Raw genomic sequence first — 144,179 nt, 5'->3', positions numbered from 1 at the left:
CTCAATGTTAAACCTAAATGTTAAATTTTAAATCTAAATGTCGAAGCTGAATGTTTAATCTAAATCTAAATGTTAAAGCCAAATGTTTAATCTAAAACTAAATATTAAAGCCAAATGTTTAATCTAAATCTAAAAGTTAAAGCCAAATGTTTAACCTGAATCTCAATGTTAAACCTACATGTTAAATTTTAAATCTAAATGTTGAAGCTGAATGTTTAATCTAAATCTAGACGTTAAAGCTAATTGTGTAATCTAAATCTAAATGTAAAAGCTAAATGTCTAATCTAAATCTACATGTTAAACCTAAATGTTGAATCTAAATCCAAATATAAATATAAATGTTAAACCTAAATGTTCAATCGAAATGTTCAATCTAAAAGTTAAACATAAATGTTAAATCTGAACCTGAATGTTGAATCTAAAAGTTAAAGCTGAATGTTAAATCTTGCCGTTAAGTACAAATGTTGAATAAACATCTAAATGTTAAAGCTACATTTTAAATGTTAAACCTAAATGTTAAATCTAAATATTAAAGCCAAATGTTTAATCTAAATCTAAAAGTTAAAGCCAAATGTTTAACCTGAATCTCCATGTTAAACCTACATGTTAAATTTTAAATCTAAATGTTAAAGGCCTACTGAAAGCCACTACTACCGACCACGCAGTCTGATAGTTTATATATCAATGAGTGCAACTTGGAAATTTGAAGTGGAAGCAAAGGGGCTAATGGAAATGGTTAGCAAATGCTAACGAAAAGGCCTAAGGTGGAATTCCAGGCTGGAAGAGAAAAGGCATTTTCTCAGTTGTAATTGATAACCAGCTGTCAGGCTATTTCAGATGTGAAATGAAAGAAGGAGAAAATATTACTGAACAGCTAAAAATGATTGAAGAAACTGACGGATAAATTAGGGTTTGTGAACCTTCCGTTCATTTGTTTATAAAACCAACACTAAAAAAACAAAATAACCATTTTTTTTTTCAATATCTGTTTCCAGACCCAAAATCTTAAAAATGGACAACAAATAATTTTTCCATTTTTTGCTTTTGTGCAGACTTGGAAAATGCAAACAATAGTTAAAGGTCCATGTACACTTGAAAAATGCAAACAATGGGTAAAGGTCCGTGTACCTTCCGTTCATTCTATTTCACATTTACACATTTTGGGCCATTTTTTCTGTTTTCATTTCTGAAACAAAAGTTGAACAATTATTTAATGAGACTTTTTTAAAACGACAACAGAACTCCTGCTGAACAAAGATGTTAGCGTTATGCTAAAAACATGCTGAACGCAAAGGAAAAGTTAAAATACTGTTTCCGGTTCAATTTGTCATCACACAGACGCATTTTTGCATTTTGGATGAACAGTTGTTTTTTGTTTTTTTTGTGTTTATCTGGAAACATTTTAATCCATAACATTTTCTGGCAATATTTTAATGAAAATCAACCCTTTTCTGTTTGTTTTCAAATCTGCCATATATAATACAAATTGGAAAACGCCCCAAATTTTATTTTTTGATCGAATGCAGCTGAGATAGGCTCCAGCACCCCCCGCCACCTCAAAAAGGGACAAGCGGTAGAAAATGGATGGATGGGATGGATTTGCGTTTCAGAATTGGAACTAGAATGAAGGGAAGGTACACGGACCGTCTGTGAACCTTCCGTTTATTTTTTTATCAATATAAAACCAACACTAAAAAACAAAATAACACGTTTTTTTTTCAATATCTGTTTCCAGACCCAAAATTTTAAAAATGGATAACAAATAATTTTTCCATTTTTTGCTTTTGTGCAGACTTGGAAAATGTAAACAATGGATAAAGGTCTGTGTACCTTCCGTTCATTCTATTTCACATTTACACATTTTGGGCCATTTTTTCTGTTTTCATTTCTGAAACAAAAGTTGAACAACTATTTCGTGAGACTTTTTGAAGACGACAACAGAACTCCTGCTGAACAAAGATGTTAGCGTTATGCTAAAAACATGCTGAACGCAAAGGAAAGTTAAAATACTGTTTCCAGTTCAATTTGTCATCACACAGACAACTACCCATTTTTGCATTTTGGATGAACATTTATTTTTTATTTTTGTGTTTATCTGGAAAAATGTAAATCTATAAAAGGAAAACAGCACAAAATCCAATTTTATGGCAATATTTTAATGAAAATCAACCCTTTTCTGTTTGTTTTCAAATCTGCCATATATAATAAAAATCGGAAAAAAGCCCAAATTTTATTTTTTGATTTGCATTTCAGGATTGGAACTAGAATGAAGGGAAGGTACACGGACCGTCTGTCAACCTTCCGTTTATTTGTTTATTAATATAAAACCAACACTAAAAAACAAAATAACACGTTTTTTTTCAGTATCTGTTTCCAGACTCAACATTTTAAAAATAAATAACAAATTATGTTTCCAATTTTTTGCTTTTGTGCACACTTTGAAAATGCAAACAATGGATAACGGTCCATGTACCTTCCGTTCATTCTATTTCACATTTACACATTTTGGGCCATTTTATATTGTTTTCATTTCTGAAACAAAATTCGAACAACTATTTAATGAGACTTTTTTAAAAGGACAACAGGACTCCTGCTGAACAAAGATGTTAGCGTTATGTTAAAAACATGCTAAACGCAAAGGAAACGTTAAAATACTGTTTCTGGTTCAATTTGTCATCACACAGACAACTATGCATTTTTGCATTTTGGATGTTGTTTTTTTTATTTTGTGTGTTTATCTGGAAAAATTAAAATCCATACAATTTTATGGCAATATTTTAATGAAAATGAACCCTTTTCTGTTTGTTTTCAAATCTGCCATAAATAATACAAATCGGAAACCAGCCCAAATTTTATTTTTTGATTTGCGTTTCAGAATTGGAACTAGAATGAAGGGAAGGTACACGGACCGTCTGTCAACCTTACGTATATTTGTTTATCAATATAGAACCAACACTAAATAAACTAAAAAAAACTTTTTTTTTTCCAATATCTGTTTCCAGACCCAACATTTAAAAAATGGATAACAAATAATTTTTCCATTTTTTTGCTTTTGTGCACACTTGGAAAATGCAAACAATGGATAAAGGTCCGTGTACCTTCCGTTCATTCTATTTCACATTTACACATTTTGGGCCATTTTTTTCTATTTTCATTTCTGAAACAAAAGTTGAACAATATTTAATGAGACTTTTTTAAGACGACAGCAGGACTCCTGCTGAACAAAGATGTTAGCGTTATGCTAAAAACATGCTAAACGCAAAGGAAAAGTTAAAATACTGTTTCCGGTTCAATTTGTCATCACACAGACGCATTTTTGCATTTTGGATGAACAGTTTTTTGTTTTTTGGGGGGGTTTATCTGGAAAAATTAAAATTCATAAAATTTTATGGCAATATTTTAATGAAAATCAACCCTTTTCTGTTTGTTTTAAAACTGCCATATATAATAAAAATCGGAAAACGGCCCAAATTGTATTTTTTTGATTCGCGTTTCAGAATTGTAACTAGAATGAAGGGAAGGTACACGGACCGTCTGTCAACCTTCCGTTTATTTGTTTATCAATATAGAACCAACACTAAAAAACAAAATAACACTTTTTTTGCCATATCTGTTTTCAGACCAAACATTTTAAAAATAGATGGATTATTTTTCCAATTTTTGCTTTTGTGCACAACAGATAACAGGCTTTTTAACTCGTTTTTTGAAAATCTATTTGAGACACCGAGTTCACCCGGAAGTAGATATCCGTGGATTAGGTAAACATGCAAAAGAAGACAGGAGGACTGATAGAGTCTAAATCAGGGGTCACCAACTTTTTTGAAACCAAGAGCTACTTCTTGGGTACTGATTAATGCAAAGGGCTACCAGTTTGATACACACTTAAATAAATTGCCAGAAATAGCTAATTTGCTCAATTTACCTTTAACAATATGTTGTTATTAATAATTAATTATATTTACACTTAATTGAACGGTTTAAAAGAGGAGAAAACACGAAAAAAATGACAATTAAATTTTGAAACATAGTTTATCTTCAATTTCGACTCTTTAAAATTCAAAATTCAACCGAAAAAAAGAAGAGAAAAACTAGCTAATTCGAATATTTTTGAAAAAATTAAAAACATCATTTATGGAACGTCATTAGTAATTTTTCCTGATTAAGATTAATTTTAGAATTTTGATGACATGTTTTAAATAGGTTAAAATCCAATCTGCACTTTGTTAGAATATATAACAAATTGGACCAAGCTATATTTCTAACAAAGACAAATCATTATTTCTTCTAGATTTTCCAGAACAAAATTTTTGAAAGAAATTCAAAAGACTTTGAAATAAGATTAAAATTTGATTCTACAGATTTTCTAGATTTGCCAGAATTTTTTTTTTTGAATTTTAATCATAATAAGTTTGAAGAAATATTTCACAAATATTCTTCGTCGAAAAAACAGAAGCTAAAATGAAGAATTAAATTAAAATGTATTCATTATTCTTTACAATAAAAAATAAATAAATACTTGAACATTGATTTAAATTGTCAGGAAAGAAGAGGAAGGAATTTAAAAGGTAAAAAGGTATATGTGTTTCAAAATCCTAAAATCATTTTTAAGGTTGTATTTTTTTCTCTAAAATTGTCTTTCTGAAAGTTATAAGAAGCAAAGTAAAAAAATTAATGCATTTATTTAAACAAGTGAAGACCAAGTCTTTAAAAAATGTTCTTGGGTTTTCAAATTCTATTTGAGTTTTGTCTCTCTTAGAATTAAAAATGTCGGGCAAAGCGACACCAGCTTGCTAATAAATAAATACAATTTAAAAAATAGAGGCAGCTCACTGGTAAGTGCTGCTATTTGAGCTATTTTTAGAATAGGCCAGCGGGCGACTCATCTGGTCCTTACGGGCTACCTGGTGCCCGCGGGCACCGCGTTGGAGACTCCTGGGGCCGTACTTATCAAGCTTCTTAGAATTACTCCTAAGAAGTCTGCTAAGAGTTGACTTAAGAGTAAATAAATTCTTCGCTGAAAGCTGCACTTAAAAGTTAGTTATCAAGCGTCTTACTCACACTTTCAGCGAAGTGTAGGACTGAATCTTAAGTGTCACACTCAGAGCTGAATTACGACATTACTATGTGCCGTAAACGCAATTTTAGGTGACGTCATTTCTGTGTCCATAGAAATGACCAATCACGGAAGGGAATCCCTTGTCTAAGAATAAAGAAATATCTTGGAAATATTTAAGTGGACAATGGGAGTGTATATTTTGACAATAAACTACAAAATAATACAAAACAAACTAGTCCCCGCCGGCACTCACGCTACCGCTCCCTCTCTTCTCTCGCCCACACACTCACTGACGTCACTCACCTCACGGCCACACACATACGCTACTGTCACAACATTTTCTTTCCAATTCATTAATTAGGCAACTAATTTGAAACTGGTGTGGGTGGCTCTATATATACTAGCCCACTGCAGACACATGCAGAAATCAACAAGGAATCGAAAAGTATTAAATCTGTGACAAAAATAATATCCGCTCTGTCTAAACGATACCGTTTGATCAGCTGCTCGTCATCAAAAAAAAAAACATTGTTCCGTTCCCTGAACGTTCGCGCACGTCTCTCTCGCCTCAGTGCCATCCCCTGCTGGCAACTCCTAACCACTTAAGACACCTCTGAAGGTCTCTTAAATATCGTGGAGAGTAGGAGTGATTCTTAGACTTAAGAACGTTGATAAAAAGCTTTTATTCTTAAGTTTGAGAGTAGGACTAAATTTCGCAAATTCTCAGGACTTAAGTGTAAAATGGCACTCTAAGAAGCTTGATAAGTACGGCCCCTGGTCTAAATCATGTTGAAGTTATGGAATGTCTTTTTTGTTTACCCTCACCAAACATTGAAGATGTCGTGTCAGCGATACCAAAACTGGAAATGATATCAAATAAGATGCATTTGGACATTGCTCAATGTCACAACAACAGAATCTAACACGGTTGTGAAATGAGTGGGTGTTATATCATGTTTAATACAGACAGCGTCTGCTGCCACCTGCTGTCCATTTGTAGGTTAGGTTTCACTTCAACTCTTGTTATTGAATTCACTTCAATAGACACATCTGTATTTCCCATTGGGTTGAGTTTTTCCTTGCCCTGATGTGGGATCTGAGCCGAGGGTGTGTAGCCCTTTGAGACACTCGTGATTTAGGGTTATATAAGTAAACATTGATTGATTGATTGATTTCCCGTCAGAGATTAATAAAGTTTTCTGAATCTGATGGAAAGTTCGCTGTCTTCTCCAAGCTAACAAACAATCATGGCAGTGAAAAACTTTCCCAAAGCTTTTTTTTTATAGCCTTCAAAAAACGTTATTGGACTTCATCTCACCTTCAAGATCTGCACTTGTCGTCTTTTCCTCCGTTGGTGATTTGCTGGAAGTTGCTGATTGTCTTTCACTTTCTCTTTGACATGACGTCGCCATCTTAGCATAGCAGAAGTCGTCCATCTTCTATCACGTCTTCAATCTTCACTTCCGGTAACACGCCGTCGCTCCGAACTCAACTTCCGTTTCTTGGCTTTTAGAAAATAATATTTTCAAAACATTAATCTTTAAGACATTCATCGCTGCTGCCTTCGCCGTAAAGTTAGGATGATGTTTTTGGCGTACATTGGAAACTTTTGTCGCGAGCTCCGGACGACCACAGCCGCTCAGTCCGCCATCTTGGTCGCATCTGTGCTGTGTGAAAAGGGCATTTCGGCTCTTTGAAGAGAGTCGGTTCTTTTGACTCCGTTCTTAAAAATGAGTCGGCTTCAAAATGACCCCTCATATCTTTTCGTTGCTAAAATTGATTATACCAAAAATACTAAATGCAGATGTTGACGTTGTGTTTTAAAAAATGATAATGGGATTTTTGTTACGGCCTCACTAAGGCCTACTAAAACCCACTACTAGCGACCACGCAGTCTGATAGTTTATATATCAATGATGAAATCTTAACATTGCAACACATGCCAATACGGCCGGGTTAACTTATAAAGTGACATTTTAAATTTCCCGCGAAACTTCCGGTTGAAAACGTCTATGTATGATGACGTTTGCGCGTGACGTCAATGGTTGAAGCGGAAGTATTGGTACACCATTGAATCCAATACAAAAAAGCTCTGTTTTCATCACAAAATTCCACAGTATTCTGGACATCTGTGTTGGTGAATCTTTTGCAATTTGTTTAATGAACAATGGAGACTACAAAGAAGAAAGTTGTAGGTGGGATCGGTGTATTAGCGGCTGGCTGCAGCAACACAACCAGGAGGACTTTGAGGATAGCAGACGCGCTATCCGACGCTAGCCGCCGACCGCATGGATGATCGGGGTGAAGTTTTTCGTCGCGCCGTCGATCGCTGGAACGCAGGTGAGCACGGGTGTTGATGAGCAGATGAGGGCTGGCGTAGGTGGAGCGCTAATGTTTTTATCATAGCTCTGACGAGGTCCCGTAGCTAAGTTAGCTTCAATGGCGTCGTTAGCAACAGCATTGCTAGGCTTCGACAGGCGGCACAGCATTAACCGTGTGGTTACATGTCCATGGTTTGGTTCGGGTGTCTCCTGATAGTAGTATTGTTGATCTGCTGTCTATCCTTCCAGTCAGGGGCTTATTTCTTTTGTTTCTATATGCATTTAAGCACGATGCTATCACGTTAGCTCCATAGCTAAAGTGCTTCACCGAAGTATTGTCGTGGAGATAAAAGTCACTGTGAATGTCCATTTCGCGTTCTCGACTCTCATTTTCAAGAGGATATAGTATCCCAGGTGGTTTAAAATACAAATCCGTGATCCACAATAGAAAAAGGAGAGAGTGTGGAATCCAATGAGCCAGCTTGTACCTAAGTTACGGTCAGAGCGAAAAAAGATACATCCTGCACTGCACTCTAGTCCTTCACTCTCACGTTCCTCATTCACAAATCTTTCATCCTGGCTCTAATTAATGGGGTAATCATCGCTTTCTCTGTCCGAATCTCTCTCGCTGCTGGTGTAAACAATGGGGAAATGTGAGGCGCCCTTCAACCTGTGACGTCACGCTACTTCCGGTACAGGCAAGGCTTTTTTTTATCAGAGACCAAAAGTTGCGAACTTTATCGTCGATGTTCTCTACTAAATCCTTTCATCAAAAATATGGCAATATCGCGAAATGATCAAGTATGACACATAGAATGGATCTGCTATCCCCGTTTAAATTAAAAAAAATCATTTCAGTAGGCCTTTAAAGCACCATGTGGATGTCGTTGTGAGCGTACTCCGGTTAGGGAATAAGGACACCATTTTTACCTTTCAACTTCTTCTTTACGTGTAACTTTTTCAGCGGTGGCCAAAGTACACCCATAGACATGTTCTAAGGGTACGCAGCATGGAGCGCTACTGCCTACTGGCGCTGATGAGACGCGGGGCCGCCATCTTGGAGTGGTGATCCGCTCCACTCGGTGCAATTCATTTGGCAGGAGCAATGAACTGTCAGCGCATTTCATTCATCTTACCTCACTGAATACCACTGATTTTCACGCACTTTTTTGTCATACGTGTAGCTATGATAAAGGACACATGTTTTATTATTCATAGTTTGCTTAACAGTAATAGAATATTCTTATACGATATAAGTGACCAGACGTCCCAGATCAAAACTGGGAATATAATCCCAGAGAAGGGTCAGCTATTTTTAAATTGGAGAAACAATATGATGAGGTTATATATACATGCTGCATAAACAATGTATGAATACATTAGATATCTATATATCTTATAGACTGTATCTCTGTTGCTGCAGCAGCAGAGAGTTTATTCTGTCTTGACACTTTGTATTGATATTTTCTATTACATTCTTCCCTTAAATGATCATGTTTACAGCGATTGTTTTATATGTATTTTTGATGTATGTCGCTTTGGATAAAAGCGTCTGCCAAATACTTCAACATATATAAACACCTGAAAGTCTTTATATCAGCTAAAACCACCAATCTCTTTCACTGGATTCAGAATAAAAGCAAATGGTGTCTTACCCAACAATGTTAGTATTTGAATATTGTTACTTGAAGACTTATTCCTGCTTACAATTATACTGTTAAGAAAGTATTGTCTTATACTTTGCCTAAAATGAGAATGCATCATAATCAGTGGCGGCTGGTGAATTTTGTTTTAGGTGGGGCTGAAAGTTTGTAAAGCAAACCCCTGTAGGGGGGTCATCCTCCCCCAGAAGATTTATTTGTGATTTTCACATACAAATGAAGCATTCTGGTGCATTCTGACAAAATAATGAAGACAAAATAGAACATTTCATAGGTTTGCAGAGAACTGTATACAATATGCACCCTGAAGGCATGATGCCACCATAGGTTTGCAATCTTTATCTTCATCATTTATTTCAACTTGATGTCATTCAAGTATGACATGTTTAAATGTAATTAATTTCATTGACAAGCAATTCTATTATGGTCATACTCTTGTTTGCTAGCGGCTACGATTTCAGTACTATTGAAGATCTTTGCTCCTTCTCAACTCTGTGGTAATATTCTTTTCACAAAATACAACCAATAGTACGTTAATGTTAAATCTTACTTGTGAAAAGTCATCCCCCGATTCCTATTTTCTACAGTCCGCTCATTTGAGCGGGAAAACGCTGAACACCATCTTTGTTTTCTACCTGTCAACTGTCACTTTAGGCTGCTCGCCGGCTCCTCGTCACCACTTCAAGATGGCGGCCCAATTTCTCGCGTCACAGCAGCCAATGCTGCGTCTACTCATAACATGTCTATGCTCACATACACATTCTTCAAGGACCCCGGCAACGTAAACATAGCTGCCCGGTAAACTGCCTGACTCAAATAGACTCAACGTAAGAGGTGCATGACTAAATGATTAACTTGTTTACGTCAACAATAATATAATCAATTATATTCAACAATTAACATATTAAATGGGGATCTTTATCATCTATCTTCATCACTGACAAAGGGAATTTACTATAACATAATTATTGTATTATAATTATTTGCAATCCTTCATTGTAAATCTTACCACCTTTCATTTTGACAATTTATCATTTTAGGTGTACGCTACGCCACGTACTATTGGATTTATTGTTTACGTTGTGGCGATAAATGATCTGCAATGACAACTATTTAGCTATTGTACTTTCCTGTTTGACGACAAGTACCATAAATAACTTGAAAATTAATAATCGGCTCTGCACAAACCCTCAAATAATATCGAAATATGTTTCCTCTTACAGAAATCCATACTTCTTTTCATACGCTAAATGAATTATTCTAATCTATTCACCACGTCATCCCTACTTGAGTGACGCTTTAAAGCAAATGTGTGTGTGAGGCAAGTATTAGCATATTTTGATTAATAATCATAACAAATAGGAATCGCAATTAATTCGAAAATCTTTTTTTTTTTACATCCCTACACAACAGGTTTATTAGTCATCTGGTGCCACTTAACCGTGCGGTGTAGTACCTAAACCAGGGGACGGAAACCCAAAATTTTGAAAGTGCCATATTGGACCAAAAATACAAAACAAAAATCTGTCCGGAGTCGCAAAAAAATTAAAAAGTCTTTTATAAGTGTTATAATGACGGCAACACATGATGTAAGTGTCTATATTAGCTATATTAGCCTACTATCAAAATGACTTTAAAAGTCTTATATAAGTGTTATAATGACGGCAACACATGATGTAAGTGTCTATATTAGCTATATTAGCCTACTATCAAAATGACTTTAAAAGTCTTATATAAGAGTTATAATGAAGGCAACACATGATGTAAGTGTCTATATTAGTTATATTAGCCTACTATCAAAATGACTTTAAAAGTCTTATATAAGAGTTATAATGAAGGCAACACATGATGTAAGTGTCTATATTAGCTATATTAGCCTACTATCAAAATGACTTTAAAAGTCTTATATAAGAGTTATAATGAAGGCAACACATGATGTAAGTGTCTATATTAGTTATATTAGCCTACTATCAAAATGACTTTAAAAGTCTTATATAAGTGTTATAATGAAGTCAACACATAATGTGTCTATATTAGCTATATTGGCCTACTATCAAAATGACTTTAAAAGTCTTATATACGTGTTATAATGAAGGCAACGCATGATGTAAGTGTCTATATTAGCTATATTAGCCTACTATCAAAATGACTTTAAAAGTCTTATATAAGTGTTATAATGAAGGCAACGCATGATGTAAGTGTCTATCAGCGATATTAGCCTACTATCAAAATGACTTCAAAAGTCTTATATAAGTGTTATAATGAAGGCAACGCATGATGTAAGTGTCTATCAGCGATATTAGCCTACTATCAAAATGACTTCAAAAGTCTTATATAAGTGTTATAATGAAGGCAACGCATGATGTAAGTGTCTATCAGCGATATTAGCCTACTATCAAAATGACTTTAAAAGTCTTATATTAGTGTTATAATGAAGACAACACATGATGTAAGTGTCTATATTAGTTATATTAGCCTACTATCAAAATGACTTTAAAAGTCTTATATAAGTGTTATAATGAAGGCAACACATGATGTAAGTGTCTATATTAGTTATATTAGCCTACTATCAAAATGACTTTAAAAGTCTTATATAAGTGTTATAATGAAGACAACACATGATGTAAGTGTCTATATTAGCCTACTTTCAAAATGACTTTAAAAGTCTTATATACGTGTTATAATGAAGGCAACGCATGATGTAAGTGTCTATATTAGCTATATTAGCCTACTATCAAAATGACTTTAAAAGTCTTATATAAGTGTTATAATGAAGACAACGCATGATGTAAGTGTCTATATTAGCTATATTAGCCTGGACTCAATGATGACTATAGTCTAAAATGTTTTTTAACATAATTGTTCCTTCTGTGTCATTGTAGTCATCCAGTATCCAGTCCAGTGCCATCTAGTGTATGCTAGTCCTAACAACAGTGTTTTGCAGAAGCTCCACCTGAAAATTGGTCCCAGCATCAGCAAGGAAGAAGACATGTGATTGGTTCCCCAGTAATTGGATCCAATTCCCAGTTGTGAACTCTGAGTGTGTGTGTATGTATAAATTGACACTGAAATTGTATGTACTCTTAAACGCTCTGACGAAGGCCACGTGCCGAAACGCGTAAGCGTTCCTCTTTTTTGATGTGAGCAATAAATCAAGTGAAATGTGAGTATTTTGTCCTACTAGTCTTAATTTTGGGATGTGCTACCTTTTCAAACATTTTTGAAACATTTACTGGATTACTTTTTTTTGGGTTTGGCACTCCATCTTGAATCACATTGAGAAGCGCAATCTCCTTTTTGAACCAGTTATCTTTTGAAATTGCTGCTCCAATCTAAAATCGGACAAATACAACCACAATGGCCACATCATTTGAGCTACTCAATCAGCAGACCGAAGCAAGGTCAGAGACATTTAACTATTCAGAGGAAGACATAGAGAGTATTCTGTTGCCCCACACTGAATTTGAAAACTGGGTCCAAACTGAAAATCAAAGCACAGATACTAAAGGCCTTTTTTCTGAACTTGAAGATTTAAAGAAACAGGAGACACGATTACTGTGGCATGCTGTTACACTGTCTGAGTACAGACGACAGCAACGTATCCCCAGAGGGCTTCGAATCAACAAAATTCCAGCCTTTGGCACAGATGACCCTGACTTTATGAAGAAGTGGGAACAAATCCTAAACAAATGTTCATTAGATCTAGAAGTATTGATCATTGAAAAGTCAAAAGCTGAGCAGTCAAAAAAACTTGAAACCATAAAAGCTCTTGAGACAAAAATTCACAACCTCCAGGGATTAGAGGAGGTCACCCAAATGGAAGAGAAAATGTTGAAGTCATTGGACTCATTCAAGATACAACTCAAACAATACAAAATGAAGAAATACCAACGTGATTTGAATGACTACAAAGAGGGAACAGTTTACCAATGGCAAAAACCAACCTACAGAGGAAGACAGAGAATCAGAGCCAAACCAGGTGTCTATCGTCAATCTGATGACTATCCCTCAGCTGTGAGTGACCAATCAAGTGAGAGTGAGGATCTGACAACCAACCGCAGAGCACCTTTTTTAGATCTACCCCACCCACACCAACGTGGAAGAGGAAGAGGAAGACGAGGCGGGGCAAACGAGGGAAGAGGTCCACCCAGGAGATCCCCAAAACAATTCAATCACCCATAGTGAATCTGTCTAAAGTTCCACTCACCCCAGCCCAAACCTCAGTTCTAAATAAAGGTCTTTCATTTGCAGTAACCAACAAAGTCAATGCTTTCAACCTAAAAGTTGACACCTATAAGTTCATGAGACAACTTCATTTGAAACACTTTTTCTCTCCTCTCCATAAAAATGCAGCATATTCAACTGAACAGTCATCACAAAGTGAAGAGAGTAAAACTGGAACACAAAAACCTTCTCCCTTTGCTCCAAAGTCATCATTTTGCCCTTTCACCAACCTAAGCCCTGCGATTTTGACATTTAACAAATTAGTTGAGAATGATCTTGAAAAAATGTTAAAAAAAGATAAAGGCCCAAAATACTCAAACTTGAGTTCTGAAGAGCGCAATGCATTAGAAGAGTTGGAGAACAATCCAGAAATCACTATCCGCTCAGCAGACAAAGCAGGAGCTGTGTGTATCCTTGACACTGAATACTACCATCAGAAAATGCTTGAACTTTTGAACAGCCCCACCTACAGGAAGCTAGAGAAAAATCCTATGGATGAATTTAAATCTGAAATTGACAGTCTGCTGAAAGTTGCATTCGAATCAAACTGGATCACAAAAAATGAGCATGCCTATCTGACTAACCAGCACCCAGTCACCCCCATCATATATTGTCTTCCCAAAATCCATAAACATCCTACAGAACCCCCATTGAGGCCAATAGTCTCAGGAAGAGGCTCAGTGACTGAACCATTGTCAAAATATGTTGACTTCTTCTTGAAAGATTTTGTGAAAGACCTACCCGCCTACCTTGGAGACACAAAAGATGTACTTAACTGTCTGACTGAATATACTGCAAATCAGAATACAATATTGGTGTCTCTTGATGTTGAAAACCTATATGGTTGCATTCCCCATGAAGATGCTTTGAACTCTGTGGCCTATTACCTATCCAAGAGAGAAGCAACACACAATCCCCCTAATGAATTTCTATTAGAATTGTTACACTATGTACTGAGTCACAACTACATGCTGTATGACTCCAAATGGTATCTCCAACAAGCAGGGACTGCGATGGGGACCGCAACAGCGCCCTCTGTAGCTGGATTAGTGGTAGGGAAATGGGAAGAAGAAGTCATACATGACCCAAATAGTAACCCTTACCATTCAAATATAAAACTGTACAAACGATACATTGATGACATCCTGATATTTTGGGAGGGGACGCAAGAAGAATTGATGGACTTTGTGAAATATCTCAACAATAGTTCAGCGTTCCTTAAATTCACCTGTGAACATAGCACTGAAAAGATTAATTATTTAGATTTGAGCATACATAAAGATGAAACAGGAGCTATTCACACTTCTATTTATAGAAAAGATATGGAACGAAATTCAATATTACATGCCACAAGCAATCATCCCAAACCCCTAAAGGACAATATCCCAGTGGGTCAGTTTTTGAGGCTCAAACGCAACTGTTCAGACCTTGAGGACTTTCACTCCAAAGAAATAATCATGGCTGCTCGGTTCAAAGAAAGAGGTTATGCCTCTAACTCTATTCAGAAAGCCATACAGCGAGCTAATACTACTGCTCGTACTGATCTCCTGTCCAACATTCAGAAAACTAAGAATCCAAGCCGGGCCTGTTTCTCCACTGAATTCAACCATTGTGCTTCACAAATAAAGGAGACACTCAAGAAACACTGGCATGTGCTCCAAGCAGAAGAAACACTAAAGGACCTCTGCAAATCCCCACCTCTTTTTGCTTTCAGGAGAGCGCCTACAATTAAAAACATGGTCATGTATAAGAATATGATTCCCAAAAAGACCACCACATGGTTGACAACAACAACAACAACAGGCATGTATAGATGTGGTAACTGTGCCTGCTGTAACAATACAACAAAAACTAAATCATTTAACCATCCTCACACTGGGAAGAAAATTCCAATAAGGGAATTCATCAACTGTAAGTCAACTCATGTGGTCTACATGCTATTATGTCCCTGTAGCTTAGCCTACATTGGAAAAACCAAAAGGCCGCTAAAACAAAGAATATCTGAGCACAAAACAGCAATTCGTACAGGCAATATGGACTATGCCATTGCAAGACATTACTCTGAAGCAAACCACGGTTCACCCTCTTCATTAAGATTCTATGGGATTGAACAAATCATGATGCCCAAAAGAGGAGGAGATATTTTGAAAAAACTATCACAGAGAGAAATGTTCTGGATCTACACACTCAATACTATGACACCAAATGGACTCAATGATGACTATAGCCTAAAATGTTTTTTAACATAATTGTTCCTTCTGTGTCATTGTAGTCATCCAGTATCCAGTCCAGTGCCATCTAGTGTATGCTAGTCCTAACAACAGTGTTTTGCAGAAGCTCCACCTGAAAATTGGTCCCAGCATCAGCAAGGAAGAAGACATGTGATTGGTTCCCCAGTAATTGGATCCAATTCCCAGTTGTGAACTCTGAGTGTGTGTGTATGTATAAATTGACACTGAAATTGTATGTACTCTTAAACGCTCTGACGAAGGCCACGTGCCGAAACGCGTAAGCGTTCCTCTTTTTTGATGTGAGCAATAAATCAAGTGAAATGTGAGTATTTTGTCCTACTAGTCTTAATTTTGGGATGTGCTACCTTTTCAAACATTTTTGAAACATTTACTGGATTACTTTTTTTTGGGTTTGGCACTCCATCTTGAATCACATTGAGAAGCGCAATCTCCTTTTTGAACCAGTCTTATATAAGTGTTATAATGAAGGCAACACATGATGTAAGTGTCTATATTAGTTGTATTAGCCTACTATCAAAATTACTTTCAAAGTCTTATATAAGTGTTATAATGAAGTCAACACATAATGTGTCTATATTAGCTATATTAGCCTACTATCAAAATGACTTTAAAAGTCTTATATAAGTGTTATAATGAAGGCAACACATGATGTAAGTGTCTATATTAGCTATATTAGCCTACTATCAAAATTACTTTCAAAGTCTTATATTAGTGTTATAATGAAGACAACACATGATGTGTCTATATTAGCCTACTATCAAAATGACTTTAAAAGTCTTATATTAGTGTTATAATGAAGACAACACATGATGTAAGTGTCTATATTAGTTATATTAGCCTACTATCAAAATTACTTTCAAAGTCTTATATAAGTGTTATAATGAAGGCAACACATGATGTAAGTGTCTATATTAGCTATATTAGCCTACTATCAAAATGACTTTAAAAGTCTTATATAAGTGTTATAATGAAGGCAACACATGATGTAAGTGTCTATATTAGCTATATTAGCCTACTATCAACATGACTTTAAAAGTCTTATATTAGTGTTATAATGAAGACAACACATGATGTAAGTGTCTATATTAGTTATATTAGCCTACTATCAAAATGACTTTAAAAGTCTTATATAAGAGTTATAATGAAGGCAACACATGATGTAAGTGTCTATATTAGTTATATTAGCCTACTATCAACATGACTTTAAAAGTCTTATATAAGTGTTATAATGAAGACAACACATGATGTAAGTGTCTATATTAGCCTACTATCAAAATGACTTTAAAAGTCTTATATACGTGTTATAATGAAGGCAACGCATGATGTAAGTGTCTATATTAGCTATATTAGCCTACTATCAAAATGACTTTAAAAGTCTTATATAAGTGTTATAATGAAGACAACGCATGATGTAAGTGTCTATATTAGCTATATTAGCCTACTATCAAAATGACTTTAAAAGTCTTATATAAGTGTTATAATGAAGGCAACACATGATGTAAGTGTCTATCAGCGATATTAGCCTACTATCAAAATGACTTCAAAAGTCTTATATAAGTGTTATAATGAAGGCAACGCATGATGTAAGTGTCTATATTAGCTATATTAGCCTACTATCAAAATGACTTTAAAAGTCTTATATAAGTGTTATAATGAAGGCAACACATGATGTAAGTGTCTATATTAGCTATATTAGCCTACTATCAAAATTACTTTCAAAGTCTTATATTAGTGTTATAATGAAGACAACACATGATGTGTCTATATTAGCCTACTATCAAAATGACTTTAAAAGTCTTATATTAGTGTTATAATGAAGACAACACATGATGTAAGTGTCTATATTAGTTATATTAGCCTACTATCAAAATTACTTTCAAAGTCTTATATAAGTGTTATAATGAAGGCAACACATGATGTAAGTGTCTATATTAGCTATATTAGCCTACTATCAAAATTACTTTCAAAGTCTTATATTAGTGTTATAATGAAGACAACACATGATGTGTCTATATTAGCCTACTATCAAAATGACTTTAAACGTCTTATATAAGTGTTATAATGAAGGCAACACATGATGTAAGTGTCTATATTAGCTATATTAGCCTACTATCAACATGACTTTAAAAGTCTTATATTAGTGTTATAATGAAGACAACACATGATGTAAGTGTCTATATTAGTTATATTAGCCTACTATCAAAATGACTTTAAAAGTCTTATATAAGAGTTATAATGAAGGCAACACATGATGTAAGTGTCTATATTAGTTATATTAGCCTACTATCAACATGACTTTAAAAGTCTTATATAAGTGTTATAATGAAGGCAACACATGATGTAAGTGTCTATATTAGTTATATTAGCCTACTATCAAAATGACTTTAAAAGTCTTATATAAGTGTTATAATGAAGTCAACACATAATGTGTCTATATTAGCTATATTGGCCTACTATCAAAATGACTTTAAAAGTCTTATATACGTGTTATAATGAAGGCAACGCATGATGTAAGTGTCTATATTAGCTATATTAGCCTACTATCAAAATGACTTTAAAAGTCTTATATAAGTGTTATAATGAAGGCAACGCATGATGTAAGTGTCTATCAGCGATATTAGCCTACTATCAAAATGACTTCAAAAGTCTTATATAAGTGTTATAATGAAGGCAACGCATGATGTAAGTGTCTATCAGCGATATTAGCCTACTATCAAAATGACTTCAAAAGTCTTATATAAGTGTTATAATGAAGGCAACGCATGATGTAAGTGTCTATCAGCAATATTAGCCTACTATCAAAATGACTTTAAAAGTCTTATATTAGTGTTATAATGAAGACAACACATGATGTAAGTGTCTATATTAGTTATATTAGCCTACTATCAAAATGACTTTAAAAGTCTTATATAAGTGTTATAATGAAGGCAACACATGATGTAAGTGTCTATATTAGTTATATTAGCCTACTATCAAAATGACTTTAAAAGTCTTATATAAGTGTTATAATGAAGGCAACACATGATGTAAGTGTCTATATTAGTTGTATTAGCCTATTATCAAAATTACTTTCAAAGTCTTATATAAGTGTTATAATGAAGTCAACACATAATGTGTCTATATTAGCTATATTAGCCTACTATCAAAATGACTTTAAAAGTCTTATATAAGTGTTATAATGAAGGCAACACATGATGTAAGTGTCTATATTAGCTATATTAGCCTACTATCAAAATTACTTTCAAAGTCTTATATTAGTGTTATAATGAAGACAACACATGATGTGTCTATATTAGCCTACTATCAAAATGACTTTAAAAGTCTTATATTAGTGTTATAATGAAGACAACACATGATGTAAGTGTCTATATTAGTTATATTAGCCTACTATCAAAATTACTTTCAAAGTCTTATATAAGTGTTATAATGAAGGCAACACATGATGTAAGTGTCTATATTAGCTATATTAGCCTACTATCAAAATGACTTTAAAAGTCTTATATTAGTGTTATAATGAAGACAACACATGATGTAAGTGTCTATATTAGTTATATTAGCCTACTATCAAAATTACTTTCAAAGTCTTATATAAGTGTTATAATGAAGGCAACACATGATGTAAGTGTCTATATTAGCTATATTAGCCTACTATCAAAATGACTTTAAAAGTCTTATATAAGTGTTATAATGAAGGCAACACATGATGTAAGTGTCTATATTAGCTATATTAGCCTACTATCAACATGACTTTAAAAGTCTTATATTAGTGTTATAATGAAGACAACACATGATGTAAGTGTCTATATTAGTTATATTAGCCTATTATCAAAATGACTTTAAAAGTCTTATATAAGAGTTATAATGAAGGCAACACATGATGTAAGTGTCTATATTAGTTATATTAGCCTACTATCAACATGACTTTAAAAGTCTTATATAAGTGTTATAATGAAGACAACACATGATGTAAGTGTCTATATTAGCCTACTATCAAAATGACTTTAAAAGTCTTATATACGTGTTATAATGAAGGCAACGCATGATGTAAGTGTCTATATTAGCTATATTAGCCTACTATCAAAATGACTTTAAAAGTCTTATATAAGTGTTATAATGAAGACAACGCATGATGTAAGTGTCTATATTAGCTATATTAGCCTACTATCAAAATGACTTTAAAAGTCTTATATAAGTGTTATAATGAAGGCAACACATGATGTAAGTGTCTATCAGCGATATTAGCCTACTATCAAAATGACTTCAAAAGTCTTATATAAGTGTTATAATGAAGGCAACGCATGATGTAAGTGTCTATATTAGTTATATTAGCCTACTATCAAAATGACTTTAAAAGTCTTATATAAGTGTTATAATGAAGGCAACGCATGATGTAAGTGTCTATCAGCGATATTAGCCTACTATCAAAGGCTGACGCAAATCTTCATTGACAGAAACGTTGTGTTTTAATTTTTATTCGACACATTTTTGCAAGATTGGAAATCATTCGTAAAATGGAGGCTTCTCACAGGATGAGATCATTTCTGGAAATTACCGGCTGGGCATGGCCAAAGGTAACGATGTGTGTGTCCGAGTTAAAGGAAACGGCAGGCTGTCTTCTTCTAATGGATTTATTACAATCTTTGCAAGCTGGGTAACGTTTGCTGTGGTCTGGAACAACATGGCACACAAACAACTATGATAAATGCAGCCAATATTGCATACAGATAATGTGTCAAATATAAATTAAATACACAGAGGACATAAGGAAAGGAAATTAAATGAGCACAAATATACCTATACGAGGCATAATGATGCAATATGTACATGCAGCTAGCATAAATAGCATGTTAGCATCGATTAGCTTGCAGTCATGGATTGACCAAATATAATAATAATAATGGATTAGATTTTATATCGCACTTTTCTATTATTAGATACTCAAAGTGTTCACAGTGTGCCTTAAAAGCACTCCAGCAAATCAACACAGCTCACCTTTGTGCATTCACGCACAGCATAAAATGTTTGGTGGACAAAATGAGTGGCATAAAACACATCTTTCCGTGGCAGCATCGGAGACATTTGTACATGTAAACAAACTACGATGAGTTTAAGGATCGTAGGACAAAACAGTGCTTGCCAAATACTCATCAGTGAAGCATGTACAACAAACAGTGCTATTTTTAACAATTACTTTGTTCTACAGAAAATATATGAAAACAAAAATGTGTTTTTTCCTCTTCATCTTTTTCCATTTTCACACATCTCTGAAAGAGGTCCGGGGAGCCACTAGGGCGGCGCTAAAGATGTTTTTGTCTGTGGCAGCATCGGAGACATTTGTACATGTAAACAAACTACGATGAGTTTAAGGATCGTAGGACAAAACAGTGCTTGCCAAATACTCATCAGTGAAGCATGTACAACAAACAATAACAATTTTTAACAATTACTTTGTTCTCCTACAGAAAATATATTAAAACAAAAATGTGTTTTTTCCTCTTCATCTTTTTCCATTTTCCCACATCTCTGAAAGAGGTCCGGGGAGCCACTAGGGCGGCGCTAAAGATGTTTTTGTCTGTGGCAGCATCGGAGACATTTGTACATGTAAACAAACTACGATGAGTTTAAGGATCGTAGGACAAAACAGTGCTTGCCAAATACTCATCAGTGAAGCATGTATAACAAACAGTGCAATTTTTAACAATTTCTTTGTTCTCCTACAGAAAATATATGAAAACAAAAATGTGTTTTTTCCTCTTCATCTTTTTCCATTTTCACACATCTCTGAAAGAGGTCCGGGGAGCCACTAGGGCGGCGCTAAAGATGTTTTTGTACCACTGTTTTTTGACGGTAAAATTCTGCCGGTTGTTTTTAACCGTAAAATATACCGTTGCTGCTGTAAATGGAGAAAACCGTATTACAGGCTATTCTTGCAGTAACATTTTGGCAACTGAGCTGCCAGTTTGTACCGTAAAACCCCCTTTTTTTTATTTACACTGCACAATTGGATGTATATTTAAGTATGTAGATGTGATTCGAACAAACTATGTTGGCATGTACAGGACAGGCCAACAGTTTGGACACACCAACACAACTGATGGTCCCAACCCCCTTGACAAATCATTGGATTTCAATATAAAATTAAAGTTTAAAAGATATTCAACTGCATGCAGTACATTTGTTTTTTTCGGTCAAAATGGAAAAAAAGTACTTTGAAACATTTATTCAAGGCTTTCGCGAGCCAGGCGGGCCTCGACTTTGACACCTGTGATGTACGGTTCAAGCACACCTGTGAAGTGAAAAAAGCATTTCAGGGGACTATTACCTCTTGAAGCTCATGGAGAGAATGCCAAGAGTGTGCGAAGCAGTAATCAGAGCCAAGGGTGGCTATTTTGAAGAAACTAGAACAGTGGTTCTTAACCTTGTTGGAGGTACCGAACCCCACCGGTTTCATATGCGCCTTCACCGAACCCTTCTTTAGTGAAAAATATATATATATTTTTTTCAAATTCAAGACAAAGTTATATGTTTTTGGTAACACTTAAGTATGCGGAATATATTCTAAGTAACAAAGACTTAATTTACAGTTTTTTGGACACTCGGGGAACATATTCTAAGTAACAAAGACTTAATTCAGAGTTTTTTGGACACTCGGGGAACATATTCTAAGTAACAAAGACTTAATTTATCTTAGCGCCGCTTTCGATACCGTCGATCATAATATTTTATTAGAGCGTATCAAAACACGTATTGGTATGTCAGACTTAGCCTTGTCTTGGTTTAACTCTTATCTTACTGACAGGATGCAGTGCGTCTCCCATAACAATGTGACCTCGGACTATGTCAAGGTAACGTGCGGAGTTCCCCAGGGTTCGGTTCTTGGCCCTGCACTCTTTAGTATTTACATGCTGCCGCTGGGTGACATCATACGCAAGTACGGTGTTAGCTTTCACTGTTATGCTGATGACACTCAACTCTACATGCCCCTAAAGCTGACCAACACGCCGGACTGTAGTCAGCTGGAGGCGTGTCTTAATGAAATTAAACAATGGATGTCCGCTAACTTTTTGCAACTCAACGCTAAGAAAACGGAAATGCTGATTATCGGTCCTGCTAGACACCAACATCTATTTAATAATACCACCTTAACATTTGACAACCAAACAATTAAACAAGGAGACTCAGTAAAGAATCTGGGTATTATCTTCCACCCAACTCTCTCGTTTGAGTCACACATTAAGAGTGTTACTAAAACGGCCTTCTTTCATCTCCGTAATATCGCTAAAATTCGTTCCATCTTGTCCACTAGCGACGCTGAGATCATTATTCATGCGTTCGTTACATCTCGTCTCGATTACTGTAACGTATTATTTTCGGGCCTCCCTATGTCTAGCATTAAAAGATTACAGTTGGTACAAAATGCGGCTGCAAGGCTTTTGACAAAAACAAGAAAGTTTGATCATATTACGCCTATACTGGCTCACTTGCACTGGCTTCCTGTGCACTTAAGATGCGACTTTAAGGTTTTACTACTTACGTATAAAATACTACACGGTTTAGCTCCAGCCTATCTCGCCGATTGTATTGTACCATATGTCCCGACAAGAAATCTGCGTTCAAAGAACTCCGGCTTATTAGTGATTCCCAGAGCCAAAAAAAAGTCTGCGGGCTATAGAGCGTTTTCTATTCGGGCTCCAGTACTCTGGAATGCCCTCCCGGTAACAGTTAGAGATGCTACCTCAGTAGAAGCATTTAAGTCCCATCTTAAAACTCATTTGTATAATCTAGCCTTTAAATAGACCCCCCCTTTTTAGACCAGTTGATCTGCCGTTTCTTTTCTTCTCTCCTCTTCTCCCCTGTCCCTTGCGAGGGGGAGTTGCACAGGTCCGGTGGCCATGGATGAAGTGCTGGCTGTCCAGAGCCGGGACCCCGGGTGGACCACTAGCCTGTGCATCGGTTGGGGACATCTCTGCGCTGCTGACCCGTCTCCGCTCGGGATGGTTTCCTGTTGGCCCCGCTGTGGACTGGACTCTCGCTGATGTGTTGGATCCACTGTGGACTGGACTTTCACAATGTTATGTCAGACCCACTCGACATCCGTTGCTTTCGGTCTCCCCTAGAGGGGGGGGCGTTACCCACATATGCGGTCCTCTCCAAGGTTTCTCATAGTCATTCACCGACGTCCCACTGGGGTGAGTTTTTCCTTGCCCGTATGTGGGCTCTGTACCGAGGATGTCGTTGTGGCTTGTACAGCCCTTTGAGACACTTGTGATTTAGGGCTATATAAATAAACATTGATTGATTGATTGATTAATTTAGAGTTTTTTGGACACTCGGGGAACATATTCTAAGTAACAAAGACTTAATTTAGAGTTTTTTGGACACTCGGGGAACATATTCTAAGTAACAAAGACTTAATTTAGAGTTTTTTGGACACTCGGGGAACATATTCTAAGTAACAAAGACTTAATTTAGAGTTTTTTGGACACTCGGGGAACATATTCTAAGTAACAAAGACTTAATTTAGAGTTTTTTGGACACTCAGGGAACAAATTCTAAGTAACAAAGACTTAACTTACAGTTTTTTGGACACTAGGGGAACATATTCTAAGTAACAAAGACTTAATTCAGAGTTATTTGGTTAGGGTTTGGGTTAGAGGGTTAGGGCCAGGGCTAGAGGGTTAGGGTTATAATAAGGCCATGCCGTTTAAAGCATTAATAAGTACTTAAAGGCCTACTGAAAGCCACTACTAGCGACCACGCAGTCTGATAGTTTATATATCAATGATGAAATCTTAACATTGCAACACATGCCAATACGTATGCGCGTTACCTTATAAAGTGCAATTTTAAATTTCCCGGGGAACTTCCGGTTTAAAACGCCTTTGGAGGATGACGTATGCGTGTGACGTCGCGAGGTCCACAGAAGTGTTTGGACCCTTTTGGACACAATACACAGAGCTCTGTTTTCTTCGACAAAATTCCACAGTATTCTGGACATCTGTGTTGGTGAATCTTTTGCAATTTGTTTAATGAACAATGGAGGCTACAAAGAAGAACGTTGTAGGTGGGATCGGTGTATTAGCGGCTGGCTGTAGCAACACAACAAGGAGGACTTTGTTGGATAGCACACGCTAGCGCCGGCGACCTCACCTTGACTTCCTACGTCTCCGGGCCGCCGACCGCATCGTCGATCGCTGGAACGCAGGTGAGCACGGGTGTTGATGAGCAGAGGAGGGCTGGCTGGCGTAGGTGGAGCGCTAATGTTTTTATCATAGCTCTGACGAGGTCCCGTTGTTAAGTTAGCGTCGTTAGCAACAGCATTGCTAGGCTTCGACAGGCGTCGAATACACATTAACCGTGTATTTACATGTCCAGTGTTTGGTTCGGTGTCTCCTGATAGTAGTATTGTTGATCTTCTGTCTATCCTTCCAGTCAGGGATTTATTTATTTTGTTTCTATCTGCATTTGAGACAGATGCTATCACGTTAGCTCATGCTAAGGAGCTTCGTCGATGTATTGTCGTGGAGATAAAAGTCACTGTGAATGTCCATTTCGCGTTCTCGACTCTCATTTTCAAGAGGATATAGTATCCCAGGTGGTTTAAAATACAAATCCGTGATCCACAATATAAGTGTGGATTCCAATGAGCCAGCTTGTACCTAAGTTACAGTCAGAGCGAAAAAAGATATCTCTTGAACTGCATTCTAGTCCGTCACTAACGTTCCTCATCCACGAATCTTTCATCCTCGCTCAAATTAATGGGGTAATCGTCACTTTCTCGCTCCTAATATCTCTCGCTCCATTGTAAACAACGGGGAATTGTGAGCAGCACTACCGCTTGTGACGTCACGCTACTTCCGGTAGGGGCAAGGTTTTTTTATCAGCGAGCAAAAGTTGCGAACTTTATCGTCGATTTTCTCTACTAAATCCTTTCAGCAAAAATATGGCAATATCGCGAAATGATCAAGTATGACACATAGAATGGATCTGCTATTTCCGTTTAAATAAAAAAAATTCATTTCAGTAGGCCTTTAATAATGACTAGTTAAGAGCCAATATGTTACTAATTTGCATGTTAATAAGCAACTAATTAATGGTGAATATGTTCCCCATACTAAAGTGTTACCATGTTTTATTACTGGTGCACAAACTGAAGCGTGCATGAACATCACCTTGTTCCAACAACAAAACCAACACAGTGCATAAACTCACAACAAATTACACACCTGCAAATCAGTCTGACTTCTGCTGTTGCCGTATCCGTAATACGCCGATAGGGAGAAGTTTTTATTTACACGATGAGTCGGGCGTGTCTTGATCTCCGCCGAACCCCTGAGCCCGACTCACCGAACCCCTAGGGTTCCATCGAACCCAGGTTAAGAACCACTGAACTAGAATATAAAACATGTTTTCAGTTATTTCACCTTTTTTTGTTAAGTACATAACTCCACGTGTGTTCATTCATAGTTTTGATGTGACAATCTACATTGTAAATAGTCATGGAAATAAAGAAAACACATTGAATGAGGAGGAGGTGTGTCCAAACTTTTGGCCTGTACTGTATATTTTATTGTTTTTATTCATTTGTTTTATCTAACTTGGGGATTGAAATGTTTTCATTCCATTTACAATGTTAAAATACACAGCAAATACAAGTTTATTGCATTTGAAGGGATATACATGCGTCCTTATGATGGATTGTCGGTACATCAATGCTTAGTTTGGTCTCACAAAAATAGTATAGTTCATGGGCAATAATTCGTAGGTCAATATATCGTCAAGCCCAATGTGTTATCGGCCCAGGCCTAACCAGTTTGTTTCACGCTGATCAGTGAGCACAGACTTCAATAGTTCTGAAGGAGTCAGACAGTATTGAGTCAAGACAGCTTGTTGGTGCTTTAAAGGCCTACCGAAATGAATTTTTTTTATTTAAACGGGAATAGCAGATCCATTCTATGTGTCATACTTGATCATTTCGCGATATTGCCATATTTTTGCTGAAAGGATTTAGTAGAGAAAATCGACGATAAAGTTCGCAACTTTTGCTCGCTGATAAAAAAAAGCCTTGCCTGTAGCGGAAGTAGCGTGACGTCACAGGAGCTAGTATTCCTCACAATTCCCCGTTGTTTACAATGGAGCGTGAGAGATTCGGACCGAGAAAGTGACGATTACCCCATTAATTTGAGCGAGGATGAAAGATTCGTAGATGAGGAACGTTACAGTGAAGGACTTGAGAGGCAGTGATGGACGTATCTTTTTTTCGCTCTGACCGTAACTTAGGTACAAGCTGGCTCATTGGATTCCACACTCTCCTTTTTCTATTGTGGATCACGGATTTGTATTTTAAACCACCTCAGATACTATATCCTCTTGAAAATCAGAGTCGAGAACGCGAAATGGACATTTAAAGTGACTGAACATGTAAATACACGATTATTAATATTCAGCTTTGCGAAGCTAAAAAAATAGAAGCTAACCTAGCAACGTAGCCAACGTGATAGCATAGCAGTCTCAAATGCAGATAGAAACTAAATTAAAAAAAACCCTGACTGGAAGGATAGACAGAAGATCAAAAATACTATTAAACCATGAACATGTAAATACACGATTAATAATATTCAGCTTTGCGAAGCTAAAAAAACAGAAGCTAACTTAGTTGCGGCGGCGGGCGTACTCACTGTAGTGCGTCTGCTATCCTGCTCAAAACACAACACAACCTCCTGGTGTTGGTGTTGCTGTAGTCCGCCGCTCCACCGATCGCACCTACAACTTTCTTCTTTGCAGTCTCCATTGTCCATTAAACAAATTGCAAAAGATTCACCAACACAGATGTCCAGAATGCTGTGGAATTTTGTCGAAGAAAACAGAGGTATTTGAATTGGGTCCAAACACTTCCCTTGACCTCGTGACGTCACGCGCATACGTCATCATACCGCGACGTTTTCAAGCGGAAGTTTCCCGGGAAGTTTAAAATGTCACTTTATAAGTTAACCCGGCCGTATTGGCATGTGTTGCAATGTTAAGATTTCATCATTGATATATAAACTATCAGACTGCGTGGTCGCTAGTAGTGGCTTTCAGTAGGCCTTTAAAGGCTGAACATTTTCCTTTACGGTTTTTACATATGTGACTCTTCAAAAAAAGTCACGATTCCAAACTATTTTTGGGGTGAGGATTCAATTCAGAATTGATTGTCGATTCAAACCAATTCTCGCAATATATTACTTGGTATATAAATGATGGTAAAACCGATGGCATCCAGACATTGATCTCCTTCTGAAGGGACCCAGGTTGTCTGTAACAATTCCCTGCTCTGACCAGGAGGTGCCGAAACTGACCAATCAGGAAGAAGGGGAGTTGCCTGGCTATGTCAATCAATCAATCAATCAAAGTTTATTTATATAGCCCTAAATCACAAGTGTGTCAAAGGGGTGCACAAGCCCACATCAGGGCAAGGAAAAAACTCAACCCAATGGGCTGTACGGCCAAGAAGTGCCATGATGAATGAAGGTGGCGCACATGGGGAAAGAGACAAACCGCGAGTGCAAACAGAGTCCACAGGCGCGTACAGAAAGAGTTTTAATGCGTGAGATTTTACAGTCCAAAAATCTGTGCATGCATAAAAACTCTGCGTGGGGTTTGTTGCCATAAATACTTCTTCAAAACAGGTTACACGTTGCTCTTGGCTGCTGGCGTATGACGTATAGGCGCAGCAAGTACAAGCAGAGATGGCCTAAAAAAAAACACCTTTTGAAAAATGGGATTCTTGAAAATGTTGAATTGATCAATGGATCGTCATGAATGAGAATCACCATTCAGATTTGAATCAAATTCAAACATTCTCACATGGTAATTGATATGTTCCTGGGTGGTAGGAGTTGTGTCCTGGGCATGACGTTAAAGTGGAGGCTCCTCTAAGGGGACTTGGGGCACTAGGAGGTTAACCCCTTTACTACTGTTACCCCAGGTGGCCCTCGGCAAAGGCCTAGTACCTGACTGCCCCCTAGCCAGGGATACGGTGAAGACCTCAACGGCGGAGCAGGCGGAAGACGGTAGATGTAAGAACCACCACGACGGCTGCGATGGCGGAAGAAGGCACCCCCACACCCAGGTGGGCCCAGTTATGGGGAAATAACAACCCAAGACCTCAACGGTGGAACAGACGGAGGATGACTTCTAACCCTATGGAGCGTCTCAACGGCTGGGATGGCGGATGAAGGCTGCAGCAGAAAAGGGCATACTTGCCAACCTTGAGACCTCCAATATCGGGAGGTGGGGGGGTGGGGCTTGGTCGGGGGTGGTGGGCGTGGTTGGGCGGGGGGCGTGGTTAAGAGGAGAGTATATTTACAGCTAGAATTCACCAACTCAAGTATTTCATATATATATATATATATATATATATATATATATATATATATATATATATATATATATATATATATAAATACTTGACTTTCAGTGAATTCTAGCTATATATATACATATATATTTTTTTTAAATTTTATTATATATATAAATAAAAGAAATACTTGAATTTTAGTGTTCATTTATTTACACATATACACACACACACACACACAACACTCATCTACTCATTGTTGTACTTGAAAGTACAATGCTTTGTTAAGGGTTGAATTGTCCATCCTCTTTCTATTCTCTGTCACTATTTTTCTAGCATGCATGCTGAACACCCTCTCTGATGATGCATTGCTGTGTGGCACGCACAAAAGTGCTTTCATCAAATGCACGAGAGTGTGGAATCTTCCATCTCTCCCTAGCATGGCCCAAAACCGGTCAATCCTTGCTTCCTGGGGAAGATCTTCCCTGGCAAGCAATTGGTACTCCAGTACTTGTACCCGGAGGCTGGTCAGGTCCAATCGCAGCTGCGGCAGACTTTTTTTGGGGGGGGCGTGGCCTCCAGCACCGGCTGAATACCGGGAGTTTGTCGGGAGAAAATCTCTGTCGGGAGGTTGTCGGGAGAGGCGCTGAATATCGGGATTCTCCCGCTAAAAACGGGAGGGTTGGCAAGTATGGAAAAGGGTCCCCAGTCGTCTTGGACTCCATGCCACTGGATCCTGACCCGGATCTGTCAAGGACGGCGTGGTGACTGTCTGTGCACCAGTCTCCCCACTTTAAACAAAGTCACGCGCAGGCATCCTCCATAAAGGGATACACCCCTACCAGGAGGATCGTCATACTCGCTTCGAGTGACCGCCGATGATGATGATGAGGTGGTAGGAGTTAGTTGCTGATCTGAGCTGATACTTACCCTGACAGGTTGTGTTTTACATTAAAACAAGCAAAATAAATAATTTCAAGTCATTGGAACGCTTGATTTGTATGCGACGCCGCACTGCCTGCATGGAAGTGGCTCTCCAAAGACAAGGTCCAAGAACTCTTGGGCCACAAACTGAGCATTTACAAGGTTGACATCTTCCTGCGTGTGTTCTCCTGTTTGACCACAGATGTCGCCAGAGAGAACCTCTTGTCACAAACCTCTAAAAAGGGTTTCCCCCCGTGTCTTTTCATGTGCCTTCGCAGTATTTCCTTTTGAGAGAATCGTTCGCCACAAATGGAGCAAATGAAGGGCTTTTCCCCGGTGTGTGTCCTGATGTGGGAGAGCAAATTGGACTTGTGCGAGAAGGTTTTGCCACAAATCAAGCATTTAAAGGGTCTTTCTCCAGTGTGTGTTCTCATGTGTGTTTTCAAGTTGGACTTTTGTGTGAATCTTTCGCCGCACACTGAACAAATGAAGGGTTTTACTCCGGTGTGGGTTATCATGTGCCTGTTCAAAGTGGACCGGCGAGTAAACGTGTTGCCACAAAGTAAGCAACTGAAAGGTTTGTGAGAGGTCATGTGTCGGGCAAACTCCTTTTTGTTGCAGAAACTTCTGTCACAAAATGAGCATTTTCTACCGGCCTTCTTTTTGGAGTGTTTGTTGTCGGCGTCGCCTTCACAGTGCGCATCGCTGCTCAAAGGTGCTTGGGTGTTGTCCCGGTCTTCTGTCTCGCTATCTGCTTGCGACCCCGCACAGTGGTCTCCATAAGCTTCTGTTGTCATGTGTTGTGTTGAGCTACAGCCAGGAGGCTCCGCCCATCTGGTCTCCTCACCTGGACCGTGATGAAGCTGCGAGGACTCGGGTGGTTTCTCTTCATCGTCTTCAGTCTTCACGGAGACAACGGTCAGTGGCAACTTGGCGAGATCCGCTTCCTGCGGTCCGAGAAGATAACCCCCCTCCTGAGTTATCCATGGTTCCTCCTCTTCATCTTTAATATGGGGGGGCTGTGGTTCCTCCTGGTTCCAAGCGGAGATTCCCTCCTGTGGCTGAGGGGGACGTTCTTGTTGCCGAATCAGCTCCGGGGCGTCTGTAGAACATAAACAAGCCAAACGTACTTTAGTGATAACATATAATGGTGGATGGAATGAGATATGATGTCCCAGAGGTGCTCCGTTGGATTCGGGTCTGGGGAACAATCCAAAAGCAGCCATGTCTTCCTCATGCAGGAACTGCTGACGCACCTCAGCCACATGAAGCCAAGCATTGTTCTTCACCAGACTTCATACGGTCTGTTGAAGGGGCTGAGATTCTCACCCTGGTACCTAACAAGCAGTCATGACCTTAAAGGTTAAAGTTATGTGAGGCAAGAAGACATGATTTTCCTTTTTATGCATTCTAACTCGCAAAAACAAACTAACAATGGAGGTAATGGGAGTTGCTCTATTCCAGTGTTTTTAAACCACTGTGCCGCGGCACACTAGTGTGCCGTGAGATACAGTCTGGTGTGCCGTGGGAGATGATCTAATTTCACCTATTTGGATTAAAAATATTTTTTGCAAAGCAGTAATTATAGTCTGCAAATGATGTGTTGTTGTTGAGTGTCGGTGCTGTCTAGAGCTCGGCAGAGTAACCGTGTAATACTCTTCCATATCAGTAGGTGGCAGCAGGTAGCTAATTGCTTTGTAGATGTGGGAAACAGCGGGAGGCTAATGCTTAAACCAAATATAAACAAAAGGTGAGTGCCCCTAAGAAAAGGCATTGAAGCTTAGGGAAGGCTATGCAGAATGAAACTAAAACTGAACTGGCTCCAAAGTAAACAAAAACAGAATGCTGGACGACAGCAAAGACTTACTGTGGAGCAAAAACGGCGTCCACAATTTACACCCAAACATGACATGACAATCAACAATGTCTTTGGAGGTGGGAGGGGCCTATCCCCAGGTGCATGTCTTTGGAGGTGGGAGGAAGCCGGAGTACCCGGAGGGAACCCACGCAGTCACGGGGAGAACATGCAAACTCCACACAGAAAGATCCCGAGCCCGGGATTGAACTCAGGACTACTCAGGACCTTCATATTGTGAGGCAGATGCACTAACCTCTCATCCACCGTGCTGCCTGTGTAAGAATTGTGCTCTATAAATAAACGTGCCTTGCCATCTTAGTCACTGCCATTATGTCCTTGGTTTATATACTGGTCTGAACACACATATGCAAGATTGTAGCCATTAACGGCAAACACATAAGAACAGGACTGCACCAAACAACAGGACAACAATAACACAATAATAATAGAACGTTCAGTAACAATAAACCAAATTACTAATGACAGACCAGCAATTAAGTGACCATAGAACTTTGGATTTGAGTGCTTAAGTGCTTGAGTGGTTGAGTGCTAAAGTGCTTGAGTGCTAAAGTGCTTGAGTGGTAAGACGTACAAGAGGAGACTTGGACATTGCCCGTTACAAAGTGGTAACTCACACGTTGGTGTGAATCTCACATTATGTTGCACACCCCCACGTGTGTTTGTGTGCAGGCAGTATTGCACGGGTTAGCAACATAGTTGTGATTCTGTACGCACTATTTCACAACATTTGCACACACAACAAAGACACGGTCACAAGACTGCTTTATCACCGGCAGCATCCTCAAAAAGACCAACCCATACATTAAAAATACAGTTATCAGTTACATCGATGACATGCGATAAAACACACTTGGTGGATTTCAAGATTCATTTTGAGTGCAGTTTGGATTTGCACGTTTTAGATGCTTATTGAAAGAGGTGAGAGTTTGTAAGTCTCGTACGTGACTTGGAATTGTGTTCCATTAAAAAAAAACTGAATCACTTTTTCAGAATTGTACAAGACAGTCCCGATCCTGATCAAGTTGACCGATTTAAGCTTGTCTTCATAAATTAGGTGGAGCTAGTCCGTGGACAATCTTGTACACGAAGGAAGCATCTGCATAATTTATTATATTTTCCCAACTCAGCAATTCATTTTTTCTTTAGGGTGTTACAAATATGTGTGCTGGCGTTTTTGTCCAAGACTTTTAGAGCTTTCTTGTATGCAATTTCCACAGACTTTGATGTGGACTTGCATGCCCAAGTTGTTACAGCGGGTAATATGTGGCATGATCATTGCACTAGATATCATTTTGCAGAGTTATTTCAAATGTATCTAAAATTTGACGGGTTGTATTCAATTATCCATCCAGCCATCCATCTTCTTCCGCTTATCCAAGGTCGGGTCGTGGGGGCAGCAGCCTAAGCAGGGAAGCCCAGACTTCCCTCTCCCCAGCCACTTGGTCCAGCTCCTCCCGGGGGATCCCGAGGCGTTCCCAGGCCAGCCGGGAGACATAGTCTTCCCAACGTGTCCTGGGTCTTCCCCGTGGCCTCCTACCGGTCGGACGTGCCCTAAACACCTCTCTAGGGAGGCGTTCGGGTGGCATCCTGACCAGATACCCGAACCACCTCATCTGGCTCCTGAGCAGCGGCTTTACTTTGAGCTCCTCCCCCGATCTCTAAGGGAGAGCCCCGCCACCCGGCGGAGGAAACTCATTTGGGCCGCTTGTACCCGTGATTTTGCCCTTTCGGTCATAACCCAAAGCTCATGACCATAGGTGAGGATGGGAACGTAGATAGACCGGTAAATTGAGAGCTTTGCCTTCCGGCTCAGCTCCTTCTTCACCACAACGGATCGATACAGCGTCCGCATTACTGAAGATGCCGCACCAATCCGCCTGTCGATCTCACCATCCACTCTTCCCTCACTCGTGAATAAGACTCCGAGGTACTTGAACTCCTCCACTTGGGGCAAGATCTCCTCCCCAACCCGGAGATGGCACTCCACCCTTTTCCGGGCGAGAACCATGGACTCGGACTTGGAGGTGATGATTCCCATTCCAGTCGCTCCGTTTTTTTTTACATATTGTTTAAACCATAGCTGTGAATCAATGACAATTCCTAGATGTTTAAACTCCTGTACAACTTCAAGCTTTGTTGCCTTTACGGACACATCGGGAGATATGTCCGCATTTGAAAAAAAAACATACCGTTTTTGACACATTAAGATGAGAAAGGTTCAAGCAGTTTGACACTTTGGACATAGCAGCTGGTAGACCATGTGCATCTTGGCATTTAGTTTTTGCAAGCACGTACACAACAGTCTGCAAAGTTACGTTTGACGGACAGCTATTTGGCAGATCATTAATGTACAGACTGAACAACGGTGCTCCCAAAACCGAACCTTGAGGTAAACCAAGAAGTTTCAGATGTAGCATAGTGTACTCCAACACACCGTTCCTTCTGCACAATATATGATTCCATTTATAGCAATGTATTTACCGACAAAACAAGACAGTTCAGGTTATAAAATTGGATGATTTACAGTATCAAACACCTTCTTCAAGTCAAGAAAAACAGCTCCTAAGTCACCACCGTTATCCATTACCGTCTCAGTAGAATGTTTTTTTCCCCAAACTGCATTCAAATGCTAATTGAACTGCTCTGCTACCAGTTTTTCAGCTGCTTTGGAAACTGCCTGGAGAAGTCTTATCGGTCTGTAGTTATTGATTGTTGCAGGGTCCCCTGATTTAAAGACTGGAGAAATAACTGCAGATTACCATGAGTTTGGACATTTACCTTCAATTACAGATTTGTTAATGATGCTGGTGATTGGAGCAATTAGCAACAGTTTGTGCGTTTTGAGAAACATTGTGTCCATATAAAGTGCGTCCTGGGCTTTTGAGTTTTTAAACCCTTTGATAACTCTATTTACATTTAACTGAAACACTTCGTTTGTACTAAAAACCGGAGTAGCGGTTTTCAGAGGGAATGTAAATTGGATTTGTGGACAGGAGTTTGTCAGAATAATTGCATCTAAGTTATCACAAAACTTTGTGTTGCCGTGAGTTCCCGGCGAGAAGACAATAGCTGTCTTTGATCTTACCAAAAGAAGGCTTGTAAAACTCCACTGTGTAGGATGGCAAGCAACATAAAGGTGTTCTGTTTCTTTGATGTATTGTACTCCACAGAAAGATTTTGTCTTGACCCGAGAACTACAAAGCGGAGAGGAAGCAGGACCAGACTCCCCTCCAGGCGACCTTTTCTTGGAACTGTTTTGTGGCCAAAGGCAGCACCTGTTTACGACCCCCTTCCTTTAGAAACAGCTGTTGCCATGTAATCAGGGAAAGTCCAAATAAAAGAGGAGGCGTACAATCTTTCGTCAGAGCGTGGTGAGACTGTGCAAAGAGTATAGTCCAGACGTCTCTCCTCAATTGAGCCAAATTTAAATCTGTCTCTGTTTAATTCCTTGCTTCTTGTCTTGTTTAATAGATGTCATCAGTGTTTGAACCTGACAGAGTTGGTGGCCAAATCTTTCACAGAGTCAAGTACATGTCAAGGGCTGTTGCAATCTCAGATTTCCATTTATCTGCAAATCTCTAATGTTCTAATAATAGAATAATTTCCTGTTAGTTTATTTATTTTTGTCCACATCTAATTAGCATTGCCTCTGGCACTGGTTATGAAATAAAAGTGTTAAAAAGTTAGTAAAGAAATATCAGAACCTCTAATGTATATCAGCAATCTATCATTTCAAACAGGCCAATTTTCAGAAAAAAATAAAATAGTACCAATTTACTAAGTATTAAGTAGGCGGTATTAAGTAGTACCAAGACTGGAGACAAAGACCAATTCGCAAACTATATACCTGTTTCTTTACTACCATTTACTTCCTAGTACCAACGCAATAGATAGTAAACAGTGTGCATAGACCTAACAAAAGCATTTGACACAATTAATCATAATATCTTAATTATTTAATAAGAACGACATGGCATCAGAGGATTGGTCTTGAACTGGATCAGAATCTACTTAACCAACAGGAAGCAATACGTAAAGCTAGGTGAAAATATATCAAAAGAGCTAGTGATATCTTGCAGTGTACCCCAGGGATGAAAAATGGTTCAGTATTTATATAAATAACATTTGTAAAGTCCCCCGAGACTTGAAGTTATTGTTATTTGCAGACGACACATCTGCGTTTTGTTCAGAAGAGAACACAATTAAAATAATACAAATAATAACAGAAGAAATGAACACACTAAAAAGATGGTTGGACAAAAAAAGACTATCTTTGAATCTCAGTAAAACTAAAATAATGCTATTCGGTAACAGAAGAAGAGAAAGTCAGACACAAATACAAATGGACTGAGTGGACATTGAAAGAGTAAAATAAATAAAATTTTGGGTGTAATAATAGATGATCAAATGAACTGGGAATCTCATAAAAACTACACAACATAAGGTGGCAATAAATATTTCTATAATGAATAAAGCAAAAATCACTTAATATTCTCTACTGCTCACTAGGGTTACCATATAGGAGTTATTGTGTAGAAATATGGGGAACTAATTACAAAAGTACTCCGAATTTAATAACCAAGGTACAAAAAAGGTCAGTCAGAATAATACAAAACGTTGGATATAGAGAACATACAAACACTTTATTCATTAAATCAAATATATTGAAATTGAATGCGTTGGTGCATTTGCTAACAGCTACATTGATGTACAAAGCAAACTATAACCTGCTAGACAAGAATGTACAACAATTCTTCTCAACAAAAGAGGGGAAATATACACTACCGTTCAAAAGTTTGGGGTCACATGGAAATGTCCTTATTTTAGAAGGAAAAGCACTGTACTTTTCAATGAAGATAACTTTAAACTAGTCTTAACTTGAAAGAAATACACTCTATACATTGCTAATGTGGTAAATGACTATTCTAGCTGCAAATGTCTGCTTTTTGGTGCAATATCTACATAGGTGTATAGAGGCCCATTTCCAGCAACTGTCACTCCAGTGTTCTAATGGTACAATGTGTTTGCTCATTGGCTCAGAAGGCTAATTGATGATTAGAAAACCCTTGTGCAATCATGTTCACACATCTGAAAACAGTTTAGCTCGTTACAGAAGCTACAAAACTGACCTTCCTTTGAGCAGATTGAGTTTCTGGAGCATCACATTTGTGGGGTCAATTAAACGCTCAAAATGGCCAGAAAAAGAGAACTTTCATCTGAAACTCGACAGTCTATTCTTGTTCTTAGAAATGAAGGCTATTCCACTAAATTGTTTGGGTGACCCCAAACTTTTGAACGGTAGTATAACCTTAGAGAAAAATGTAATTTAAAACATTTGTATGCACGTGCAACACTTAAAACCTTTAGTATATTAGTATGTGGAATACAATTATGGAATGAATTCAGCAATGTCCAAAAATTTACTAATATGATCCAGTTCAAGAAACTGTTCAAACTACAAAGAAGACGAATTAAGATAAACGTCGTGAATTTATTGAAAATAAGATTTGATCCATCTCATTACGTGAAACATAACTGGAAAATACTGGACACAATGTGTTGTCAAGTTTACGAGAATGGATGCACTGTGACACTAATGTTCATTTTTTTAATGTTTTTATTTTATTTTTTTATAATTGGCTGTGATGATAATGTCAAGGAGTGATTTCTAAACACTGCTGTGTTGGAATTCTTATGAATATTGATACTATTGTTGATGTTATTCATTTTAGTTTGACTACTTTTGGATTGTTTTGTGTCATGTTTGTGTGTCCTCTCAATTGCTCTATGGATCGCTATTCTGAATGTTGCTGGGCCGGGTTTGGTTTTGGAATTGTATTATTGTGTATTGTTTTGTTGGATTGATTAATAACAAATAAAAATAACTGATTCAGCTACTTAAGAGGAGAACTGATGTTTAGAACACGTTGTGTACAAACTGAGAACAGGAAGTTAACAAATGTGTTAGTAATTGCTATAAAGTGACAAACGGAGAAGATTACATCGGCCTCACTTCTTCCTACTCCTTTTGGACATGTTGCAAAGAAAAATTAGACTATGTCAAATATGTGATGTATCATATTGATACTGCATACATGTTCGAAATACATTTCAACCAACCAACTATCTATCGTGTGCTGATTCCGTCTTGAGAGCAATTTTCATGGAATTATTTTCAAGGATTATCATGGAAACCTCATGTCAGACATATTAAAACTAAAATCTCCAAAAGCCTCTCAATTGTAAACAAAGCAAAACTATACCTCAATGAAAATGCACTCCGTACTCTATACTGCACCTTGGTACTGCCATACCTTACATACTGTGTTGAAGTATGGGGGAATACTTACCACAACACAATTCATCCTCTGATCATATTACAGACAAGAGCAGTGCGGATCATTCACAACTTTGTTTTTTTAGAACATAGTCATAATCTGTTTATGCAATCAAAGTTGCTCAAATTTGATGATCTTGTTAAATATAATACATCAATAATCTTATATAAAGCATTTAACAAATTATTGCCCCCTAATCTACAACGTTTTTTTTATAAGACGAGTGCAGGCTCATAACTTGAGAAGCTTTGGATATTTCTTATTGCCGAGAGCTCAAACCACTCGTAAACGTTTTTGTGTGTCTGTATGCGTAGTAAAACTATGTTTTTGTGTGTCTGTATGCGCAGTAAAACTATGTTGTTGTGTGTCTGTATGCTGAGTAAAACTATGTTTTTGTGTGTCTGTATGCGGAGTAAAACTATGTCGTTGTGTGTCTGTATGCGGAGTAAAACTATGTCGTTGTGTGTCTGTACGCGGAGTAAAACTATGTTGTTGTGTGCCTGTATGCGGAGTAAAACTATGTTGTTGTGTGTCTGTACGCGGAGTAAAACTATGTTTTTGTGTGTCTGTATGCGGAGTAAAACTATGTTTTTGTGTGTCTGTATGCGGAGTAAAACTATGTTGTTGTGTGTCTGTATGCGGAGTAAAACTATGTTGTTGTGTGTCTGTATGCGGAGTAAAACTATGTTTTTGTGTGTCTGTATGCGGAGTAAAACTATGTTTTTGTGTGTCTGTACGCAGAGTAAAACTATGTTGTTGTGTGTCTGTACGCGGAGTAAAACTATGTTTTTGTGTGTCTGTACGCGGAGTAAAACTATGTTTTTGTGTGTCTGTATGCGGAGTAAAACTTTGTTTTTGTGTGTCTGTATGCGGAGTAAAACTATGTTTTTGTGTGTCTGTATGCGGAGTAAAACTATGTTTTTGTGTGTCTGTATGCGGGGTAAAACTATGTTGTTGTGTGTCTGTATGCGGAGTAAAACTATGTTTTTGTGTGTCTGTATGCGGAGTAAAACTATGTTTTTGTGTGTCTGTATGCGGAGTAAAACTATGTTTTTGTGTGTCTGTATGCGGAGTAAAACTATGTTGTTGTGCGTCTGTATGCGGAGTAAAACTATGTTTTTGTGTGTCTGTACGCAGAGTAAAACTATGTTGTTGTGTGTCTGTATGCGGAGTAAAACTATGTTGTCGTGTGTCTGTATGCGGAGTAAAACTATGTTGTTGTGTGTCTGTATGCGGAGTAAAACTATGTTTTTGTGTGTCTGTATGCGGAGTAAAACTATGTTTTTGTGTGTCTGTACGCAGAGTAAAACTATGTTGTTGTGTGTCTGTACGCGGAGTAAAACTATGTTTTTGTGTGTCTGTATGCGGAGTAAAACTTTGTTTTTGTGTGTCTGTATGCGGAGTAAAACTATGTTGTTGTGTGTCTGTATGCGGAGTAAAACTATGTTTTTGTGTGTCTGTATGCGGAGTAAAACTATGTTGTTGTGTGTCTGTACGCGGAGTAAAACTATGTTTTTGTGTGTCTGTATGCGGAGTAAAACTATGTTGTTGTGTGTCTGTACGCGGAGTAAAACTATGTTGTTGTGTGTCTGTATGCGGAGTAAAACTATGTTGTTGTGTGTCTGTATGCGGAGTAAAATTATGTTTTTGTGTCTGTATGCGGAATAAAACTATGTTTGAGGTTTAAGAAAATCTTGAAAGATGAAATAATTGAAAACTATCAAATATAGTAACAACTACTTTCATTTATAAATGGCTGATTTGTATAGGCTAGTAAGGTAAAGTTTTGTACCTGACAAGTTTCGTCTATCTTGCTTCTGCAGCCTTCATCAGACGTGTCACGTGATGTTAGCGTGACGTCATCTGTGACGTGTTATATGTATATATATATATATATATATATATATATATATATATATATATATATATATATATATATATATATATATATATATATATATATATATATACCTTACTAGCCTATATAAATCAACCATTTATAAATACACATTAGTAGGCTAAATTAACCTCTTCGACAACTACTTTCATCCCATTGATTTTTTAACGTTGATGTTCCAGGCAATATTCAGTGAAGGTATAGGATAGGCAAATATAAACTTTGGCTTCAGCTTATTCCTTTTTCGGTCATTCTTTTTCTTTTCTTTTCGTGTGTAAATGTGTATGATTGTTAAATATGTATAATCTGTACTGTTAAAGGCCTACTGAAAGCCACTACTACCGACCACGCAGTCTGATAGTTTATATATCAATGATGAAATCTTAACATTGCAACACATGCCAATACGGCCGGGTTAACTTATATAGTGACATTTTAAATCTCCCGGGAAATATCCGGCTGAAACGTCGCGGTATGATGACGTATGCGCGTGACGTAGTCAGTTAAACGGAAGTTATGGTACCCCGTAGAATCCTATACAAAAAGCTCTGTTTTCATTTCATAATTCCACAGTATTCTGGACATCTTTTGCAATTTGTTTAATGAACAATGAAGGCTGCAAAGAAGAAAGTTGTAGGTGGGATCGGTGTATTAGCAGCGGACTACAGCAACACAACCAGGAGGACTTTGTTGGAGAGCAGACGCACTAACCGGCGACCTCACCTTGACTTCCTACGTCTCCGGGCCGCCAAACGCATCGGGTGAAGTCCTTCGTCCTTCCGCCGATCGCTGGAACGCAGGTGAGCACGGGTGTTGATGAGCAGATGAAGGCTGGCTGGCGTAGGTGGAGAGCTAATGTTTTTAGCATAGCTCTGTGAGGTCCGGTTGCTAAGTTAGCTTCAATGGCGTCGTTAGCACAGCATTGTTAACCTTCGCCAGCCTGGAAAGCATTAACCGTGTATTTACATGTCCACGGTTTAATAGTATTGTTGATTTTCTATCTATCCTTCCAGTCAGGGGTTTATTTTTTTTGTTTCTATATGCAGTTAAAGCACGATGCTATCACGTTAGCTCGTAGCTAAAGCGTTTCGCCGATGTATTGTCGTGGAGATAAAAGGCACTGAATGTCCATTTCGCGTTCTCGACTCTCATTTTCAAGAGGATATAGTATCCCAGGTGGTTTAAAATACAAATCCGTGATCCAAAATAGAAAAAGGAGAGAGTGTGGAATCCAATGAGCCAGCTTGTACCTAAGTTACGGTCAGAGCGAAAAAAAATATGTATTTCACTGCATTCTAGTCCGTCACTCTAACGTTCCTCTTCCACGAATCTTTCATCCTCGCTCAAATTAATGGGGTAATGTTCCGAATAGCTCTAGCTGCGTTGAAAACAATAGGAAAATATGAGGGAGTGAACAACTGACAACGTCACGCTACTTCCGGTAGGGGCAAGGTTTTTTTTTATCAGAGACCAAAAGTTGCGAACTTTATCGACGTTCTATATTAAATCCTTTCAGCAAAAATATGGCAATATCGCAAAATGATCAAGTATGACACATAGAATGGATCTGCTATTCCCGTTTAAATTTAAAAAATTCATTTCAGTAGGCCTTTAAACTGGTCACACAAAATGGTTGCTGGTTGATTATATAACCGAAATAAACTTATTTCATTCATTCATTCATTCATGTTTCCTTACCATTATTGCTATGTTGTCTATCACCATTGTTGGTATTTTGTCTATTACCCATCCATCCATCCATTTTCTAGCGCTTATTCCCTTCGGGGTCGCGGGGGTCGCTGGAGCCTATCTCAGCTACAATCGGGCGGAAGGCGGGGTACACCCTGGACAAGTCGCCAACTCATAACAGGGCCAACACAGATAGACAGACAACATTTACTCACATTCACACACTAGGGACCATTTAGTGTTGCCAATCAACCTATCCTATTACCATTGTTGGTATATTCATTATTCCTACATTGTTGATAGAAATGATTGTTACAGTGTAATAATTATATTTACCTGTGGTAATGCCACTATGATACAACATCTGTATTATAATCCTTGAACAAAGTAAGAGTGAAAGTCAAAGTATTAACCACTAAATGGAGAACTGGGGGTGGGATTGCATAAATGATCTTCTTCCCACTCCTTTTCAGGCAGAACTGGACCATCGAGCTTACATACTGCACATTATGCTAGGTTCACACCAACGGCGCTTTGACGGCGCTTTAAAGCGGCATGCAAAGCGGCGTTAAAGCGTAACAAAGCGTGATTAAAGCGTGAGGGTCGTAACGCCTGGTTCACACCAACGGCGCTTGCCGCGCTTTCAAGTGGCGAGCAAAGCGCCGTCATTTTTGTCAATTTTTCCACGAATATCCCGATCGATACACTCTGATACGCTCTGATACGAATTAGTTGCCGCTTTCTTACCGTTCCTCACGCTTTGATCCCTCTTTGATACGCTTTAAATCACGTTTTGATACGTTTTATTACGCTTTATTGAACTTTATTACGCTTTGATGCGATCCTGACGCTTTAAATCAGGCTCTGACACGATTATCAAGCTCTGTTGTGCATTGTTAAAACAAAAATAAGAAAAAAATGTGAAAAACTCAGTATACTGTTTTTCCACCCATTTTTTATATTCATTTATTTTTTCAAATTCTCTTTTTTTCCCGTTATATTATGTTTTATATCTTCATTTCTTTTATTTTTGTCATCTTAATAAATAACTATCTTTCATGCTAGTTGAAAATATTAAAAGGCATTTGTTTTATATACCCATTTTTTATATTCATTTATTTTTTCAAATTCTCTTTTTTTTCCGTTATATTATGTTTTATATCTTCATTTCTTTTATTTTTGTCATCTTAATAAATATCTATCTTTCATGCTAGTTGAAAATATTAAAAGGCATTTGTTTTATCCACCCATTTTTTATATTCATTTATTTTTTCAATTTCTCTTTTTTTCCCGTTATATTATGTTTTATATCTTAATTTCTTTTATTTTTGTCATCTTAATAAATATCTACCTTTCATGCTAGTTGAAAATATTATATTAAAAGGCATTTGTTTTATCCACCCATTTTTAATATTCATTTATTTTTTCAATTTCTCTTTTTTTTCCCGTTATATTATGTTTTATATCTTCATTTCTTTTATTTTTGTCATCTTAATAAATATCTATCTTTCATTTCTTATGCTAGTTGAAATTAATTAAAGGCATTTCTTTTATAAAACCTAACATATTCTCTTTATTATTAACATTTTCATACAGAAAAATCAAACAGCAAACTCTAAAGAAGTACAGAAACAATGATCATCGTATAAAAAAGGCAATGATGCAAAAGAGAATGGATTTGTAATCCTGTGTTGGTTTTACATGTCACTAGTCAATATCACAGTCACTTCCTATTTGTAGGGGTCCGCGCTTTGAACCAAGATCTGTTAAGCTTTCCTACGCTTTTAGTCAAGTTTTGCTGAGCTTTGTCAGGCTTTGTCATGCTTTGATACGCTCTCGGCGTTTTATTCCATTCTTGACAGAGCGCAGAATTTTTTTAAACTGTTTAAAAAATGTTGGCGAACTTGCCGCATGTCCCGCTTCACTACAAGCTTTCCCACGATCCATTAGGACCCTCACGCTTTAATCAGGCTTTGTTACGCTATAATGCCGCTTTAAAGCGCCGTTGGTGTGAACCTAGCATAATGGATCGTGGGAAAGCTTGTAGTGAAGCGGGACATGCGGCAAGATCGCCAAAAATTTTTAAACGGTTTAAAAAAATTTGGCGCTCTGTCAAGAATGGGATAAAGCGTTGAGAGCGTATCAAAGCGTGACAAAGCTTATGGCGTCACATTAGTACCAAAAATCCAAGCACGTAAAAACTGTTATCGCGCGCTGATTCTCCACTTCGTGCGCGCGCGCTGTGCCTTTCTGCGCGCTCGCTGTCTCGGTCTGTGCGCTGTCATGTTTCATTTTGGTACTTTGGGGCGGGCATGCTTAGACCGCCCCTTCTTTCTGATTGGCTTTGAAAAATTTTTTTTTTTTAAATAAGAAAAAAAAAAAGAAAAATACAACTTCAAGTAGGTTGTAAAAAAAAGGCAGATGAAGTGAAACTATAGCAATGCTTTTCTTTACACTCTCTCATGCACACAGATACTCATGTTATGAGAAGTATATTGTTTCAAAAATATTAACATTAATTGTTGATATTTTAAACATCTTTCAGATTACATTGCTCGAATTCAAAAACCACTTTACTACACAAATATTAGGCCCAATGTGCAAGATTATTCTATTAGTATTAGTTATTTTTATGTTTTATCATATCTTAGCTTATTTTTATGTTTTATCATATCTTAGCCTATTTTTGTATGGTCTTATTATATTTATATTTCAGTTTTTATTGTATTTTATTTTATTTTATAGTTTTTCATATTGTAGTTTATTTTTATGTTTGATTATATCTTATCTTATTTCATATTATTTTTGGACTTTTACCTGATGTATATTTTAATTATTGTTAATCCATTTATTTGATCATCTAGTGTTTCCTCAAAGAGCCCTCTGGAGCTCCACGTCCACAGGGTTCCTGTGATTGGCTATTGTCATTGTGTTGTTATTATTATTGTTGTTGTTGTTGTTTGTTTATTTTTATGTACATGTTTGACTGTCTTCATGGGGTGTGGGTGTTATTTCTCATTTTGTTTTTAACTATGTAAAGCACTTTGAGCTGCATTTTAAATGTATGAAAAGTGCTTTATAAATATTTATTATTATTATTTTTAGTAATAGTACCCTTACAATCACTCCAAAGCAGTTCAATAACTTACCTCTTTTTCAGCCAACATTTTTTTATCCACTTCTTCCTCCGTAAATCTTGATACATATTGACGATGACCCGCCCTGCTATACTTCTGATTGCTCAAAGCCAATCAGAAAGAAGGGGCGGTCTAAGCATGCCCGCCCCCAAAGTACCAAAATGAAACATGACAGCGCACAGACCGAGACAGCGCGCGCGCAAAACGAGACAGCGCGCGCGCAGAAAGGCACCGCGCACATGCAAGAAGGCGCCGCGCGTGCGCACAAAGGCGTCGCGCGCGCGCACGAAGTGGAGAATCAGCGCGCGATAACAGTTTTCACGCGCTTGGATTTTTGGTACTAATGTGACGTCATAAAAGCTCAGCAAAGCTTGACTCGAAGCGTAGGAAAGCTTAACAGATCTTGGTTCAAAGCGCGGACCCCAGTCGCCACCGCAGCTCCGGATAAACGGTGTTCTCCCTCCTGCTCGTTGCTGTTCTTCCTCCCTCTCCTCCGCCTCAAGGGTTAAGATGTAGTTATACAAAAGGAAGACAAACATCATGTCTTCTTCGGATAGATCATGCTCTGGTACACCTAGAACTTCTTGATCGTGTTGCTCTGCCATCCTGTTCGGGAGCCAAAGATGCAATGACTTTGTACATATGCTGCATCTTTATATACCGCTGGAGTGACATCGGCGACCTCTATAATTCCAACGCGTAACAGAGCGTAACAATGCACAACAGAGCTTGATAATCGTGTCAGAGCCTGATTTAAAGCGTCAGGATCGCATCAAAGCGTAATAAAGTTCAATAAAGCGTAACAAAACGTATCAAAGCGGGATTTAAAGTGGGATCAAAGCGGCATCAAATCGTGAGGAACGGTAACAAAGCGGGAAAGAATTCGTACTAATTCATATTCTGTCAAGAATGGAATAAAGCGCCGGGAGAGTATCAAAGCATGACAAAGCCTGACAAAGCTCAGCAAAGCTTGACTCAAAGCGTAGGAAAGCTTAACAGATCTTGGTTCAAAGCGCAATAGGAAGTGACTGTGATATTGACTAGTGACATTGAAACTTGATGTAAAACCAACACAGAATTACAAATCCATTCTCTTTGGCATCATTGCCTTTTTTATACGATGATCATTGTTTCTGTACTTCTGCTGTTTGATGTTGCAGTTTGACATTACTACCTATCATTTTTCTGTATGAAAATGTTAATAATAAAGAGAATATGTTACGTTTAAAAGAAATGCCTTTTATTGTTGTCAACTAGCTTAAGAAATGAAAGATAGATATTTATTAAGATGACAAAGAAATAAAAGAAATGAAGATATAAAACATAATATGACGGAAAAAAAAGAGAAATTGAAAAAATAAATGAATATAAAAAATAAAAGAAATGCCTTTTATTGTTGTCAACTAGCATAAGAAATGAATGTTAGATATTTATTAAGATGACAAAGAAATAAAAGAAATGAAGATATAAAACATAATAAATAATAAATAATAAACATAATATAACGGAAAAAAAAGAGAAATTGAAAAAATAAATGAATATAAAGAATAAAAGAAATGCCTTTTATTGTTGTCAACTAGCATAAGAAATTAAAGATAGATATTTATTAAGATGACAAAGAAATAAAAGAAATTAAGATATAAAACATAATATAACGGGAAAAAAAAGAGAAATTGAAAAAATAAATGAATATAAAAAATAAAAGAAATGCCTTTTACTGTTGTCAACTAGCATAAGAAATGAAAGATAGATATTTATTAAGATGGCAAAGAAATAAAAGAAATGAAGATATAAAACATAATAAAACGGAAAAAAAAGAGAAATTGAAAAAATAAATGAATATAAAAAAATAAAAGAAATGCCTTTTATTGTTGTCAACTAGCATAAGAAATGAAAGATAGATATTTATTAAGATGACAAAGAAATAAAAGAAATTAAGATATAAAACATAATATAACGGGAAAAACAGAGAAATTGAAAAAATAAATGAATATAAAAAATAAAAGAAATGCCTTTTATTGTTGTCAACTAGCATAAGAAATGAAAGATAGATATTTATTAAGATGACAAAGAAATAAAAGAAATGAAGATATAAAACATAATATAACGAGAAAAAAAAGAGAAATTGAAAAAATAAATGAATATAAAAAATAAAAGAAATGCCTTTTATTGTTGTCAACTAGCATAAGAAATGAAAGATAGATATTTATTAAGATGACAAAGAAATAAAAGAAATGAAGATATAAAACATAATAAATAATAAATAATAAACATAATATAACGGGGAAAAAAAGAGAAATTGAAAAAATAAATGAATATAAAAAATAAAAGAAATGCCTTTCATTGTTGTCAACTAGCATAAGAAATGAAAGATAGATACTTATTAAGATGACAAAGAAATAAAAGAAATGAAGATATAAAACATAATATAACGGGGAAAAAAAGAGAAATTGAAACAATAAATGAATATAAAAAATAAAAGAAATGCCTTTTATTGTTGTCAACTAGCATAAGAAATGAAAGATAGATATTTATTAAGATGACAAAGAAATAAAAGAAATGAAGATATAAAACATAATAAATAATAAATAATAAACATAACATAATGGAAAAAAAAGAGAAATTGCAAAAATAAATGAATATAAAAAATGTGTGGAAAACAGTATACTGAGTTTTTCACATTTTTTTCTTATTTTTGTTGTAACAATGCAAAACAGAGCTTGATAATCGTGTCAGAGCCTGATTTAAAGCGTCATGATCGCATCAAAGCATAATAAAGTTCAATAAAGCGTAATAAAACGTATCAAAGCGTGATTTAAAGCGTATCAAAGCGGGATCAAATCGTGAGGAACGGTAACAAAGCGGCAACTAATTCGTATCAGAGCGTATCAGAGCATAACATTACTTCGGCGATCGGGATATTCGTGGAAAAATTGACAAAAATGACGGCGCTTTGCTCGCCGCTTTAAAGCGCGGCAAGCGCCGTTGGTGTGAACCAGGCATTACCTTTTATATTAATTTATATTATTACGTGTTGTCTACCTTGTACTTTTTTTATGTCATTGCCTGAAATAAATGAATGAATTTTAAGTGTATAATATGTTTCATTCAGCCAGGGAAGGTGGTTTCTTTTCTTCAGTTTCTGTTTGATGTTTTTGATAAACCCGTTCATTGTTTATTGACTCACTGACACAAAGATGTTACAATTGTCGTCTCACTCAGGGCAATTTATAAAAATGTTGGGTTTTTTCAGTCTTAGTCGTTCTGACTTTTTCGCAGGAGGGACAGTTGAGAGTTACCATGACGTTGTTTACTTAGCTTTCTTGAAAAGACAATGATATTATGACAGATGATTGCTTATACTTAAAGCTAAACATACCTTGGGCATGTAACACGACTTTAGTTGTTCCAGCAGCTCCCAGTCGCTCCTTCTCTATTCTTCTAGAAAGTTCCTTCTCGTACGACGCTATCGTTCTTTCAAACAGCGCGAATATTTCATCCGCTGCCACCATTAGTCGCTCCTGCACCAACTCTTTCAACATTTTTAAATTGCTTGATGAATATTAAAGCAATAATAAGAATAATAAGAATAATAACAATACATTCGTCGCAGTCACCCTTTGTCTCAAGTTAGCATCAAAGCGTTGCTAACTTCCGCATTTTTCTTCTTCGATGGAGGTTTTACGGCAGCTCAACCTCCACAGCGTTACACTAGTGTCACGTTGCGGTGGGATTAAATATACATAATAAAAGTAAATAATAAATAGAATCGCATTTTTAAGTGAGAATGGCAAGAAAGTAAAATACATCCAGTGTTATTTATTTCAATAATAAAAGTTTTTTGGCAAAGTAGAAGGTATGTGTGAGTGAAGAAGGGTATGGTTATTATTTGACTTATTTTTTGTCTGTTTTTGTATTTGTTTTGTATCATCCCGTGAGGTGCATATTTTTTTTGTTCAGTTGGTACTTCATGAAGTTTTGCACTTGTTGTTTTTTGTATGTTTTCATTATTTTTGGATGTATTTGTTTGGTTTGTATGCTTGTGAATCGCCATTAACTACGTATTATGTTGAAGAGGGCAGGAAATATAAGATTTTCTTCATCCTGTTCCTTCTCAAGCATAGGTGTGTAAATATGTGTTTTGTTGCTAGAGTTTAATTGTCTAATGATCAAAAAATGCACATCAATGAAGGAGATAAATAAATAAAATGAGAAAGGAAAACACACGCAGCTGTGATTAAAGGACATGTACGTGAATGTTGAAGAAAACATAAAAAAATAATGTAACGCTGGTCAAATACAGAATTGCTATTAGAGAGTCCAAGACAACTTGAAATCAACTCAAAAAAATTATAAATATTCACTTTATAATAACCTCAGATCGTCTGATTGGTTGAGAACAATGGTGATCAATTATTTTGTAATAACGTAATGAATACGTAATAAAGACTTTTTTTTGTTTTTTTCCATCCCGCGCTCTTGGCGGTTCTTCTTTCTCCCTCAACGCTCATCTTGAGCAGTCTTCAATACCGCCGCTAGGTGGCAGCCCTGTGATGTCGAGGATGCTTTAGCCATAGAAGAAGAAAAGCCGGAAGTTAGCAAGGCTTTCCACACAGACGGGAGACGAACCGGACAACAACGACGATCGAGTGCAAATTGAGTTAAAAAAAAAAACCATTGAAAATGTTGAAAGAGTTGGTGAAAGAGCGACTAATGGCGGCGGCTGATGAAATATTCGCGCTGTTTGAAGTAACGATAGCCTCGTACGAGAATGAACTTTCTAGAACGAGACAGAAGGAGCGCCATCGCCAACTGGAAGCATATATTGAAGGTATGGTTACATATTTACCAACCTTCTACTTAATCATTAAACACACCGTTTGACTAATAACTCAATTGTACGTTGTTATTATTATACAGGTTAAAGCAAAGGAGTTCAGATAATGTTTGTTGACGGCCATCTAGTGTCAATCTGTAAGCTTGACCGAACTGAACTGGCTATACTAAGTAAACAAAAACAGATTGCTGGACGACAGCAAAGACTTACTCTGGAGCAAAGACGACGCCCACAATGTACATCTGAACATGACATGACAATCAACAATTTCCCCACAAAGAAGGATAAAAACAACTGAAACATTATTGATTGCTAAAACAAAGTAGATGTGGGAAATATCAACCTTTTAGACTTCGACTTAGCCTTCCTTTTTATAGGTGAGGGCCGACATCCGGGCAACTGAGCTACATACGGGTTCTTCGAGCCATAGCAACCAGACTGGCGTTGAAAACAAACCGTTGCCATTACTCTTTAACCTGTCGACCTACGCTGGTTAAACCCGTCATTCTGCCTCCAAAATGCCGAAAAACTGTGTTGTTTTTGGTTGTGCTAACCACAACTGGAAACAGGGAAAACAAAGGTTGTATTTTGTTCTGCCAAAGCGTGATAAAAGCCCACAGAGACGAGACAAATGGCTCGCAGCTTTACACCGGGAAAACGAGGACGGTTCTCACTGGAGTCCCCCAAAGTCCCGGGTCGTGTGTTCGGATCACTTCATTTCTGGTAAATATAAGGAACAAAAATCCACCTTCTTAACCACAACTTGGCTATACCGTCCGTGCTAATGTTGTACTTGTTGAATTTGTACCTTATAACGTTCGACAGCTGAAGTGGTTGTTGTACAAAAACAACATGCGGTATATACATACAAGATGGCTGCGCTTCAGAGCAGCGGCTTCGTGCGAGCGCTCCTGGAAGTGAGGGCAAAAATACCCCTCAATTCAGTCAATTTCATGGCTGGCTCACAGCGTGTTCACTCCGTGATCACTTACGACCGACTTACAATTCTGGATGTGGAGAGATCGGGCCATTTTGGGCTGATAGATGCGTGTACGATGGACCTGCTCGCTAGCTTGGGAATTCTTCGCGAGCTACATCCAGCAGTGGCCTTTGAAGCAGCGGCGTCGACTACCAGCGGAGACGGTCAGCGAAAGAGACGTAAGCGGTGCGCTCGGAAGCAGAAGCGGGGGTGTCGGGCGGGGCTAACAACAAAGCTAAATGCTTTGTTGTTAGCGGGGCTAACGAAAAAGCTAAATGCTAATCCACAAAGAAGCGCTAATAAGGAGTCTGTTAAGCTAGAACTAGCCAGCGCCAGGCTGGATAATCCCTGCACACATAGCAATTCTTCTAGAATAATATACAACTCACATAATGTTTTTTCTGCGTCAGAGGTGGACATGCATTTTACTGAGGTGGCAAACAATCTAAAAATTCCTGTCATGTCAATTCCTAGATATGGTCGAAATTATTTAAAGTGCACTATGCATAATAAACGTAACATTATTAATATTGCTACTACGGATACTTTCAACAAAAACTCCTCAAAACAGCCCACTACCTATAATATGGGCTTTTTAAACATAAGGTCATTGTCTTCCAAAACGTTATTAGTTAATGAAGTCATCAGAGACAACAATCTTGATGTCGTTGGTTTAGCCGAGACCTGGCTCAAACCAGACGAATTTTTTGCGCTGGGTGAGGCGTCTCCTCCTGGCTATGCGGGAACGCATATTGCCCGCCCCATTAAAAGGGGTGGGGGTGTTGCACTAATATACAACAAAAACTTTAGCCTTACCTCGGACCTAAATAATAAATATAACTCGTTTGAGGTGCTCACTATGAGGTTTGTCACACCGCTGCCTCTCCACCTGGCTGTCATCTACCGCCCCCCTGGGCCCTATTCGGACTTTATCAATGAATTTTCAGAGTTCGTTGCTGATCTAGTGACGCACGCCGACAATATAATCATAATGGGAGACTTTAACATCCATATGAATACCCCATCGGACCCTCCATGCGTGGCGCTCCAGACTATAATTGATAGCTGTGGTCTTACACAAATAATAAATGAACCCACGCATCGCAACGGTAACACGATAGATCTAGTGCTTGTCAGGGGTGTCACCACCTCTAAAGTTACGATACTCCCGTACACTAAAGTAATGTCCGATCATTACCTTATAAAATTCGAAGTTCGGACTCATTGTCAACAAACTAATAATAATAATAATAACTACTATAGCAGCCGCAACATTAATGCTGCCACAACGACGACTCTTACTGACCTACTGCCTTCAGTAATGGCACCTTTCCCAAATTATGTGGGCTCTATTGATAACCTCACTAACAACTTTAACGACGCCCTGCGCGACACCATTGATATTGTAGCACCGCTAAAGCTAAAAAGGGCCCCTAAAAGGCGTACCCCATGGTTTACAGAAGAAACTAAAGCCCAGAAATTATCATGTAGAAAGCTGGAACGCAAATGGCGTGCGACTAAACTTGAGGTTTTCCATCAAGCATGGAGTGATAGTTTAATAACTTATAAACGCATGCTCACCTCAGCTAAAGCTAAATATTACTCAAATCTCATCCACCTCAACAAAAATGATCCTAAATTTTTGTTTAGTACAGTAGCATCGCTAACCCAACAAGGGACTCCTCCCAGTAGCTCCACCCACTCAGCAGATGACTTTATGAATTTCTTTAATAAGAAAATTGAACTCATCAGAAAAGAGATTAAAGACAATGCATCCCAGCCACAACTGGGTTCTATTAACACAAATATGACTGTATATACGACGGACATTGCCCTCCAAAATAGTTTCTCTCTCTTTGATGAAATAACATTGGAGGAATTGTTAAAATGTGTAAATGGGACAAAACAAACAACATGTTTACTTGACCCAATTCCTGGGAAACTTATCAAGGAGCTTTTTGTTTTATTAGGTCCATCAGTGTTAAATATTATAAACCTATCACTTTCCTCTGGTACTGTTCCTCTAGCATTCAAAAAAGCGGTTATTCATCCTCTACTCAAAAGACCTAACCTCGATCCTGACCTCATGGTGAACTACCGGCCGGTGTCCCACCTACCGTTTATCTCGAAAATTCTCGAAAAAATTGTCGCACAGCAGCTAAATGAACACTTAGTGACTAACAATCTCTGTGAACCTTTTCAATCCGGTTTCAGGGCAAATCACTCTACGGAGACAGCCCTCGCAAAAATGACTAATGATCTATTGCTGACGATGGATTCTGATGCTTCATCTATGTTGCTGCTTCTTGATCTTAGCGCCGCTTTCGATACTGTTGATCATAATATTTTATTAGAGCGTATCAAAACGCGTATTGGGATGTCAGACTTAGCCTTGTCTTGGTTTAACTCTTATCTTACTGACAGGATGCAGTGTGTCTCCCATAACAATGTGACCTCGGACTATGTTAAGGTAACGTGCGGAGTTCCCCAGGGTTCAGTTCTTGGCCCTGCACTCTTTAGTATTTACATGCTGCCGCTAGGTGACATTATACGCAAGTACGGTGTTAGCTTTCACTGTTATGCTGATGACACTCAACTCTACATGCCCCTAAAGCTGACCAACACGCCGAATTGTAGTCAGCTGGAGGCGTGTCTTAATGAAATTAAACAATGGATGTCCGCTAACTTTTTGCAACTCAACGCTAAGAAAACGGAAATGCTGATTATCGGTCCTGCTCAACACCAACATCTATTTAATAATACCACCTTAACATTTGACAACCAAACAATTAAACAAGGCGACTCGGTAAAGAATCTGGGTATTATCTTCGACCCAACTCTCTCGTTTGAGTCACACATTAAGAGTGTTACTAAAACGGCCTTCTTTCATCTCCGTAATATCGCTAAAATTCGTTCCATTTTGTCCACAAGCGATGCTGAGATCATTATTCATGCGTTCGTTACATCTCGTCTCGATTACTGTAACGTATTATTTTCGGGCCTCCCTATGTCTAGCATTAAAAGATTACAGATGGTACAAAATGCGGCTGCTAGACTTTTGACAAAAACAAGAAAGTTTGATCATATTACGCCTATACTGGCTCACTTGCACTGGCTTCCTGTGCACCTAAGATGCGACTTTAAGGTTTTACTACTTACGTATAAAATACTACACGGTCAAGCTCCTGCCTATCTTGACGATTGTATTGTACCATATGTCCCGGCAAGAAATCTGCGTTCAAAGAACTCCGGCTTATTAGTGATTCCCAGAGCCCAAAAAAAGTCTGCGGGCTATAGAGCGTTTTCTATTCGGGCTCCAATATTATGGAATGCCCTCCCGGTAAAAGTTAGAGATGCTACCTCAGTAGAAGCATTTAAGTCTCATCTTAAAACTCATTTGTATACTCTAGCCTTTAAATAGACTCCCTTTTTAGACCAGTTGATCTGCCGTTTCTTTTCTTTTCTTTTCTACTCTGCTCCGGGGTGGACCGCTAGCCTGTCCATCAGATGGGGACATCTCTACGCTGCTGACCCGTCTCCACTCGGGATGGTTCCCGCTGGCCCCACCATGGACTGGACTTTCGCTGATGTGTTGGACTTTCACAATATTATATCAGACCCACTCGACACCGAGGATGTCGTTGTGGCTTGTACAGCCCTTTGAGACACTAGTGATTTAGGGCTATATAAATAAACATTGATTGATTGATTGATTGATATACTATATAGTCCAGGGGTAACCAACGCGGTGCCCGCGGGCACCAGGTAGCCCGTAAGGACCAGATGAGTAGCCCGCTGGCCTGTTCTAAAAATAGCTCAAATAGCAGCACTTACCAGTGAGCTGCCTCTATTTTTTAAATTGTATTTATTTACTAGCAAGCTGGTCTCGCTTTGCTCGACATTTTTAATTCTAAGAGAGACAAAACTCAAATAGAATTTGAAAATCCAAGAAAATATTTTAAAGACTTGGTCTTCACTTGTTTAAATAAATTCATTTTTTTTTTTTACTTTGCTTCTTATAACTTTCAGAAAGACAATTTTAGAGAAAAAATACAACCTTAAAAATGATTTTAGGATTTTTAAACACATATACCTTTTTACCTTTTAAATTCCTTCCTCTTCTTTCCTGACAATTTAAATCAATGTTCAAGTATTTTTTTTTTTTTATTGTAAAGAATAATAAATACATTTTAATTTAATTCTTCATTTTAGCTTCTGTTTTTTCGACGAAGAATATTTGTGAAATATTTCTTCTAACTTATTATGATTAAAATTCCAAAAAATTATTCTGGCAAATCTAGAAAATCTTTAGAATCAAATTTAAATCTTATTTCAAAGTATTTTGAATTTCTTTTAAAATTTTTGTTCTGGGAAATCTAGAAGAAATAATGATTTGTCTTTGTTAGAAATATAGCTTGGTCCAATTTGTTATATATTCTAACAAAGTGCAGATTGGATTTTAACCTATTTAAAACATGTCATCAAAATTCTAAAAGTAATCTTAATCAGGAAAAATTACTAATGATGTTCCATAAATTATTTTTAAAATTTTTTCAAAAAGATTCGAATTAGCTAGTTTTTCTCTTTCTTTTTTTCGGTTGAATTTTGAATTTTAAAGAGTCGAAATTGAAGATAAACTATGTTTCAAAATTTAATTGTCATTTTATTTCGTGTTTTCTCCTCTTTTAAACCGTTCAATTAAGTGTAAATATCATTCATTATTAATAATAACATAGAGTTAAAGGTAAATTGAGCAAATTGGCTATTTCTGGCAATTTATTTAAGTGTTTTTAAACTGGTAGCCCTTCGCATTAATCAGTACCCAAGAAGTAGCTCTTGCTTTCAAAAAGGTTGGTGACCCCTGATATAGTCTATAGCCTAGCTAGCTATTTTCGAAAACCGGTTTCGTTTAAATTTGCACTTAACAGTTGGGTTTTTAAAAACCAATAAACACTATAATTTTCATGTTACATTTAATCAACTTTTCAAGACAGTCGCAAAATGCTGTCTGCAGGACTTTTCAATACAAAGACATATATTGTGTACATTATTCGCCTGCTGTACTGCGCCTTCATAAGGCTACAACTTACAAGGACCGGGCTACTAGGGGTCAGTCTGCTTTCTTTTGGGGTTTTTTGCCGGACATTCCAGTATTATTTACCCGTAATCTTGGTATTACTTTCCTTATTAGGTTATTTTGCCACCTCCCCCTTCTCTGTTTAAACTCTCCTTTGTTGTACTTAAACAATACATGTAGCCCTCAAATCTCTCAATATTTTATACACTAACACTTGATCTTGTTGTTGATAACTTCCGCGTCTCTTTTTTAGTAGCGCGCAGGCTAAGCTAACTAGCAAGCTAAGGTAAGCCTGAGAAGCTTTAAAGTCCACTGAGACGAGTCTGACGCAAATAATACATTTTCGTTTTTTCACACGATATGCGAATAAGTAAAAATGCGTAAATGAAGGATTTAACGCCGACTTCCAAGCCACAATGCTCGTTAAATGCTTTTTCTGTCAATGCTGTGTTCGCTGTGAGCTGCTTTGTTTTCAACGAATTCCCGGTTGCTCTGGGATAGGTAGGCGGAAGTGACGTAGGTCCGCCCTCACCTATTGTCACTTTACAGTACAGATAGGAACAACATTTTGTTGCATTAGCTCATGGTAGTGCAGGATAAAAGAGCAATAAGGTGCATATATAAATAAATACATAGATTACTGTACAGATAAATATATTGCACTTTTGCATATGCATCCAGGTTTATGGGTGTATGTTATATTGTCTTTATATTCCAGCCACTTCATCCATTTTGGGGGGGAATTGAGGGCATTATTATGATGCGTTCAATAGTCTTACGGCTTGAGGGAGGAAGCTGTTACAGAACCTGGAGGTTCTGCTTCAGAGGCTGTGGAACCTCTTTCTAGAGTCCAGCAGTGAAAACAGTACTTGGTGGGGGTGGGAGGAGTCTCTGCAGATTTTCTGAACCCTGGTCAGGCAGCGGCTTTTTGCCATCTCCATCTTCTTTTCCGCCGTCCGCACAACTCTCTGGATAGACTTCCAGTCTGAGGCATTGCAGGCTCCAGTCCAGACAGAGATGCTGTTGGTCAGCAGGTGGTCTCTATAGTGCCTCTGTAGAATGTGCTGAGAATGGGGGGAGGGAGCTGTGCTCTTTTCATCCCATGCAAAAAGTGCATGCGCTGCTGAGCTCTTTTTACAAGAGCTCCGGTGTGTAGGGACCAGGTTATATTGTCAGTTATCTGCACCCCCAGGAACTTGGTGCTGCTTACTATCTCCACTGCTGTGCCGTTGATGAAGAGTGGAGCGTGGCTGGACTGGTGCCTCCTGAAGTCGACGATGATCTCCTTGGTCTTGTTGACATTCAGGACCAGGTTGTTGGTTCTGCACCAGTCAACCAGATGTTTCACCTCCTCCCTGTAGTCCATGTGGTTGTTGTCACGGATGAGGCCCACTACTGTTGTGTACTTCACAATGTGGTCAGTAGTGGACCTGGCGCAGCAGTCATGGGTCATCAACGTGGACTCAGGACGCAGCCCTGAGGGGGAGCCGGTGCTCAGGGAGATGGCACTGGAGGTGTTGTTGCCCACTCTCACAGACTGGGGTCTGTCTGGGAGGAAGTCAAGCAGCCAGTTGCAAAGGGGGGTACTGAATCCAAGGTTTGCTCACCAAGTGCTGCTGGTGTTGAATGCTGAGCTGAAGTCCAGGAACGACATCCGCACGTGTGTGTTCTTTCCTTCCAGATGTTCTAAGCTCAGGTGGAGTGCAGAGGAGATGGCGTCCTCTGTGGAGCGGTTAGGGCGATAAGCGAACTGGTATGGGTCGAATGTGGGGGGCGCAATTTTTGCGTTGAAAAAATTCGGAGGCACACGACCAGCAGAAATCATTAAAAAACGAAACTCAGTTGACAGTAAAAAGTCGTCGTCGCAATTGTTGGATATGACTTTAAAACATAACCAAGCATGCATCACTATTGCTCTTGTCTCAAAGTAGGTGTACTGTCAACAGCTGTCACATCACACCCTGACTTATTTGGACTTTTTTGGTGTTTTTCTGTGTGTAGTGTTTTAGTTCTTGTCTGGCGCTCCTATTTTGGTGGCTTTTTCTCTTTTTTCGGTATTTTCCTGTAGCAGTTTCATGTCTTCCTTTGAGCGATATTTCCCGACTCTACTTTGTTTTAGCAATCAAGAATATTTCAGTTGTTTTTATCCTTCTTTGAGGGGACATTGTCGATTGTCTTGTCATGTTTGGGTGTACATTGTGGATACCGTTTTTGCTCCACAGTAAGTCTTTGCTGTCATCCAGCAATCTGTTTTTGTTTACATTGTAGCCAGTTCAGTTTTAGTTTCGTTCTGCATAGCCTTCCCTAAGCTTCAATGCCTTTTCTTAGGGGCACTCACCTTTTGTTTATTTTTGGTTTAAGCATCAGACACCTTTTTACCTGCACCCTGTCTTCCGCTGTTCCTGACATCTACAAAGCAATTAGCTACCTGCTGCCACCTACTGATATGGAAGAGTATTACACGGTTACTCTGCCGAGCTCTAGACAGCACCGACACTCAACAACAACACATCATTTGCAGACTATAATTACTGCTTTGCAAAAAATATTTTTAACCCGAACAGGTGAAATTAGATCATCTCCCACGGCACACCAGACTGCATATCACGGCACACTAGTGTGCCGCGGCACAGTGGTTGAAAAACACTGCATTAAGGAACTTTGTGTGGTTACATTTGCACATTTCAACATGTTTGAAAAGGAGTAGGAAGAAGCAAACCTTATGCTTAATTCTAGCCCGTCTCTATGTATTGTAATGATAGTTCATTCACACCATTTACGTGTTTAAATTTAGTTCACTTCCTTTTAGAAATATATTTCATATGTCATTGACAATTCATTAGTATATATTTGTGTGTGTTTTTCACTTAAAAGGGAATTTTTTGCAACCTTAACAGCTAACGGCTTGTAGGACGTAATGACGTATGTACGTAACACGTGCACGTGCATTAACCGTGGGTGTTGTTTGCTAATAATAATGTTGTGTGTGTGTGCAGGCGCTCCCTGTGCGTACGCGTGGACAAGACAGGGTGAGTGACCGCCTTTTAAACTCTTTTTTTATTTTAAATGTTGTAACATAAACTTAGTAATCGTAACAATGTAGACACTTGTAAAACACATATGTGCTGTTAGACCACTAGCCAATGGTGTCGATGTTATATGCATAGACGTCTTATAAGTAGACGCAGCATTGGCTGCTGTGACGCGAGAAATTGGGCCGCCATCTTGAAGTGGTGATGAGGAGCCGGCGAGCAGCCTAAACTGACAGTTGACAGGTAGAAAACAAAGATGGTGTTCAGCGTTTTCCCGCTCAAATGAGCGGACTGTTGAAAATAGGAATCGGGGGGATTACTTTTCACAAGTAAGATTTAACATTAACGTACTATTGGTTGTATTTTGTGAAAAGAATATTACCACAGAGTTGAGAAGGAGCAAAGATCTTCAATAGTACTGAAATCGTAGCCGCTAGCAAACAAGAGTATGACCATAATAGAACTGCTTGTCAGTGAAATTAATTACATTTAAAAATGTCATACTTGAATAACAAAGTTGAAATAAATGATGAAAATAAAGATTGCAAACCTATGGTGACATCATGCCTTCAGTGTGCATATTGTACAAACCCCGTTTCCATATGAGTTGGGAAATTGTGTTAGATGTAAATATAAACGGAATACAATGATTTGCATATCATTTTCAAGCCATATTCAGTTGAATATGCTACAAAGACAACATATTTGATGTTCAAACTGATAAACTTTTTTTTTTTGCAAATAATCATTAACTTTAGAATTTGATGGCAGCAACACGTGACAAAGAAGTTGGGAAAGGTGGCAATAAATACTGATAAAGTTGAGGAATGCTCATCAAACACTTATTTGGAACATCCCACAGGTGTGCAGGCTAATTGGGAACAGGTGGGTGCCATGATTGGGTATAAAAGTAGATTCCATGAAATGCTCAGTCATTCACAAACAAGGATGGGGCGAGGGTCACCACTTTGTCAACAAATGCCTGAGCAAATTGTTGAACAGTTTAAGAAAAACCTTTCTCAAGCAGCTATTGCAAGGAATTTAGGGATTTCACCATCTACGCTCCGTAAGATCATCAAAGGGTTCAGAGAATCTGGAGAAATCACTGCACGTAAGCAGCTAAGCCCGTGACCTTCCATCCCTCAGGCTGTACTGCATCAACAAGCCACATTAGTGTGTAAAGGATATCACCACATAGGCTCAGGAACACTTCAGAAACCCACTGTAAGTAACTACAGTTGGTCGCTACATCTGTAAGTGCAAGTTAAAACTCTCCTATGCAAGGCGAAAACCATTTATCAACAACACCCAGAAACGCCGTCGGCTTCGCTGGGCCTGAGCTCATCTAAGATGGACTGATGCAAAGTGGAAACGTGTTCTGTGGTCTGACGAGTCCACATTTCAAATTGTTTTTGGAAACTGTGGACGTCGTGTCCTCCGGACCAAAGAGGAAAAGAACCATCTGGATTGTTCTAGGCGAAAAGTGTAAAAGGCAGCATGTGTGATGGTATGGGGGTGTATTAGTGGCCAAGACATGGGTAACTTACACATCTGTGAAGGCACCATTAATGCTGAAAGGTACATACAGCTTTTGGAGCAACATATGTTGCCATCCAAGCAACGTTACCATGGACGCCCCTGCTTATTTCAGCAAGACAATGCCAAGCCACGTGTTACATCAACGTGGCTTCATAGTAAAAGAGTGCAGGTACTAGACTGGCCTGCCTGTAGTCCAGATCTGTCTCCCATTGAAAATGTGTGAAGCCTAAAATAGCAGAAGGGAGACCCCCGGACTGTTGAACAACTTAAGCTGTACATCAAGCAAGAATGGGAAAGAATTCCACTTCAAAAATGTGTCTCCTCAGTTCCCAAACCTTTACTGAGTGTTGTTAAAAGGAAAGGCCATGTAACACAGTGGTGAACATGCCCTTTCCCAACTACTTTGGCACATGTTGCAGCCATGAAATTACTATTCGCAAAAAATAAATAAAGTTTATGAGTTTGAACATGAAATATATTGTCTTTGTAGTGCATTCAATTGAATATGGCTTGAAAAGGATTTGCAAATCATTGTATTCCGTTTATATTTACATCTAACACCATTTCCCAACTCATATGGAAACGGGGTTTGTATATAGTTCTCTGCAAACCTATGAAATGTTCTATTTTGTCTTCATTATTTTGTCAGAATGCACCAGAATGCTTCATTTGTATGTGAAAATCAGAAATAAATCTTCTGGGGGAGGATGACCCCCCTACAGGGGTTTGCTTTACAAACTTTCAGCCCCACCTAAAACAAAATTCACCAGCCACCACTGATTATGATGCATTCTCATTTTAGGCAAAGTATAAGACAATACTTTCTTAACAGTATAATTGTAACCAGGAATAAGTCTTCAAGTAACAATATTCAAATACTAACATTGTTGGGTAAGACACAATTTGCTTTTATTCTGAATCCAGTGAAAGAGATTGGTGGTTTTAGCAGATATAAATAAAGACTTTCAGGTGTTTACCGTATTTTTCGGATTATAAATCGCTCCGGAGTATAAATCGCACCGGCCGAAAATGCGTAATAAAGAAGGAAAAAAACATATATAAGTCGCACTAGAGTATAAGTCGCATTTTTGGGGGAAATTTATTTGATAAAATCCAACACCAAGAATAGACATTTGAAAGGCAATTTTCAAGCACCCATTTGTGAATTTGTTCCTCGAGCTGTGGCCACCTAGCTTTTAGCCCGCGATTAGCTTTTTTAGTTTTCTTCATTTCAGTAAGAGCAGCCTCCGCTTTTTCCCAGTCCCTTACAAGTTTCTCGCTTACTCCAAACTTTCTTTCTGCTGCTCGATTGCCGTTTTCTGCTGCAAATCTCACTACTTCCAGCTTGTAACCTGCAGTTTAAGATTTCCTTTTCGGTGCCGTTTTTGTTCAGCCCTTCTCAGTTTTTATAAGTTACCGCCAATGTTGAAATGATCAATTTTCATAGCATCTTTTTTTTCCACAATGCACTTCTGCCATGACCTGCCAAATTTTTATTGGTCGAGGTGTGTGTGTGTGTGATGATTGCTGATATACGCCTAGTCTCTTACGTGAATGAGATAAATAATATTATTTGAGACATGCACCTGGGGATAGGTTGACTGGCAACACTAAATGGGCCCTAGTGTGTGAATGTTGTCTGTCTATCTGTTTTGGCCCTGCGATGAGGTGGCGACTTGTCCAGGGTGTACCCCGCCTTCCGCCCGATTGTAGCTGAGATAGGCTCCAGCACCCCCCGCTACCCCGAAGGGAATAAGCGGTAGAAAATGAATGGATGGATGGGTATTTTACGGTAATGTGTTAATAATTTCACACATACTGTAAGTCGCTCCAAACTATGAAAAAAACTGCGATTTATAATCCCAAAAATACGGTATATATGTTTATGTTGAAGTATTTGGCAGACGCTTTTATCCAAAGCGACATACATCAAAAATACCTATAAAACAATCACTGTAAACATAATCATTTAAGGCAGTGTTTCCCATAAACTGCCAAGATACCTGTGGCGGTGGGGGCGTGGCTATGGGCGTGGTCACCATGACATCATCGAGTAATTTGCATAATTTACTACAATGATATGATTTTCTCTAAAAAAGGCTCAAAAAATGTATACTTACTAATTAATAATAACAGTTTTGTTTTAAACGTCCATCCATCCATCATCCATCCATTTTACAATATAATTACAACACTTTATGTACATATTTATATACAGATTTGAACAATAAGTTATTCACTGAAATATATTTATTAATTGTGGTTCTTACAAAAAATATATCTTGTAAAATATAAGAGCTAAAATGTCTCTTAAAGCTCTGCCCCTTATATTAGTGCATACTAAATAATTTAACTTTAGCCTACTACTACAACCATATTATTTACCAGCAACATAAAGTGAAACAGTGGCAGAGGTGTCCTGCCACAGTCAGTAACAAATAAACAGAAAACAGTAGTGGTGGTAGATAGACACAGAGCTTCATCAAACATCTGATCCACTGAACAAAGAGCTCCAAAAATCTTGATCCTACACTTCTCTTTTGTAAAGTAAATCTGAACAGCCGATATGGGCATCTACATCAACTATATGATTTGACTGAGAAGCTGGACAGGACAAAAATACAAAAAAAATTACAAAAAAAAAAAAATCTATTTGTGGCGGCCTTAATTCTTTCGTGGCGGGCCGCCACAAATAAATGAATGTGTGGGAAACACTGTAAGGGAAGAATGTAATACAAAATATCAATACAAAGTGTCAAGACAGAATAAACTATCTGCTGCTGCAGCAACAGAGATACAGTCTATAAAATATATAGATATCTAATGTATTCATACATTGTTTATGTAGCATGTATATATAACCTCATCATATTGTTTCTTCAATTTAAAAATAGCTGACCCTTTTTTACCCCCTTCTCTGGGATTATATTCCCAGTTTTGATCTGGGACATCTGGTCACTTATAGCATATAAGAATATTCTATTACTGTTAAGCAAACTATGAATAATAAAACATGTGTCCTTTATCATAGCTACATGTATGACCAAAAAAGCACGTAGAAATCAGTGGTATTCAGTGAGGTAAGATGAATGAAATGCGCTGACAGTTCATTGCTCCTGTCAAATGAATTGCACTGAGTGGAGCGGATCACCACTCCAAGATGGCGGCCCCGCGTCTCGTCAGCGCCAGTAGGCAGTAGCGCTCCATGCTGCGTACCCTTACAACATGTCTATGGTTATATGTGTTGCTTAGAAAAGTAACGGTAAGCAAGTCGCAGCAGATGACATCACTTTATGGCAGCTTTACGGCAGTCACAGCCGGTTTATGATAGTGCCACTAGCTGGCTCACAGTTGGTCACAGAGGCTTGGAGTGTCCACATCCACAGCGCCTGTTTAAGCTCTCCACCTTGTTTCCTTGGTATGTAAGTCTTCATGTTAAATGTTTAAAGTCATCCTCATTGCAGGAATGTCTAAGAAGAACGTTGTCTATGTTTAAGGAAGAATTTAATGGTAGCCTATCAGTATGGTGACTTTCATACTAAGTGGAGACTTGATGTGGTATTTTGGATTAGTTTACAGCAGGGGTCACCAACGCGGTGCCCACGGGCACCAGGTAGCCCGTAAGGACCAGATGAGTAGCCCACTGGCCTGTTCTAAAAATAGCTCAAACAGCAGCACTTACAAGTGAGCTGCATCTATTTTTTGAATTGTATTTATTTACTAGCAAGCTGGTCTCGCTTTGGCCGACATTTTTAATTCTAAGAGAGACAAAACTCAAACAGAATTTGAAAATCCAAGAAAATATTTTAAAGACTTGGTCTTCACTTGTTTAAATAAATTCATAAATTGTTTTACTTTGCTTCTTATAACTTTCAGAAAGACAATTTTAGAGGAAAAATACAACCTTAAAAATGATTTTAGGATTTTTAAACACATATACCTTTTTACCTTTTAAATTCCTTCCTCTTCTTTCCTGACAATTTAAATCAATGTTCAAGTATTTTTTTTATTTTTTATTGTAAAGAATAATAAATACATTTTAATTTAATTCTTCATTTTAGCTTCTGTTTTTTCGACGAAGAATATTTGTGAAATATTTCTTCAAACTTATTATGATTAAAATTCAAAAAAATTATTCTGGCAAATCTAGAAAATCTGTAGAATCAAATTTAAATGTTATTTCAAAGTCTTTTGAATTTCTTTTAAAATATTTGTTCTGGAAAATCTAGAAGAAATAATGATTTGTCTTTGTTAGAAATATAGCTTGGTCCAATTTGTTATATATTCTAACAAAGTGCAGATTGGATTTTAACCTATTTAAAACATGTCATCAAAATTCTAAAATTAATTTTAATCAGAAAAAATTACTAATGATGTTCCATAAATTCTTTTTTTAATTTTTTCAAAAAGATTCGAATTAGCTAGTTTTTCTCTTCTTTTTTTCGGTTGAATTTTGAATTTTAAAGAGTCGAAAATGAAGATAAACTATGTTTCAAAATTTAATTGTCATTTTTTTCGTGTTTTCTCCTCTTTTAAACCGTTCAATTAAGTGTAAATATCATTAATTATTAATAATAACATAGAGTTAAAGGTAAATTGAGCAAATTGGCTATTTCTGGCAATTTATTTAAGTGTGTATCAAACTGGTAGCCCTTCGCATTAATCACTACCCAAGAAGTAGCTCTTGCTTTCAAAAAGGTTGGTGACCCCTGGTTTACAGCATGGCAGAGGTAATCCTGCATGACTTAAGTTTGTTTGTGGATTCCTACAAAGATGTTAGATGGTAAATGTAATGTGTACATTGGCCGAGAGCTAGTGGTTAAGCCTAAGACGGAGTAGGCGCTCTTGGTTGCTTTGTTGGGTCTGTTTCTGTATTTATTATTATTTATTTCTCACTATTTTTAGTTTTTCCATTGTGATTTTTTTTTTGTAGCTGTATTTAGACATGGCGCCTTTGAAGTGGCAGCTGGTTGCATCAGCTCCATGCTCCTTTTTGTCTCTGATGTCCTTTGTATTCTTTAATGTTTCATCTTTCAGATAAGGAACATATTTAATCTCACCGTGCTTTTATGTCTTTGTGTTGAGACTATTGCGTTACTATCCATGCCATTAGTGCAAAACTCTGCTGCGAGAGTTCTGACCTATACAAATATCTCCTGTTCTAAAAGCACTCCATTGGCCGCCGGTTCCCTGTAGGATCAAGTTTAGAATTCTGGTTCTAGCTTTCAGAGCTTTGCAAGGTAAGACTCCTTACATTAGTCTGTGGATCAGAATCTGCTGAAGGTTCGTTTTGGAGCTGGAGGCTGTTTATCTCCTGCTTTTGAACGATCTTCCACCATCATCGACGTTCAAAAGCAAACTCAAGACCCCCCCTTTTTTTGTTCAGGTTTTTAATTAGCTACTCTTGGGGGGATTTTTGTTGTCTTGGCCTTTTATATAGTGTGTCATTTCTGATATTTGAACCATGTTGTGAAGCACTTTGCAGGGTTTTTTCCTTTGTCTGTGGAAGGTGCTTTATAAATAAATGCGGAAGTATTCACTTTTTCCGCATTTTGTTATGTTACAGCTAGGGGTGTAACGGTACACAAACATTTCGGTTCGGTACGTACCTCGGTTAAGAGGTCACGGTTCGGTTCATTTTCGGTACAGTAAGAAAACAACAAAATATAAATTTTTTGGTTATTTACCAAATGTGTAAAGAATAGCATAACATACATATACACACACAGGGTCCATTGCCAGGGTTAATGTGGTCAACATATATCAAATAAAAACTAAATAAAATAAGGCTCAGAATGGTTTCTTAAAGGCCTACTGAAATGATTTTTTTTTTATTTAAACGGGAATAGCAGATCCATTCTATGTGTCATACTTGATCATTTCGCCATATTGCCATATTTTTGCTGAAAGGATTTAGTAGAGAAAATCGACGATAAAGTTCGCAACTTTTGCTCGCTGATAAAAAAAAAGCCTTGCCTGTAGCGGAAGTAGCGTGACGTCACAGGAGCTAGTATTCCTCACAATTCCCCGTTGTTTACAATGGAGCGAGAGAGATTCGGACCGAGAAAGTGATGATTACCCCATTAATTTGAGCGAGGATGAAAGATTCGTAGATGAGGAACGTTACAGTGAATGACTTGAGAGACAGCGATGGACGTATCTTTTTTCGCTCTGACCGTAACTTAGGTACAAGCTGGCTCATTGGATTCCACACTCTCCTTTTTTTATTGTGGATCACGGATTTGTATTTTAAACCACCTGGGATACTATATCCTCTTGAAAATGAGAGTCGAGAACGCAAAATGGACATTCAGTGCCTTTTATCTCCACGACAATACATCGGCGAAATGCTTAAGCTACGAGCTAACGTGATAGCATCGTGCTTTAACTGCATATAGAAACAAAAAAATAAAGCCCTGACTGGAAGGATAGATAGAAAATCAACAATACTATTAAACCGTGGACATGTAAATACACGGTTAATGCTTTCCAGGCTGGCGAAGGTTAACAATGCTGTGCTAACGACGCCATTGAAGCTAACTTAGCAACTTAGCAACGGGACCTCACAGAGCTATGCTAAAAACATTAGCTCTCCACCTACGCCAGCCAGCCCTCATCTACTCAGCAACACCCGTGCTCACCTGCGTTCCAGCGATCGGCAGAAGGACGAAGGACTTCACCCGATGCGTTTGGCGGCCCGGAGACGTAGGAAGTCAAGGTGAGGTCGGCGGCTAGCGCGGCTAGCGCTCCAACAAAGTCCTCCTGGTTGTGTTGCTGTAGTCCGCTGCTAATACACCGATCCCACCTACAACTGTCTTCTTTGCAGCCTTCATTGTTCATTAAACAAATTGCAAAAGATGTCCAGAATACTGTGGAATTATGAAATGAAAACAGAGCTTTTTGTATAGGATTCTACGGGTACCATAACTTCCGTTACTCGGACTTCGTCACGCGCATACGTCATCATACCGCGACGTTTCAGCCGGATATTTCCCGGGAAGTTTTAAAAGTCACTTTATAAGTTAACCCGGCCGTATTGGCATGTGTTGCAATGTTAAGATTTCATCATTGATATATAAACTATCAGACTGCGTGGTCGGTAGTAGTAGGTTTCAGTAGGCCTTTAACAAAACCTTTCTACATATAGAGTGCTTTTTTTGATTGATTGAGACTTTTATTAGTAGATTGCACAGTACAGTACATATTCCGTACCATTGACCACTAAATGGTAACACCCCAATAAGTTTTTCAACTTGTTTAAGTCGGGGTCCACGTTAATCAACATTAAACTGCCTCAAGTTCTTGCTCAGATTAAATAAAATGACAAAACTTTTCTTCTACATATAAAAAGTGCAACATTAAACAGTTTCAAGTCAACTCATCGTCAGATTAACTTTTCTCCCCCCCCCCCCCCCCCCCCCCAGCCTGGCTAACTTGGCATTGTTCTTCCACCATAGAAGTGGGTCAAAATCTAGTTTTTAATGCAATATGGTCTTAAATCTGCTGCTATAAAAACATTTGTTATTGCTTTAGCCCTGCCTGACTCGCCGAGGAGAGGCTGCTTGAATGCGGTGCTGACGCTTCAAATGGGTTAGCATGTGTTATGAGAGTAGCGTATGTGTGTGTGTGTGGCCCTTTAATATGTGACAGCATGCGAGGTGAATGTGTGGGCGAGCGAGGTGAGGGAGCAGTAGCGTGAGTGGCTAGTGCAGGGGTCGGGAACCTTTTTGGCTGAGAGAGCCATGAAAGCCAAATATTTCAAAATGTATTTCCGTGAGAGCCATATAATATTTTTTTAACACTGAATACAACTAAATGTGTGCATTTTTAGGTAAGACCAACATTTTTAGAGTATAATAAGTCTCTTATTCTTTTTAATAACATTGTTATTCCGAAGCTAACCCATAATAAATAAAATACTTCTTACCATTAATGCGACTTCTTGAACAGGTGCGGTAGAAAATGGATGGATGGATTAAAATGCATGAGAATGTTTTATATTTTGAACCTTATTTTTAACACTGTGATTACCAGCGGAATTATTCAGTACTTATCCTGTCAAGTAATGTCAGCTAAGATTTATCTGAGAGCCAGATGCAGTCATCAAAAGAGCCACATCTGGCTCTAGAGCCATAGGTTCCCTACCCCTGGGCTTGTGTTTTGTTGGATTGGCTGTGTGCAAGACCTCGGCGTGGCGAAGTTGGTAGAGTGGCCGTGCCAGCAATCGGAGTGTTGCTGGTTACTGGGGTTCAATCCCCACCTTCTACCATCCTAGTCACGTCCGTTGTGTCCTTGGGCAAGACACTTCACCCTTTTAAAGACAAAAAATGATTTTCAAGGTAAAAGTTGATTTTCAAGACAAAAAATTATTTTCAGGGTTAGGGTTCTAATTTTCAAGGTAAAAGTTGATTTTCGAAACAAAAAATTATTTTCAAGGTAAAAGTTGATTTTCAAGACAAAAAATGATTTTCAAGGTAAAAGTTGATTTTCAAAACAAAAAATGATTTTCAAGGTTAAAGTTGATTTTCAAGACAAAAAATGATTTAAGGTAAAAGTTGATTTTCAAGACAAAAAAAGATTTTCAAGACAAAAAAAGATTTTCAAGGTAAAAGTTGATTTTCAAGACAAAAAATGATTTTCAAGACAAAAAATGATTTTGAAGACAAAAAATGATTTTCAAGGTAAAAGTTGATTTTCAAGACAAAAAATGATTTTCAAGGTAAAAGTTGATTTTCAAGACAAAAATTTATTTTCAAGGTAAAAGTTGATTTTCATGACAAAAAATTATTTTCAGGGTTAGGGTTCTAATTTTCAAGGTAAAAGTTGATTTTCGAAACAAAAAATGATTTTCAAGGTAAAAGTTGATTTTCAAGACAAAATGATTTTCAAGGTAAAAGTTGATTTTCAAAACAAAAAATGATTTTCAAGGTTAAAGTTGATTTTCAAGACAAAAAATGATTTAAGGTAAAAGTTGATTTTCAAGACAAAAAATGATTTTTAAGGTAAAAGTTGATTTTCAAGACAAAAAATGATTTTCAAGGTAAAAGTTGATTTTCAAGACAAAAAATGATTTTCAAGGTAAAAGTTGATTTTCAAGACAAAAAATGATGTTCAAGGTAAAAGTTGATTTTCAAGACAAAATGATTTTCAAGGTAAAAGTTGATTTTCAAAACAAAAAATTATTTTCAAGGTTAAAGTTGATTTTCAAGACAAAAAATGATTTAAGGTAAAAGTTGATTTTCAAGACAAAAAATGATTTTCAAGGTAAAAGTTGATTTTCAAGGTAAAAGTTGATTTTCAAGACAAAAAATGATTTTCAAGGTAAAAGTTGATTTTCAAGACAAAAAATGATTTTCAAGGTAAAAGTTGATTTTCAAGACAAAAAAAATTTTTTCAAGGTAAAAGTTGATTTTCAAGACAAAAAATGATTTTCAAGGTAAAAGTTGATTTTCAAGACAAAAAATGATTTTCAAGGTAAAAGTTGATTTTCAAGACAAAAAATGATTTTCAAGGTAAAAGTTGATTTTCAAAACAAAAAATGATTTTCAAGGTTAAAGTTGATTTTCAAGACAAAAAATGATTTAAGGTAAAAGTTGATTTTCAAGACAAAAAATGATTTTCAAGGTAAAAGTTGATTTTCAAGACAAAAAATGATTTAAGGTAAAAGTAGATTTTCAAGACAAAAAATGATTTTCAAGACAAAAAAAAAATTTTCAAGGTAAAAGTTGATTTTCAAGACAAAAAATGATTTTCAAGGTAAAAGTTGATTTTCAAGACAAAAAATTATTTTCAAGGTAAAAGTTGATTTTCAAGACAAAAAATGATTTTCAAGGTAAAAGTTGATTTTCAAGACAAAAAATGATTTTGAAGGTAAAAGTTGATTTTCAAGACAAAAAATGATTTTCAAGGTGAAAGTTGATTTTCAAGGTTAGTCGTTGTGTCCTTGGGCAAGACACTTCACCCTTGCTCCTGATGGCTGCTGGTTAGCGCCTTGCATGGCAGCTCCCGCCATCAGTGAGTGAATGTGTGTGTGAATGGGTGAATGTGGAAATACTGTCAAAGCGCTTTGAGTACCTTGAAGGTAGAAAAGCGCTATACAAGTATAACCCATTTATTTATTTATCATTTAATAAAGCCACGATTTGCAACTAATCGCCGGACTCGTCATTTACCCTGGAGTCCGGAGCTGTGGAGACCCACTGCCGGGTGGAGTGAAGGGTGTTGCCCCCGAGAATACATCGGCTCTGGAGGAGTGTCTCCCCTGCGCTCCTCGACTACGGTCTGGGAGCCGGAAGCAGGAAAGGTGCAACACATGTTTGACGTGTTGTCAGAAGCAGCTGCTGAACAATGTGGGCAAACCTCCGTCCTCCATTGTTGTACCGCGCAGCCAAAGTGTTCCTAAACGGGAGATCTTGACGAGGCAGGAGGGTCTTCCAGCTCTGGCTTTTATATGTTGTCCTAGCCCAGTCGCTGCTAGCATGTGTACTCGTTCGGTACACCTCCGAACCGAACCGAAACCCCCGTACCAAAACGGTTCAATACAAATGCACATACCGTTACACCCCTAGTTACAGCGCTTTATTCCGAACTGGAAATTAATTCATTTTTGTCCTCAAAATTCTACACACAAAACCCCATATAGACAATGTGAAAGTTAAAAAATGTTTACTTGCAAATTTATCAAAAAAAAACAAAAAAAAAACTAAACAATTACAGCATTTGCTCGATACCTTTTGTGTACAAACTGAGAACAGCAAGTGAACATGTGTTAGTAATTGATATGAAGTGGAAAAGGGGCGGGATTAAAGGCCTACTGAAATGATTTTTTAAAATTTAAACAGGGATAGCAGATCCATTCTATGTGTCATACTTGATCATTTCGCGATATTGCCATATTTTTGCTGAAAGGATTTAGTAGAGAACATCGACGATAAAGTTCGCAACTTTTGGTCGCTGATAAAAAAGCCTTGCCTGTACCGGAAGTAGCGTGACGTCACAGGTTGACAGACTCCTCACATTTCCACATTGTTTACACCAGCAGCGAGAGCGATTAGGACCGAGAAAGCGACGATTACCGCATTAATTTGAGCGAGGATGAAAGATTCGTGGATGAGGAACGTGAGAGGGAAGGACTAGAGTGCAGTGCAGGACGTATCTTTTTTCGCTCTGACCGTAACTTAGGTACAAGCTGGTTCATTGGATTCCACACTCTCTCCTTTTTCTATTGTGGATCACGGATTTGTATTTTAAACCACCTGGGATACTATATCCTCTTGAAAATGAGAGTTGAGAACGCGAAATGGACATTCACAGTGACTTTTATCTCCACGACAATACATCGGCGAAGTTCTTTAGCTACGGAGCTAACGTGATAGCATCGGGCTTAACTGCAGATAGAAACAAAAGAAATAAACCCCTGACTAGAAGGATAGACAGAAAATCAACAATACTATTAAACCATGGACATGTAACTACACGGTTAATGCTTTCCAGCCTGGCGAAGCTCAACAATGCTGTTGCTAACGACGCCATTGAAGCTAACTTAGCAACGGAACCTCACAGAGCTATGCTAAAAACATTAGCTATCCACCTACGCCAGCCAGCCCTCATCTGCTCATCAACACCCGTGCTCACCTGCGTTCCAGCGATCGACAGAGCGACGAAGGACTTCACCCGATCATCGATGCGGTCGGGGGCTAGCGTCGGATAGCACGTCTGCTATCCAAGTCAAAGTCCTCCTGGTTGTGTTGCTGCAGCCAGCCGCTAATACACCGATCCCACCTACAACTTTCTTCTTTGCAGTCTCCATTGTTCATTAAACAAATTGCAAAAGATTCACCAACACAGATGTCCAGAATACTGTGGAATTTTGCAATGAAAACAGAGCAGTTTGTATGGTGACACATTGGGTACGAATACTTCCGTTGCCGTCATGACGTCACGCGCATACGTCATCATACATAGACGTTTTCAACCGGAAGTTTCGCGGGAAATGTAAAATGTCACTTTATAAGTTAACCCGGCCGTATTGGCATGTGTTGCAATGTTAAGATTTCATCATTGATATATAAACTATCAGACTGCGTGGTCGCTAGTAGTGGCTTTCAGTAGGCCTTTAAGTGCATGTTATTTTGAATAAATGTGCAACAATGCAAAGTAAAAACTAAATATTCACATTGTCATTATATGGGGTATTGTCTGTAGAATTTTGAGGACAAAATAGTTTTATAGCATTTTGGAATGAGGCTGTAACATAACAAAATGAAGCGCTGTGAATGCTTTCCGGATGCACTGTACTTACTTAACTCTTGTTTTCATACCAAGATGGCCCCCACGGTGCTGTGCTCTCTCGCAGTTGTTGCGTTTTTCTTTGTGCTCTCTTTCTCCCAAGTCAAAGTCCATACTCGACTACCAAAGCTGATTCTGAAAGTAGGGAATTGGTGATAGTCATTAAATATTGTGCATTACTAAATATTGTAGAGTGTGTAATATGTGATTTTTGTAGCTGTTGTTGGGCTTCAGCTGCATCAAGTCTTGTGTGTGTTATATGTCCTTGATGATGTCATCGTCAGTATTTGTCCACTTCCTTCTTTAACAACAAGTACTTTGGCGTCTTCCTGTCCTCCATTTAAAGGGGTCCTAATATGAAGAAAAAAAAACACACTTGAGAACAACCGGAAGCTGTTTGTAAAACTCAAATGAGTTACAATTGAAACTTAGGACCATAAGGCGCACATTTTTTCCTACACTTTGAACCCTGCGGATTATAAAATGGTGTGGCTAATTTATGGATTTTTTTTCACTGACAGCAATAATACAAATAGTTTTAAAACAAACAAGCACATACACTTAATGTTGTGTTATTGTTTGTGCTATGCCGCCATCTTTTGAACCAGTTCATGTGTCTTTCTTTTTAGACTCGTGCTTTCAACCGGGAGTAGAAGCGCAGTTCCGTCTTCTAGCTGTCCATAGCGTTACTACGTGTATAGATTTTTCATTTGTCGCTCCAAGCACCGTTTGTAAGTTTTATAATATATCTAAAACTATTTATACTAACTAAACCGTCCCCTGTAGGAGTGTTTTCCTGCATATTTGTACATGCTATCGTAATGTAATGAATCGAGCGTTGTTAGCATTAGCTAACACGTTTACCAGTGTCTTTATTAGTACTATTACCTTACAACGCCAGTCTTTTTGTATTGTTTCGTAAATTCACCTAAACGTTAGCGTGGACTGACTGAGTCTGTTTTGTTTGATCAGCCATGTTTACTGTTGCGTTTACAGGCACCGTTTGGAAACAATTAAGGAATGTAAATAAACATTTACAAACTATTTTTGTGTAAATACACAGCTAATATATGGACAAATATATATCTGCCACCTAAAAAAATTATTTTCAAGGTAAAAGTTGATTTTGAAGGTAAAAGTTGATTTTCAAAACAAAAAATGATTTTCAAGGTAAAAGTTGATTTTCAAGACAAAAAATGATTTTCAAGGTAAAAGTTGATTTTCAAGACAAAAAATTATTTTCAAGGTAAAAGTTAATTTTCAAGACAAAAAATGATTTTCAAGGTAAAAGTTGATTTTCAAAACAAAAAATGATTTTCAAGACAAAAAAATGATTTTCAAGGTAAAAGTTGATTTTCAAAACAAAAAATGATTTTCAAGGTAAAAGTTGATTTTCAGGACAAAAAAATGATTTTCAAGGTAAAAGTTGATTTTCAAGACAAAAAATGATTTTCAAGGTAAAAGTTGATTTTCAAAACAAAATGATTTTCAAGACAAAAAAATGATTTTTAAGGTAAAAGTTGATTTTCAAGACAAAAAATTATTTTCAAGGCAAAAAATGATTTTCAAGACAAAAAATTATTTTCAAGGTAAAAGTTGATTTTCAAGACAAAAAATCATTTTCAAGGTAAAAGTTGATTTTCAAGACAAAAAATGATTTTCAAGGTAAAAGTTGATTTTGAAGGTAAAAGTTGATTTTCAAAACAAAAAATGATTTTCAAGGTAAAAGTTGATTTTCAAGACAAAAAATGATTTTCAAGGTAAAAGTTGATTTTGAAGGTAAAAGTTGATTTTCAAAACAAAAAATGATTTTCAAGGTAAAAGTTGATTTTCAAGACAAAAAATGATTTTCAAGGTAAAAGTTGATTTTCAAGACAAAAAATGATTTTCAAGGTAAAAGTTAATTTTCAAGACAAAAAATGATTTTCAAGGTAAAAGTTGATTTTCAAAACAAAAAATGATTTTCAAGACAAAAAAATGATTTTCAAGGTAAAAGTTGATTTTCAAAACAAAAAATGATTTTCAAGGTAAAAGTTGATTTTCAGGACAAAAAAATGATTTTCAAGGTAAAAGTTGATTTGCAAGACAAAAAATGATTTTCAAGGTAAAAGTTGATTTTCAAAACAAAATGATTTTCAAGACAAAAAAATGATTTTTAAGGTAAAAGTTGATTTTCAAGACAAAAAATTATTTTCAAGGCAAAAAATGATTTTCAAGACAAAAAATTATTTTCAAGGTAAAAGTTGATTTTCAAGACAAAAAATCATTTTCAAGGTAAAAGTTGATTTTCAAGACAAAAAATGATTTTCAAGGTAAAAGTTGATTTTCAAGGTAAAAGTTGATTTTCAAGGTAAAAGTCGATTTTCAAGACAAAAAATGATTTTCAATGTAAAAGTTGATTTTCAAGACAAAAAATGATTTTCAAGGCAAAAAATGATTTTCAATGTAAAAGTTGATTTTCAAGACAAAAAATGATTTTCAAGGTAAAAGTTGATTTTCAAGACAAAAAATGATTTTCAAGGTAAAAGTTGATTTTCAAGACAAAAAATGATTTTGAAGACAAAAAATCATTTTCAAGGTAAAAGTTGATTTTCAAGACAAAAAATGATTTTCAAGGTAAATGTTTATTTTCAAGGTAAAAGTTTATTTTCAAGACAAAAAATGATTTTCAAGACAAAAAATCATTTTCAAGACAAAAAAATGATTTTCAAGGTAAAAGTTGATTTTCAAGACAAAAAATGATTTTCAAGGTAAACGTTGATTTTCAAGACAAAAAATGATTTTCAAGGTAAAAGTTGATTTTTAGGTAAAAGTTGATTTTCAAGGTAAAAGTTGATTTTCAAGACAAAAAATGATTTTCAAGGTAAAAGTTAATTTTCAAGACAAAAAATGATTTTCAAGGTAAAAGTTGATTTTCAAAACAAAAAATGATTTTCAAGACAAAAAAATGATTTTCAAGGTAAAAGTTGATTTTCAAAACAAAAAATGATTTTCAAGGTAAAAGTTGATTTTCAGGACAAAAAAATGATTTTCAAGGTAAAAGTTGATGTTCAAGACAAAAAATGATTTTCAAGGTAAAAGTTGATTTTCAAAACAAAATGATTTTCAAGACAAAAAAATGATTTTTAAGGTAAAAGTTGATTTTCAAGACAAAAAATTATTTTCAAGGCAAAAAATGATTTTCAAGACAAAAAATTATTTTCAAGGTAAAAGTTGATTTTCAAGACAAAAAATCATTTTCAAGGTAAAAGTCGATTTTCAAGACAAAAAATGATTTTCAAGGTAAAAGTTGATTTTCAAGGTAAAAGTTGATTTTCAAGGTAAAAGTCGATTTTCAAGACAAAAAAGGATTTTCAAGGTAAAAGTTGATTTTCAAGGTAAAAGTGGATTTTCAAGACAAAAAATGATTTTCAAGGCAAAAAATGATTTTCAATGTAAAAGTTGATTTTCAAGACAAAAAATGATTTTCAAGGCAAAAAATGATTTTCAATGTAAAAGTTGATTTTCAAGACAAAAAATGATTTTCAAGGCAAAAAATGATTTTCAAGACAAAAAATTATTTTCAATGTAAAAGTTGATTTTCAAGACAAAAAATCATTTTCAAGACAAAAAATCATTTTCAAGGTAAAAGTTGATTTTCAAGACAAAAAATGATTTTCAAGGTAAATGTTTATTTTCAAGGTAAAAGTTTATTTTCAAGGTAAACGTTTATTTTCAAGACAAAAAATCATTTTCAAGACAAAATGATTTTCAAGACAAAAAAATGATTTTCAAGGTAAAAGTTTATTTTCAAGGTAAACGTTTATTTTCAAGACAAAAAATCATTTTCAAGACAAAAAATCATTTTCAAGACAAAAAAATGATTTTTAGGTAAAAGTTGATTTTCAAGGTAAAAGTTGATTTTCAAGACAAAAAATGATTTTCAAGGTAAAAGTTAATTTTCAAGACAAAAAATGATTTTCAAGGTAAAAGTTGATTTTCAAGACAAAAAAATGATTTTCAAGGTAAAAGTTGATTTTCAAAACAAAAAATGATTTTCAAGGTAAAAGTTGATTTTCAGGACAAAAAAATGATTTTCAAGGTAAAAGTTGATGTTCAAGACAAAAAATGATTTTCAAGGTAAAAGTTGATTTTCAAAACAAAATGATTTTCAAGACAAAAAAATGATTTTTAAGGTAAAAGTTGATTTTCAAGACAAAAAATTATTTTCAAGGCAAAAAATGATTTTCAAGACAAAAAATTATTTTCAAGGTAAAAGTTGATTTTCAAGACAAAAAATCATTTTCAAGGTAAAAGTCGATTTTCAAGACAAAAAATGATTTTCAAGGTAAAAGTTGATTTTCAAGGTAAAAGTTGATTTTCAAGGTAAAAGTCGATTTTCAAGACAAAAAAGGATTTTCAAGGTAAAAGTTGATTTTCAAGGTAAAAGTGGATTTTCAAGACAAAAAATGATTTTCAAGGCAAAAAATGATTTTCAATGTAAAAGTTGATTTTCAAGACAAAAAATGATTTTCAAGGCAAAAAATGATTTTCAATGTAAAAGTTGATTTTCAAGACAAAAAATGATTTTCAAGGCAAAAAATGATTTTCAAGACAAAAAATTATTTTCAATGTAAAAGTTGATTTTCAAGACAAAAAATCATTTTCAAGACAAAAAATCATTTTCAAGGTAAAAGTTGATTTTCAAGACAAAAAATGATTTTCAAGGTAAATGTTTATTTTCAAGGTAAAAGTTTATTTTCAAGGTAAACGTTTATTTTCAAGACAAAAAATCATTTTCAAGACAAAAAATCATTTTCAAGACAAAAAAATGATTTTCAAGGTAAAAGTTGATTTTCAAGACAAAAAATGATTTTCAAGGTAAACGTTGATTTTCAAGACAAAAAATGATTTTCAAGGTAAAAGTTGATTTTTAGGTAAAAGTTGATTTTCAAGACAAAACATTATTTTCAAGGTAAAAATTGATTTTCCAAGTAAAAGTTGATTTAAGACAAAAAATTCTTTTCAAGGATGCAGCTTTTATATCGGTGCGCTCTATAGTCAGAAATTAGGGTACAGTATTACTAACATTCCACTTAACAATTTGACACGCTTAATTTCAAGAGTGCCCGGGAGACAACATAAACTCATTTTGTATTACTGTACCTTTTTTTATAAGCAGTCTGTTGGTCAACTATTAACAATTGAATATGCTATATTGCACAAATCATTTAGAACTGTGTTTAGTTAGCTACCACAATAATTCATGTTGGTGTTCTGCAGATGTCCACCAGCTATCTGGTGCTCCAGAAAGACATCCCTCGTTGTCCACCTTGAAGCCGGAGGATCCACAGCCCCCCCACATTAAAGAGGAGGAGCAGGAGGAGCAGGAGGAAGAGGAGGAGGAGGAGGAGGAACATTGGATCACTCAAGAGGGAGATTATATTCGAGAGCCGAAGGAAGCTGACTTCACCAAGATGCCACTGACTGGTGTCTCTGTGAAGACTGATGAAGACAAACCAACCGAGTCCTCACACCTTCATCACAGTCCAAGTGAGGAGAACAGAGGGGCGGAGCCTTCAAGCAGCAGCTCAACACAACACATGACAACTGAAGCTGACGGAGACCACTTTGGAGCTCCACTATCAGATAGTGAGGACATGTCCCAATCTATGGAGGGTAAAGACTGGGACGACACCAAAGAATCTTTGAGCGGCGATACAGACTGTGAAGGTGATATGACGACTCAAACTAACAAACACTGTAAAAAAGAGGTGACTGGTAACAAATCTCTGACGTGCTCAGATTGTGCTAAGGTATTTTCTCGTCTTAGTGTTTTTCTTCAACACATGAGGATACACACAGGAGAAAAACCCTTTCTTTGTTCAATATGTGGCGAAAGATTTGCTCTGATGTGGAATATGAAGGCGCACATGAGAATACACAAAAGGGAGAAACCCTTTAAATGCTCAGTTTGTGGCCAAACATTCGCTATTAAGGCAAACATGGTATCACATATGAGAACGCACACGGGAGAAAAACCCTTTGTGTGCGTAGTTTGTGTTAAAACATTTGCTCATAAGGCAAATTTGGTCTCACACATGAGAACGCACACGGGAGAAAAACCCTTCATGTGCTCATTTTGTGCCAAAACGTTCTCTCATAAGGCAAATATGGTTACACACATGAGAACTCACACCGGAGAAAAACCCTACAAATGCTCGGTTTGTAGTGACGCATTCGCTCAAGGGTCCGCTTTAAACAGACACTTGAGAATACACACAGGAGAAAAACCCTTCCAATGCTCGGTTTGCGTGAAAACATTCTCTAGTAAGACAAACATGCTAACGCACATGAAAACACACGCAAGCGAAATGATGCATCTGCTCAATGGTCCTCTTTAAACACTCACAGGTGTTAAAAGCATTTAAATGCTCTTTTTGTCGTAGTGTATTTGCTTGCAAGTCCATGTGGCATTAGAAAGTCAGTGTTCTGACGACTTCAAAGCTGCGCTACAGAAGAGAGCCTCCCTAATGTATTTTGTCGGATGTGATATATGTCTGATATTAGATGCCTGAACACCAATTTGTTGATGATGTGTCAAGATCTGAATTTCATTTTCCAATGTATCTTTTATTTTGATGGTTATTTAGACCCAACAGTTTTAAAGATCACCCCACCTTAATAACGGAGGACACGGTCACAAATGATAAAGCAGTCTGAGGTTTTTACATTAGTCTCCATTCCACGATGCCATTATTGCTGATATTTGCCACACATATAACAGATTAGTCCATTTACAATCACAAACAATGTCTTTTTAACAACACGTGTACACCGCAAACATGTAACTTTGTAAACTTAATTGTGTGCAATGTTAAGTCTGTCTATTTTTGTGACTATTAAAGTTCTGTATAAACAACAAATGTTTAGATGTTTTTTGTAAAAAGACAGTAATTTAAACAATTTAACAAAGTCATCGGGATCGGCAGGAAACCTGCATTGGCGCTGGGTAAGGACTGGATTCAGAACAGGAAAATGATAACAAGACAGGAGCTTTGCACGTACTGAGAAACATCTGGGGCCGTACTTATCAAGCTTCTTAGAATGACTCCTAAGAAGTCTGCTAAGAGTTGACTTAAAAGTAAATAAATTCTTCGCTGAAAGCTGCACTTAAAAGTTAGTTATCAAGCGTCTTACTCACACTTTCAGCGAAGTGTAGGACTGAATCTTAAGTGTCACACTCAGAGCTGAATTACGACATTACTATGTGCCGTAAACGCAATTTTAGGTGACGTCATTTCTGTGTCCATAGAAATGACCAATCACGGAAGGGAATCCGTTGTCTAAGAATAAAGAAATATCTTGGAAATATTTAAGTGGACAATGGGAGTGTATATTTTGACAATAAACTACAAAATAATACAAAACAAACTAGTCCCCGCCGGCCGTCGGCGGTCACTCGAAACGAGTATGACTGTCCTCCGTAGGAGGACGCCTGTGCGTGGAATCTTTTAATGTGGGGAGACTGGTGCACGGTCAGCCACCACACAGTCCTTGGCATTGAGCGGGCCAGGGTCCAGTGGCATGGAGACCAAGACGACTGGGGACCCGTCTTTGCTGCAGCCTTCATCCGCCTTCCCAGCCGTTGTGGTGCATTCCGCTGCCGCCATCTTCCGCCTGGTCCACCGTTGAGGCGGTTTTCACTATTCGCCCATAGCTGGGGTTATTTACCCATAGCTGGGACAGGGGTTGACTGGGCACCAGGGCATGTCCACACACCGGTGGGCCTGCATGCCCCGTCTCTGGGGCCCCCTGCTGCTCCGAGATCCCGTACAACTTAGCCTGGAACCGCGAGGTTCCAGTTACCGTGTGTGGCCACGAGGAGGCATGTACGAGTCTTGACAATGGAGAGGCTATGTACCGGCTGAGGAGGCTTATGCACTCGGCTCCTCTTTTCGCCCTCTGAGACAGAGGGCTAGCCGGCGGCACTAGCTGAAAGCAATGAGTATCAGGCAGAAGCAGCATGCAGCATAGCAAGCAAAAGCGGCATGCAGCATGCACTAACTACAGGTACTACTACTCCAAGGCTACTGCACTAGACGCATCACATCGCCCTGTGCGATGTTTTCTGCACACACACACCCCGCCGGCACTCACGCTACCGCTCCCTCTCTTCTCTCGCCCACACACTCACTGACGTCACTCACCTCACGGCCACACACATACGCTACTGTCATAACATTTTCTTTCCAATTCATTAATTAGGCAACTCATTTGAAACTGGTGTGGGTGGCTCTATATATACTAGCCCACTGCAGACACATGCAGAAATCAACAAGGAATCGAAAAGTATTAAATCTGTGACAAAAATAATATCCGCTCTGTCTAAACGATACCGTTTGATCAGCTGCTCGTCATAAAAAAAAAAAAAAAACATTGCCTCAGTGCCATCCCTTGCTGGCAACTCCTAACCACTTAAGACACCTCTGAAGGTCTCTTAAATATCGTGGAGAGTAGGAGTGATTCTTAGACTTAAGAACGTTGATAAAAAGCTTTTATTCTTAAGTTTGAGAGTAGGACTAAATTTCGCAAATTCTCAGGACTTAAGTGTTAAATGGCACTCCAAGAAGCTTGATAAGTACGGCCCCTGAACTATAAAGTGGCGAAGTGGCGGGCCGTGTGTTCCCCACCTAGGCCTTCAGTGATGTCCGACTTCAATGATTACCTCTCAAAATACCATCATTGATGTCACCACATGACCATTGCTGGAGAAATACTACACAGGAACACATGTATGCACTACTGGCCATTGAATCACATCAACAGTGTACAAAACGGGTTATTTTCTGGCACATTTAAAAATCAATAAACCAGCATCAGCAGTTAAAACATCTCTTATGTGGTACTGTCAAAATTAAAATAGCAAAAAAACTAAAATTAAGAAAGTATTCAAATTCACAATTTGTAGCACCCACTCGACGCCGTATAGCCACTCGTAGTCGGTTGATTCGAGTGGAAATGGTGGGCCAACATGGTGTCACAAGATGTAGTTTCTCTTTAAATATCCTTCTTGAAATTGGCCTGGCAAATATACGTATATCTGCCACCTAATCAACGTTTGGTTCTCCTTCTTTGTGGGTCAACACTTCCTGCTTCTGATTGGATGAAAACTAAAACTAAAAACAGCATTGGAAGGAGCATAATATGACAGGAGAACATTATTACTTTTAGATATTTAGGGAAAGTAAAATAAAAAATACTTTTATCTTTAATTATGATCATGATTTCGGGTTATGTTTGGCCAGCATTGTTGGATGTAGATGTTCGATTGTTGATGTTCGAAATCTGAAAATGCAAGTCAAGTTGTAAATACAAACCCCGTTTCCATATGAGTTGGGAAATGGTGTTAGATGTAAATATAAACGGAATACAATGATTTGCTAATCATTTTCAAGCCATATTCAGTTGAATATGCTACAAAGACAACATATTTAATGTTCAAACTCAAACATTTTTTTATTTTGCAAATAATCATTAACTTTAGAATTTGATGGCAGCAACACGTGACAAAGAAGTTGGGAAAGGTGGCAATAAATACTGATAAAGTTGAGGAATGCTCATCAAACACTTATTTGGAACATCCCACGGGTGTGCAGGCTAATTGGGAACAGGTGGGTGCCATGATTGGGTATAAAAGTAGATTCCATGAAATGCTCAAGTCATTCAGAGAATGTGGAGAAATCACTGCACGTAAGCAGCTAAGCCGGTTTACCTTCGATCCCTCAGGCTGTACTGCATCAACAAGCGACATCAGTGTGTAAAGGATATCACCACATGGGCTCAGGAACACTTCAGAAACCCACTGTCAGTAACTACAGTTGGTCGCTATGTCCGTAAGTGCAAGTTAAAACTCTCCTATGCAAGGCGAAAACCGTTTATCAACAACACCCAGAAACGCCGTCGGCTTCGCTGGGCCTGAGCTCATCTAAGATGGACTGATGCAAAGTGGAAACGTGTTCTGTGGTCTGACGAGTCCACATTTCAAATTGTTTTTGGAAACTGTGGACGTCGTGTCCTCCGGACCAAAGAGGAAAAGAACCATCCGGATTGTTATGGACGCAAAGTGTAAAAGGCAGCATGTGTGATGGTATGGGGGTGTATTAGTGGCCAAGACATGGGTAACTTACACATCTGTGAAGGCACCATTAATGCTGAAAGGTACATACAGCTTTTGGAGCAACATATGTTGCCATCCAAGCAACGTTACCATGGACGCCCCTGCTTATTTCAGCAAGACAATGCCAAGCCACGTGTTACATCAACGTGGCTTCATAGTAAAAGAGTGCGGGTACTAGACTGGCCTGCCTGTAGTCCAGACATTGAAAATGTGTGGTGCATTATGAAGCCTAAAATAGCAGAAGGGAGACCCCCGGACTGTTGAACAACTTAAGCTGTACATCAAGCAAGAATGGGAAAGAATTCCACCTGAGAAGCTTAAAAAATGTGTCTCCTCAGTTCCCAAACCTTTACTGAGTGTTGTTAAAAGGAAAGGCCATGTAACACAGTGGTGAACATGCCCTTTCCCAACTACTTTGGCACGTGTTGCAGCCATGAAATTCTAAGTTAATGATTATTTGCAAAAAAAAAAAAATGTTTATGAGTTTGAACATCAAATATGTTGTCTTTGTAGCATATTCAACTGAATATGGCTTGAAAAGGATTTGTAAATCATTGTATTCCGTTTATATTTACATCTAACACAATTTCCCAACTCATATGGAAACGGGGTTTGTATATATATATATATATATATATATATATATATATATATATATATATATATATATATATATATATATATATATATATATATATATATATATATATATATAATATATATATATATACACACACACACATACATGATATACATACCATCCATCCATCCATCCATCTTCTTCCGCTTATCCGAGGTCGGGTCGCGGGGGCAGCAGCCTAAGCAGGGAAGCCCAGACTTCATACCATGTATATAATATATATATATATATATATATATATATATATACATATATATATATATATATATATATATACACACATATATATATATATATATATATATATATATATATATATATATATATATATATATATATATATATATATATATATATCAATCAATCAATCAATCAATGTTTATTTATATAGCCCTAAATCACTAGTGTCTCAAAGGGCTGTACAAGCCACAACGACATCCTCGGTGTCGAGTGGGTCTGACATAATATTGTGAAAGTCCAACACATCAGCGAAAGTCCAGTCCATGGTGGGGCCAGCGGGAACCATCCCGAGCGGAGACGGGTCAGCAGCGTAGAGATGTCCCCATCTGATGGACAGGCTAGCGGTCCACCCCGGAGCAGAGTAGAAAAGAAAAGAAAAGAAACGGCAGATCAACTGGTCTAAAAAGGGAGTCTATTTAAAGGCTAGAGTATACAAATGAGTTTTAAGATGAGACTTAAATGCTTCTACTGAGGTAGCATCTCTAACTTTTACCGGGAGGGCATTCCATAGTATTGGAGCCCGAATAGAAAACGCTCTATAGCCCGCAGACTTTTTTTGGGGCTCTGGGAATCACTAATAAGCCGGAGTTCTTTGAACGCAGATTTCTTGCCGGGACATATGGTACAATACAATCGTCAAGATAGGCAGGAGCTTGACCGTGTAGTATTTTATACGTAAGTAGTAAAACCTTAAAGTCGCATCTTAGGTGCACAGGAAGCCAGTGCAGGTGAGCCAGTATAGGCGTAATATGATCAAACTTTCTTGTTTTTGTCAAAAGCCTTGCAGCCGCATTTTGTACCAACTGTAATCTTTTAATGCTAGACATAGGGAGGCCCGAAAATAATACGTTACAGTAATCGAGACGAGATGTAACGAACGCATGGATAATGATCTCTGCATCGCTTGTGGACAAAATGGAACGAATTTTAGCGATATTACGGAGATGAAAGAAGGCCGTTTTAGTAACACTCTTAATGTGTGACTCAAACGAGAGAGTTGGGTGGAAGATAATACCCAGATTCTTTACCGAGTCGCCTTGTTTAATTGTTTGGTTGTCAAATGTTAAGGTGGTATTATTAAATAGATGTTGGTGTCTAGCAGGACCGATAATCAGCATTTCCGTTTTCTTAGCGTTGAGTTGCAAAAAGTTAGCGGACATCCATTGTTTAATTTCATTAAGACACGCCTCCAGCTGACTACAATCCGGCGTGTTGGTCAGCTTTAGGGGCATGTAGAGTTGAGTGTCATCAGCATAACAGTGAAAGCTAACACCGTACTTGCGTATAATGTCACCTAGCGGCAGCATGTAAATACTAAAGAGTGCAGGGCCAAGAACTGAACCCTGGGGAACTCCGCACGTTACCTTAACATAGTCCGAGGTCACATTGTTATGGGAGACACACTGCATCCTGTCAGTAAGATAAGAGTTAAACCAAGACAAGGCTAAGTCTGACATCCCAATACGCGTTTTGATACGCTCTAATAAAATATTATGATCAACAGTATCGAAAGCGGCGCTAAGATCAAGAAGCAGCAACATAGATGAAGCATCAGAATCCATCGTTAGCAATAGATCATTAGTCATTTTTGCGAGGGCTGTCTCCGTAGAGTGATTTGCCCTGAAACCGGATTGAAAAGGTTCACAGAGATTGTTAGTCACTAAGTGTTCATTTAGCTGCTGTGCGACAATTTTTTCGAGAATTTTCGAGATAAACGGTAGGTGGGACACCGGCCGGTAGTTCACCATGAGGTCAGGATCGAGGTTAGGTCTTTTGAGTAGAGGATGAATAACCGCTTTTTTGAATGCTAGAGGAACAGTACCAGAGGAAAGTGATAGGTTTATAATATTTAACACTGATGGACCTAATAAAACAAAAAGCTCCTTGATAAGTTTCCCAGGAATTGGGTCAAGTAAACATGTTGTTTGTTTTGTCCCATTTACACATTTTAACAATTCCTCCAATGTTATTTCATCAAAGAGAGAGAAACTATTTTGGAGGGCAATGTCCGTCGTATATACAGTCGTATTTGTGTTAATAGAACCCAGTTGTAGCTGAGATGCGTTGTCTTTAATCTCTTTTCTGATGAGTTCAATTTTCTTATTAAAGAAATTCATAAAGTCATCTGCTGAGTGGGTGGAGCTACTGGGAGGAGTCCCTTGTTGGGTTAGCGATGCTACTGTACTAAACAAAAATTTAGGATCATTTTTGTTGAGGTGGATGAGATTTGAGTAATATTTAGCTTTAGCTGAGGTAAGCATGTGTTTATAAGTTATTAAACTATCACTCCATGCTTGATGGAAAACCTCAAGTTTAGTCGCACGCCATTTGCGTTCCAGCTTTCTACATGATAATTTCTGGGCTTTAGTTTCTTCTGTAAACCATGGGGTACGCCTTTTAGGGGCCCTTTTTAGCTTTAGCGGTGCTACAATATCAATGGTGTCGCGCAGGGCGTCGTTAAAGTTGTTAGTGAGGTTATCAATAGAGCCCACATAATTTGGGAAAGGTGCCATTACTGAAGGCAGTAGGTCAGTAAGAGTCGTCGTTGTGGCAGTATTAATGTTGCGGCTGCTATAGTAGTTATTATTATTATTATTAGTTTGTTGACAATGAGTCAGAACTTCGAATTTTATAAGGTAATGATCGGACATTACTTTAGTGTACGGGAGTATCGTAACTTTAGAGGTGGTGACACCCCTGACAAGCACTAGATCTATCGTATTACCGTTGCGATGCGTGGGTTCATTTATTATTTGTGTAAGACCACAGCTATCAATTATAGTCTGGAGCGCCACGCATGGAGGGTCCGATGGGGTATTCATATGGATATTAAAGTCTCCCATTATGATTATATTGTCGGCGTGCGTCACTAGATCAGCAACGAACTCTGAAAATTCATTGATAAAGTCCGAATAGGGCCCAGGGGGGCGGTAGATGACAGCCAGGTGGAGAGGCAGCGGTGTGACAAACCTCATAGTGAGCACCTCAAACGAGTTATATTTATTATTTAGGTCCGAGGTAAGGCTAAAGTTTTTGTTGTATATTAGTGCAACACCCCCACCCCTTTTAATGGGGCGGGCAATATGCGTTCCCGCATAGCCAGGAGGAGACGCCTCACCCAGCGCAAAAAATTCGTCTGGTTTGAGCCAGGTCTCGGCTAAACCAACGACATCAAGATTGTTGTCTCTGATGACTTCATTAACTAATAACGTTTTGGAAGACAATGACCTTATGTTTAAAAAGCCCATATTATAGGTAGTGGGCTGTTTTGAGGAGTTTTTGTTGAAAGTATCCGTAGTAGCAATATTAATAATGTTACGTTTATTATGCATAGTGCACTTTAAATAATTTCGACCATATCTAGGAATTGATATGACAGGAATTTTTAGATTGTTTGCCACCTCAGTAAAATGCATGTCCACCTCTGACGCAGAAAAAACATTATGTGAGTTGTATATTATTCTAGAAGAATTGCTATGTGTGCAGGGATTATCCAGCCTGGCGCTGGCTAGTTCTAGCTTAACAGACTCCTTATTAGCGCTTCTTTGTGGATTAGCATTTAGCTTTTTCGTTAGCCCCGCTAACAACAAAGCATTTAGCTTTGTTGTTAGCCCCGCCCGACACCCCCGCTTCTGCTTCCGAGCGCATCGCTTACGTCTCTTTCGCCGACAGTCTCCGCTGGAAGTCGACGCCGCTGCTTCAAAGGCCATTGCTGGATGTAGCTCGCGAAGAATTCCCAAGCTAGCGAGCAGGTCCATCGTACACGCATCTATCAGCCCAAAATGGCCCGATCTCTCCACATCCAGAATCGTAAGTCGGTCGTAAGTGATCACGGAGTGAACACGCTGTGAGCCAGCCATGAAATTGACTGAATTGAGGGGTATTTTTGCCCTCACTTCCAGGAGCGCTCGCACGAAGCCGCTGCTCTGAAGCGCAGCCATCTTGGAAAAATATATATATATATATATATATACACACACATTTATATACACACTCACTCAATTTACCTCTAAAAGAACATAACTATTTTAACTAGTTACATTGGATTTTGGCTTTATAAAGGGTACTTTAACAAGTAAACAGTAAAGCAGGTACTTGATTTTGATATAGGTAATGGTAATGCTCATAAGGATATTCTCGTAAATTATGCAGAGATGAGATGTGTCAATTCTGGCGGGAACTCTCGTTCAACCCTTTTTCGATTACGCATGCACCTCCTGGTACCCTAGCACCTCCAAAACCCTCAAATCTAAACTCCAAACATCTCAGAACAAGCTAGTCAGGTTACTTCTAGACCTCCACCCCAGATCCCACCTCACTCCTACCCACTTCTCTAAAGTGGGCTGGCTCAGGGTGGAGGACAGAGTTAAACAACTTGCACTGAGCCTAGTCTATAAAATCCGCTACACCTCCCTGATACCGAAGTACATGTCAAACTACTTCCTTAACGTAAATGACCGCCATAACCACAACACCAGGGGGAGCTCCACTAACCACGTTAAACCCAGATTCCGAACTAACAAAGGTCTTAACTCATTCTCTTTCTATGCCACATCAATGTGGAATGCACTCCCAACAGGTGTAAAAGAAAGGGCATCTCTATCCTCCTCCAAAACCGCAATAAAAGTTCACCTCCAGGCAGCTACAACCCTAAACTAACACCCTCCCCGGATTGCTAATAATCAAATGTAAACAATCAAATGCAGATTCTTTTTCTTATGCCTTCTGATCTCTCTCTCTCTCTCTCTCTCTCTCTCTCTCTCTCTCTCTCTCTCTCTCTCTCTCTCTCTCTCTCTCTCTCTCTCTCTCTATGTCCACTACTTGCTGTCCATATCCTACCCCCCCCCCCTCCACACCCTTGATTGTAAATAATGTAAATAATTCAATGTGATTATCTTGTGTGATGACTGTATTATGATGATAGTATATCTGATAGTATATATCTGTATCATGAATCAATTTAAATGGACCCCGACTTAAACAAGTTGAAAAACTTATTGGGGTATTACCATTTAGTGGTCAATTGTACGGAATATGTACTTCACTGTGCAACCTACTAATAAAAGTCTCAATCAATCAAAATATCAAAATATTATTTTTAATCACTTTTTGTCAGGCAAGAATATATGAAATACATATTTAAATTTAAAGAATACATCCACACACTTTATTAATATTCATTATGTGCACGAATAAATAACATTTACAATTTGTATGTGGCTTCTAAACAAGAAAGAGGTTTGAGCATGGATCAACAACACCCCTTTAACATCTCATTAATATTACAGAAAAGTTGTTCACCATGATATCTGATTTAGGATGAACAATGTTCCATGATATCAAATTTATGATCGATACTGTTGTCCATTATGTCAGATTTAGGATCAATAATATTCACATTGATATCAGATTTTTGATGAATTATGTTCACCATGATACCAGATTTAGGATCAACAATGTTCACCATGATATCAGATTTAGGATAAAAAATGTTCACCTTGATATCAGATTTATGATTAATTATGTTCACCACGATAACTGATTCAGGATGAACAATGTTCACCATGATATCAAATTTATGATCGACACTGTTCTCCATGATGTCAGATTTTGGCTCAATAATGTTCTCCATGATATCAGATTTAGGATCAATAGTATTCACCATGTTATCAAATTTAAGATCAATAATGTTAGTTATGATATCAGATTTAGGATCAATAATGTTCACCATGATATCAGATTTAGGGTCAACAATGTTCACCATGATATCAGATTTAGGATCAATAATGTTGACCTTGATATCAGATTTATGATTAATTATGTTCACCACGATAACTGATTCAGGATGAACAATGTTCACCATGATATCAAATTTATGATCGACACTGTTCTCCATGATGTCAGATTTTGGCTCAATAATCTTCTCCATGATATCAGATTTAGGATCAATAGTATTCACCATATTATCAAATTTAAGATCAATAATGTTAGTTATGATATCAGATTTAGGATCAATAATGTTCACCATGATATCAGATTTAGGGACAACAATGTTCACCATGATATCAGATTTAGGATCAATAATGTTCACCTTGATATCCGATTTGTGATGAATTATGTTCACCATGATAACTGATACAGGATGAACAAATGTCACCATGATATCAAATTATGATCGACACTGTTCTCCATGATGTCAGATTTTGGCTCAATAATGTTCTCCATGATATCAGATTTAGGATCAATAATGTTCACCTTGATATTCGATTTATGACGAATTATGTTCACCATGATAACTGATACAGGATGAACAATGTTCACCATGATATCAAATTTATGATCGACACTGTTCTCCATGATGTCAGATTTTGGCTCAATAATGCTCTCTATGATATCAGATAATGTTAGTTATGATATCAGATTTAGGATCAATAATGTTCTCCATGATATCAGATTTAGGATCAATAGTGTTCACCATATCATCAAATTTAGGATCAATAATGTTAGTTATGATATCAGATTTAGGATCAATAATGTTAGTTATGATATCAGATTTAGGATCAATAATGTTCGCCATCATATCAGATATAGGATTAATAATGTTCACCTTGATATCAGATTTATGATGCATTATGTTCACCATGATAACTGATTCAGGATGAACAATGTTCACCATGATATCTGATTTAGGATGAACAATGTTCACCATGATATCTGATTTAGGATTAATAATGTTCACCTTGATATCAGATTTATGATGCATTATGTTCACCATGATAACTGATTCAGGATGAACAATGTTCCCCATGATATCTGATTTAGGATGAACAATGTTCACCATGATATCTGATTTAGGATGAACAATGTTCTTCATGATATCAAATTTATGATAGATACTGTTCTCCATGATGTCAGATTTAGGATCAATAATGCTCACCATGATATCAGATTTTTGATGAATTATGTTCACCATGATATAAGATTTAGGATCAACAATGTTCACCATTATATCAGATTTGGGATCAATAATGTTCACCTTGATATCAGATTTATGATTAATTATGTTCACCGTGATAACTGATTCAGGATGAACAATGTTCACCATGATATCAAATTTATGATCGACACTGTTCTCCATGATGTCAGATTTTGGCTCAATAATGTTCTCCATGTTATCAGATTTAGGATCAATAGTGTTCACCATATCATCAAATTTAGGATCAATAATGTTAGTTATGATATCAGATTATTATCAATAATTTTCACCATGATATCAGATTTAGGATCAATAATGTTCACCATGGTATCACATTTAGGATCAATAATGTTCAAATGATATCACATTTAGGATTAATAATGTTCACCATGATATCAGATTTAGGATCCACAATGTTCACCATGATATGAAGTGAATTATATTTATATAGCGCTTTTCTCTAGTGACTCAAAGCACTTTTACATAGTGAAAGCCAATATCTAAGTTACATTTAAAGCAGTGTGGGTGGCACTGGGAGCAGGTGGGTAAAGTGTCTTGCCCAAGGACACAACGGCAGTGACTAGGATGGTGGAAGCGGGGATCGAACCTGGAACCCTCGAGATGCTGGCACGGCCACTCTACCAACCGAGCTATACCAGATTTATCAGATTTTTGATGAATAATGTTCACCATGATATAAGATTTAGGATCAACAATGTTCACGCATTTTCTTCTTTGTTGGTTGTTTTAGGCGCGTTACCGCCACCTCACGGATTGGAGTTTGGAACAGGCGATCACGCCAAATAACTAACTTGAGAGTAGTAGCAATCGTATACATCTTATAAGTAGACGCAGAATTGGCTGCTGTGACGTGAGAAATTGGGCCGCCATCTTGAAGTGGTGATGAGGAGCCGCCGAGCAGCCTAAAGTGACAGTTGACAAGTAGTAAACAAAGATGGTGTTCAGCGTTTTCCTGCTCAAATGAGCGGACTGTTGAAAATAGGAATCAGGGGGATTACTTTTCACAAGTAAGATTTAACATTGACGTACTATTGGTTGTATTTTGTGAAAAGAATATTACCATAAAGTTGAGAATGAGCAAAGATCTTCAATGGGTGAGGGCCGACATCCGGGCAACTGAGCTACATACGGGTTCTTCGAGCCATAGCAACCAGACTGGCGTTGAAAACAAACCGTTGCCATTACTCTTTAACCTGTCGACCTACGCTGGTTAAACCCGTCATTCTGCCTCCAAAATGCCGAAAAACGGTGTTGTTTTTGGTTGTGCTAACCACAACTGGAAACAGGGAAAACAAAGGTCGTATTTTGTTCTGCCAAAGCGTGATAAAAGCCCACAGAGACGAGACAAATGGCTCGCAGCTTTACACCGGGAAAACGAGGACGGTTCTCACTGGAGTCCCCCAAAGTCCCGGGTCGTGTGTTCGGATCACTTCGTTTCTGGTAAATATAAGCAACAAAAATCCACCTTCTTAACCACAACTTGGCTATACCGTCCGTGCTAATGTTGTACTTGTTGAATTTGTACCTTATAACGTTCGACAGCTGAAGTTGTTGTTGTACAAAAATAACATGCGGTATATACTATATAGTCTACATCAGGGGTCACCAACCTTTTTGAAAGCAAGAGCTACTTCTTGGGTAGTGATTAATGCGAAGGGCTACCAGTTTGATACACACTTAGATAAATTGCCAGAAATAGCCAATTTGCTAAATTTACCTTTAACTCTATGTTATTATTAATAATTAATGATATTTACACTTAATTGAACGGTTTAAAAGAGGAGAAAACACGCAAAAAATGACAATTACATTTTCAAACATAGTTTATCTTCAATTTCGACTCTTTAAAATTCAAAATTCAACCGAAAAAAAGAAGACAAAAACTAGCTAATTCGAATCTTTTTGAAAAAATTAAAAAAATAATTTATGGAACATCATTAGTAATTTTTCCTGATTAATATTAATTTTACAATTTTGATGACATGTTTTAAATAGGTTAAAATCCAATCTACACTTTGTTAGAATATACAACAAATTGGACCAAGCTATATTTCTAACAAAGACAAATCATTATTTCTTCTAGATTTTCCAGAACAAAATTTTTAAAAGAAATTCAAAAGACTTTGAAATAAGATTTAAATTTGATTCTACAGATTTTCTAGATTTGCCAGATTTTTTTTTTTAAATTTTAATCATAATAAGTTTGAAGAAATATTTCACAAATATTCTTCGTCGAAAAAACAGAAGCTAAAATGAAGAATTAAATTAAAATGTATTTATTATTCTTTACAATAAAAACAATTAATTTACTTGAACATTGATTTAAATTGTCAGGAAAGAAGAGGAAGGAATTGAAAAGGTAAAAAGGTATATGTGTTTAAAAATCCTAAAATAATTTTTAAGGTTGTATTTTTTCTCTAAAATTGTCTTTCTGAAAGTTATAAGAAGCAAAGTAAAAAAAATTAATGAATTTATTTAAACAAGTGAAGACCAAGTCTTTAAAATATTTTCTTGGATTTTCAAATTCTATTTGAGTTTTGTCTCTCTTAGAATTAAAAATGTCGAGCAAAGCGAGACCAGCTTGTTAGTAAATAATTAAAATTTACTCACTGGTAAGTGCTGCTATTTGAGCTATTTTTAGAACAGGCCAGCGGGCTACTCATCTGGTCCTTACGGGCTACCTGGTGCCCGCGGGCACCGCGTTGGTGACCCCTGGTCTATAGCCTGTATAGGCTATTTTCGAAAACGGTTTCGTTTAAATTTGCACTTAACAGTTGGGTTTTTAAAAACCAATAAACCCAGAGTGGAGAACCGTCCTCGTTTTCCCGGTGTAAAGCTGCGAGCCATTTGTCTCGTCTCTGTGGGCTTTTATCACGCTTTGGCAGAACAAAATACGACCTTTGTTTTCCCTGTTTCCAGTTGTGGTTAGCACAACCAAAAACAACACAGTTTTTCGGCATTTTGGAGGCAGAATGACGGGTTTAACCAGCGTAGGTCGACAGGTTAAAGAGTAATGGCAACGGTTTGTTTTCAACGCCAGTTTGGTTACTATGGGATTGGTAGGCGGAAGTGACGTCGGTCCGCCCTCGCCTATAGTACTGAAATCGTAGCCGCTAGCAAACAAAAGTATGACCATAATAGAATTGCTTGTCAATGAAATTAATTACATTTAAAAATGTCATACTTGAATAACATAAAGTTGAAATAAATGATGAAGATAAAGATTGTAAAACAGAATTTGGTTTTATTCTGAATCCAGTGAAACAGATTGGTGGTTTTAGCTGATATAAAGACTTTCAGGTGTTTATATATGTTTATGTTGAAGTATTTGGCAGACGCTTTTATCCAAAGCGACATACATCAAAAAATACATATAAAACAATCACTGTAAACATGATCATTTAAGGGAAGAATGTAATAGAAAATATCAATACAAAGTGTCAAGACAGAATAAACTCTCTGCTGCTGCAGCAACAGAGATACGGTCTATAAGATATATAGATATCTAATGTATTCATACATTGTTTATGTAGCATGTATATATAACCTCATCATATTGTTTCTTCAACTTAAAAATAGCTGACCCTTCTCTGGGATTATATTCCCAGTTTTGATCTGGGACATCTGGTCACTTATAAGAATATTCTATTACTGTTTAGCAAACTATGAATAATAAAACATGTGTCCTTTATCATAGCTACATGCAGGGGCGGATTAAGAAATTTTGGCCCCCTGGGCCTGACATGGTCTTGGCCCCTCAACCCCCCGCGCGTGTGGGCGCACACACACGCACGCACTATGCAAGAAATACTGTATACTGTGAACAGACATGCACACTGTACTGTACAGAAGAGTGCACATACTGCACACACACTATTAGGTATACCACACAGACACTGACAAGCACAGGTTTCACACAGACACAGGGGGAGGGGATAAATGGCCTAAAAATAAACATTTTTGAAAATGATTACGCCCACTTCAGTGATGGTGCATTGGGTCATTTGAGAGATATTATGTATTGGAAGTTGGTAGCTATCATGAAATAAACCCTCCAACCCACCCAAAAAACTAAATCGGACATGATTTTTGCCCCCTTTTCCTCCCTTCTATCATTAAAAATAAAATAATATCTTAGGAAAACACATTGGCATAACGGCAGCTGTGCAGCAAATTGAGGCTCAAAGTCTGTATCTATTTGTGGTTAAGCTTGAGGAGAAGGAGAAAGGTAAAATGATAACATGCATCGGAGAGCACCACAAAGAAAGGTGTAGGCCAGTTCATGGTACAAGGGCTGCATGCAGGTCAAGATAGCCCATTTCCAAGAATGCTATAGTGGCTGGACAGGCACTGGACATGTCCTGAACTCAGTGTCAGACGTGGCTGCCGAATACTTGGATGAAGTGAAGCAGCTGACAGATCTCATGCTGCCCCATCTGAAGACTGTCCTGGCCAGGCAGAGGATGGATGAGGAGACCTTCCCAATGGACCCTGTCAGTGAACAGGCTAGTAACATTGATGGCACCCCTGTGCACAACATTGGGATGGAGAGACAATGTGGCAAGGTGGACTACAAACTGAAGAAGTTGGGCACACTGAACGCAGTCAATAGGTCAATAATTTTACAGAAGAGCCAGGAGCTTCAGAGGTTTCAAGGCAGCAGCACAAGCAAAAAGGGAGGTTGAACTCAACTGGAGTAAATTCATGAAGGCAAAATTCGAGAGTAGGGCAGATGAGAAACAAGAGATGGCTCAAAGAAAGGAGAGTAAGAGACTAGACATGCTGGACACACTGAAATCTTTTGATGGCCCCTTCACGATAGTGGGGAAGTTGAAAAGTTCCTTGTGGATGAAAGTCTGCACAAGAATGCAAAGCTGCAGAGAATGAAGCTTGAGGTTCAGTTTGCCAGAGAAAGCACCAAGCTTCTGCCTAAAGTCAATCCTATCTTCACAATCCAGGTGACACTTCCCAGAAATGGCAAAAGTGCAATTCTCCAAGTCATAATGGATACTTAGAATTTTATGGTGGTGGTAAGTATTCATGAAAACAGGTAGCCTAACATTAGTGAATGGGTGAATTCTGGAAATAACCTAAAAATCTTACACAGTGCACCTTTAAGCAAGGGGTTTCTTTCGTGCTTTCAATTTTGCAAAATCATCCACCACATCATTGAAGTCCAACTCTCTTGTCAGCTCACTCTCAATTGCCATTAGAGATAACGCATTTAATCTTTTCTGAGTCATTCTTGTGCGCAGCTCATTTTTTACTCTTGACAAAAGAGAGAATGAGCGTTCTCCCTCACAGTTACTGACCGGTAGAGTGAGAAAAATCTGTAGCGCAATGTATGTATTAGGAAACGTAGGCTGTAGTCCAAAATGTATTATTGTTTTGAGCAGTCCTGAAGGGGTCCTCTCCTCATCAGTGTTGTTGAGCTGTATAAAAGATTTGAACTGTATAAGCTCCTGTCCAAGACTTTCATTGAGGTCAGATGGGTATGATTCAGTGAGAATCTTGGCCTTGTGAAGGACTGAAGCATTGGACTCTGTATCCAAAGAGAAAAGGACACTGAACAAATTGTTCAGATGTTTGTAGGCCTCCAGACGGTGATTAAGGCTTGAACTCAGTTGATCAATAGAGGCAATAAATGTCTCTATTTGAAACAGTTGCCTTCCCTCAAGCACAACATCTGGGGATGCTGATTCATCAGCAAACTTTTTACGTTTCCTCGTCCGTTCAGCCCTGTAAGATGGGGTGCCACCCAACATGTTTAAGGCTTTCTGCTCAAAATGATCAAATAGATCTCTTTGGGAGAGAACAAAGGTGCGCAGAGATTCCAGCAATCTAACTGCTGTACCAAGGTCCATGTCTGCTTTTTGAAGTTGCAGACTTGTGGCCTGAAATCTGGACAGAACAGTGTCCCAAAAGCCTGCCATGAAGGCCATCTCAAGTGAATCCAGCTTCCGCACTAGACTGTCAGCTTCAGTTCGTGTGTCTCGTTTCTCTGTGTCATCAGTGGAAATAACCTGTAGTGCTGCTTTTATTTTACTGTAGTTCTGCCACAGTGCTTTGGTAGATTCTGCACGGCAACTCCAACGCGTGTTGGATAAAGCTTTAAGTGTGAGATCTATGTTGGAATTGCCAAATACCCTGTCCCATCGGTGTGTGGATGCAGTTGTGAAGTTGTAAATAGACTGAATCAAGTCAAAATACTTAGAGACTTCATTTCCACATCTGTCAATGCTGTTGACTCCCACCAAATTCAAAGAGTGAGCTGCACATGGAATATAGTGTATTAATGGGTTGCTTTTCTTTAAGTGAGCCTGCAACCCATTATACCTCCCTGACATGTTGCTGGCATTATCATAAGCCTGCCCCCTGCAATTTGACAGCTCTAACCCTAGATTTTCCAACACAGACATGACACAGTTAGCCAAACTTTCACCTGTATGGCTAGTAATGGGCTCAAAACCCACAAAGCGTTCAACAACACTGCCCTCTTTGCTAACAAAACGGAATATGAATGTCAATTGGTCCACATGAGATAAATCTGGGGTTGAATCCACAATGATAGAGTAGTATTTGCTTGCTTGCAGTTCATCTGCTATAGCCTGTTTGGTTTTTGCACCCATCAATTCAATGAATTCCTCACAAATGGTGGAGGACAGATATGAGGTATTACCTCGACCCATCTGCCCAAACTTTCTGATGTGATCCTTTAGAAAGGGATCAAATTCAGCCAGGACCTCCAGAATACCAAGGTAGTTCCCATTGAGAGGAGACCCTAACGATTCATTTTTACCCCTAAATGCAAGGCCCCTTTCTGCAAGGAATTTAATGACTGCAACAACTCTTTGTAACACCTGCCTCCAATAGCTGCTCTCTGCCTGAAACTGTTTGAACAGGTCTGCATCAACTGTGGCACCTTTGGCGCGGTTCAAGACTGCTTGCATGCAGGTTATGTGCTCAGCACTTCGCTCATGTTCACCAAATCTTTCTGAGTGTTTCCAATCACAATAGCCTGTCACAAAAGAATGCGTTTTTGGGGAAAACAGTTTGCATGCAAAGCAGTAAACATTACCAGTAGAGGGAGAGTACATCAGCCACTCTCTTTGTACTCGTTGTCCATTGGGCAAGTGTGAAGTAAAATGTTCATTGTTTAGGCATCGGGTTTTGCCTCCTAGCCCACTGTTCCTCACAGAAGCTGGATAATGGCTGTGACGGTTGTGAAATGATTTTGCACCTCTTTGAATAAGAACTTCCTTCATTGACTCAGTGAGGGTCTCAGCCCATTTAGCGGGATCACTAGGTAGAGTTGTCACTGTAGATGGTGTTGAAGAAAGATTCAGCTCATTTTCTATGCTGTCCAGAGGTGCAGTGACCTCACATTCATCCGAGCAACTGGCTACTGCTGAATTGGTTGAATCATAAGCATCAGAAGCATTTGGTTCAGTGTCTACACTTGTAGTGGTCTCAGGATCTTGGGAGCTACATGCTAGCTCAGGTGCATTGCTAACCTTAGCTGAATTTGCAGTAGCATTTATAGAATTGCTTTCAGCAGATGTCTTTGTACTGAAGAAGCTGGAGATATTTGGAACACTCTCAAGTAAAACTGATTCCTTTTTTTTCTTTTCTTGCTGAATTTTTTTTCTAGCTCCTCCACTTAAACGTTTATGATACATATTTCCCTTCTTTCTTTGCACATTGGCTCTTTGCCTATCACAACAGATAAACCAACTATGTGTGTGTGTGTGTGTGTGTGTGTGTGTGTGTGTGTGTGTGTGTGTGTGTGTGTGTGTGTGTGTGTGTGTGTGTGTGTGTGTGTGTGTGAGTTTGTTTGTGTGTTTATGATCGGTGCTGCTTCCTTCAAGTGTGTGAGGTGATTTAGAAAACTAGCAACCCAGCATCAACACTCCAAAGCAGAGAATAACAGCTTACTAGCATAGACAATTGAGAGCAGAGAATCAACTGATTCGTCTGATAGACAGCAGGAGAGCAGAGTGGTCAGTGATGATCGAATCAAGAAAATGTCTAAATGGCAAGGGAACAGACTGATTTGTACTGAGGAGAAAGAGAGAGAGAGCCAATTACAGTGAAATATATTCCAAAAGAGCCAAGTGACTAGCTGAAGGCAGGGACAAATGCCTTGGAGTGACCAACAAGAGTGCAAAGTACCAAATGGCAAAATGTGGAAAGACCAACAGGCAGATCTGCTTTTACCTCTTATCTTCACAACCAAAAAGTTGCTAAATGATGTTTTCAGTCGCTAGCCAGGTATGGCCAAAAGACGCGAAATCTAGCGGCAAAGTCGGTCAATCACACTGACAGTGAAACAAATATTTTGAAAAGATAATAATTGTACACCTTTGTGCACTTTAGTCTTCTATCTAAATATTTTCACAAAGGACACCAAGGCAGCTTGCTAGCTATGATGGGAGCAACAATGTCTGATAGACAGCAGGAGAGCAGAGTGGTCAGTGATGATCCAATCAAGAAAATGTCTAAATGGCAAGGGAACAGACTGATTTGTACTGAGGAGAAAGAGAGAGCCAAGTACAGTTAAATATATTCCAGAGCCAAGTGACTAACTGAAGGCAAAGACAACAGCCAGATACCTTAGCAGAGACCAACAAGAATTCAAAGTACCTAATAGCAAGATGGCGAGACCAACACAATAAATTGTATTAGGATTTAATTTATTAACGTTAATCTTAACAGCCAAAAAGTTGCTGAATAATGTTTGTAGTCGCTAGCCAGGTATGCCCAAAACAAGAGTCGCTAAACCTAGCAGCAAAGTTGCTTAATTGCAACACACTCTAGGATTCAGGGGAATTAAGGATAATAAAGATATTAATTGTACAACTTTTTGTACTTTTTTTCTAGTTTTTTGAGTCGCCAGCCATGTATGGCCAAAAGTCGCTAATTGAATGCCAACGTTGCTTAATCGCCAACACACTGGGACTCACTGAAGGACTGACTGAATAAAAAAGATAATTAAGATAATTGTGTACTTTTCTCTTCTGATATTTTCTCTAAGGACCCCAAGCTATCTGCAAGCAGCAATAATGTCTGACAGACAGGAGAGCAGAGTGGTCAGTGATGAATGGCAAGGGAACAGGCTGATTTGTACTGAGGAGAAAGAGAGAGAGAGAGCCAATTACAGTGAAATATATTCCAAAAGAGCCACGTGACTAGCTGAAGGCAGGGACAAATGCCTTGGAGTGACCAAGAAGAGTGCAAAGTACCAAATGGCAAAATGTGGGAAGACCAACAGGAAGATCTGCTTTTACCACTTATCTTCACAACCAAAAAGTCGCTAAATGATGTTTTTAGTCGCTAGCCAGGTATGGCCAAAAGACGCGAAATCTAGCGGCAAAGTCGGTCAATCACACAGTGAAACAAATAATTTTAAAAAGATAGTAATCGTACAATGTCTTGTACTTTTGTCTTCTTTCTTAATATTTCTCAAAGGACACCAAAATGTCGCTATCTGCAGGCAGCTTGCTAGCTATGATGGCAGCAACAATGTACCTTAGAGTGACTGACCAACAAGAGCTCAAAGTACCTAATGGCAAAATGTGGAGAGACAGACACAATAAATTGCATTAAGATGAAGAGAACTGTTGCTATTATTAATCTTAACATCAACCAGAAAGTCGCTAAATGTCACCAGCCAGGTATGGCCAAAAGTCGCTTAATTGGCCACACACAGTAACAGAGAAACTAACAAAAAAAAGATCATAAAGATAATAGTTGTACAACTGTGTGTACTTTTGTCTTCTTTCTAAATATTTTCCCAAAGGACACCAAAATGTTGCTATCTGCAGGCGGGAGCGTGCCTATGTTCCCCGGGTCCTATGTTCCCCGGGTCCTATGTTCCCCGGTTGTTCCTGGGTCTTTGTATGCGACCGGGGAACTTAGGACCCTTTTTCTAAAAAAGGGTCCTATGTTCCCTGCATTGTATCTGGCGAAATTGCGAAATTGTGCCCTGACCAAAACCATCCCTAAACCTAACCTGTCACAGGGCGTTGTGGAGCACTTTTTTTTGGCGAAATTGTGCCCTGACCAAAACTATCCCTAAACCTAACCTGTCACAGGGCGTTGTGGAGCACTTTTTTGGCGAAATTGTGCCCTGACCAAAACCATCCCTAAACCTAACCTGTCACAGGGCGTGCGGCAGCAGATAGAGCAACTCAAACGCGAACTTCCTTCCTTCGACAACTTAAACGCGTCTCTGTCATGCGTGTCTGCGTGCGTCTTACTTAGTCGCGCATTGGAAGCAGCGGGGAACATAGAACCCTTTTCTGGAAAAAGTGTTGTACGTTCCCCGCAGCGGGGAACATAGAACCCTTTTTTTTAAAAAGGGTCCTTAGTTCCCCGGTAGAGGGGAACATAGGACCCGGGTAACATAGGGACGGGGAACATAGGGATGACCCGCTGCAGGCAGCTTGCTAGCTATGATGGCAGCAACGATGTCTGCCAGACAGGAGAGAGTGGTCAGTGACGATCGAATCGAGAAAATGACAAAATGGGTCAAAGACCAAAAAGTTATTAACTGACAGCAGTGACAAATGTCAGACTGTAAACTTTCTCGAAAGAAAAGGACAAAATGGGAAGATGCTGATAATAACAGCAAAATGGAAAATATAAGAATTTCCAAGTAATGCTCAACTCAAGTGTGTGTGTGTGTGTGTGTGTGTGCGCGCGTTAAACTTCTTGTTGAATGATTTCAAATTATCTCTGAGTCTGAACTGAGGGAAAGGAAACCAAATTTTGAGCAGTCTCTCACGAGTTCAAAATACCAAATGAGGAGATTCTAAAAGAACAGACCGGTTTATGAAAGACTCGATGGGGGAGGGGCACAGCTAAGAATACTTGAGTGAGATTCTGTGATCCAAATTCGAGATAGAGCTTTTTGATAATGATAATTTGTCAGAGTAAGGTTGTGTAATCAAAATTTGAGAATGAGCTTTGTCAATCAATCAAGAATATTTGCATTAAGTTCTGTGATCAAAATTCAGAAACAACCTTTAATAATTGATAAAGAATATGTGAGTGAGGTTGTGTGATCCATCCAATTTGAGAATTAGCTTTGATAATAATGATTGAGAGCCTCTGGCCCTCTGTGGATCATGGCCGCGGGGCCAATTTTGCCTGGCCCCTTGGGGCCTCTGTGGGTCGTGGCCGCGGGGCCAAGTTGGCCTGGCCCCTTGGGGCCTCTGACCCTCTATGGATCGGGGCCAAGTTGGCCTGACCCCTCGGGGCCTCTGGCCCTCTATGGATCATGGCCGCGGGGCCAAGTTGGCCTGACCCCTTAGGACCTCAGGCCCTCTGTGGGTCGCGGCCGCGGGGCCAAGTTGACCTGGCCCCTTGGGGCCTCTTACCCTCTATGGATCGTGGCCGCGGGGCCAAGTTGACCTGGCCCCTTGGGGCCTCTGGCCTTCAGTGGCTCGCGGCCGCGGGGCCAAGTTGGCCTGGCCCTTTGGGGCCTCTGGCCTTCTGTGGGTCGTGGCCGCGGGGCCAAGTTGGCCTGGCCCCTTGGGGCCTCTGACCGTCTATGGATCGTGGCCGCGGGGCCAAGTTGACCTGGCCCCCTGGGGCCTCTGACCCTCTATGGATCGTGGCCGCGGGGCCAAGTTGGCCTGGCCCCTTGGGGCCTCTGACCGTCTATGGATCATGGCCGCGGGGCCATGTTGGCCTGGCCCCTTGGGGCCTCTGGCCCTCTGTGGGTCGCGGCCGCGGGGCCAAGTTGACCTGGCCCCTTGGGGCCTCTTACCCTCTATGGATCATGGCCGCGGGGCCAAGTTGGCCTGGCCCCTTGGGGCTTAAGATTATTATTTTTGCAAAAGTAGTTTTGCTTGGGTCGCGGCCGCGGGGCCAAGTTGGCCTGGCCCCTTGGGGCCTCTGGCCCCCTGGGCCTGGGCCCGGTAGGCCCGGTCATTAATCCACCTATGGCTACATGTATGACAAAAAAAGGGCGTGAAAATCAGTGGTATTCAGTGAGGTAAGATGAATGAAATGCGCTGACAGTTCATTGCTCCTGCCAAATGAATAGCACTGAGTGGAGCGGATCACCACTCCAAGATGGCGGCCCCGCGTCTCGTCAGCGCCAGTAGGCAGTAGCGCTCCATGCTGCGTACCCTTACAACATGTCTATGGGTGGCAAGCAATTGGTGCGCAGGCGCGCCATCGTGTCCAAAAATATTTATGCATTTTTACATCTGTCTTCCTTAACAATTAATGTGTATTATTAAACGTAACATTATATTGTTACGTTCAAGTATGCGTTCAATATCGCCGCAAGGTGGCAGTGGTGTGACGTCACTTCCGTCAAATCTCCTCGAAGAAAACGAAAGCAGAAGTTAGCAAGCTGACCACGGCCGAGGCGACCTTTTGTCGAGTAGAAAGATTCAAAATGTTGAAAGAGTTGATCAGGGAGAGATTATTGGCGGCGGCCGATGACATTTTCGCGCTGTTTGAAAGAACGACTGCGTCGTACGAGGAGGAACTTTCTAGAACACGAGAGGAGAAGGAGCGACATCGACAACAACTGGAAGCTGCTAGAAATACTCCAAATGTTTTATATTTTGAAGGTATTTGTTTACGTGTTACTTATCTTCTACTGAGAGGTTCAACATGTTTTTGTTTTAGGAGTTAATCATCTCTCCCACCATATCCAACCTGCTCGTGATAGACGGATGAATCCAAAATACAGACTAGGTTTTATTGATCCATTTAAGGTATCAGTATAGGGTCAGAAGTATTTTTCAATTTTCTTATGTTTTAAAAAAAAAAAAAAAAATGCTTTGTGTTAGGCCTGGCCTTTTTATTAATATGTGGATATTTTTAGGCCAGGGGTCACCAACCTTTTTGAAAGCAAGAGCTACTTCTTGCGTACTGATTAATGCGAAGGGCTACCAGTTTGATACACACTTAAATAAATTGCCAGAAATAGCCAATGTGCTCAATTTACCTTTAAAGGCCTACTGAAAGCCACTACTAGCGACCACGCAGTCTGATAGTTTATACATCAATGATGAAATCTTAACATTGCAACACATGCCAATACGGCCGGGTTAACTTATAAAGTGACATTTTAAATTTCCCGGGAAATATCCGGCTGAAACGTCGCGGTATGATGACGTATGCGCGTGACGTAGTCGGTTCAACGGAAGTTATGGTACCCCGTAGAATCCTATACAAAAAGCTCTGTTTTCATTTCATAATTCCACAGTATTCTGGACATCTTTTGCAATTTGTTTAATGAACAATGAAGGCTGCAAAGAAGACAGTTGTAGGTGGGATCGGCGTATTAGCAGCGGACTACAGCAACACAACCAGGAGGACTTTGTTGGAGAGCAGACGCGCTAGCCGGTGACCTCACCTTGACTTCCTACGTCTCTGGGCCGCCAAACGCATCGGGTGAAGTCCTTCGTCCTTCCGTCGATCGCTGGAACGCAGGTGAGCACGGGTGTTGATGAGCAGATGAAGGCTGGCTGGCGTAGGTGGAGAGCTAATGTTTTTAGCATAGCTCTGTGCAGTCTGGTTGCTAAGTTAGCTTCAATGGCGTCGTTAGCACAGCATTGTTAACCTTCGCCAGCCTGGAAAGCATTAACCGTGTATTTACATGTCCACGGTTTAATAGTATTGTTGATTTTCTATCTATCCTTCCAGTCAGGGGTTTATTTTTTTTGTTTCTATATGCAGTTAAAGCACGATGCTATCACGTTAGCTCGTAGCTAAAGCGTTTCGCCGATGTATTGTCGTGGAGATAAAAGGCACTGAATGTCCATTTGGCGTTCTCGACTCTCATTTTCAAGAGGATATAGTATCCCAGGTGGTTTAAAATACAAATCCGTGATCCACAATAGAAAAAGGAGAGAGTGTGGAATCCAATGAGCCAGCTTGTACCTAAGTTACGGTCAGAGCGAAAAAAAATATGTATTTCACTGCATTCTAGTCCGTCACTCTAACGTTCCTCATCCACAAATCTTTCATCCTCGCTCAAATTAATGGGGTAATGGTCCGAATAGCTCTAGCTGCGTTGAAAACAATAGGCAAATATGAGGGAGTGAACAACTGACAACGTCACGCTACTTCCGGTACAGGCAAGGTTTTTTTTTATCAGCGACCAAAAGTTGCAAACTTTATCGACGTTGTTCTCTACTAAATCCTTTCAGCAAAAATATGGCAATATCGCAAAATGATCAAGTATGACACATAGAATGGATCTGCTATCCCCGTTTAAATAAAATGTCATTTCAGTAGGCCTTTAACTCTGTTATTATTAATAATTAATGATATTTATCTTTGTGGAAACACTGATCATCTTAATGATTTCTCACAATAAATATATATAGAAACAGATAAATATCAATATGCAACACTTTATTTTTATATTTTTCTCTAAGTGCACATTTTTCAAATTGAACATTTTCAAATGATCACTTCTAAGACAGTCTTGTGAAATCACAATATCCCATTTTAACTAGCTAGCCACTAACATTTTTGAACAAATCATGAATTACTTTGCACCATGTTTGTACAAATAATAACTCATGTCAAATACAAAAGTCAACTCTCAAATTTTTAAATAAATGATGTCACACTTTGAACTGGACACCAAATCTGTTATCTGTTTCTTTGTCAGTTAGTGAAGACCAAGTCTTTAAAATATTTTCTTGGATTTTCAAATTCTTTTTGAGTTTTGTCTCTCTTAGAATTAAAAATGTCGAGCAAAGCGAGACCAGCTTGCTAGTAAATAAATAAAATTTAAAAAATAGAGGCAGCTCACTGGTAAGTGCTGCTATTTGAGCTATTTTTAGAACAGGCCAGCGGGCTACTCATCTGGTCCTTACGGGCTACCTGGTGCCCGCGGGCACCGCGTTGGTGACCCCTGGTTTAGGCCATGTCACGATCAGTGTAGGGTTAGTTACTGAAAACCAGTAACTAGTTACAGTTACTAGTTACTTCATTTCAAAAGTAACTCAGTTACTAACTCAGTTACTTACATCAAAAAGTAATGCGTTACTGTGAAAAGTAACTATTAGTTACTTCTTTTTTTCTTCTTTTTTTAAAGGCCTACTGAAATGATTTAATTTTATTTTAACGGGAATAGCAGATCCATTCTATGTGTCATACTTGATCATTTCGCGATATTGCCATATTTTTGCTGAAAGGATTTAGTAGAGAAAATCGACGATAAAGTTCGCAACTTTTGCTCGCTGATAAAAAAAGCCTTGCCTGTACCGGAAGTAGTGTGACGTCAGAGGAGGTAATATTCCTCACAATTTTCCGTTGTTTACAATGGAGCGAGAGAGATTCAGACCGAGAAAGTGACGATTACCCCATTAATTTGAGCAAGGATGAAAGATTCGTAGATGAGGAACGTTACAGTGAAGGACTTGAGAGACAGTGATGGACGTATCTTTTTTCGCTCTGACCGTAACTTAGGTACAAGCTGGCTCATTGGATTCCACACTCTCTCCTTTTTCTATTGTGGATCACGGATTTGTATTTTAAACCACCTCAGATACTATATCCTCTTGAAAATGAGAGTCGAGAACGCGAAATGGACATTCACAGTGACTGAACATGTAAATACACGATTAATAATTCAGCTTTGCGAAGCTAAAAAAAATAGAAGCTAACCTAGCTACGTAGCCAACTTGATAGCAGCAGTCTCAAATGCAGATAGAAACTAAATTAAAAAAAAACCTGACTGGATGGATAGACAGAAGATCAATAATACTATTAAACCATGAACATGTAAATACACGATTAATAATATTCCGCTTGGCGAAGCTAAAAAAAAACCAGAAGCTAACCTAGCTACGTAGCCAACGCGATAGCGTCAGTCTCAAATGCAGATAGAAACTAAATTTAAAAAAACCCTGACTGGATGGATAGACAGAAGATCAATAATACTATTAAACCATGAACATGTAAATACACGATTAATAATATTCCGCTTGGCGAAGCTAAAAAAACAGAAGCTAACCTAGCTGCGTTGCCAACGTGATAGCATAGCAGTCTCAAATGCAGATAGAAACTAAATAAAAAAAACCCTGACTGGATGGATAGACAGAAGATCAATAATACTATTAAACCATGAACATGTAAATACACGATTAATAATATTCCGCTTGGCGAAGCTAAAAAAACAGAAGCTAACCTAGCTGCGTAGCCAACGCGATAGCGTCAGTCTCAAATGCAGATAGAAACTAAATCAAAAAAAAACCTGACTGGATGGATAGACAGAAGATCAATAATACTATTAAACCATGAACATGTAAATACACGATTAATAATATTCCGCTTGGCGAAGCTAAAAAGACAGAAGCTAACCTAGCTGCGTAGCTAACTTAGATGCGGCGGCGGGCGTTGTACGCTTTTGACGACACCCCGGCCGCCATCAGAGTCGGCAAGAAACATATATTTCCCCAAAGTTACGTACGTCACATGCACATATCGACACGCACGTACGGGCAAGCGATCAAATGTTTGGAATCCAAAGCTAGACTCACCGTAGTGCGTCTGTTATCCTGCTCAAAACACAACACAACCTCCTGGTGTTGCTGTTGCTGTAGTCCGCCGCTCCACCGGCTCCAACTTTCTTATTTGCAGTCTCCATTGTCCATTAAACAAATTGCTCAATCGCTTTATTAACAAGCGGTAACTGGTTGTAGTTCAAAAAGTAACGCACACACATACACGAGCTGCTGTTTGCCAAAAGTCACGCTCACACACACTCAAGTTCTCCGCCAACTCACTCGCGCATGCGCGTTCCCCAAACCCTTAAAGACACAGTACACTAATGCAAATATCACAGATATTACAGTATTGTACTTAGCCGCTAATACACCGATTGATCGCACCTACAACGTTCTTCTTTGCAGCCTCCATTGTTCATTAAACAAATTGCAAAAGATTCACCAACACAGATGTCCAGAATACTGTGGGATTTTGTCGAAGAAAACAAGAGGCTTTTCTATCGGGTCCGATGGGGTCCAACCACTTCCGTTGCTTTTGTGACGTCACGCGCATAAATCATATCCAAAGGAGTTTTTCAACCGGAAGTGTGGCGGGAATTTTAAAATGTCACTTTATAAGTTAACCCGGCCGTATTGGCATGTGTTGCAATGTTAAGATTTCATCATTGATATATAAACTATCAGACTACGTGGTTGGTAGTAGTGGCTTTCAGTAGGCCTTTCATGTTGCTTCCATCCTACACAGTGGACTTTTACAAGCCTTCTTGGTAGGTTCAAAGACATGTTTTTGCTTCTCGCTGGGAACTCATTGGAACACAAAGTTTTTGGGATAACTTAGATACAATTATTCTAACAATTTGTGTCTGCAATCTGTGTTTCCTCTGTATCTGATCGACACTTGAATGTGCAGTATTGACCATTTGCAACACATCCGTTTAACGAGCCAACAAAACACACCAATGGCAGCTTGGGCGTTGCATTTGATGGGCTTTGTAACATTGGACGTGTCTGAGTTCAAGTGTGTTTGTGTCCTGCAGACAAGCAGCGGCCCCCCCACATTAAAGAAGAAGAGGAGGAGTTCCAGCCCCCTGAGGAGGGAGAGTGTCTTCTCGAGCCAGAAGAGGCTGACCTGACTGTCGTCTCGATGAAGGTTGAAGACGATGAAGACCAACCACAAGCATACAACCTCTTGGCTCCACTGTCGGTTGGTGACGACACAACGTCACACTCTCCTGAGGATGAAGACAAGGACAACGCCCAAGACCCTTTGAGCAGCGACACAGACTGTAAAGGTGATATGAGGACTCACACTGACAACAAACACTCTGAATGCTCGAAAACAAAATGTTTGACCTGCTCAATTTGTGCGAAAAACTTTTCTCTTAAGAGACATTGGATTGTACACATGACAACACACACAGAAGAAAAACCTTTCAATTGTTCCGCTTGTAGTAAAAGCTTTTCTAATAAGCGCCATTTAACCCGACACTTGCTGACACACACTGGAGAAAAACCCTTTAGATGCTCAGTTTGCGGTAAAAGTTGCTCCCAGAAGACAAACATGGCGTCACACATGAGAACGCACACCGGAGAAAAACCTTTTAAATGCTCAGTTTGCGACGAAAGCTTTTCTTATAAGTGCAATTTGACCCGCCACATGCATACGCACGCAGGAGAAAAAACGATTATTTCCCACGCTTGTGGGACACAATTCTCTCAAAACGCAACATCGCTACCGCACACGGGGGAGAAAACGTTCGCTTGCTCAGTTTGTGGCGAAAGCTTTTCTTATAAGTGCAATTTGACTCGACACATGCACACGCACACAGGCGAGAAACCCTTTTGTTGCTCAATATGTGGCAAAAGATTCACCCAGAAGGTAAATATGGTCTCACACATGACAACGCACACAGGAGAAAAACCCTTTAGTTGTTTAGTTTGCGGCAAAAGTTATTCGTATAAGAAAAGTTTGACGGCTCACACGCTGACTCACAACAGAGACACAAAAGATTGTCAAGTCTTAGAAGTGTAACGCTACATTTGAGGAAGTGAGTACAACAGCAGTCTTAGAAGTGTAACGCTACATTTGAGGAAGTGAGTACAACAGCAGTCTTAGAAGTGTAACGCTACATTTGAGGAAGTGAGTACGACAGCAGATTCCCTCATGAGTTCCGAGTCAGCGTGCTGCTAGAAGTATGAGCATATCGCTTTGTGGGTCGACTTGAAGAAATTAAAACAGCAATAACATCACACACACACAAAATAAATACGCATTTTTTAATGTACACTAAAATATCTTAATTTATTCTTATTTTGTACATTAGTGAAATTATGTTTATTCTTGTGATCGTGTGAAGACGCCCTTTACCTATATATTGCATATTGATATATCATTTTCTACTTAATTATGCATCGGGTTATAAAACGTGTTTGGCTATAAAAAAAATAATATTATTTTAAATAAATATATAAACTATTTTTCAAAATATATTTATTTTATATACTACTGTAAGTATTTTGAACTTCTCCTTCATTCAAGTTTTTAGACTATTAGAACAGGATGACGGCCAGCTTGTGTAACACGAAGGTAATAAAATGGACTAGAAGTTTGTAAAGGCCCGGTCAGTACCTCTCTTTGCACAGCAGATGGCACCCTTGTAATGTAAAGGCCATAAAGAACAATTTATGACTATTGAAACCCTAGGGGAGGGGCTATACCTTCACCCAATCAGAACAGCTGTTACTATTTACTCTCTTTCTCTCCATCTAACGCTAAAAGTGGATGTATTTTGCATGTCGGATGAGTTTTCTGGACTTTATTCTCTAAAATAAAACTCGCCCTGAACTGTGCCTTTGACCGTCTCTATTTAACTTCTTGGGTTTGGGACTTTCAACATTTAGAATATTTTATTATTATTATTATTTATTATATTATTTTAATATTTTTGCCTTCTGTAAAACATAGTCTCACCACCCAGACTGGGATTCCAATCCAAAATTGTTAGAATAATTGTATCTAAGTTATCACAAAAACTTTGTGTTTCAATGAGTTCCCGGCGAGAAGCCAAAACATGTCTTTGAACCTACCAAGAAAGAAGGCTTGTAAAAGTCAACTGTGTAGGGGGGGAAGCAACATGAAGGTGTTCTGTTTCTTTCATGTATTGTAATCAACAGAAAGATATTGTTTTAACCCAAGAACTACCAAGCGGAGAGAAAGCAGGATCTGCCCAATTTCCAGACACCTCGTTTTGAACTCTTTTACGGACTCTTTTTTAACTCTTTTACGAACCTCTTTTGAACTCTTTTACGAACCTCTTTTGAACTCTTTCACGAACCTCTTTTTCAACTGTTTTGTAATCAAAGGCGATGGCTGTGTATGACCCCGTCCCTTTGGAAGCAGCTGTTGCCATGTGGTCAGGGAAGGTCCAAATAAAAGAAGGAGGCGTACAATCTTTCGCCAGAGCGTGCTGAGACACTGTCCAAGGGTACAGTGTCCAGGCGTCTCTCCTCAAATTGAGCCACATTTAATTATGTCTCTGTTTAATTCTTTGCTTCTTGTCTTGTTTAATAGATGTCATCAGTGTTTGAACCTGACAAAAAAATATTTTGGAGGCTTCCCCTCATCTACTTATTACAATATATATTTTTTAATTGATGTGAAACGCAGCACAGTGCTATACAACACAAAGCATCACCGGGGGCCAAACAGGAGTTCAATCCAAAGCTCGCAGCGGTCTCCGACTCCTCAAAGCCCGGTGCACTTGTGATGGAAAACATTTATGTACCTTTGCAGTATTACTGTGTGCTAAGCACATTTTGAAAGTAGCACTTCTCCATTCAAGTTAACAGGGCCCCATTGTCTAACGGTCGGTGCTTCCCCCCCCCCCCCCCCCCCCCCCGTCCTGTGTTCAGTGTACAAAAGAACAACTAATGCTTGTCACGTGTGTGAGTAGTGCCTTCAATAAAGATGACAAAGACAATTTAATTTGATTACTCATACAAGAACATTTCCAACACACACTGAATGAAGAAGTCGGATGAGCCGAGCTAAGGTAAGAAAGTTTGTGAAAGCCTAAGAAGACAATAAACTCTCAAGATAAAATATGCAACACGCTGTTCATATTTAGTGACGATGTGTGCGGGTTTTGCAGTTTTCTTTGACCTACTCGACCGCGCTAGTTTAACGTGAATAAAAATGGCATAAAGAAAACACTCCTGGCCGTGTACTAAATAATATAAAGCTCCCAACAAAAGGAACACTTAGCCTAAGGAGGATGGGTTCTTTTGCAATGTACTATGACAGGAAGTGTAATTATCGTGATTGGATGCAAACTCTAACCTAAAAACAACAGCACTGGAAGGAGCATAATATGACATGAAGAGAATATGAATACTTTTACATATTTAGGGAAAGTAAATTAAAAAAATACTTTTATCTTTAATTATGATGATGATTTCTGGTTAATGTTAGGCCAGCAGAGAAGGCCTTGCTGGTCCTGACGGCCCAACACTGCGTTGGAGTGAAACTATCAACGATGTCATGTTACACTTTTGGTGACGTTTTTTGGGGGTTTCTTGAAAAATGAGTAAGGCGATTATTTTAACAAGCGTGGTGATATGAAAATCTCAACTCATACAAAACTTGTTGCAGCTGCAGCCAACAACAACTACAAAAATAACATAGATGACAGATTCTAGAATATTAAGTAATACACAACATTCATTGACAACCACCAATAAGCTATTGCGTATTGTTTTTATGAATGACAAAATGTAAAAGTTATAGTGTGAATGAACGCGGGATGTTCCTTAATGTAACTTGTCTGAAATAAATACATCATAGACATAACATCGCCATTAAGTAACAAAGTAGTAATAATATGTTAGCCTGGCAGATTATTGGCAGTATTGTTCAAGTTAAAAGTTAAAGTAGCAATGATTGTCACACACACACACACACACACTAGGTGTGGCGAAATTATTCTCTGCATTTGTTCATGTGAAAGTGTCTTCAAAACAACTCATTTAAGTCATAACCTAAATGTTGGCTTTGAGCCTGACAGTTAGTCTCTTCTCAAGGATAGAGCTATCACTTTTAAAAGTTAAAGTTAAAGTACTCATTTTTGTACTTATTTTCATTATTATTATTATTTTTCGATTGTTTGTAAATGTTGCAGTTTATGAATAAAGGTTTATTAAATTAAAAAAAAAATTTTAAAAACTCATTTTCGTCTTGGTTATCGTCAGTCTTCACTTGATTAAAATAAGACCATAACTAATCAAAACAAATCCACGCTGACTAACGTGATGACGAAATGTAATTACATTTTAGTGGAAGATGATTAGTCGCTCCTTCACCAACTCTTTCAACATTTTCAGTGTTTTAACTCCATTAAACTTCGTTTTATTCGCCTTTTGGATTTTCAGTGACGTCAAATTCCGCCTTTTTAAATTTTATTTTCAGTGACGTCAACTTCCGCCTTTTTTTATTTTTAGTGACGTCAACTTCCGCCTTTTTCGACTTCGAATGAGGTGTTACGGCAGATGTAGGCTTGACGTCGCACTCAGTGGTCATTTCGTTGACTACTCATTTTCGTACTGTTTTTGTACTTATTTTGATTATTATTATTTCTCGTAAATGAAATAAATCTCGTAAATGTTGCAGTTTATAAATAAAGGTTCATAAAATTACAAAAATTAAAACAAAATAAAATACTATTTTTCGTCTTGGTTATCGTAAATTTTCACTTGACTAAAATAAGACCACAACTAATCAAAACAAATTCACGCTGACTAACGTGATGACGAAATGTAATTACATTTTAGTGGAAGATGATTAGTCGCTCCTTCACCAACTCTTTCAACATTTTCAGTGTTTTAACTCCATTAAACTTCGTTTTATTCGCCTTTTGGATTTTCAGCGACGTCAACTTCCGCCTTTTTTTTTCCCAGTGAAGTCAACTTCCGCCTTCTTCGACTTCGAATGAGGTTTTACGGCAGATGTAGGCTTGACGTCACACTCAGTGGTAAATTCGTTGACTACTCATTTTCGTACAGTTTTTGTACTTATTTTGATTATTATTATTTATCGATTGTTTTGTAAATGTTGAAGTTTATAAATAAAGGTTTATAAAAATTAAATTAAATAAAATACTATTTTTCGTCTTGGTTATCGTAAATGTTCACACCTTGACGTTTGTGTGAATTATAAATGTATGTTTGTTGTTCAATAACAAAACCAAAAAAAAAACCATAACTAATCAAAACAAATCCACGCTGACTAACGTGATGACGAAATGTAATTACATTTCAGTGGAAGATGATTAGTCGCTCCTTCACCAACTCTTTCAACATTTTCAGTGTTTTAACTCCATTAAACTTCGTTTTATTCGCCTTTTGGATTTTCAGTGACGTCAACTTCCGCCTTTTTTTCCCTTTTTTTTCAGCGACGTCAACTTTCGTTTTTACGACTTCGAATGAGGTTTTACGGCAGATGTAGGCTTGACATCACACTCAGTGGTAAATTCGTTGACTACTCATTTTCGTACTGTTTTTGTACTTATTTTGATTATTATTATCATTTCTCGATTGCTTGTAAATGTTGCATTTTATAAATAAAGGTTTATAAAATGAAAAAATACAAAATAAATGCTAATTTTCGTCTTGGTTATCGTCAATCTTCACTTAATAAGACCATAACTAATCAAAACAAATTCACGCTGACTAACGTGATGACGAAATGAAATTACATTTTAGTGGAAGACGATTAGTCGCTCCTTCACAAACTCTTTCAACATTTTCAGTCTTTTAACTCCATTAAACTTCGTTTTATTCGCCTTTTGGATTTTCAGTGACGTCAACTTCCGCCTTTTTTTCCAGCGAAGTCAACTTTCGCCTTTACGACTTCGAATGAGGTTTTACGGCAGATGTGGGCTTGACCATGGGCTTGACATCACACTCAGTGGTAAATTCGTTGACTACTCATTTTCGTACTGTTTTTGTACTTATTTTGATTATTATTATCATTTCTCGATTGCTTGTAAATGTTGCAGTTTATAAATAAAGGTTTATAAAATGAAAAAATACAAAATAAATACAAATTTTCGTCTTGGTTATCGTCAATCTTCACTTAATAAGACCATAACTAATCAAAACACATTCACGCTGACTAACGTGATGACGAAATGTAATTACATTTTAGTGGAAGATGATTAGTCGCTCCTTCACCAACTCTTTCAACATTTTCAGTGTTTTAACTCCATTAAACTTCGTTTTATTCCCCTTTTGGATTTTCAGCGACGTCAACTTCCGCCTTTTTTTTTTTTCCAGCGACGTCAACTTCCGCCTTTTTCGACTTCGAATGAGGTTTTACGGCAGATGCAAGATTGACGTCACACTCAGTGGTCATTTCGTTGACTACTCATTTTCGTACTGTTTTTGTACTCATTTTGATTATTATTATTGTTTCTCGATTGTTTGTAAAAGTTGGAGTTTATAAATAAAGGTTTATAAAATAATAAATAAATAAAAAATACTAATTTTCGTCTTGGTTATCGTCAATATTCACTTGACTAAAATAAGACCATAACTAACTTTTGTACTGTTTTGTACTGTTTTTGTACTTAATTTGATTATTATTTCTCAACTGTTGGTAAATGTTGAAATTTATAAATAAAGGTTTATTTAAAAAAAAAAAAGGATTGCCGGGAAAAGAGGAGTTGTTGTTTTTCTACATAAATGTCGATTTATGAAATTAATGGCCACATTTTCTAATTGGCTTGATTATTAATCAAATATTGGAGAATGATTAAGAGTAAAAAAAACAACCTTGAATTGATATATTTTGTTAAAAACATTTAAAAGTGACCTTTTTGTCTTTTTTCTTCTTTTTTTTAGTATTAATACTCTATCTGCATTTGCTTTTGTTTTCTTTCCTTCATGTTGAAAGTGCCTTGACGTTTGTGTGAATTATAAATGTAAGTTCGTTGTTCAATAACAAAAAAAAACAAAAAACATAACTAATCAAAACAAATTCACGCTGACTAACGTGATGACGAATTGTAATTACATTTTAGTGGAAGATGATTAGTCGCTCCTTCACCAACTCTTTCAACATTTTCAGTGTTTTAACTCCATTAAACTTCGTTTTATTCGCCTTTTGGATTTTCAGCGACGTCAACTTCCGCCTTTTTCGACTTCGAATGAGGTTTTACGGCAGATGTAGGCTTGACGTCACACTCAGTGGTCATTTCGTTGACTACTCATTTTCGTACTGTTTTTGTACTCATTTTGATTATTATTATTGTTTCTCAATTGTTTGTAAATGTTGGAGTTTATAAATAAAGGTTTATAAAATAAAAAATAACAAAAATAATAAATAAATAAAAAATACTAATTTTCGTCTTGGTTATCGTCAATATTCACTTGACTAAAATAAGGCCATAACTAACTTTTGTACTGTTTTTTACTGTTTTTGTACTTAATTTGATTATTATTTCTCAACTGTTTGTAAATGTTGAAATTTATAAATAAAGGTTTATAAAAAAAAAAAAGTATTGCCGGGAAAAGAGGAGTTGTTGTTTTTCTACATAAATGTCGATTTATGAAAGTAATGGCCACATTTTCTAATTGGCTTGATGGGTCACAATTATTAATCAAATATTGGAGAATGATTAAGAGTACAAAACCCCTTAAATTGATATATTTTGTTAAAAACATTTAAAAGTTTAAAAGTGACCTTTTTGTCTTTTTTCTTCTTTTTTTTAGTATCAATTAATTAATACTCTATCTGCATTTGCTTTTGTTTTCTTTCCTTCATGTTGAAAGTGCCTTGACGTTTGTGTGAATTATAAATGTATGTTTGTTGTTCAATAACAAAAAATAAATACAATAAAATAAAAAACATAACTAATCAAAACAAATTCACGCTGACTAACGTGATGACGAAATGTGATTACATTTTAGTGGAAGATGATTAAATCGAATATTACCTTATTACTTCTTTACAAAAAATGACCAAAGGGCTTTTTAAAGGTGGTCTTGTGTGACGTCATCGCTCGAGCTGCCGTAAAACCTTCTTCCGGCGGAAGTTGACAACGCTGAAAGACGAACGCGAGACAAAAGGGGCGAAGAAAGGCAAATTTAATCAAGGAAAAACATTAAAAATGTTGAAAGAGTTGGTGAAGGAGCGACTCATGGCGGCGGCTGATGAAATATTCGCGCTGTTTGAAAGAACCATCGCGTCGTACGAGGAGGAACTTTCTAGAACACGAGAGAAGGAGCGACATCGACAACCGGAAGCTGCTAGCAAAACAGTGTTACATTTCGAAGGTATGTTAATAAAACATTCTACTTAATTAATAAACACACTTTATATAATACCGAGGCCAGGAGACATTAGACAACAAAAAGTAGTTTATTACTGTAAATAATCCATGAGGCTAACATACACTATTGCACGTGATGGCGGGGGTCCACGCGACCTCTCCCGGGTCCCGGACGGCCGAGGACGCGCCATACACAGGATTTAGAGGCGCCTTTACACAAACATTTTCGTTATTCTCGTTCTCTTTGTCTTCAAAAAAGCCCGCCAAAAGGAAACCAAACCCATCCCCCAGCAACCCTACCTGGCTTCCTCCTCCCTCTCCCTCCCCTCCCCCTTTCTCTCCCTCCCCCTTCACCTGGAGGACGATCAATATGCCCCTCTCTCTCTCTCCTCTCTCTCCTTGCTCTTCAACTGCAACAGCAATAATAACCAACAATTTTTCTGGTCAGTACCACAACACAGCGGACTCTGATGCTCTTTTTGGTTCCAGTGGACTACACATCATCCACCTTAATGTGAACAGCCTCTCTGGAGCCAAACTCGACCAAATCAGAGAAATGTTCCTCAACACGAAGGTAAAAATCTTGTGTTTCTCTGAAACCAAATTTGATCAAAGTATTTCTGACTCAGAGATAGAAATACAAAACTTTTCGGTTATCAGAAAGGATAGGAATAAACACGGTGGGGGCGTTTGTATGTATATTCACCAGGATATTAAATACATAACTCGCACTGATCTTAATCACAATGACCTGGAATCTGTGTGGGCGGAAATCAAATTTAAAAACGCTAAGCCGGTACTAATAGGGACTGTTTATAGACCCCCTAATCAGAGTGATTTCTATGGGGCTTTGGAAGAATGCTTGGCGGGGACAGACAACATGGAGAAAATTATAACTGGGGATCTGAACACAGATATTCAACGCAAAGATGTGCCTGTCTTCAGATCCTTCAGCAAGTTTTGTAATCTGCATGGTCTTTCCCAGCTAATAGCACTACCTACAAGGGTGTGTGATTCCACCCAATCAACCATAGATCTCATTCTCACTTCAGACCGGCCTAAAATAAAAAATAGTGGGGTCATGATCTGTGGTCTTAGCGACCACTATCTAACCTTCTGCACCCGTAAAATAGCTAAACCTAAAGCCAATGACCACATAACAGCCCAATCCAGATCCCTCAAAAAATACTCCAGTGATAATTTCAATTTAAAATTAGATGAGTGGGACTGGTCCCCTGTGCTCGCGAGCAACCTGGTCGATGTCGCTTGGGATCGCTTCAAAACGGCGTTCCTAAAGATACTAAATGACATGGCTCCCGTGAAAACAGTCAGGATCAAAGCCCGCTCGGAACCATGGATGAATCCGGACCTATTAGCTGCCATAAAAGACAGAGACAGGAAATACTCTGAATATAAGGCTGCAGCTAACGATTATTTTTCTATCGATTAATCTATAGATTATTTTTTCGATTAATCGGTTAATCTATAGATTATTTTTTTCGATTAATCTATAGATTATTTTTCCTTTTACCGATTATTTTTTTTATTCAAAATGAAGATGAAAAAATAAATGTAGGCCCGTTTTTTCAAAAGGCATGGCTTTTATTTCCAAAAAAAAAGAAGTATGGCCACTCAGTCAACATTGACAACAACATGACTAAATATTCTGTAACAATGTAAACATTTAAAACTTTTAACATTTAACAAAATTAAAAGTAGCTTATTTGCTTTTTAATGTGCAAATATAAAAGTCAACATCCAGTGCAAATCTTAATATTCTGCAATAGTATAAGCATTTCAAAAGTAAAAGTATTGCTTATTTTGCTTTAAAATGTGCAAAAATAAAGATAAATATCCAATACAAAAAAGTGCAAAACGAAATATTCTGTAACAACAGTGTAAACATTTCAACAAAAGTGAAAGTATTGCTTATTTGCTAAAATGTGCAAAAATAAAGATAAACATCCAATACAAAAAAGTGCCAATCTAAATATTCTGGAGCACTGTAAACATTAAGTATTGCTTTTAAAATGTGCAAAATAAACATCCAGTCCAACACAGTACACAATAACCAATTCTACTCATTCCAGTGAGTGACTAACAGTTGTAATGAAGAAAGGTTAGCATGTGTACATGTTTGGTTCTTTTCTTGTTTACAATATTCCCAGCAGCTGAAAATAGGCGCTCAGAAGGGGTCGATGTGGCTGGAACGAGAGGTAATTAGCCTTCACCTCAAGCCAGGACTGCGAGTGAGCTGAGCTGCAGTTTAAGTTTCTAGTAGGTCAACGGGCTCATAGTGATGTTACTAGTAGTTGACTGGGAGGTGTTTATTATCATTTGGGGAGAGTCCGCTGCCTGATGCTCACCTGCTAAACACCTATCTGCTCCACGCTGAAGCGCTGACTACATGCGCTATGAATACGCACTGCTGATTGGCTGATAATGCTTCGTGTGTACCAATCAGATGGTTGTGTGGGTGGGACAATGCTGCGTGTGTACCTATCAGATGGCTGTGTGGGTGGGACAATGCTTCGTGTGTACCAATCAGATGGTTGTGTGGGTGGGACAATGCTGCGTGTGTACCAATCAGATGGTTGTGTGGGTGGGACAATGCTGCGTGCTGAGACAGACGCAGAGGAGCGAAGCAGCTTGTTAAGACTTTAGCAGCTAAAGTTAGCTTTAGCTTAGAAACTCGTTCGGTACACCCCCGTGCCGAACCGAAAGCCCCGTACCGAAACGGTTCAATACAAAACACGTACCGTTACACCCCTAGCAGATACAAATGACACAGTCATGTTTTTGTGTAATGATGACAACGTATGCTCGCGCGGACGATTGACTAGTTGATGGTTGATGGTTTTCTTTTCAAATGTTCGTTCATAGCCGTTGTGCTGCTATGATAGGCCATTTCCGCTCGACACAGTGTGCATACAACAACATTATTAGGCCGTTTATTGAAATACTCCCACACTTTTGACCACTTTTGGCATGCTTTTCCCCCCTCGCTCGCACCGCTCGCATCGTCTGCTTTGATCGTCTGCTTTGCGGTCCGCCATGACGGTAGTGTGACGTAAATATGCGACGCGTCGACGCACAAAAACGGCGTCGACGTATTTACGTAACCGATGACGTCGACTACGTCGACGCGTCGTTTCAGCCTTATCTGAATACCAAAAATGTAAAACAGAAGTAGATAAACAACCCAATAATATCAACCTCAAATTACTCCTTTCAACTCTCAAAAAGCAATGCAATAAATTAAGAAATAAGTCAACCAACCTGACTAAATCCTTAAAAAAAATTACATTAACGACAAAATAGAGGAAAACACGAATAAGCCACGTGAGCTCTGGAAAATTCTCAACAACCAGCTTCCTGGTTGCAGCCAGAAACTTAAAACAAGACTCACCAACATCAGCATCAAGGAGGGTGACTCCCTCATTACAGACAAAATGGAGGTAGCTAGCAGACTTAACATCTTTTTCACCAGCATAGCCGCAACTCTTGTCAACAAGCTGTCCCACCACTCTGGTCGCTTTGGTGTAGAACACATTAAAGCCTTCTACAGAAAGCTAGGAGTATCCAACAATGATTTCAAATTAGAAATGGTCACAGCTGATGAGGTGTTTAAAAAAAAAAAAAAAAAAATTGAGTGCGCTCCACCCTAACAAGGCCACCGGCCTTGATAATATTCCCTCCAGATTCCTCAGGGACTCTGCCTCCATCATTGCCCCGATCATCACGCACATAATAAACCTATCAATTACACAAGGCCAAGTACCAACAGATTTTAAGATAGCAAGAGTAACTCCCCTCTTTAAAAAAGGAAGCAAATTGGAACCTGGCAACTACCGACCTGTTTCTATTCTCAGCTCCATTTCGAAAGTAATGGAGAAAATAGTTTATGAACAGGTCGATAGTTACCTTGCCACTAATAAACTCATGTACAAATTCCAATCCGGCTTCAGAACTAACCACTCCACTGACACATGCCTTCTCTATCTGAGCGACCACATCAAACATGAGGTGGACGCGGGCAAATACTGCGGCATGGTCATGCTGGACCTTCAGAAGGCCTTTGACACCGTTAACCACGCTATACTGTTGGATAAGCTCAGAGCAATCGGATTTAACAAAACCTCATGGAGCTGGATGCAATCTTACTTGGAGGGGAGGGAGCAGGTGGTAGAGGTGAACGGCACCATGTCGTTCCCCCCCCCCTCTCGGTGAGCTGTGGAGTCCCCCAAGGCAGTATATTGGGACCTTTACTGTTCCTAATATACATAAACGACATGTCATCGGCATGCGACTGTGAATTGTTTTTGTTTGCGGATGACTCTGCCCTGCTGGTATCAGACAAGGACAAGTCACAGGTGGAGAAAATCCTCAGTGCTGAGCTCTGTAGAACTTGCACCTGGCTCGCTGACAACAAGCTATCCATCCACTTGGGTAAAACTGAATCCATCCTGTTTGGGTCCCACATCAACCTTAAGAGAGTCAATGACTTCACCATAAAAGTAGGTGACAGTGTCATCACCAGGAAAGATGAGGTCACCTACCTAGGTTCCATTCTAGAGGCTAACCTTTCCTGTGACAAAATGGCAACCAAGGTAATCAAAAAGGTTAACCAACGAACGAGATTTCTCTACAGAATCTCCTCTCTGGTCAACAAAAGCACCTTGAGGATTCTGGCGGGAACTCTCGTTCAACCCTTTTTCGATTACGCATGCACCTCCTGGTACCCTAGCACCTCCAAAACCCTCAAATCTAAACTCCAAACATCTCAGAACAAGCTAGTCAGGTTACTTCTAGACCTCCACCCCAGATCACACCTCACTCCTACCCACTTCTCTAAAGTGGGCTGGCTCAAGGTGGAGGACAGAGTTAAACAACTTGCACTGAGCCTAGTCTATAAAATCCGCTACACCTCCCTGATACCGAAGTACATGTCAAACTACTTCCTTAACGTAAATGACCGCCATAACCACAACACCAGGGGGTGCTCCACTAACCACGTTAAACCCAGATTCCGAACTAACAAAGGTCTTAACTCATTCTCTTTCTATGCCACATCAATGTGGAATGCGCTCCCAACAGGTATAAAAGAAAGGGCATCTCTATCCTCCTTCAAAAGCGCACTAAAAGTTCACCTCCAGGCAGCTACAACCCTAAACTAACACCCTCCCCGGATTGCTAATAATCAAATGTAAACAATCAAATGCAGATACTTTTTCTTTTTCTTATGCCTTCTGATCTCTCTCTCTCTCTCTCTCTCTCTCTCTATGTCCACTACTTGATGTCCATATCCTCCCCCCCCTCCACACCCCTGATTGTAAATAATGTAAATAATTCAATGTGATTATCTTGTGTGATGACTGTATTATGATGATAGTATATATGATAGTATATATCTGTATCATGAATCAATTTAAGTGGAGCCCGACTTAAACAAGTTGAAAAACTTATTCGGGTGTTACCATTTAGTGGTCAATTGTACGGAATATGTACTTCACTGTGCAACCTACTAATAAAAGTCTCAATCAATCAATGCTGGGGTCGGCAACCCAAAATGTTGAAGGAACCATATTGGACCACAAATACAAAAAAGTATTAGATCTGGAGCTGTAAAAAAGTTAAAGCCTTATATAAGTGTTATAATGATGGCAACACATGATCCATCCATGTTCTACTGCTTGTCCCTTTTGGGGTGGCGGGGGGGTGCTGGAGCCTATCTTGTAAGTGGCTAATTAGCTACATTAGCCTACTATCAAAATGACTTTGTGTCGCAGGCTGACGCAAATCTTTGTTGACAGAAATGTTGAAATGTAATATTTATTCTACACATGTTTACAACATTGGAAAACATTAGTGAAACTTCTCAGAAGGTGAGATAACTCCTGGAAATTACTGTCTTAGAATGGCCGAAGGTATAGATGTGCGTGTCCAAGTTAAAGGAAACGACGGGCTGTCTTCTTTTAATGGATTTATTACAATCTTTGCAAGCTGGGTAACGTTTGCTGTGGTCTGGAACAACATGGCACACTAACAACAGATAATGTGTCATGAGACATAGAAAAAGAAACTAAATACACAGAGGACATAAGTAAAGGATATTAAATGAGCTCAAATATAGCTACAAATGAGGCATAATGATGCAATATGTACATACAGCTAGCCTAAATAGCATGTTAGCATCGATTAGCTTGCAGTCATGCAGTGACCAAATATGCCCGATTAGCACTCCAACAAGTCGATAAAATCAACAAAGCCCACCTTTGTGCATTCACGCACAGTATAAAAAGTTTGGTGGACAAATTGAGACAAATAAGGAGTGGCATAAAACACGTCTTTCTGTGGCAGCGTCGGAAAAAGTTGTACATGTCAACAAACTGTTGAGTCACAGTCCAGACAATGGTGAGTTCAAGGGCCACCGAAATTAGTAGGACAAAACGGGGCTCGCCAAATACTCTCATCAGTAAAGCATGAACACAAACATTGAACATCGGGCTTTCTGACAATTAGGAAGGTTTGTGTCGTGTTTGTCCTTCTACAGAAACCATATTACAACAAAAAACATATTTTTCATTTCCATACATTTTTGAAAAAGCTCCATGGAGCCACCAGTGCGCCGCTAAAGAGCCGCGGGTTGCTGACCCTTGCACCATTGATACGATCACATTGTCTAACACGTACATTGTACTGTTTTGTGTTGGCGGTTGCTTTAGAAGCAGAACTACAGAATTAAGGCAAACATTTTGATATAATATAAATAACTAATACCGTATTTCCTTGAATAGCCGCAGGGGCGTTAATTAATTTAAAACCTCCTGTCACACCTGCGTTTACCGGAAACCGGCGGGATGGCCGTGCATGCGGTAATTATTTTAAAACCTCTTCTCACTCCGGCGTTTACCAAAAGGAATCCATAAAATTTAGGCGTGCGCTTTGAGTGTGATGTAAGCATACCATCATGAAAAGCACATTCAATTAAAAAAAACGTTATTATGGTCTTACCTGTACTTATAAATGGAGTCCATTTGCAGCTCCTTCTGACCAAAAGCATCGATAACTTGTTTATAGAAGTCTTCCTTATTTTCTTTCTTCAGTTTTAAAAGTCTCTGTTTCGATGGAGATATTCCTTTAATTATTACCTCCTGCTTCCATTGAAAGTCCAGTTTAGAAAACTGTTTTATTTTAGATACCGGTATGTAATCCTCCATGTTAAAAGTTCAGGCAGAGGAAAAAAAAAATCTCTTGCTGCGTGTGTTCACTTCTTCTGCAGTACCGGAAGTCGCAAGAAGGATCACTAGCGCGGCAGCGCCCTCTACCACCAGGAGGCGGGAGTCATTTAATGACTTATACAGTATTTCACACACGCAGCTACGGTATATTAATAAAACATAGCTGCTTACTGTTCTCTTTAGCATACTGTACCGGTATGCAATAGCTTGGACCTTAAATCCTACTGAAAAGCTCTTTATCTTTTTTCCTTTGTGCGATTGTAAACTACTGAAAGCAGCTTCCTCCATTTTGAAAATGAGGACAGATGCGTCACTCGTGACGTAACGAATTTGACCCGGTGGAAGTCTTAGCCATATGCTAAATATTTTGCGAAACGAGTTTGACCCGGCGAAAATTATAGACATGCGATAACAAAATTAATATTTTGCGAAACGAATTTGATCCGGCTTCAATAATAAACCGGCGATATGGCCAAGCATGCGTTAATTATTTTGAGAAACGAGTTTGACCCGGCAGTAATTCTAGACGTGCGAATACTATATTCCCTGCGCCAATTCAAGGAAATACGGTAACTCAATTGTGTGCAGTTTTTTGACAATGAGTTCAGAAAATTAGATTTTTACTGCCATCACGCATGAATTAGATTGTGTTACTTTGTGTGGTGATAAAACAAGTGAAAGAAACATCAATAAAATGTACGGTAGAAGGCCGTATTCGCGCCACGCGTACGGGAAGCCGCGGTTCAGTCACTGCTGTTGTGTCCTTGAGCAAGACACTTTACAGTCCTTGCTGCCATGAAGGTGTGTAGAATAATATTTGGTGAGGGTCGACGAGGCCACTGGTTAGATTTGTCAGTCTAGAATTATTACAGCCTCAAACAAAACAACAATGCTGAAATTAAAAAAAATACTTTGCTAAATCCCAGATGACAATAAATCCTGTTTTTGTCCTGCAGATGTGCAGCAGCTGATGGGCGCTCAAGAAGAATGTCCCCCTCAGCTGCAAGGATGGATCACAAGCTGGGAGCAGGAGGATCCACAGCCCCCTCGCATTAAAGAGGAGAATGACGAACTCGGGATCACTCAGGAAGGCGAGTGTCTTCTCGGGTGGAAGGGGGCTGGTCTCACAAAGTCCCCACTGACTGGTGTCCCTGTAAAGACTGAAGATGACGAAGAGAAACCACCTGAGTCCTCACAGCTTCATCACAGTCCAAGTGAGGAGAACAGAGGGGCGGAGCCTCCATGTAGCAGTTTACTACAACACAAGGCAACAGAAATGGACGGAGACCACTTTGGAGCTCCACTGTCAGATAGTGACGATCAAGACAGGGCTGAAGAACGTTTTAGCAGCGATACAAACTTTGTAGATGATTTGACGACTCACACTGACAACAATCATTCTAAATGCTCTGAAAGGAAGACCAAATATTGGACCTGCTCGCTTTGTGTCAAAAGCTTTTATTATAAAACAGCTTTCGCTCGACACATGAGAACTCACACAGGGGAAAAACCCTTTGCTTGTTCCGTTTGTGTTCAAAGATTCTCTCAAAAGCCCCACTTGATATCACACATGAAAACACACACAAGAGAAAAACCCTTTGCTTGTTCAGTTTGCGACAGGAGGTTTACTCTAAAGTCCAACTTGACGGTACACAGCAGAACGCACACCGGGGAGAAACCTTTCACTTGTTTACTTTGCGGTCAAAAATTTGCTGTTAACGCCACTTTGACTACACACATGCGACTGCACACAGGTGTGAAACCCTTTGCTTGTCCAGTTTGTGGTAAGACTTTTTCTCAAAGGCCACACCTGAAATCACACATGGGAACGCACGCAACAGAATAAGCCTTTAGTAGTTTAGTTTCCGGTAAAATATGGAATTGAATTGAAGTATTTATTTAGGACAACACACATTTTTTTTTACATTTTGGCAGAGACATTTATGCAAGGCTTGAAACGGGGTTGGATGAAGCAGATGCTTATAATATCCCAACCCCACTCACTCATTCCACATTTAACATAAACAATATAATACAAGAACAATACTATACAAACCAAAACAAGAAAACACCTGTACACTAACAATACAACCACGTTAAACCCAGATTCCCATCTAACAAAGGTCTTAACTCGTTCTCCTTCTATGCCACATCAATGTGGAATGCACTCCCAACAGGTGTAAAAGAAAGGGCATCTCTATCCTCCTTCAAAAGCGCACTAAAACAACACCTCCAGGCAACTTCAACCCTTGACTAACACCCTCCCTTCCACATCCCACCTCCCCGGATTGTAAATAATCCAATGTAAATAATCAAATGTATAAACTTGTTCTTATGCTTTCTGAGCTCACTATGTTCTCTGCTCGCTGTACATATCCTACCAAGTCAGTCAGTTGTTGATGAGTGAAGTGCTGATATCAACCAAACCCTCCTCATCCCAAATAGTGTAAATAATTCAATGTATATACCGTAATTTCCGGACTATAAGCCGCACCTGACTATAAGCCGCACCAGCTAAATTTAGGGGAAAAGACAGATTGCTCCATATATAAGCCGCACCCGACTATAAGCCGCAGGGTTTTGATGTGTAATTAGCGTAGTATATAGGGGTTCCTGCTACCACGGAGGGGATTGTCGGGACAGAGATGACTGTTTGGGAACGCAAAGCGTCCCATTTATTAACAATAAATCTTTCAATCCTTCAATCAAACTTTCACATCTTTGACATGGCGAGCAGCATTCGTGCAGAGTACAAATAATACAACGCTGCAAAGTAATACAAAGTGCTCGCCTGTACGTTATCAAAATAACCAGCCTACCGGTATATGAAAAGTCAGTCTTTAATCATTGTGTCATCGTCTTCCTCCCGCGTACTAAAACCACCGGAATCCTCTTCGTCTGTGTCGGAGAAGAACAGGCCGTATATAAGCCGCACCCTTGTATAAGCCGCAGGGACCAGAACGAGGGGGAAAAGTAGCGGCTTATAGTCCGGAAATTACGGTACTCTGATGATTAACTTGTGTGATGACTGTATTATGATGATAGTATATATCTGTACCGTGAATGGATTAACGTGGACCCCGGCTTAAACAAGTTGAAAAACTTATTGGGGTGTTACCATTTAGTGGTCAATTGTACGGAATATGTACTGTACTGTGCAATCTACTAATAAACGTTTCAATCAATCAATAGTACCACTGTTACTATGAGACAAGACGAGACAAAAAACACACACACACACACACACACACACACACACACACACACACACACAGGCCCAAACACTCTCTGAGCATACATTTCTCTCCCATGGCTCTGTGCTGAGGGCATCACTCTCTTTCCTCCTCGTACTTCTTCAGTACTTCTTTTTCAAACAGTCTTTTAAATGTAATCATGTTAGAACAGGTTTTTAACTCGTCCCTTAAAGGCCTACTGAAAGCCACTACTAGCGACCACGCAGTCTGATAGTTTATATATCAATGATGAAATCTTAACATTGCAACACATGCCAATACGGCCGGGTTAACTTATAAAGTGACATTTTAAATTTCGCGGGGAACTTCCGGTTGAAAACGTCTATGTATGATGACGTATGCGCGTGACGTCGATGGTTGAAACGGAAGTATTCGGACACCATTGTATCCCAATACAAAAAAGCTCTGTTTTCATCTCAAAATTCCACAGTATTCTGGACATCTGTGCTGGTGAATCTTTTGCAATTTGTTTAATGAACAATGGAGACTGCAAAGAAGAAAGTTGTAGGTGGGATCGGTGTATTAGCGGCTGGCTGCAGCAACACAACCAGGAGGACTTTGAGGATAGCAGACGCGCTATCTGATGCTAGCCGCCGACCGCATCGATGATCGGGTGAAGTCCTTCGCCGCGCAGTCGATCGCTGGAACGCAGGTGAGCACGGGTGGTGATGAGCAGATGAGGGCTGGGGTAGGTGGAGAGCTAATGTTTTTATCGTAGCTCTGACGAGGTCCCGTAGCTAAGTTAGCTTCAATAGCGTCGTTAGCAACAGCGTTGCTAGGCTTTGACAGGCGGCACAGCATTAACTGTGTGGTTACAGGTCCAGGGTTTGGTTCGGTGTCTCCTGATAGTAGTATTGTTGATCTTCTGTCTATCCTTCCAGTCAGGGGCTTATTTCTTTTGTTTCTATCTGCATTTAAGCACGATGCTATCCCGTTAGCTCCGTAGCTAAAGTGTTTCGCCGATGTATTGTCGTGGAGATAAAAGTCACTGTGAATGTCCATTTCGCGTTCTTGACTCTCATTTTCAAGAGGATATAGTATCCCAGGTGGTTTGAAATACAAATCCGTGATCCACAATAGAAAAAGGAGAAAGTGTGGAATCCAATGAGCCAGCTTGTACCTAAGTTACGGTCAGAGCGAAAAAAGATACGTCCTGCACTGCACTGTAGTCCTTCACTCTCACTTTCCTCATCCACAAATCTTTCATCTTGGCTCAAATTAATGGGGTAATCGTCGCTTTCTCGGTCCGAATCTCTCTCGCTGCTGGTGTAAACAATGTGCAGATGTGAGGAGCCCTTCGACCTGTGACGTCACGCTACTTCCGGTACAGGCAAGGCTTTTTTTTATCAGCGACCAAAAGTTGTGATCTTTATCGTTAATGTTCTCTACTAAATCCTTTCAGCAAAAATATGGCAATATCGCAAAATTACCAAGTATGACACATAGAATGTTGCAAACTTTTTCCACCGAGGGCCGCACACTGAAAAATCAAAGCAAGCGGGGGCCATTTTGATATTTTTTATTTTAAAAACCAATACAATGTATGTATAAAAAATATACATTTAGGCCTCCACTCAGGCTTGATCCCGGTGAACCCAAAGGCGTTTGGTCCAAAAAATATAAAAAATGTGTCATTGTTTAGTATTATTATTATTATTATTATTATTATTATTATTATTATTATTATTATTATTATTATTATTATTATTATTCAAAGTTTGAATCTCTAGATCAACATTAGGTCTATCTGTCAATATAACGTTTCTAAACATTTAGGTTGTATGCCCTTTTTGTCAGAGAAAACACCAAATATGCAACATTTTCCCTCAATGAAATTTTAAAGTGGAATATTTGAGATTATAAAATAATTGGAGCCCTAAAAAGGGTCAATAACTCATAACATTGATTTTAATTCATTATTCTTTTTTGAGCAATGACACACACAAAAAAATCCCACTAAAAATTATTGGGGGATCCAAAAGGGTTATAACTCATTAAAGTGCTACAAGATAAATTATTGTTACTGTTTACTTTTAACACAATCATCTTGAGATCAGCTTCAGATCCATCCGTCAATTATAAGTTTTATTGTTGTTTATATTTTTTGTTGGTTCGTTTTAGGCCCTTCTTTTAAACAAAACAAAGAATATCTCAAAGTGGAATATTTAACGTGACGTAATTGGAGCTGTCACAAAAACCTTCCTAACCCCCATTTACTTCCGGGGTCATTTCCGCTTACGTCAGTTCCTCTTACTTACGTCATTGACAGCGATCCATAGCACTTCGTTTGACTCTTTTTTTATAATACAGCGTTAACAAAACGTCTGAATTATCAACAATAATGTTGATTTAAAGTACAGACATTTAACAGTATTATATATTAATTAATATTAGTGAAATGGTTTAAACAATAATGTTGATTTAAAGTAGTACAGACATTTAACATTATTATATATTAATTAATATTACTGAAATGTTTCAACAATAATGTTGATTTAAAGTACAGACATTTAAAAGTATTATATATTAATTAATATTAGTGAAATGGTTTCAACAATAATGTTGATTTAAAGTACAGACATTTAACAGTATTATATATTAATTAATATTAGTGAAATGGTTTAAACAATAATGTTGATTTAAAGTACGGACATTTAACATTATATATTAATTAATATTAGTGAAATGGTTTCAACAATAATGTTGATTTAAAGTACAGACATTTAACAGTATTATATATTAATTAATATTAGTGAAATGGTTTCAACAATAATGTTGATTTAAAGTACAAACATTTAACAGTATTATATATTAATTAATATTAGTGAAATGGTTTCAACAATAATGTTGATTTAAAGTAGTACAGACATTTAACATTATATATTAATTAATATTAGTGAAATGGTTTCAACAATAATGTTGATTTAAAGTACAGACATTTAACAGTATTATATATTAATTAATATTAGTGAAATGGTTTCAACAATAATGTTGATTTAAAGTACAGACATTTAACAGTATTATATATTAATTAATATTAGTGAAATGGTTTCAACAATAATGTTGATTTAAAGTAGTACAGACATTTAACATTATTATATATTAATTAATATTAGTGAAATGGTTTCATCAATAATGTTGATTTAAAGTACAGACATTTAACAGTATTATATATTAATTAGTATTACTGAAATGTTTCAACAATAATGTTGATTTAAAGTAGTACAGACATTTAACAGTATTATATATTAATTAATATTAGTGAAATGGTTTCAACAATAATGTTGATTTAAAGTACAGACATTTAACATTATTATATATTAATTAATATTAGTGAAATGGTTTCAACAATAATGTTGATTTAAAGTACAGACATTTAACAGTATTATATATTAATTAATATTACTGAAATGGTTTCAACAATAATGTTGATTTAAAGTAGTACAGACATTTAACAGTATTATATATTAATTAATATTAGTGAAATGGTTTCAACAATAATGTTGATTTAAAGTAGTACAGACATTTAACAGTATTATATATTAATTAATATTAGTGAAATGGTTTCAACAATAATGTTGATTTAAAGTACAGACATTTAACAGTATTATATATTAATTAATATTAGTGAAATGGTTTCAACAATAATGTTGATTTAAAGTACAGACATTTAACAGTATTATATATTAATTAATATTAGTGAAATGGTTTCAACAATAATGTTGATTTAAAGTAGTACAGACATTTAACATTATTATATATTAATTAATATTAGTGAAATGGTTTCATCAATAATGTTGATTTAAAGTACAGACATTTAACAGTATTATATATTAATTAGTATTACTGAAATGTTTCAACAATAATGTTGATTTAAAGTAGTACAGACATTTAACAGTATTATATATTAATTAATATTAGTGAAATGGTTTCAACAATAATGTTGATTTAAAGTACAGACATTTAACATTATTATATATTAATTAATATTAGTGAAATGGTTTCAACAATAATGTTGATTTAAAGTACAGACATTTAACAGTATTATATATTAATTAATATTACTGAAATGGTTTCAACAATAATGTTGATTTAAAGTAGTACAGACATTTAACAGTATTATATATTAATTAATATTAGTGAAATGGTTTCAACAATAATGTTGATTTAAAGTACAGACATATAAAAGTATTATATATTAATTAATATTAGTGAAATGGTTTCAACAATAATGTTGATTTAAAGTAGTACAGACATTTAACAGTATTATATATTAATTAATATTAGTGAAATGGTTTCAACAATAATGTTGATTTAAAGTACAGACATTTAACAGTATTATATATTAATTAGTATTACTGAAATGGTTTCAACAATAATGTTGATTTAAAGTACAGACATTTAACAGTATTATATATTAATTAATATTAGTGAAATGGTTTCAACAATAATGTTGATTTAAAGTACAGACATTTAACAGTATTATATATTAATTAATATTAGTGAAATGGTTTCAACAATAATGTTGATTTAAAGTACAGACATTTAACAGTATTATATATTAATTAATATTAGTGAAATGGTTTCAACAATAATGTTGATTTAAAGTAGTACAGACATTTAACATTATTATATATTAATTAATATTAGTGAAATGGTTTCAACAATAATGTTGATTTAAAGTACAGACATTTAACAGTATTATATATTAATTAATATTAGTGAAATGGTTTCAACAATAATGTTGATTTAAAGTAGTACAGACATTTAACAGTATTATATATTAATTAATATTAGTGAAATGGTTTCAACAATAATGTTGATTTAAAGTACAGACATTTAACAGTATTATATATTAATTAATATTAGTGAAATGGTTTCAACAATAATGTTGATTTAAAGTACAGACATTTAACATTATTATATATTAATTAATATTAGTGGAATGGTTTCAACAATAATGTTGATTTAAAGTAGTACAGACATTTAACAGTATTATATATTAATTAATATTAGTGAAATGTTTCAACAATAATGTTGATTTAAAGTACAGACATTTAACAGTATTATATATTAATTAATATTAGTGAAATGGTTTCAACAATAATGTTGATTTAAAGTACATACATTTAACAGTATTATATATTGATTAATATTAGTGAAATGGTTTCAACAATAATGTTGATTTAAAGTAGTACAGACATTTAACATTATATATTAATTAATATTAGTGAAATGGTTTCAACAATAATGTTGATTTAAAGTAGTACAGACATTTAACAGTATTATATATTAATTAATATTAGTGAAATGGTTTCAACAATAATGTTGATTTAAAGTAGTACAGACATTTAACAGTATTATATATTAATTAATATTAGTGAAATGGTTTCAACAATAATGTTGATTTAAAGTACAGACATTTAACAGTATTATATATTAATTAATATTAGTGAAATGGTTTCAACAACAATGTTGATTTAAAGTAGTACAGACATTTAACATTATATATTAATTAATATTACTGAAATGGTTTCAACAATAATGTTGATTTAAAGTAGTACAGACATTTAACATTATATATTAATTAATATTAGTGAAATGGTTTCAAAAATAATGTTGATTTAAAGTACAGACATTTAACAGTATTATATATTAATTAATATTAGTGAAATGGTTTCAACAATAATGTTGATTTAAAGTACATACATTTAACAGTATTATATATTAATTAATATTAGTGAAATGGTTTCAACAATAATGTTGATTTAAAGTACAGACATTTAACAGTATTATATATTAATTAATATTAGTGAAATGGTTTCAACAATAATGTTGATTTAAAGTAGTACAGACATTTAACAGTATTATATATTAATTAATATTAGTGAAATGGTTTCAACAATAATGTTGATTTAAAGTAGTACAGACATTTAACAGTATTATATATTAATTAATATTAGTGAAATGGTTTCAACAATAATGTTGATTTAAAGTAGTACAGACATTTAACAGTATTATATGTTAATTAATATTAGTGAAACGGTTTCAACAATAATGTTGATTTAAAGTACAGACATTTAACAGTATTATATATTAATTAATATTAGTGAAATGGTTTCAACAATAATGTTGATTTAAAGTAGTACAGACATTTAACAGTATTATAAATTAATTAATATTAGTGAAATGGTTTCAACAATAATGTTGATTTAAAGTAGTACAGACATTTAACAGTATTATATATTAATTAATATTAGTGAAATGGTTTCAACAATAATGTTGATTTAAAGTAGTACAGACATTTAACAGTATTATATATTAATTAATATTAGTGAAATGGTTTCAACAATAATGTTGATTTAAAGTACAGACATTTAACATTATTATATATTAATTAATATTAGTGAAATGGTTTCAACAATAATGTTGATTTAAAGTAAAACAGACATTTAACAGTATTATATATTAATTAATATTAGTGAAATGGTTTCAACAATAATGTTGATTTAAAGTAGTACAGACATTTAACAGTATTATATATTAATTAATATTAGTGAAATGGTTTCAACAATAATGTTGATTTAAAGTAGTACAGACATTTAACAGTATTATATATTAATTAGTATTACTGAAATGGTTTCAACAATAATGTTGATTTAAAGTACAGACATTTGACATTATTATATATTAATTAATATTAGTAAAATGGTTTCAACAATAATGTTGATTTAAAGTAGTACAGACATTTAACAGTATTATATATTAATTAATATTAGTGAAATGGTTTCAACAATAATGTTGATTTAAAGTAGTACAGACATTTAACATTATATATTAATTAGTATTACTGAAATGGTTTCAACAATAATGTTGATTTAAAGTACAGAAATTTAACAGTATTATGTATTAATTAATATTAGTGAAATGGTTTCAACAATAATGTTGATTTAAAGTAGTATAGACATTTAACAGTATTAGTTATTAATTAATATTAGTGAAATGGTTTCAACAATAATGTTGATTTAAAGTAGTACAGATATTTAACATTATTATATATTAATTAATATTAGTGAAATGGTTTCAACAATAATGTTGATTTAAAGTACAGAAATTTAACAGTATTATGTATTAATTAATATTAGTGAAATGGTTTCAACAATAATGTTGATTTAAAGTAGTACAGACATTTGACATTATTATATATGAATTAATATTAGTGAAATGGTTTCAACAATAATGTTGATTTAAAGTAGTACAGACATTTAACAGTATTAGTTATTAATTAATATTAGTTAAATGGTTTCAACAATAATGTTGATTTAAAGTAGTATAGACATTTAACAGTATTAGTTATTAATTAATATTAGTGAAATGGTTTCAACAATAATGTTGATTTAAAGTAGTACAGACATTTAACAGTATTATATATTAATTAATATTAGTGAAATGGTTTCAACAATAATGTTGATTTAAAGTAGACATTTAACAGTATTATATATTAATTAATATTACTGAAATGGTTTCAACAATAATGTTGATTTAAAGTAGTACAGACATTTAACAGTATTATATATTAATTAATATTAGTGAAATGTTTTCAACAATAATGTTGATTTAAAGTAGTACAGACATTTAACATTTTATATTAATTAATATTAGTGAAATGGTTTCAACAATAATGTTGATTTAAAGTAGTACAGACATTTAACAGTATTATATATTAATTAATATTAGTGAAATGGTTTCAACAATAATGTTGATTTAAAGTAGTACAGACATTTAACAGTATTATATATTAATTAATATTAGTGAAATGGTTTCAACAATAATGTTGATTTAAAGTACAGACATTTAACAGTATTATATATTAATTAATATTAGTGAAATGGTTTCAACAATAATGTTGATTTAAAGTACAGACATTTAACAGGTATTATATATTAATTAATATTAGTGAAATGGTTTCAACAATAATGTTGATTTAAAGTAGTACAGACATTTAACAGTATTATATATTAATTAATATTAGTGAAATGGTTTCAACAATAATGTTGATTTGAAGTAGTACAGACATTTAACAGTATTATATATTAATTAATATTAGTGAAATGGTTTCAACAATAATGTTGATTTAAAGTAGTACAGACATTTAACAGTATTATATATTAATTAGTATTACTGAAATGGTTTCAACAATAATGTTGATTTAAAGTACAGACATTTGACATTATTATATATTAATTAATATTAGTAAAATGGTTTCAACAATAATGTTGATTTAAAGTAGTACAGACATTTAACAGTATTATATATTAATTAATATTAGTGAAATGGTTTCAACAATAATGTTGATTTAAAGTAGTACAGACATTTAACAGTATTATATATTAATTAATATTAGTGAAATGGTTTCAACAATAATGTTGATTTAAAGTAGTACAGACATTTAACATTATATATTAATTAGTATTACTGAAATGGTTTCAACAATAATGTTGATTTAAAGTACAGAAATTTAACAGTATTATGTATTAATTAATATTAGTGAAATGGTTTCAACAATAATGTTGATTTAAAGTAGTATAGACATTTAACAGTATTAGTTATTAATTAATATTAGTGAAATGGTTTCAACAATAATGTTGATTTAAAGTAGTACAGACATTTAACAGTATTATATATTAATTAATATTAGTGAAATGTTTCAACAATAATGTTGATTTAAAGTAGTACAGACATTTAACAGTATTATATATTAATTAATATTAGTGAAATGGTTTCAACAATAATGTTGATTTAAAGTACAGACATTTAACAGTATTATATATTAATTAATATTAGTGAAATGGTTTCAACAATAATGTTGATTTAAAGTAGTACAGAAATTTAACAGTATTATGTATTAATTAATATTAGTGAAATGGTTTCAACAATAATGTTGATTTAAAGTAGTATAGACATTTAACAGTATTAGTTATTAATTAATATTAGTGAAATGGTTTCAACAATAATGTTGATTTAAAGTACAGACATTTAACAGTATTATATATTAATTAATATTAGTGAAATGGTTTCAACAATAATGTTGATTTAAAGTACAGACATTTAACATTATTATATAATAATTAATATTAGTGAAATGGTTTCAACAATAATGTTGATTTAAAGTAGTACAGACATTTAACAGTATTATATATTAATTAATATTAGTGAAATGGTTTCAACAATAATGTTGATTTAAAGTACAGACATTTAACATTATTATATATTAATTAATATTAGTGAAATGGTTTCAACAATAATGTTGATTTAAAGTACAGACATTTAACATTATTATATAATAATTAATATTAGTGAAATGGTTTCAACAATAATGTTGATTTAAAGTAGTACAGACATTTAACAGTATTATATATTAATTAATATTAGTGAAATGGTTTCAACAATAATGTTGATTTAAAGTAGTACAGACATTTAACAGTATTATATATTAATTAATATTAGTGAAATGGTTTCAACAATAATGTTGATTTAAAGTACAGACATTTAACACTATTATATATTAATTAATATTAGTGAAATGGTTTCAACAATAATGTTGATTTAAAGTAGTACAGATATTTAACATTATTATATATTAATTAATATTAGTGAAATGGTTTCAACAATAATGTTGATTTAAAGTAGTACAGACATTTAACATTATATATTAATTAGTATTACTGAAATGGTTTCAACAATAATGTTGATTTAAAGTACAGAAATTTAACAGTATTATGTATTAATTAATATTAGTGAAATGGTTTCAACAATAATGTTGATTTAAAGTAGTACAGACATTTAACAGTATTATATATTAATTAATATTAGTGAAATGGTTTCAACAATAATGTTGATTTAAAGTACAGACATTTAACAGTATTATATATTAATTCATATTAGTGAAATGGTTTCAACAATAATGTTGATTTAAAGTAGTACAGACATTTAACAGTATTATATATTAATTAATATTAGTGAAATGGTTTCAACAATAATGTTGATTTAAAGTACAGACATTTAACATTATTATATAATAATTAATATTAGTGAAATGGTTTCAACAATAATGTTGATTTAAAGTAGTACAGACATTTAACAGTATTATATATTAATTAATATTAGTGAAATGGTTTCAACAATAATGTTGATTTAAAGTACAGACATTTAACAGTATTATATATTAATTAATATTAGTGAAATGGTTTCAACAATAATGTTGATTTAAAGTACAGACATTTAACATTATATATTAATTAGTATTACTGAAATGTTTTCAACAATAATGTTGATTTAAAGTACAGACATTTAACAGTATTATATATTAATTAATATTAGTGAAATGGTTTCAACAATAATGTTGATTTAAAGTACAGACATTTAACAGTATTATATATTAATTAATATTAGTGAAATGGTTTCAACAATAATGTTGATTTAAAGTACAGATATTTAACATTATTATATATTAATTAATATTAGTGAAATGGTTTCAACAATAATGTTGATTTAAAGTACAGACATTTAACAGTATTATATATTAATTAATATTAGTGAAATGATTTCAACAATAATGTTGATTTAAAGTAGTACAGACATTTAACAGTATTATATATTAATTAATATTAGTGAAATGGTTTCAACAATAATGTTGATTTAAAGTAGTACAGACATTTAACAGTATTATATATTAATTCATATTTTTTGCACGTTACCACGAAGACTCCGCTTGAAATGTTGCGAAGCCTGCTGGTGTTTGACATAAGTCCCCTGGGACACATAAAGAGGAATATCATCCAGTGATACCACCATTTTCAGGAGATTTGGATTTATCGATCGCTGGCAATGACGTGAGAGGAAATGATGTAAGTAAGAGGAAATGACGTAAGTAAGAGGAACTGACGTAAGCGGAAATGACCCCGGAAGTAAATGGGGGTTAGGAAGGTTTTTGTGATGGGAAGAAAATTGGCGTGACAGAGCCTTGAATAGGTCAATAATTCATAATGAAATTGATTTTGATTCTTTTTTCTTTTTTTTTTTAAGAAAGAAACAGCCTGCATGGCAGCTTTGTGTTATTAGAGTAAACATTGCAACATGTTCTTGTTATATTTCACCTGTTTGCTCTCTGAGAGAGAAAAACCGCTGCAGTGCGGACCCCCGACTTAGCCACCTCACATCATTATGATATATTACGTCTCCGTATTCTGCCTGAATGTCAAGCAAGAACTGCTTAAACTGGCGGTGGTTTAGTGCTTTAGAGCGAATAGAATTGATTACCTTTACCACTGGTTTCATAACATGATCAAATTTGAGATGTTTGGCCCTAACCAATCTGGCGCCCTAGGCAAGATTTTAGGTGGCGCCCCCCCCACCCCCACATCGGCAGTGAAGTGTATATACTCACAAGAAACCGAATAGCTTTGCCTTTGACCTTTTTTTTTTACTTAAAGAAAGCAAATTAACATATTATATGAGAATGTTATGTTATGATTATCTTTAACCGAATCACAGCAGTGCTCAAATTAAAAAACAGCATTCCCTCTCATGTGATATTGCTTAATTAACATTAATGATGTGCACTTTAACAACTAGGCTTACAACTATACCTAATATATAAAGGGGTGGAAAAGTGACTATTACCTGCAGGGCAAACATTAGCTAACCAGAAGGCAATAACAATGTCAACAGAAAACACCTGCTTATAAGATCTAATACAAATGTCCCTGAGGAATGTAAGGTGGGAGTACTGTAATTACCTAACGTTACATTATTATTTTCCATAACAATTTAGCCCCCTCCACAATATTAACCCGACGTTAAAACAGAACTAGCTATTTATTGATTAGCAATTGCAGAATCATGTAACATTAGCTTAATGCCAAAAAGCCAGGTTACTATCACATTCTGTAACAGACAAATAATTTCATGTAGGCTAACGTTACCTACCTGCTACCTCTGTCTTTTTCTCGTTTCTCCTCCTCTTCTTTTCTCTTTTTTCTTCCCTGGGCACCTTGTTAGGATCCGCTGCTCGGATCACAGTTTGTTTACTTTTCAGTGTCACGTGTGTTTTCAGCACCTTGTTTTTGTTTCTGTTGCCATGACGGCAGATTGTGCTCACCTGCCTCTGGTTAGCATTCGGGACGCACACCTGTTGCCCGAGCGCTAATCAGAGGGCTATTTAGTCTTTGCCCGGGCCTCACTCGGCCTGGCTTGCTAGTTTGCTTTTATGCAACAGCTAACGATTTCTTCGATTCCTGCTAGCTTTCATGCTATATTATTTTGCTTGCTAGCTCCCATGCTAGTCCCTTTGTTTTTGTCTTTTGTGCTATGTACACGTCTTTGTTTTTTTTCCCTGCTATGATTTATTTGCTTAAATAAATAATTTTCCTACCTGCACGGTGTGTCCGAAGCCGTCTGCATCTCTGGGAGAACACCTCGCACCACGATGCGACCCCGTCGTTACACACCTGACAGTTTTGGCCGTTTTGACATCTTGTGTTGATTTTTTGACGCGGTGATGTCCATAAACAGTCATGATACGGGAAGGGAGGGGGCGCACCGTGCGGGGGGAAGGGGGTGTAATGTTGTAACAAATAATATTTCTATTAAATAGGCTTTACTTTGCATTTTAATTAACGTGGGATTATTTTTTGTATTTAGAAATAATAGTACCTACTTTTTTTATTTTTTTCTCCAACATTTGTGGCACTGGCGTGGCGCCCCCTGATGGACGGCGCAGAGAGCCTGCTGGTGAATTATACAGTGAAGTTTAATGGCGTTACTTCCTTCTTCGCTGACTTTATTGCAGATCAGTGTGGACAATCCACTTCGCTCACCAGCCATGGCAGGCGCACCATCGGTAATGATCCCCGAAACTTTACTCCATGGTAGTTTCATATCATCAACAGCTTCACAAACAGAAACGAATGAATCCGATCCTCTGGTTTGGCCTTTCATGCTTTGGAGGTCCAGCAGCTCCTCTGTTACGTTCATGTTGTTGTCAACTCCTCTTAAAAAAATCAGTAGCTGTGCAGTGTCAGATGCATCTGTGCTTTCCTCGCAGGCTAATGAGAAATAATCAAAAGCCTCTCCCCTGCCCCCCAGTTGTCTCTGAATATCAATCAATCAATGTTTATTTATATAGCCCTGAATCACAAAAGTCTCAAAGGGTTGCACAAGCCACAACGACATCCTCGGCACAGAGCCCACACAAGGGACGTCGATGTGAACGACTATGAGAAACCTTGGGGAGGATCGCATATGTGGGTAACCCCCCCTCTAAGTACAGTCCATAGTGGATCCAACATAACAGTGAGAGTCCAGTCCCTAGTGGGGCCAGCAGAAGACCATCCCGAGCGGAGACAGGTCAGTAGCGCAGAGACGTCCCCAACCGATGCACAGGCGAGCGGTCCACCCCAGGTCTCAGCTCTGGACAGCCAGTACCTCATCCATGGTCACCGGAACCGGAATAACCCAGCGAGAGGGCAGAGGAGAAAAGAAAACGGCAGAACAACTGGTCTAAAAGGGAGTCTATTTAAAGGCTAGAGTATACAAATGAGTTTTAAGACGGGACTTAAATGCTTCTACTGAATATCCGACGATATGTCCTCAACTCTCCGTGCCACGGTGTTACGAGCCAGGAAAACATTCACAAATTCTTGCTTCTTCTCAGGGCAAATGTTCTCCACCATTTTCATAACACAGTCTTTGATACATGTACCTTCAGTAAAAGGTTTGCCATGTTTAGCTATTAATCAATCAATCAATCAATGTTTATTTATATAGCCCTAAATCACAAGTGTCTCAAAGGGCTGTACAAGCCACAACGACATCCTCGGTACAGAGCCCACATACGGGCAAGGAAAAACTCACCCCAGTGGGACGTCGGTGAATGACTATGAGAAACCTTGGAGAGGACCGCATATGTGGGTAACCCCCCCCCTCTAGGGGAGACCGAAAGCAATGGATGTCGAGTGGGTCTGACATAACATTGTGAAAGTCCAGTCCACAGTGGATCCAACACATCAGCGGGAGTCCAGTCCACAGCGGGGCCAACAGGAAACCATCCCGAGCGGAGACGGGTCAGCAGCGCAGAGATGTCCCCAACCGATGCAACAGGCTAGTGGTCCACCCGGGGTCCCGACTCTGGACAGCCAGCACTTCATCCATGGCCATCCTTGATAAACTCCCCCTCGCAAGGGACAGGGGAGAAGAGGAGAGAAGAAAAGAAACGGCAGATCAACTGGTCTAAAAAAGGGGGGTCTATATAAAGGCTAGATTATACAAATGAGTTTTAAGATGGGACTTAAATGCTTCTACTGAGGTAGCATCTCTAACTGTTAACATGGCCACTTCGTAGCTTACTTTGGTGACATTTTCTTTTGACTCACAGGCCCGCGTGAAGAATCGCTGTTGCCATGCCAGCGCAGCTTGGAGCTGCTTCACTTTTTCAGCACGGTCACTCCCTGTTAGCTTGTCGTAGTTGCATGTTTAGTCTGGTAGAGTCTCTTTACGTTGAAATCCTTAAACAAGGCAACCGTCTCTTTACAAATTACACAAACACAATTGCCTCGATTTTCGGTGAAGAAGTATTGTAATTCCCATCTCTCTTGAAAGCGGCGGCCCTCACTGTCAACTTTCCTCGTTTTCTTTGCAGTGGCCATGGCAGAAATGAGCGGAGAGGGGTTCGCGGCATGGATGCAGAGGCTGATAGTATTAAAGTGGTGCTGCCGCCATTTGGTGAAAGGAGGATTTACAGTTTCAAGTTTTATGATTTATTTATTCTGTTTGACAGTGCAGGCGGGCCATAAATAATACATTATAAGACCGAAGCTGCGGGCTGTATGAAATCTGACCGCAGGCCGTGATTGGCCCACGGGCCGGACTTTGGACATGCCTGGCTTACAGTGTTAGAAAAGATATTCCAAAGATATTACAGGAGAGAGGTGGACCGGCTGGCGTCCTGGTGCAGCCTCAACAACCTGGAGCTGAACGCCCAGAAAACAGTGGAGATGATCTTGGACTTCAGGAAAGTCAAAGCCCCACCATCCCCCCTCACCCTGATTGACTCTCCCACACCCGTCTCCATTGTGGTCTCCATCCGTTTCTTGGGCACCACCATCCCCCAGGACCTCAAGTGGGAGCCGACCATCAGCTCCCTCGTCAAGAAGGCCCAGCAGAGGATGTACTTCCTGCGGCGGCTGAAGAAACTGAAGGTGCCGACCGAGATGCTGGTGCAGTTCTACTCAGCCACCATCGAGTCCATCCTCACCTCTTCCATCACCGTGTGGATCGTACATGCTGCTGAGAAGGTGATTGGGGACGGCGTGGCGAAGTTGGTAGAGTGGCCGTGCCGGCAATCGGAGGTTTGCTGGTTACTGGGGTTCAATCCCCACCTTCTACCATCCTAGTCACGTCCGTTGTGTCCTTGGGCAAGACACTTCACCCTTGCTCCTGATGGGTGCTGGTTAGCGCCTTGCATGGCAGCTCCCGCCATCAGTGTGTGAATGTGTGTGTGAATGGGTGAATGTGGAAATACTGTGTCGTAGAATTTCTGACCTTTTGACCTATATTTCTTGTCTTTTAAGAATGTCCGCTCATTTTCAATTCTCTTGTATTTTGTGCCATTGAATGGACCAGTTGTGGGACAAAAGTGAATATTAAGTCGTGCCAACCTGTCTACAGAATGTGTTGACTGTCTAAAGGATTCGAGTTGTTTTGGGAACAGATAGGGAAAACAACAAGACATTGACGCATTTAGATAACAAACAATGATGCACAAGAGACATATAAAAAATGGCAGAAGACCGGAACTCGAGAGTGATTTTGGCTTGTGTGTGTCTTGTTTGCTCCGGAGTAACATGTGGTCTGTTTGCACGGCCAACTTAATTCAACCTGCACTTCTGATAATGGGTAAATAAATTTGTTGTACTAAACTACTTTTGTTGCCTGTTTAAGCTTCGGACAATCCACTACACTGTCAAAGCGCTTTGAGTACCTTGAAGGTAAAAAAGTGCTACACAAGTATAACCCATTTATCATTTATTTGTCATTTAAACTCCCACCCCTCCAGGACCTGTTCTCCTCCAGGACCATGAGGTGTGTGGGTGGGATCACAGCTGACTCTTCTCACCCTGGACACAAACTATTCTCCCCTTCCCCTCAGGCAGGAGACTACGGTCCATCCAGACCCACACCTCCCGCCACCTAAACAGTTTTTTCCCCTCGGCCATCAGGCACATGAACAATAACGAGATCTGATAGCTCAGTTACAGCTCATGTAAATTCTATTCTGTCTTTTATGTGTTTTATGTTGCATGATTGCACCAAGTAAAATTCCTAGTTTGTGAACCCGATCTCAAACAATGGCAATAAAAACTATTGTGATTCTCTCCCTCTACATTTTGACTGGTAGACAAGTGCGGCAAGAAATGTGCAGTGTGGTGTTGGATGGGGTGAATCTGACCTTCTTCCACTCAAGACCAAGGGGGAAATATACTGTAGCTTCATGACCTGGAAAACCTTCAAATAAGTCAAATACTAAGACGCCTCATTCCTGAAGACCTTGGTCCAGTACAAAGCTGCATCATATTTCAGATCCCAGCAGTGGTGGTTATGGACAAATAAGGATTTTAGCAGAAGAAAAAGTACATTGTACACTTGTCCCGGAGAAGGCTGGAGTGGCACCCTTGAACGTTGTCACCGTCTCACGCCCGGAGCTAGCAGCAGCTGCTGGAATAAGTCGCTTCCTCAGATCAGAGCTCGAGTTGAAGAATCTTTCTGGACAGATTTGCAGGTTGTGCTTGGCTACATAAAGAATGAAGCTCAGCGTTGTCATGTTTTTGATGCAAACCGTGACTAGAAAATAAGAAACACAACAGACACCGGGCCTCTGGAGGTCTCAAAGTGGCAGAACGGATGGATTCAAACTGGTTCACTGGACTTTTTTTATGAAAACAAGATATTGCTACAACTTTGCATGTCCCCGAACGTCTCATTGGTGACCAAGAAGCTAAGCAGAGAAGCCCAGACTTCCCTCTCCCCAGCCACTTGGTCCAGCTCCTCCCGGGGGATCCCGAGGCGTTCCCAGGCCAGCTGGGAGACATAGTCTTCCCAATGTGTCCTGGGTCTTCCCCGTGGCCTCCTACCGGTCGGACGTGCCACCGAAACGCCTCCCTAGGGAGGCGTCCGGGTGACATCCTGAGCAGATGCCCGAACCACCTCATCTGGCTCCTCTCCATGTGGAGGAGCAGCGGCTTTACTTTGAGCTCCCCCCCGGATGACAGAGCTTCTCACCCTATCTCTAAGGGAGAGACCCGCCA

The 144,179-nt window shown here is 37.5% G+C and overlaps 4 protein-coding genes across 5 annotated transcripts in view; 2 read left to right on the top strand and 2 right to left on the bottom strand.

The window, feature by feature from the left end:
• Positions 1–6,697, bottom strand: part of LOC133632360 (gastrula zinc finger protein XlCGF57.1-like) — a 9,714-nt gene extending 3,017 nt beyond the window's left edge. Inside the window, exons 1-2 of the mRNA XM_062024742.1 lie at positions 6,655–6,697; positions 6,375–6,562 (exon numbers count right to left, since the gene is read on the bottom strand). Of these exons, the coding sequence (XP_061880726.1) occupies positions 6,375–6,492 (118 nt within the window). The 5' untranslated portion in view covers positions 6,493–6,562; positions 6,655–6,697. The remainder of the gene's footprint in view (positions 1–6,374; positions 6,563–6,654) is intronic.
• Positions 6,698–29,076: 22,379 nt separating this feature from the next.
• Positions 29,077–48,389, bottom strand: LOC133632362 (zinc finger protein 316-like). The gene is made up of 2 exons (XM_062024746.1): positions 48,097–48,389; positions 29,077–30,879 (listed from the first exon to the last, which is right to left on the bottom strand). Exons 1-2 carry the CDS (start codon positions 48,257–48,259, stop codon positions 29,933–29,935), a joined length of 1,110 nt encoding a protein of 369 aa, XP_061880730.1. The 5' UTR covers positions 48,260–48,389; the 3' UTR covers positions 29,077–29,932.
• Positions 48,390–49,263: 874 nt separating this feature from the next.
• Positions 49,264–109,839, top strand: LOC133632099 (zinc finger protein 568-like). Its single transcript, XM_062024336.1, has 5 exons — positions 49,264–49,548; positions 58,607–58,639; positions 77,732–78,847; positions 102,820–103,095; positions 108,033–109,839. The coding sequence occupies exons 1-5, from the start codon at positions 49,401–49,403 to the stop codon at positions 109,025–109,027; spliced, it is 2,568 nt and encodes an 855-aa protein (XP_061880320.1). The 5' UTR covers positions 49,264–49,400; the 3' UTR covers positions 109,028–109,839.
• Positions 109,840–116,083: 6,244 nt separating this feature from the next.
• LOC133631884 (endothelial zinc finger protein induced by tumor necrosis factor alpha-like) lies at positions 116,084–126,722 on the top strand. Of its 2 annotated transcripts, XM_062024057.1 has the most exons (3): positions 116,084–116,325; positions 116,811–116,895; positions 124,519–126,722. In XM_062024057.1, the coding sequence occupies exon 3, from the start codon at positions 124,533–124,535 to the stop codon at positions 125,406–125,408; it is 876 nt and encodes a 291-aa protein (XP_061880041.1). In that variant the 5' UTR covers positions 116,084–116,325; positions 116,811–116,895; positions 124,519–124,532; the 3' UTR covers positions 125,409–126,722. The 2 variants fall into 2 exon arrangements, with proteins under 2 accessions (XP_061880041.1, XP_061880040.1); XM_062024056.1 differs by lacking the exon at positions 116,811–116,895.
• The last annotated feature ends 17,457 nt before the right edge of the window (positions 126,723–144,179 follow it).

The sequence above is a fragment of the Entelurus aequoreus genome, linkage group LG17, assembly GCF_033978785.1.
Source record: "Entelurus aequoreus isolate RoL-2023_Sb linkage group LG17, RoL_Eaeq_v1.1, whole genome shotgun sequence".
Taxonomy (NCBI): Eukaryota; Metazoa; Chordata; class Actinopteri; order Syngnathiformes; family Syngnathidae; genus Entelurus; species Entelurus aequoreus.
Note: the sequence above shows the minus strand (reverse complement) of the source record. Positions and strands in the feature narration are given on the sequence as shown.

Bases quoted from the DNA above. Each gene is read 5' to 3' on its own strand.
- LOC133632362 (XM_062024746.1), bottom strand. From the start codon at position 48,259: ATGTTGAAAGAGTTGGTGCAGGAGCGACTAATGGTGGCAGCGGATGAA. The intron at 30,880-48,096 runs GTATGTTTAGCT...TATGTTCTACAG, and splicing joins AGTCGTGTTACATGCCCAAG to ACGCCCCGGAGCTGATTCGG.
- LOC133632099 (XM_062024336.1), top strand. From the start codon at position 49,401: ATGTTGAAAGAGTTGGTGAAAGAGCGACTAATGGCGGCGGCTGATGAA. The intron at 49,549-58,606 runs GTATGGTTACAT...GTGTGTGTGCAG, and splicing joins ACTGGAAGCATATATTGAAG to GCGCTCCCTGTGCGTACGCG. The intron at 58,640-77,731 runs GTGAGTGACCGC...GGTGTTCTGCAG, and splicing joins GTACGCGTGGACAAGACAGG to ATGTCCACCAGCTATCTGGT.
- LOC133631884 (XM_062024056.1), top strand. From the start codon at position 116,160: ATGTTGAAAGAGTTGGTGAAGGAGCGACTCATGGCGGCGGCTGATGAA. The intron at 116,326-124,518 runs GTATGTTAATAA...TTTGTCCTGCAG, and splicing joins AACAGTGTTACATTTCGAAG to ATGTGCAGCAGCTGATGGGC.